The sequence below is a fragment of the Myotis myotis genome, unplaced genomic scaffold (assembly GCF_014108235.1).
Source record: "Myotis myotis isolate mMyoMyo1 unplaced genomic scaffold, mMyoMyo1.p scaffold_m19_p_19, whole genome shotgun sequence".
NCBI classification, from domain to species: Eukaryota; Metazoa; Chordata; class Mammalia; order Chiroptera; family Vespertilionidae; genus Myotis; species Myotis myotis.
Window position 1 is genome coordinate 188,116 of NW_023416323.1, and position 137,224 is coordinate 325,339.

General features: G+C 56.1%; 6 protein-coding genes across 16 annotated transcripts; 3 read left to right on the forward strand and 3 right to left on the reverse strand.

The window, feature by feature from the left end:
• Positions 1-5,881: 5,881 nt before the first annotated feature.
• Positions 5,882-21,451, forward strand: ERCC2 (ERCC excision repair 2, TFIIH core complex helicase subunit). 3 transcript variants are annotated; one of them, XM_036345960.1, is made up of 23 exons: positions 5,882-5,950; positions 6,276-6,375; positions 7,717-7,794; positions 7,866-7,928; positions 8,087-8,200; positions 10,818-10,934; positions 11,026-11,142; positions 11,435-11,558; positions 11,653-11,749; positions 11,902-12,035; positions 12,124-12,292; positions 13,916-14,034; positions 16,726-16,795; positions 16,885-16,954; positions 17,044-17,145; positions 18,092-18,155; positions 18,673-18,794; positions 20,043-20,135; positions 20,227-20,299; positions 20,525-20,595; positions 20,708-20,851; positions 20,941-21,084; positions 21,322-21,451. In XM_036345960.1, exons 1-23 carry the CDS (start codon positions 5,946-5,948, stop codon positions 21,412-21,414), a joined length of 2,283 nt encoding a protein of 760 aa, XP_036201853.1. In that variant the 5' UTR covers positions 5,882-5,945; the 3' UTR covers positions 21,415-21,451. The 3 variants fall into 3 exon arrangements, 2 of the variants coding, with proteins under 2 accessions (XP_036201853.1, XP_036201854.1); XM_036345961.1 differs by lacking the exon at positions 5,882-5,950 and adding an exon at positions 6,123-6,154; XR_004973618.1 differs by lacking the exons at positions 20,708-20,851; positions 20,941-21,084; positions 21,322-21,451 and having other exon boundaries at positions 19,784-20,135; positions 20,525-20,594.
• Positions 21,452-21,545: 94 nt separating this feature from the next.
• KLC3 (kinesin light chain 3) lies at positions 21,546-31,460 on the reverse strand. Of its 5 annotated transcripts, none has more exons than XM_036345963.1 (13): positions 31,348-31,460; positions 26,218-26,483; positions 25,555-25,785; positions 25,215-25,284; positions 24,662-24,881; positions 24,219-24,306; positions 24,043-24,144; positions 23,410-23,583; positions 22,615-22,705; positions 22,494-22,534; positions 22,289-22,395; positions 22,055-22,118; positions 21,546-21,754 (listed from the first exon to the last, which is right to left on the reverse strand). In XM_036345963.1, exons 2-13 carry the CDS (start codon positions 26,473-26,475, stop codon positions 21,683-21,685), a joined length of 1,518 nt encoding a protein of 505 aa, XP_036201856.1. In that variant the 5' UTR covers positions 26,476-26,483; positions 31,348-31,460; the 3' UTR covers positions 21,546-21,682. The 5 variants fall into 5 exon arrangements, 4 of the variants coding, with proteins under 4 accessions (XP_036201856.1, XP_036201857.1, XP_036201858.1 ...); XM_036345964.1 differs by lacking the exon at positions 31,348-31,460 and adding an exon at positions 26,795-27,087 and having other exon boundaries at positions 25,215-25,281; XM_036345965.1 differs by lacking the exon at positions 31,348-31,460 and adding an exon at positions 26,795-27,086 and having other exon boundaries at positions 22,055-22,119; positions 22,299-22,395.
• Positions 31,461-41,702: 10,242 nt separating this feature from the next.
• Positions 41,703-51,806, forward strand: CKM (creatine kinase, M-type). Its single transcript, XM_036346594.1, has 8 exons — positions 41,703-41,841; positions 43,740-43,950; positions 45,227-45,381; positions 45,921-46,053; positions 48,613-48,784; positions 50,117-50,240; positions 50,704-50,893; positions 51,331-51,806. Exons 2-8 carry the CDS (start codon positions 43,758-43,760, stop codon positions 51,507-51,509), a joined length of 1,146 nt encoding a protein of 381 aa, XP_036202487.1. The 5' UTR covers positions 41,703-41,841; positions 43,740-43,757; the 3' UTR covers positions 51,510-51,806.
• Positions 51,807-55,083: 3,277 nt separating this feature from the next.
• On the reverse strand, positions 55,084-86,450 carry MARK4 (microtubule affinity regulating kinase 4). 3 transcript variants are annotated; one of them, XM_036346008.1, is made up of 18 exons: positions 86,173-86,448; positions 81,301-81,501; positions 79,341-79,394; positions 79,203-79,251; positions 78,411-78,476; positions 78,260-78,330; positions 77,094-77,150; positions 74,399-74,635; positions 70,532-70,651; positions 70,007-70,106; positions 68,447-68,556; positions 68,189-68,348; positions 63,630-63,847; positions 61,465-61,568; positions 59,174-59,452; positions 58,923-59,002; positions 57,942-57,986; positions 56,113-56,329 (listed from the first exon to the last, which is right to left on the reverse strand). In XM_036346008.1, the coding sequence occupies exons 1-18, from the start codon at positions 86,221-86,223 to the stop codon at positions 56,265-56,267; spliced, it is 2,067 nt and encodes a 688-aa protein (XP_036201901.1). In that variant the 5' UTR covers positions 86,224-86,448; the 3' UTR covers positions 56,113-56,264. The 3 variants fall into 3 exon arrangements, with proteins under 3 accessions (XP_036201900.1, XP_036201902.1, XP_036201901.1); XM_036346007.1 differs by lacking the exon at positions 58,923-59,002 and having other exon boundaries at positions 55,084-56,329; positions 86,173-86,447; XM_036346009.1 differs by lacking the exons at positions 58,923-59,002; positions 68,189-68,348; positions 68,447-68,556 and having other exon boundaries at positions 55,084-56,329; positions 86,173-86,450.
• A 3,824-nt stretch (positions 86,451-90,274) lies between these two features.
• On the forward strand, positions 90,275-114,853 carry EXOC3L2 (exocyst complex component 3 like 2). Of its 3 annotated transcripts, XR_004973693.1 has the most exons (13): positions 92,879-93,007; positions 95,051-95,587; positions 99,058-99,691; positions 101,336-101,447; positions 102,468-102,569; positions 102,673-102,773; positions 103,013-103,123; positions 104,889-105,024; positions 108,388-108,510; positions 108,937-109,089; positions 109,933-110,054; positions 112,118-113,444; positions 114,327-114,853. XR_004973693.1 is itself a non-coding variant. In XM_036346712.1 (12 exons), exons 2-12 carry the CDS (start codon positions 95,068-95,070, stop codon positions 112,407-112,409), a joined length of 2,406 nt encoding a protein of 801 aa, XP_036202605.1. In that variant the 5' UTR covers positions 90,275-90,445; positions 95,051-95,067; the 3' UTR covers positions 112,410-114,234. The 3 variants fall into 3 exon arrangements, 2 of the variants coding, with proteins under 2 accessions (XP_036202605.1, XP_036202604.1); XM_036346712.1 differs by lacking the exons at positions 92,879-93,007; positions 114,327-114,853 and adding an exon at positions 90,275-90,445 and having other exon boundaries at positions 112,118-114,234; XM_036346711.1 differs by lacking the exon at positions 114,327-114,853 and having other exon boundaries at positions 112,118-114,234.
• A 5,438-nt stretch (positions 114,854-120,291) lies between these two features.
• LOC118674807 (very-long-chain 3-oxoacyl-CoA reductase-like) lies at positions 120,292-135,464 on the reverse strand. The gene is made up of 11 exons (XM_036346894.1): positions 135,217-135,464; positions 134,860-134,906; positions 128,790-128,865; positions 127,926-128,036; positions 127,712-127,779; positions 122,648-122,692; positions 122,415-122,449; positions 122,147-122,228; positions 121,717-121,782; positions 120,928-121,077; positions 120,292-120,745 (listed from the first exon to the last, which is right to left on the reverse strand). Exons 1-11 carry the CDS (start codon positions 135,374-135,376, stop codon positions 120,626-120,628), a joined length of 960 nt encoding a protein of 319 aa, XP_036202787.1. The 5' UTR covers positions 135,377-135,464; the 3' UTR covers positions 120,292-120,625.
• Between the last annotated feature and the right edge of the window lie 1,760 nt (positions 135,465-137,224).

Here is a 137,224-nt window from a genome sequence, read left to right on the forward strand (position 1 = left end):
GCTTCTGCCTCACTTTTTAAATTTGTTATTGATTTTAGAGAAAGAGGAAGGGGGGCGGCATCGGTTTCACTTATTTACGTATTCATTGGTTGATTCTTGTATGTGCCCTGACCAGGGATCGAACCTGAAACCTTCGCATTTCAGATGACGTTCTAACTAAGTTATCAGGCCAGGACCTGTCCTACTTCTTTATTTCATAAAGTGCTCCTGAAAGATTATTTTTTTTTCCTTAAAGATTTTTTGGCCCAACTGGCGTGGCTCAGTGGTTGAGCATTTCGACCTATGAACCAGGAGGTTACAGTTCGATTTCCAGTCAGGGCACATGCCCAGGTTGTAGGCTCCATCCCCATCGGGAGGCGTGCAGAAGGCAGCCAGTCAATGATTCTCACCATTGATCTTTCTCTCTCTCCCCCTCTTTCTTCCTCCATCTGAAATCAATAAAAATTAAAAATTGTTGTTTTGACAAAGCATGAGCTTCAGTCTCTTCTGAATAGTTTTTGACAAATCATAAAGCTACATCATTGTCATTGTATTTGCTGTGCAATATAATCACCACCAACCTCTTCTCCCTCTCCCTTCTCTCTGTCTTCAATAAAAACATTTAAAAATAATAATAATTAACTGGTGGTGTAACAGTGGGGATTGTAACCCACACCACCATTCTTCTGACATTGTTTCAAAATTCCACGAAAGCAGAGACTAATGAAAAAACATCTCCCATGTATCCATCATCTTACATTCAAAAAATTATCAAGCTAGCCCTGGCCGGTTTGGCTCAGTGAATAGAGCGTCAGCCTGCGGACTGAAGGGTCCTGGGTTCAATTCTGGTCAAGGGCATATGCCCGGGTTGCAGGCTCGATCCCCAGTAGGGGGCGTGCAGGAGGCAGCCAATCAATGATTCTCTCTCATCATTGGTGTTTCTATCTCTCTCTCCCTCTCCCTTCCTCTCTGAAATTAATAAAAATATATTTGTTAAATTATCAACCTATAGCCGAAACCGGCTTGGCTCAGTGGATGGAGCGTCGGCCTGCGGACTGAGGGGTCCCGGGTTCGATTCCGGTCAAGGGCATGTACCTGGGTTGCGGGCGCATTCCCAGTGGGAGATGTGCGGGAGGCGGCTGATCGATGTTTCTCTCCCATCTATGTTTCTAACTTTCTATCTCTCTCCCTTCCTCTCTGTAAAAAATCAATAAAATATATTTAAAAAAAAAAAAATTATCAACCTATAAATGATTTGGTTTCTATTCCAATTGAATGGACTTGCGGTGGGTTCCTGAGAGCTCATCGTTTTCTCTGTACCAGTTAACGACTGGGATACCTTCTGAGAAAGGCAACATTGGGCAATTTCATTGTGCAAACATCACAGCCCAAAGCTAGATGGTCTAGTCTACCGCATGCCTAGGCTATCGGACCTAGCCTACTGCAGCGAGGCTGCAAGCCTCTGCAGCTTGTTACTGTACAAAACATGAGATTAAATCAAGCACAAAAGAAAATGATGCTATCAGGAGACAAGGTAGCCCGGCCGGTGTGGCTCAGTGGTTGAATGTTGACCCTTGAATCAAGAGGTCACTGGTTCAACTCCCGGTCAGGGCACATGCCCAGGTTGCAGACCTGATTGATTAATTGATTAATAATGTTTCTCATCAATGTTTCTATCTATCCCTCTCCCTTCCTCTCTCTCTCAAAATCAATAAAAAACATATTTTTAAAGAAGAGAGACAAGGTGCCCTAACCGGTTTGGCTCAATGGATAGAGCATCGGCCTGCAGATTCAAGGGTCCCAGGTTCGATTCCGGTCAAGGGCATGTACCTTGATTGCGGGCACATCCCCAGTGGGGAGTGTGCAGGAGGCAGCTGGTCGATGTTTCTCTCTCATCGATGTTTCTAACTCTCTCCCTTCCTCTCTCCCTTCCTCTCTGAAAAAAAATCAATAAAATATATTTTATTTTATTTATTTATTTTTTTTTTAGGATTTTTTTTTTTTATATTTTATTGATTTTTTACAGAGAGGAAGGGAGAGAGATAGAGAGTTAGAAACATCGATGAGAGAGAAACATCGATCAGCTGCCTCCTGCACATCTCCCACTGGGGATGTGCCCGCAACCCAGGCACATGCCCTTGACCGGAATCGAACCCGGGACCCTTTAGTCCGCAGGCCGACGCTCTATCCACTGAGCCAAACCAGTTTCGGCAATAAAATATATTTTAAAAAATAAAATAAAGAGAGACAAGGTAAAGGAGATGTATGAGGCTGCTGTTGGTGTAACACGGCATACTGTATTACAGCCAACCTTTTTTTATAAGTAGAAAGAGTACACTCTAAAATTAAAAAATATATATGGCATAATAAATACACAAACCAGTACCCGAGTCATTTACTGTCATTATCAATGTACTGTGCTATACTTTTATATGACTGGCAGCACAGTGGTGTGCTTACACCAGCATCACCACAAACACGTGAGTAATGCATGGGCTACACCGTTAAGGTGGCTGTGATGTCACTAGGCCATAGAAATTTTTCAGCTTTGCAGTGAGAGGTAACTGGTTGGATTCCCGGTCAGGGCACATACCCAGGTTGCCAGCCTCGATCCCCAGTAGGGGGCGTGCAGGAGGTGGCTGATCTTTGGCTCTCAGTCCCTCGCTCTCCCTCTCCCTTCCTGTCTAAAAATCAACAATAATAAAAAAGCACTCATTTTTATTTTCACTTCTGAAGGTCAGGAATCTAAACTCAGTCTCACTGGGCTGACATCAAGGTGTTGGCAGGGCTGCGCGCCCTCTGGGTCTCTGGGAAGAATCGGTCAGTTCCCTGGCCTTTTCCAGCTTCTAGAGCTACATTCCTTGCATTCATTGCCTCTGATCCCCTCCTCCATCTTCAAAGCTGCAGTGTAGCCCCTTGCTTCGGGGTCACACTGTACAGTTAGGGAGCACCTGGATATCTCACGATCCTTAGCTTCATCACACCTGCAAAGTCCCTTTTGCCAGGTAAGGAGACATTCACGGGGTCCAGGGATCAGTGCCTGCAGATCTCTGGGGACCATTTTTCAGCCTGCCCAGGGAATATTACCATTCAAATAAGGTGGTCGGGAAAGGCCTCAGAGAGGAAAGGACTTTCGAGGGAGGAAGCCACGCAGAGATCTGGGAAAGAAGCTTCCAGACAGACGGAGGAGCAACTACAAAGGCCAGGAGGAGGCAGGAGGCAGCCATTCTAAGATGGCTCCCAACCCTCCGGGCTCCTGGTGTTCACGCCCTGAAGTAACCCCGCCCTGAGCATGGGCCGGATGTAGTGACGTATCCTAAGGAATGGAATACAGCAAAAGTGATGGACTGTCCCTTCTGACATTAGGTTATGAAAGACAGTGACTTCCCTCTGTGCCCCTCTCTCTGGCTCTGCTTGCTTTCTTGCTTTGATAAAGCCAGCTGGCCTCAGAGATGCCCTCGTGCCAGGGACCTCAGGGAGTTCCCTGCTGACATCCAGCAAGGAAATGAATCCTGCCAGCAGCCACCTCCTGAGCTTAGTGGTAGATTACTTCCAAGTTGAGCTGAAGGCCTGCAGCTGTGTTCAATTCCTGACCTACAGAAACCATCCCATATAATAAAAGCCTAATATGCACATAGACCGAACAGTGGAACGACCAGTCGCTATGATGTGCACTGACCACCAGGGGAGACGCTCAATGCAGGAGCTGCCCCCAGCCCGCAAGCCCCAGGCCAGCCAAGGCAGGTACCAGCGGGCGCCCCCCCCCCCCCCGATCACCCCACCAGTCACCCCACAGAGGGAGGCAACTGGTGGCGGTGGCAGGGCCGGTGAGTGGGCGGTGCCAGGCTAGCCAAAGTGGGTGCCAGTGGGGCCCCCCCAATCACCCCACCGGTCGCCGCACAGATCTGCCCTGATCACTGGCCAGGCTTAGGGCCCTACCCATGCATGATTTTCGTGCACTGGGCCTCTAGTGAGATAATAAATGCTATTGTTCTCCCACCATTACATTTGGGGGTAAGTTGTTTTGCAGATTAGCTGACGAATGCAGGCTGGTGCTGGGTGGAAGGGCCAGGAGGCCGAGTGTGTCTGGGAGGAGTGTGTAAGAAAGAGAACAGTGGGAAATGACGTCAGGCAGGTGACAGGGTGCTTAGCACAATGCCTGGCACATATAAACCCAATGCTCAGTTTCATTTTATTATTTTCTTGGTTTGAAGATGTGCTCCCTCTGTTCCCCCTCCCCCATTTTATTTTATTTTTAATACCAGAGGTATGGTGCACAAAATTTGTGCATGGGTAGGGACCCTAGGCCTGGCCAGCGATCAGGGCCAATCTGTGGGGCAACCAGCAGGGCGACTGGGGGCCCCCGCTGGAATCCACCTTGGCTGGCCTGGGGCCTGCAGGCTGGGGGCAGCTCCTGCATTGAGCATCTGCCCCCTGGTGGTCAGTGGACATCATTCCAGTTGGTGGACCAGTTGTTCTACCATTTGGTCAATTTGCATATTAGGCTTTTATTATATAGGATATTTTTATTGATTTCAGAGAAGAAGGGAGAGGGAGAGAGAGATAGAAACATCAATGATGAGAGAGAATCATTGATCAGTTGCCTCCTGCACACTCCCTACTGGGAATCAAGCCCACAACCCAGGCATGTGCCCTGACCAGGAATCGAACCATGATCTCCTCCTGGTTCATAGGTTGACACTCATTCGCTGAGCCATGCCGGCCAGGCTGTTTTTTTGTCTTGTTTTTTATTAATCCTCATCCAAGGATATTTTTTCATTGATTTTTAGAGAGAGTGGAAGGGAGAGGGAGAGACAGAGAGAAACATCGATGTGAGAAAGACATATCAATTGGTTGCCTCCAGCACACACCCTGACCAGGGCCGGAGAACATGGCCTTGACTGGAATCAGTCCACAGGCTCATGCTCTATCCACTGAGTCAAACCGGCTAGGGCGCCCCACAGCTATTTCTGAAGCAAACACATAAAAGCGAGCACTTATTGAAAGCTTAATATGTGCTAAACCCAGTTATAACAGCTTTATGTGGGTTAGTTTAAGTGTCACCTACACTGTAGATAACCTAATTTTACATGCTTCGAATATAAGAAAATGCAACACCAGAGACGTCAAGTAATTACATCAGGGTCACACAGGTAGTGGAGTGGAGTCAGGATTTGGACCCAAGCATTCTGGTCCCAAAGTCCACAACTTAACCACCAAACCACGGTGCCTGTACATTACTGCCTGATTTAGACAGTATGTGGCAATTAGTAGGAGCTCAGTAAATGAGGGGCGTTATTTATCCCAGAGGAGTTTAGGGCACAGCAGGTATTATAAGTGCATGTTTGCCTGGTATGGCGAAGCCATTCCTAACTCGTGGGCCCTGAAGGCGTTCCCCATTTCCCTGTCATTTCCCCTAGAGTGGTTCTCAACCTTATGGCCCTTTAAATACAGCTCCTCATGTTGTGACCCAACCATAAAATTATTTTCGTTGCTACTTCATAACTGTAATGTTGCTACAGTTATGAATCGTAATGTAAATATCTGATATGCAGGATGGTCTTAGGCGACCCTTGTGAGAGGATCGTTGGATCACCCAAGGGGTCGCGACCCACAGGTTGAGAACCGCTGCGCACGCTCTTCGCTCCTCAGATAATCCGGGCAGATGCGGGAAGACCAAATCCTAATGAATGGGATCGATTCTCTCGGTTCTCTTCCTTGCCTGTTTCGTTCTTGGTCCTCGGCGCTCCTCAGCGACGCGGGCCTCCCTCGGGAGCCCACCCTCGCATTGCCGTGCGCACGCGCACTATCCCTATTGGCTCCACCCCAATAGAGTGACGGGCAGGACCAACCAATGGCGTTGCGAGGAAGGTGGAGCGGCGCCTCGAGGACGCCCCACGGATCCTGCCTCATTGAATATTTATGAGGGAGGCGGGTTGACGCCGCTTCCTGCCGCGACCGGCGCCATGAAGTGAGATGGGGCCGGGGTTTGCGGCTCGCTAGCGGGAGCGGGGTCCTGGAAGATGGGGGGACTGGAGGGCACGCTCGGGGCCGCTGCGGGGGGAGGGGTGGCCGAGGGGGTGAGGTGGGGACAGACTCGGGGACCTACGGTGCGGTAACGGGGATGGGCAGCGGGGCGATGCCGAGGGGACCCAGAGGCTCTTGGGGAACTGGGGTACGTCCGAGGGGGCCCGACGGGCCGGGCAGGTAACCTCTCTCGGCCCGACGACTGGGGAGTAGAGGGGCCGGAGGGGGGCCGAGGGGCCGCGGAACTGACCGGACAGCCCCGCCGCCAGGCTCAACGTGGACGGGCTGCTGGTCTACTTCCCGTACGATTACATCTACCCGGAGCAGTTCTCCTACATGCTGGAGCTCAAGCGCACGCTCGACGCCAAGGTGCGTGGAGCCCGCGGGCGCCGGGGGGCTGGACGGAGATCGAGGTCCTCGGAGGGCAGCCCGCGCGCCCAGCCTCTCCCCTAAAGTGGGACTAGTTACAGTAGCAGCAGCTGACACTCGGAGGCGGCGCTGCGCCGCGGTTGGGAAGGGTAGACGCTGGGCTCGGCTGCCTGAGCTGGAATCCTGCTTGCCCCGCTGTGTGCCTTCGGGTAAACCACCTAACCTCTCTGTGCCGTCCGCGAGATGGGCGTAGCAGCACCGCCTGCCTCCGAGGTCCGTGGGAGGGTTACAGGAGTTCATTCGCTAAGTCAGGGAGCGGTTCTCACCTGGGGGTGGTTTTGACCCCCCGGGGGACATGCGGCCGTGTCTGGAGACATTTCATGGAGGGAGTGGGGGTGCTGCTGGCATCTGGTAGGTAGAGCCCACAGGTGCTGATAAACATCTTACAGGGCGCAGGGCAGACCTCCACGACCACGTGTTATCCCATCCCCAAATGTCAAGAGAGCCCAGGGTGGCAAACCCTGATGTGAGACACTTAAAAATACTGCTAGAGAAAAAAAAAGAGCCGTAACCGGTTTGGCTCAGTGGATAGAGCATCGGCCTGCAGACTGAAAGGTCCCAGGTTCGATTCCAGTCAAGGGCATGTACCTTGGTTGTGGGCACATCCCCAGTGGGAGGTGTGCAGGAGGCAGCTGATCGATGTTTCTAACTATCTCTCTCCCTTCCTCTCTGTAAAAAATCAATAAAATATATATTTAAAAAATGTATATATTTAAAAAAAAAATACTGCCAGGCGCAGAGTAAGTGCTGGAAGGGTTTGCTAAATTAAAAGAAAAAGGGCTCTCCTAGCCCTGTGGCTCAGCTGGTTGAGCCCCCTCCCATGCCCAGGGCACATCCTGGCTGCGGCTGGGTCCCCAGGAAGGGGCGTGCAGGAAGCAGCCCATCCATGTTTCTCTCACTGATGTTGCTCTCTCCCTGTCCTTTCCTCTCGCTCTCTCAAATCAATAAAAACGTATTTAAAAAGTGAAAGAAAAGGGGCTCACTATATTCAGATACTATGCTAAATGTTTAACCCACAGTTTCTCATTAGAGCTTAGTAGGCCCATTTTAGAGATGAGGCTACTGAGGCCAGAGAGGTGAAGGCATTTGCCCAAGACCCCTCAACGAAGAGGTGGCAGGAGTGGGGTTCAAATCCACTGCTCCTGGGGCCCACACTTGCAATTGCTGTGTTGTCCTGCCGTTCCAAGATAGTGATTTTAGTGGGGAGTGGGGTGTCCCCAGAGTTTGTGCCCCTGAAGTTCTGAGAGTCTGCGTCTTGTTCCTCTCACTCCCAACACGCAGGGTCATGGAGTTCTGGAGATGCCCTCAGGAACTGGGAAGACAGTGTCCCTGTTGGCCCTGATCATGGCATATCAGCGGGTAGGTGACCCTCTGGGCCTGTGGAGGGGAAAGGGGGATAGGGGCCAGGGCTGAGCCATTGTTGTTGGCAGGCGTATCCGCTGGAGGTGACTAAACTCATCTATTGCTCAAGGACAGTGCCTGAGATTGAGAAGGTGAGCTGGGGCCAATCTTCATGCTCCCCCACTTTTCCTGGGCCTCACTGGTCCCCCCGGGTGGTTGCCATCACTGTGGGGGGGGGGGCTGGGGCATGGCTGGGTGGGGGCTTGTGCTTTCAGGGAGGCCAAGTCCCCTGCCTCCTGGGCTGGCACAGGTGATTGAGGAGCTTCGGAAGTTGCTCAACTTCTATGAGAAGCAGGAGGGTGAGAAGCTGCCGTTCTTGGGGCTGGCGCTGAGCTCTCGGAAGAACCTGTGCATCCATCCTGAGGTGAGTGCCCATGCCCCTCCTTGCCCTGAGCCCAGGGCTGAGGAAACTCTTCATCCACCAGGAGTTTTCTCGGGGAGATCGGCAGGGGCCGCACACAGAGTTCTCTCCTCACTTTTCAAAGTCGACTCATTGCTCATGGCCAAGGCAAGCACACTGCTTCCGGGGAGCCTTCCCCCTTTCCCCCCAGCCTAGGACACGTTACAAAGGCACTTCCTGGAGTCCAGCAGGCCTGGGTTCCTGGCTCTGAAGCATTAGTTGTGAAATTTTTTTTTATATATACTTTATTGATTTTTTTTTACAGAGAGGAAGGGAGAGGGATAGAGAGTTAGAAATACCGATGAGAGAGCAACATCGATCAGCTGCCTCCTGCACACCCCCTACGGGGGATGTGCCCGCAACCAAGGTACATGCCCTTGACCGGAATCGAACCTGGGACCTTTCAGTTCGCAGGCCGATGCTCTATCCACTGAGCCAAACCAGTCAGGGCAGTTGTGAATTTTTTTTTTTTTAATATATTTTATTGATTTTTTACAGAGAGGAAGGGAGAGGGATAGAGAGTTAGAAACATCGATGAGAGAGAAACATCGATCAGCTGCCTCCTGCACATCTCCCACTGGGGATGTGCCCGCAACCCAGGTACATGCCCTTGACCGGAATCGAACCCGGGACCCCTCAGTCCGCAGGCCGACGCTCTATCCACTGAGCCAAACCGGTTTTGGCTGTTGTGAAATTTTTAAAAAATATATATTTTTATTGATTTCAGAGAGGAAGGGAGAGAGAGAGAGAGATGAGAATCATTGATCGGCTGCCTCCTGCATGCCCACAGTGGGGATTGAGCCCACAACCTGGGCAAATGCCCTGAAGGGGAATTGAACCGTGACCTCCTGGTTCATGGGTTGATGCGCAACCACTGAGCCACACCAGCTGGACAGTTGTATAATTTTGCTTAGGTGATTTCTGGAATCTGGGCCTCAGTTTTCCTTTCTGTTAAATAAGTGTAAAGTCCCTGCTTCATCCAGTTGATAAGATTAGGTGAGATAATGTATGTGTAGTCCTTAGCATGTACAAAGAGCTAGAAGAATATGAGAAATTTTCATGTTATGAATAGATATATGACACATAGAATATTAGTTTTTATTTAATTATGTTATAAAGGCACAGGTCTCACTGCACCAGAAATTGTTGTAAGCACTTAACGTGTAACTCATGGAGTATGTATTCTGTAAAATTATCTGTAAGAATATGTCAGAAATAATATAGATGATGGAGGGTAATGAAGTAGCAGCACAGCCTTGGCGGCTGATGAAATGGGAACGAACGGGGGAGGGAAGGGTCGGCAGCCGCAGAGCCTTCCTGTTGGTGAAGGAAAGGCTTTGTGTTGGGGACAGGCAGCCTGGGCTGTGACGCTGCCACCTGCAGAGCCTCAGAGGGCACGGAGCCGGGCAGGGGCAGGGCAGTTTGTCAGACTGTGTGGTCAGACCCTCTTCTGATTCTGAGACTTTGCCACGGTCCTGGTTGTTTGCATTTTGAAAGATTGAGCAGTTACCCTTGATCTACACACTAAGGAATCTTCAAGGCTTAGTGGTGTGTTTGTTTGTTTTTGAGGTTTAATTGACATATTTGTTGTGGGTGTACAACGTAATGATTTGATATTTGTATACACCTCAAAATGATTACCGCAACAAGTCCAGTCACCTTACATAGTTATAATTTTTTGTGTGTGATGTGAACTTTTAAGATCTATTCTCGCCCTGACCGGTTTGGCTCAGTGAATAGAGCGTTGGCCTGCGGACTCAAGGGTCCCAGGTTCGATTCCGGTCAAGGGCATGTACCTTGGTTGCGGGCACATCCCCGGTGGGAGTGTGCGGGAGGCAGCTGATCGATGTTTCTCTCTCATCAATGTTTCTAACTCTCTATCCCTGTCCCTTCCTCTCTGTAGAAAATCAATAAAATATATATATATATATATATATATATATATATATATATAAAAATTTGTCTTAAAAAAAAAAATCTATTCTCTTAGCAACTTTCAAATATGCAATATAGTATTCACTATAGTCACATGCTGTGCATCCTCAGGACTTGTTTTTTTTAACTGGAAGTTTGTACCTTTTGCCCACTTTCACCCATTTCACCCATCCCTACCCCACCTCTGGCAACCACCAATCTCCTCTCTATCTATGAGCGTGGTTGTTTCTTTTTTCTTTTTCTTTAGATTCTCTACATACGTGAGGTCATATGTAATTTGTCTTTCTCTGTGTGACTTATTTCACTTAGCGTAATGCCCTGCAGGTCCACCCACATTGTCACAATGTTTCCTTTTTCATGGCTGAATAATAGTCCATTGTACACAGGGCTTAATGTTTTAAAAGTAATAATTTTAGAGTAACACTTTTGCCATTCTTTCACCCCTGCAGTAAGTCCCCAAGTGTCTTAACTGTTTATCATTGAAACCGGTTGAGGTTTGAGTTTTCCAAAAATCCCCTCGCCCCACCCCAGAGAGAACAGCTTCCCATCCCCCCAGGAGTGAGGTGTAGAACCCCAGGTTCCAGGAGTGGTCGGGCTTTTCAGGACGTGTCAGTGCTGAGATGCACCCCCCCGCCCTGCTCCCCAGGTAACACCCCTGCGCTTTGGGAAGGATGTCGATGGAAAATGCCACAGCCTCACAGCCTCCTACGTGCGGGCGCAGTACCAGCGGGACCCCAGCCTGCCCCACTGCCGCTTTTACGAGGTGCCTGCCAGGACAGGGCGAAGGGAGGGCGGGCAGCAGCCCGTGACAGCCCACCTCTCTGACCCCCAGGCACCCTCTCGCCCTGCCCCAGGAATTTGACATTCATGGGCGCCAGGTGCCCCTCCCCGCTGGCATCTACAACCTGGATGACCTGAAGGCCGTGGGGCGGCGCCAGGGCTGGTGCCCATACTTCCTTGCCCGGTACTCGGTGAGGAGACTGGCAGGGGGTGGGCAGAGGGCATGTGTGAGGATTGCAGGCTGCCTGCCCATTTGACTGCCTGTGTCTGTCTGTCTGCCTGTATCGCCCTCTGGGTCTGTGCCTCTGTCTGTCTCTGTCAACTTGCTTATTTTTGTGCCTGGCCTGTGTTTGTCTGTCCTCGCCTCACCTCTGTGGGCCTGTGAGGAAGGGAGTGGTAGTGTGGGTGGGTGGGAGGTCGCATGGTTCAGGGATTAGGGTGGCAGGCAGGCTTGGTGTAACCCTCCTCCCCTCTCCCCTGCAGATCCTGCACGCCAACGTGGTGGTCTACAGCTACCACTACCTCCTGGACCCCAAGATTGCAGACCTGGTGTCCAAGGAGCTGGCCCGCAAGGCCGTTGTGGTCTTCGACGAGGCCCACAACATTGGTGAGGAGGGCGCCAGGGAGGTGATGCCAGCCCCTCAGGCTGCTACCCAGGCTCTGCCTGCCTGAGCCGGCCTTCCCCTCCCCCTCCTCTCCAGACAATGTCTGCATCGACTCCATGAGCGTCAACCTCACCCGCCGGACCCTGGACAGATGCCAGGGCAACCTGGAGACCCTGCAGAAGACAGTGCTCAGGTGGGGGTGGGGCAGCAGTAGGCCCTGTGCCCTCCTGGCCCCTGCCTCTCCCGAGCCCCCGTTCTCTGCCTGACCCGCCTCCAGGGACACCAGCCCTGTCCCGATGTCCCCTCCGGGGTCACCCGCTCTCCCTCCACCCCGTCTCCCTGCAGGATCAAGGAGACGGACGAGCAGCGCCTGCGTGAGGAGTACCGCCGCCTCGTGGAGGGGCTGCGGGAGGCCAGTGTCGCCCGGGAAACCGACGCCCACCTGGCCAACCCCGTGCTGCCCGACGAGGTGCTGCAGGGTGAGCTGCCGCCCGCCTCGGCCGCTCCCTGTCCCCGTCCCCCCCCCCCCCCCCCGGGTGGGTGGCGGCTGACCCCTTGTCCCCGCAGAGGCGGTGCCGGGCTCCATCCGCACGGCCGAGCACTTCCTGGGCTTCCTGCGGCGGCTGCTGGAGTACGTCAAGTGGCGGCTGCGCGTGCAGCACGTGGTGCAGGAGAGCCCCCCCGCCTTCCTGAGCGGCCTGGCCCAGCGCGTGTGTATCCAGCGCAAGCCCCTCAGGTGCGCCCCGCCGGCGGGGGGGAAGGGGATCGGGTCCCCGCCGGCGGCCTTGTCCTCTGCGCCTGTGGCCTGGGGTCTCCATGTAGCCAATGTCAGGCGTGTAAGTGAGGAGTGGGGGGCTCAGGAGCGTGCCTGGCACCTGTCGGCCAGAGCAGGCGGGTCCCAGGGCAAGTCCTGTGTTGGGCAGGGGCCTGGCAGGCAGCAGTGACCTGACCAGAGAATTTACCGGAAGCGTTGGATGGAGACGCTGTTTGCAGAGGGGTGGGCAGGGCGGAGCCAGCAGGGCACCTGTGAGAGCTCAGAGGTAGTTCCACCCCAGGCCCTAAGGAGGGGCTCCTGACAAGACCCGGCAGGTGGGAGCCCCTGGGCCCCTCCATTGCTTCCCCACCCCCAGCCTGAGGACAGGAGAAGGGATCTGGCAGGAGGGCCGGGCTCGCTGGACTCTCCTGCGCTTTCTGGTTAGGTCACCAGTCCTCTCTGGGCGTCAGGCTCCTCCTCTGTAAAATGGGGCGGGGGTCCCCTTTCACGCAGGTTTCTGGTGGCTCATGAGAAAGCCGTGATGGCAGTGCCCGCCCTGTCGTAGGACTGACGATGAGCTAAGCACTTAGTATCCCCTGCCTCATGGAGTCTGTGGTGTCCCGCCTGCAGATGAGGACACTGTGGCCCCCGGGGAAGCCATTGCCCCACCCCCACCCCTCACCCAGCACTGAGTGGGCTATTGTGCAAAGCCAGGCCTGAGAGCGCCGAGGCCCTGGGTTGCTCTGCCTCTGATGGGTGGAGCGGCCCACGATGTGGCCTTGCTTGCCTCCCCCCAGAGGGGAGGCTTGTGAGGGCAGAGATGGGGTCCCAGCACCCACCACATGTGCCCGAGGACCTGCTTTGTGCTGGGGACACAGTGGTGACCGAGACAGCGCTGGCCCTGCCCCTGCCCTCCAGGCTCACAGCCTCAGTGGGGAGACAGACCATCTCCAGACAGAGACCACCCCAAGCAGCTGGGGCCGGGAGGGGGAGCCCAGAGACACACCCCATCCAGCCGGGAGTCGGGGTGGGAGGGGGTGCGGAAGACAGACGAAGAAATGGCCTTCAGGAGCCGGTTTTAAACTCTGGAGCCAGACGGTCCTGCTCCAGAACCTGCCTGTCCCCAAGGGGTGAGAGCCTGAGGCCCAGTGGTCAGTGTTTGTGGCCGGGTGGCCTGTGTGCATGGGTGTGACCGCGTGTGTGAGCCTGCGAGGCTGTGTGAGCATGTGGGACTCCGATGCTGTGTGTCGGCAGGATGGCCGAGTGTGACAGACGGATGAGGTTCTGGGTGTACGTGTGTGACATGTGGCCGAGCAGGGTCACGTGGCTGGGATTCTGGGTGTGGCTGTGGAGCTCCTACTTTGACAAGAGCCTGCGTGTGAGATTTTGTGACCGTGTGTGACGTGGGACCACGTGACTGGGGTGTGTGGTTATTTCTCTGGGTGCCAATGGGCGCTGTAAATGTGCGGGCACAGAGGTGACCGCGCAGCCCCAGTCCCTGCCCTCACTGTGGAGATAGGTGCTCTGACAGCGGAGGAGGGGCTGCTGGTCCTGTCTGTCCTTCCCCCTCCCCCTCCCCCTCACCCCATGTGGCCTCCCCACCAGGTTCTGCGCTGAACGCCTCCGCTCCCTCCTGCACACCTTGGAGATCGCGGACCTCGCGGACTTCTCCCCGCTCACGCTCCTGGCTAACTTTGCCACCCTCGTCAGCACCTACGCCAAGGGTGAGTGCACCTCTTCCCGCCTCGGCCGCCCCCTGGCAGCTGGAATCAGGATCCCATTGGGTCCGGAGGGTTGTCTGTGGGACTTGGACACTCGGGACCTTGTAGAGCTGGGCTCAGGAGTTTGGGCTTTGAGGGCACTGGGCAGCCACCAACAGTTTTGAGTGAGCGAGCCTCATGCTCAGATTTGTGCTGTGAGAGGCTCCCTCTGTCTGCAGACTGGAGGAGGGGGTGGGGGTGGGGGTGGCGATGGTATGAGATGAGGCCAGAGAGGTTCTCTGGGGTCAGCTCACACTTAGGGTGTGGCAAGGACCTGATTGTTCTTTTTTAAACAAAATCTATTTTTATTGATTTCATGCCGGGGTCCAGCCCCAGGGGTCCAGGGGTTCCCAGAGGTGTGGACGGAGTGGGCGAAGAATGATTTACATGGAGACAGCGTTCAGAACTCTCTAGCTCTCTCTAGTCTCCGTGGATCTTCCTGTGCCTGGCTGAGGCCACAGAGAAAGATCCGGAGGCAAACTGAGCCTTTATTTTATAGTCAGAGGTAAACAAGGTAGTGGTTACCAAAGTTACACTGCTTTTGTGAGTTTCACTTGTTTACACTGTTCTTGTGAGTTTCACTTGTTTTTGTTCTTGTTCTTGCTGGACTTCCCTCAGCCCATTAGCTTCCCAGGTAAGATCTAGGGAGCGTCATAAGGTCAAGCCTAATTATGCTAAGAGGACGGTGCCCTCTAAGCTGGGACTTGTTTGTGACTTTGCCAACAGGTCAGTCCGAGGTTTAACCCTGTAGCGGCTCCCCACAATTTCAGAGAGGAAGGGAGAGGGAGAGAGAGAAACATCAATGATAAGAGAAAATCATTGATTGGCTGCCGCCTGCACGCCCCCTACTGGGGATCGAGCCCACAATCTGGGCATGTGCCCCTGACTGGACGTGAACCCGGGACCCTTCAGTCCTCCGGCCAACGCTCTATCCACTGAGCCCAACTGGCCAGGGCAGGACCTGGTTGTTCTGTTCCTGTTGGCACTGGGGAGCCATGGCAGGTTCTGAGCAAGGGAGGGGCAGGGGCAGATTTGCACTTTAGAAACATTCTCCCCGAGGGACTGGGGGCAGATAGATGGAGCCTGGCCAGGGCTGGATGAGAGAGAGGAAAGGGAAGGGAAGGGTTGGGAAGGTGGGAGGTAGAGGCAAGGGCTGCCTGGTGCCTGGGTGTGGGCAGCGTGGGGGGGGGAGCTGAGGGTGATGCCCAGGTTTCCAGCTTGCCGCGAGAGGGGAAGTGCCCCGGAGGCTCTCGCCTTCATCGGTCAGCATTCCCTTCCCTTCCTCAGCGTGAAACTGGCCCGGAGCTCAGTCTGATCCCCGGGGATTACTCCTCTATCCAGGAAACCAGGTCAGGCCTGGCCGGCTGGGCCCGGCCTCGGGGAGGACAAAAGCCCGTTCCCCCACCCCAGGGCCCATCAGAAGCAAGTCCCACCAGAAGCTTCCTCCTGCGTCCATTCCTCTGTCCCGTGCTGTCTTCCCTCCCGGCTGCCTTCCTCCTCTCCTCCCCACTTCCCCATCTACCAGCACCTCACTTTCTTAATGTGTGCTACTCTTGTTTATTTTTTATTGATTTCAGAGGAAGGAGGAGGGGGAAAGGGATGGAAACATCAATGATGAGAGAGAATCACTGATTAGCTGCTTTCTGCACGCCCCCTACGGGGGATCGAGCCCAAAACCCGGGCACATGCCCTGACTGGGAATTGAACCATGACCTGCTAGTTCATGGGTCAACGCTCAACCACCGAGCCACCCCGGCCAGGCACCACCTCACTTTCTTTTACCTGGAACACCCCCCCCCCCCCCGCCGCCATCCTCCTCCGCCCCAACCACCTCCTCCTCCTCCCGATCCCGGCTTAGTGGGATGTCCTTTCTCCGTGAAGTCCTCCCTGACTTCCAGGCTGGGCCTGGCCCACTCTTCTGGGCTCTCCCGTCCCAGCCCTGCCACTTGGGTGGTCATTGTCCGGGGACAGGTCTGTGTCCCCATCACTGAACTGTGAGCCCTGACAGGGCAGGGCCAGAGCTGTCTTGGTCTCTGCTGTGTCCCCAGCACAACGGGTGGGAGCTGTGAGCCCAGTGAGCGAGGCGACCACAGTGGTTCAGGCAGGAGGCGATGGCAATGACTGTGGGGGCGGGGCGGAGTCAGATTGCAGATCGACTTTGGAGCAGTGATGGCTTAGACCAGTGGTTCTCAACCTTGGCTGCACATTAGAATCACCTGGGAATCTTTTTAAAACCCGGATTTCTGGGCCTCATCCTCCGGAAATTCTGTTTCTTTGTTACTAATGTTGTGGCCTCACCCCATGACAAAGAAACAGAATTTCCGGAGGATGAGGCCCAGAAATCCAGGTTTTAAAAAGATTCCCAGGTGATTCTAATGTGCAGCCAAGGCTGAGAACCGCGGACGGAGAGGCGAGGGGCAGGCTGGAGGGGCAGGGCGGGCTCTCCTGGCCCTGGAGGAGCCCGAGGAGGAGCTCCCTGAACGCTTGTGCAGGCGTTGGTTCTGAGCACGCGCGGGCAGGCTGGGTGTATTTTGGACTCGGGTGCCTGGGTTTTGGGCTTGGGCTGTAGGTGGCTGGCCCCGTTCACTGAGGGGGTGGGGACTGGCGAGGGGCATGGCCATCACTGGCACCAGCATTCTCACCGGCCTCTGGTAGGTTTCACCATCATCATCGAGCCCTTTGACGACAGGACCCCAACCATTGCCAACCCCATCCTGCACTTCAGGTGAGCCCTCAGCCCCAGCAGGGGTGTGACTGGACTGTGGGGCCTCAGCCCCTGGCCTGGCCTTCACCACCCTCGCCTGCTTCCCACAGCTGCATGGACGCCTCGCTGGCCATCAAACCCGTCTTCGAGCGCTTCCAGTCTGTCATCATCACATCTGGGGTGAGGACCTTCTCTGTCCCCGCCCTCCCCTCGGGGGCTCCTGGTTCTGCCCAGTCCTGCTAAGATCCCTCCTGTCGTCCCCACCACAGACGCTGTCCCCACTGGACATCTACCCCAAGATCCTGGACTTCCACCCTGTCACCATGGCAACCTTCACCATGACACTGGCCCGGGTCTGCCTGTGCCCCATGGTACGTGGGAGAGGGGTGGGTGACGGGTGGGAAGATGGGAGCGAGTGGCTGACTCTCCTCCCTCTGCTCCCTCTGCTGATCAGGCAGGAGAGCTGTACAGCTCAGGGCACAGATCCTGGGTTCAGACAGACCTGGGCACTCCCCGTGGGCGTGCTCTCCCAGTCTCCGCCTTCTCATCTGTAAACGGGAATGCCGCCTCCGTGATCTCCAAGGCGGTGGAGGGGAGAGTGAGCTATGGTTTTTGTTTTTGTTTTTCAGAGAGGGAGAGGAACAGAGAGAGAAACATTGATGAGAAACATCGATCAGCTGCCTCCCAGACGCCCCCTACTGGGGACAGAGCCCACAACCGGTGCATGTGCCCTGAAAGGGAGTTGAACGGTGACCTCTTGGTACATGGGACAGTGCTCAATCTACTGGGCAGCAGTGAAACATTTTTTAAAGAGTCAAAAAGGAGATCAGCCAGGACTTTGGACTCAGGGCTGGGCAGGTTTCGCGCCTCCATTAGTTTGTGACAGACGTCCCAGAGTGCTGCGGCTGGGGAATGGCTTTTCCAGTGCTGACCATGCACTGCACATGGTTTTGTGAGGGGCCGGTGGGGGTGCCCCAGTGGCTGTCAAGGTCACGGTGAGAAGCGTTCTCCTGGAACCACCTGGCTGGAGGCTGGGGCGGCTGGAGCGTGCTTGCTGGTGGGGAACATGGGCAGAACTGGGTTCAGTTCCGTCTCTGCTGTTTATTTGCCATGTGACCTGGGGCAGGCGACTCACCTCTTCTGCGCCTTCGGTGATTTTTCCATGCAGTACTGATAACAGGGTCGTTCCTTCCATGACACTGTGTCTATAAAAAGCTTAGAACAGCCCTAGCTGACAACCAGAACCTGCACATCACGGTGGTCGCTGCTTCGCTTATTCGCTGCTTCGCTTATTGTGATGTCTCCTGCTCTCCTCAGATCATCGGCCGTGGCAACGATCAAGTGGCCATCAGCTCCAAATTCGAGACCCGGGAAGATATTGGTATGCTGCCCGTGGGAGCTCATGGCGGGGGCTGGTTTGGGTTCCGAGAGGGGAGGTTTAGCCGTCAGTATGGCCTGTCTTGCTGCGGTAACAAATACTCCCACGTCAAAGTGGCTTCACATAGAGGTTGCTTCTTGCCCCTGGTCCGTGCATTGTGGATTGCGGGGGCCTGCCCAGTGTCACCTCTGGGAACCTCCACCGTTGGGCACGTCACAGCTGTGGTGAGACGTGACAGGAGGGATCGTGGTGAATGGCACACTGTCTACAGAGGTGCCCACCTGGGAGTGGCACGCAGCCACTTCCCTCATTTCATTGGCCGTGGCAAGTCACATGGCCAGGCCTCCCACCGGCCTGCGAGGAGAAGTGGAATGTGTATGTGTGAACAGCCCTCCAGGTGGCTCACTGGGGCCTCTATGAGCCCCAAGTTCAAGACCAGGCATTAGACAGGAATGAATGCTGACCGGGGTGGGGAAGAGGGCCCAGGCCAGCGGAAGGTGCAACCTCTGACCCCTCCCAGCGGTGATCCGGAACTACGGGAACCTCCTGCTGGAGATGTCTGCCGTGGTCCCCGATGGCATTGTGGCCTTCTTCACCAGCTACCAGTACATGGAGAGCACCGTGGCCTCCTGGTACGAGCAGGTACGCTCGCCACGCCCAGGAAGGCCCTGGCTTCTCCGATCTTGGCTCTGCCCGTCTGTGCCATAGGGGGCAGGAGAGCGTATAGGACACGTATGAGCAGTTTAAAGCACAAACAGTGTACACCCGGGGCCCTTCCCCACCTCCGGGCTAAGAACTAGCATTACAGCCTCTGGGCCCTCCAAGGCCTACCCCTCAGGAGACGGAACCACACCCTGCCTCCCCCGTCCTGGTTCCCTTGCTGGTCTTTTGGGGTGACCACCATGCCTGTGCCCCTCAGCGCATGTGGCTTGACCTGGGTAGCAGGCAAGACTCTCCCTGGGTGCTGTGCTGTAAGAGGAAGGATTTGGAGGACTAGACTGGAACAGAAACTCGGGCAGAGAGTGCCCTGGGGGGAGGGGGGGACGGTGAGGTCGTGGGCTTTCTGGACAGGGAGCCAGGACGGGGAGGCAGGATGCAGGGACGGCAGGGGCTGCTCTGTCCTCTCTGCTTCTGAGCGCCCATGGCCCAGCTCTCAGCGGAGGTGAGATAATGGACTTGGCGAATCCGAACACCAGGGAGTGGTGGGTGGGGAGCTCACCCACTCATGGCCAAGACCTTGGTTCTGTCCTCGGGCTCTTTCCACACAGGGGAGGGGCTGCTGGCCCCCGAGCCCCACACCCTGAATGCCAGCTGTGTCCTATTTAAGAAACCTTGCCTGCCCAGGAGATGGCAGTCTCCTGAGTTTCCTAAGAAAGCCCTGTAGCTTTAGCTTTCACACCTAGTCTGTGAGCACCTAGGTTCCTCCTGGTGTATGGTGTGAGGCCGGGGTCAGGGTTCCGTTTTTCCCACATGGAAATCCGGCTGCCCCAGCTCCTCCCCACTGAGGGTTCCAGGTGACCATTGTGGGGGGATGTTTCTCAGCCCTCTGTCCTGTCCTGTTGTCTCTGTGTCAGTCCTGGCCACAGGTCTCTATTACAACATCTGTCACATGTGAAATCTTGTCTCCACAGTCAGTGGCTGGGCAGGGAGGGTCCCGACTGGCTGTCTTGGGCCACATGCCTCCCCAACTTGTCCAAAAGTTGGGAGTGGGGACCGGTTCCCAGGATCACAGGTTTCCTGAAAGGAGGCCGCGGGGCCACCGCCCTCCCTGCTGGGCCTCCACGGGGAGAGAAGTGGCCTGTAGCCCGGGAAGCCCGGGCAGAGCCGAGCTCAGCAGGGACACGGAGAGCGTGACCCTCCTGCCGGCACACTGGCCCGCGTGTCCTTCAGGGCATCCTCGAGAACATCCAGAGGAACAAGCTGCTCTTCATTGAGACCCAAGACGGGGCTGAGACCAGTGTGGCCCTGGAGAAGTACCAGGAGGTGAGGCTGGGCCGGGGGAGGGGGGAGCTGAAAGGAGGGGGGAGGGACAGCTTCGAGGGGCCGTGCATCTGTCTTGGCCTCCCCTCTACAGGCCTGCGAGAACGGCCGTGGGGCCATCCTGCTCTCAGTGGCTCGAGGCAAAGTGTCCGAGGGAATCGACTTTGGTGAGTAAACTAGGCTCTCCCCTCCCCCGCAGCCTTCCTGGAGCCCTGGCCATTTCTGCTGCCCCAGGGGACGCCCACAGCCTGGGCACGCCCAGGGCCTCCCTTCCCTGTCCCTGGGTGCCCGTGGGGCCCTCGGAGCACCCCCACGCCTCCCACTCCCGGGCTGCCTGAGGGTGGCTCCCTCCAGCTGGTCTCGGGGTGACCCCTCTCGCTGTTCCCACACAGTGCACCACTTCGGGCGGGCCGTCATCATGTTTGGCGTCCCCTACGTCTACACGCAGAGCCGCATCCTCAAGGTGAGCAGGCGCAGGATGTTAGGGCCCCTTTTGGGTGCTCCCCCAGGATTTGCACGGGGGAGGGGCTGCTGCAGAGGGACAGGCGTTCGGGACCGGCCCCATCTCGCCGCAGGCGCGGCTGGAATACCTGCGGGACCAGTTCCAGATCCGAGAGAACGACTTCCTCACCTTCGACGCCATGCGCCACGCGGCCCAGTGTGTGGGCCGGGCCATCAGGGGCAAGACCGACTACGGCCTCATGGTCTTCGCCGACAAGGTGGGGGTCGGTCCGCCCGGCCTGGCTGTTCCCCTCATCATCGCCCCAGGGTCCTGACACCTTCCCTCTCTCCCGCCTCCTGCTCAAAGCGGTTTGCCCGGGCGGACAAGCGGGGGAAGCTGCCTCGCTGGATCCAGGAGCACCTCACGGACGCCAACCTCAACCTGACCGTGGACGAGGGGGTCCAGGTGGCCAAGTACTTCCTGAGGCAGATGGCACAGCCGTTCCACAGGGTGAGCTGGAGGGGCCCGCCCTGCTTCCCTTAGCCTCCCACGCGAAGCTGCTTCGGGAAGGTCTCGCTTCCTCCCCACGCCCTCACCCAGCCTGCCCGTGACCAAGGGAGGTTTGTGCGCGCCCACACGCCCGGCCTGGGAACTGCTGGGAGTCCAGGGCTCAGGCGCCAGCGTGTGTCCACGGTAGACGGGCAGGTGCGTGAGCCCCGGCCTCACCCTCCCGTCCTTGCCCGCCAGGAGGATCAGCTGGGCCTGTCCCTGCTGAGCCTGGAGCAGCTGGAGTCCGAGGAGACGCTGCGGAGGATTGAGCAGATTGCACAGCAGCTGTAGGCGAGGTGGGGCAGGGCCATAAAAGGAGTTCCTGTGACTGCGAGTGTTACCTGGCCCTGGGTCCCAGGGGCTTGGAGGGGCCTCCGGGAGGCGCGGGAAGGCCTGTGCAGGAAGGAGACCTCAAGCAGACATTCTTGGCGGCCAGATCGACAAACTTTAATAGCAGAGGAGATGGCAGCCCAATACACGGGGTGTCCCCAGGGCGCCAGGCAAGGAGATGAACGGACTCCCCTCTGGTGGAAGCTGCAGGCATGTGGTCCTGTGGACTTTAGCGGGGGCCCAGGTCCTGGGTGCTGGCACTGAGGGTCCGAGAGGCCTCACTCAGGTGCTGGTTGGGGAACTGGGGACAGGCACAAGGGGTGGCTGACGGGAAGGCGAGGGCAGGACACACCTGCTCCAGCTGCACTAGTGCTACCCACCCTGACTGCCAGCCTGCCCACTGCAGCGGTTGTATTGCTCATTCTCCTGTACCTCATGTCCATCCCCTGACCCCCAAGTAAAGCCCATCCATCCATTCTGTCCTGTGGTCCATTCCCATCTACCACCCCTGGCTCCCAACGCCAGCCTGTCCCTTCCCTCCCCTTGCCTGCCAGCATGGCCCCCATTCCACCCTTGACCAGCTGCCCCTGTCTCTCCTCACCTGGGCCCCAGTAGCCCTGGCACCACCCACATGCAGCGTGCTGAGGGACACGGCTCTCTTCATCCTGCAGAGGGAGCGAGTGAGTCTGGGAGGGCCTGGCTCCCGCCCTGGGAAGACCTCTCTAGAACCGGGTGTGACTATGTCAAGGGGAGATGGGAGCCATGGAAGGTTCTTGAGCAGGAGAGGGGGAGCTGCAGATATAGGGGCTCTTCACTGACCTGATCCAACACTCACCCGGCTGCTCCCGCCGCCCCCTCGCCTCTGAGACGGGAGACCAGCTTCTCGCTTCCGCGCCGGATGGACTCACGGAGCTTGGAGAAGGAGCTGCTCCGGCGAAGGGTCTGGGAGGCGCCGGGCACAGTCAGTCCCCACGCCCCATCCAGCCCCCCCCCCCCCCCCCCCCCCCCCCCCCCGGGAGCCGAGCAAAGCCCGTCCTCACCTGTTGTTCCGCGTCACCAGCCCTGCCTGTGCTGGGGGCTCCTGGGGAACAGACGGGGGCATTGTGGGGGGGACGCTGAGAGGGCCGGGGGGGGGGGGGGGGGGAGGGGGGCGGGGCTCACCGAGAGGGGCGGGCAGGTCCTCGGTGCTGAGGATCTCCTTGTACAGCTCTTCCGCTTGCTGGTACTTGTTCTGCTTCAGGTAGGCTGAGGCCTGCGGGGGTGTGGCCGGGTGACCTCGGCTCCGCCCCGGGAGCTCCCGCACTGGACCAGGCACAGCCCGGCCGCTCCCGCCCAGGCCCACCACTTCCTGCCTCAGTGGCCAGGGCAGGGGGCCTCCTGGCTCAGCCTGTTCCCTGCTCTCCTTTGTGCCTCTGTTTCCTCATCTGCAAGATGGGGCCACAAGAACACCTACCTCCCAGAGTCCTTTGAGAAATGGGTGGTGCGGCCCTGACTGGTGTGCTCAGTGGCTAGAACACCAGCCCATGCACCGTAAGGTCCGGGTTCAATTCCCGGTGAAGGGCACGTGCTTGTGTTGCAGATTTGATGCCTATGTGTCTCTCACATTGATCTTTCTCTCTCTTCCCCCTCCCTCCCTCCCTCCCCTCCACTCTCTCTTAAAAAACACACACAAAAAAAAACAATGGAAAATATATCCTCAGGTGAGGATTAACAGCAGCAAATGGACGGTGCAGGGGAAGCACTAAGGGATCCAAGCTCAATAAACGCCTGATGCTGTTCCCGCTCCGGCCCGTCTCCGGCTTCTTTCCTGGGGGCTGTCCCTGGCACCAGACCTGGTTCCTGCCGCTTCCGGTCTCACCAGCTGGGGTCTCGGAGCCCCTTCTCCACGGGCCTGGCGAGGGGCTCCTGGCCTCTGCCTCCCACCCTGCACGTGCCCGTCCCCACCCAGGGCCTCACCAGGTTGTTCTTGGTCTTGGCCACGTTGGGGTCGTGGGGCCCGCCCAGGGCCTGGTAGATGCTCAGGGCCCGGGCGTAGTGCCGCTCCACCTCCTCGAACTTGCCCTGGTTCTGGCACAGCAGCGCCAGGTTGTTGAGCTGCTTGGCCACGTCCGGGTGGTCGGCGCCCAGGACCTAGGGGTCATCGGGATGGGCAGGCCGTGTGACGCCATCACCGGGGTCACGCGTCGGGGGTCACAGCAGCCAAGTGGAGGATTGCACGGGGGTGGGCAGAAGTTACACCCAACTGGAGCGTCCTTGGGTCAGAGGTCACGGTGGTCCAGAAACCACCTGGACCTTGGGATGCAGGTTCAAATGACTCTATCAAGGAGGGGTTGTACCAGGTTGGGGCACAGAGGTGAGTTAGGAGAGGTCAGAGTCAGGAGTGAAGGTCAAACGGAGGGCAGGCAGGTCAAGCACGGTGGCTCCTGGGAATGGGTGCTCTAGGCTTAAATTGTTAGCTCACAACACCCCGTGAGGCGGCATAAAAGGTCAGGGCTCACAGGTTTGGGGCCACAGAGCCACAGAATTGAACATTTCAGGGTCAAATGGGAGGGGCCTCGGGACAGGGCGCTGGGCAGGGCAGGGCAGGACCTTCTCGCGGATCTCCAGGGCGCGCTGGCACAGGGGCTCGGCCTCCCGGAACCGCCCGCGCTTTCCGTAGAGGACGGCCAGGTTGTTGAGGGTGGCAGCCACCTGCGGGGCCGGGGAGGCAGGTCAGGGGTAGGAAGGCACAGCCCCGGCCTCCCTCCCTCCCGGGCCCCACTCACGGCGGGGTGCTCGGGGCCCAGTGTCTGCTCCCGGATCTGCAGGGCGTCGTGGAGCAGGTCTGTGGCTTCCTTGTACTTGTTCTGGTCCCTGTGGGGCAGTGCAAGGATGGAGGGGTCAGCCGGGGTGGGGGAGCAGGGGCCGGGCTGACCCAGGCACAGTGGCACCCTTTGGGGGTCCCTTCTGGGTCTCCCCACACCTACTAGGTCTAGCACCTCCAGAGCACTGCCCAGCCTCTGGCCACCCCAGGAATCGTCCCCACTCTGTTGGGGTCTCTGTCACCCACAGTCACTGACTCCTCTTTGCCTGGGTCCACGCGGCCTCCCCAGATCTGTCCCCCTCCCCACCACCACTCCAGCGCCCCAGCTGACACCAGGATCCCCGCTTCCACCCAACAGTGGCTCCCGCCCCTGCGGCCCCTCGGGCACAGCGGGCGCGGGCTCACCGGTACACCAGCGCCAGGATGTTGAGCATGGTGGCCACGTCGGGGTGGCAGTGGCCGGAGCTCCGCTCCAGGTCCTCCAAGGCCTGGCGGCACAGCGGCACGGCCACCTCATAGCGGCCCTGGCCCGCGTACTGGATCACCAGGTTGTGCAGGGTCCGAAGGCGGGCCGGGATCTCGTAGCCCCCCTGCTGCGCCGCTGCGGCCCCCGCCGCCTCAGGACCTGGGGGTGGCAGGTACCCAGTCACTGGAGGCCTCCCGTCCCCTCACAGCCTCACACGAGGGACATGCCCCGACCCCCAGGGCTACAGCTGCCCTGGGGCCATGGGCCTGCACTGCCTTCTGAGGTTGGGATCCCAAGCTCCTGGGATGTGAACACAGGCACCTACCGCCAGCCTCACCGCGCAGTCGCCCCCACGGCCACCTGCTCCGTCCTCCTGACACCCCGCCTGACCCCCCAACCCCTGCTCAGAGGCCTCGGGGTCCAGCAGTCCCTCCCCAGCTCAGCCTTTCGTCCTCCATGGCTGAGCTCCCCGTCACACGGACCCACACCCACCTCTCCTCTCCTCCTCCTCACTGGGGAACAGGGAGGCCAGGCTGTCTCGGCGGCGGGGGGACTCGGGCTGCTGCGGAGAGGACAGGACGTGGGGAGTCACGGTTGGGAATTAGTTTCAGGGATGGGGGTCCTGAACCCCAGGGTGGTGGTCAGGGGCCTCGGGGTGTCCCGAGGGCTTGGTGAGGGTCTGCAGGAACAGCTGAGGGCTTCTGCGGAAGTCCAGTGGGTTGGGGGGTCTCTGAGGGCCTCGGACACTGGGCCCCGTGGCGAACGGGGAGCCATGGGTATCTAAGGAGGGCCGGGGCCCTGGCGCGTGCTGGCCCCCGGCCCGGCCGCGCACCTGGCTGTCCGCAGGGGGGTCATACTGGCGCAGCTGCCCCAGGAACTCCAGGTGGCTCTTCTCCTCCTCCAGCTGGGCCACCGCCTCCTCGCTGGCCCGCAGCCGCCGCTGCGTCTCCTCCAGCTCCTCCCGCAGCCACACGTTCTCCTGGGCCAGCCGCCGGGCCTGCGCTCGCAGCCGCTGCTTCTCGGCCTCCAGGGCGCCCACATGCGCCGACAGGGCCAACAGCACCTGCCGGGGGTAGGGGGTCGAGAGTCAGGGGCCCGGTCCCTACCCTGCCAGACACCCCCGCCCCAGCCCAGGACCCCCCAGATTCCGCAGAGAGCCCTCTAGGCGACTCCGAGGGGGCACAGAGGCCGCCAGGGACAGACCCAAATCCTGCCCAGGGACCCCTCTGATGTCACCCAGGCACACAAATGATGCCCAGGGACTGCACGTCCCCCCATGTTCCCCCAAGTGTCCCCGGGACCCACAGTTCTATGGAAGGTTCAGGGGTACTTGTCACACTCAAGGGCCCTGCAACGCTGCCCAGGTACCCCATCTCTGGCCTAGAGTCCCCCTCTCCCAACCTGGCTCCCCTAGGTCTCACCTACCCCAGGCTTCACCGCCCCCATACATGGCCCCTCCTCCCCGGACCTCCCCCCAGAGCTGGACCCCTCATACCTGGGCTTCACCCAGCCCCAGCTCGATGGCTTCCAGCGAGTGGCTCACCACCTGCTGCTTTTCTTCCAGCAGCTCCAGGCCAGCGCCCGGGCCCGGGCCTGCCAGGGCCTCCGCCAGGTGGCCGGCCAGGCCCCGGTGCTCTGCACGGAGGGCCTCCAGCCCCTGCACCACTTGTCGCGTCTGCCGCACCAGCTCCTCGGGGCTCAGGCGCTCTGGGCCCAGCCCCACGCCTCCGGGGGCTGCCACCTGCACGGACATTGCTGCTCCTGGGGGGCAGCCAGGATTGGGGAGTCACAGCCAAGGCCAGGCCAGCCGGACCCTCAGGCTCCTCGCCATTTGGGCCAGCAGGGCCCCTCCCAGCTACCTCCCTTTCGAGCCATCCCGCCAGCCCTCTGCCTCCCTACCCTCCTGCTTCCCGCCAGCACCCTGGTCCACACCCAGCCCGGCCAGCCCGCAACTGGGAACATTCTAGTCTACCTTTGCCTGTTCTCAGCCCTGAGAACAACTCCAAAACCCACGTATGACTAACCCAAAGAGGGCAACGCCGGTGTGTGGCCGCCCACCCGCCCCGGCTCACCTGGCCCGTCCTCAGCACCCCAAGGGCCCCGGGTCCCCTGGCCCCGACCTCCGGGCTGTGTGACCGGGAACGGGAGGCGCCCTCCTCCGCTGGGCGTGTGGGGCGGGGTGTGTGGAGGCGGCAGCCTCACTGTGAGCTCATTCTTAGGGTGTTTTTGTTGCGAACCAGTCAGACCGCTGGGGCTGGGAGGTAGGGCAGGAGGCGAAGGCCGAGGGGCTGGGGTGCCGGAAGCAGAGGTGCCTCTAGATGGGGGGTCGGCGAGGGGGACCCCATGTGTGGGCTCCCGGGCCCTGAGGAGCTGACAGACCCTGAAGGAACAGGGGTCCGCCCTCCACTGCCGACAGGCCCAGCCAGCCCAAGGCGTGTTGGGACACACATGTGACAGGCGTGGCCCATGGATGTCACTGGCCATGTGACAGCTGAGGGTCTGAGGCCCAGATCGTAACAGGTGGGGGTCTTACACGTGGTACCTCGTGTGGCTGTATGTGGGTGACAAAGCCAGTGCACAGTGGGTGGTGCCTCTGGAGCCCTCACATACACACTCACACACATACACACTCACACACACACACTCATACACATACACACACTCCTCTCAGAAACACAACTCACACCCTCCGCAGGGGTTCTTAGATATACAGCCCGGCCAGCATGGCTCAGTGGTTGAGCATCGACCTATGAACCAGGAGGTCACGGTTCAATTCTGGTCAAGGGCACATGCCCGGGTTGCGGGCTCGATCCCTGGTGGAGGGTGTGCAGGAGGCAGCTGATGAATGATTCTCTCTCATCAGCGATGTTTCTATCTCCCTTCCTCTCTGAAATCAATACAAATAAAAACAAAAAGAAATACAAAGTACGACACATTCTCCTCTCAGAAATATAACACATTCTGGACACTCTCTTCCTCCTCGAAAACACACCACACGCATCCACTCTTTCCTTTCAGAACACAGCACCCTGACGCGGGCAAACACCCATGCGCTCCCCTCTCGGAGACAGCCCAATGCGCTGGTATGCTTTCCCCTCAGATATAAAAGCCAACACACAACACGGAGACGAACTCTCTCGCCCGCACTCGGACAGTCCCGCCAGCAGCCGGCCCCCACTGCCTGCCCAGCGCCCCCTCCCTGCGCACACGCTCCCAGATGACGGACTCGTCACCATCTTCCCCCCTTTCTCCAACACCCCAACCCCTTGCCGGGCTGGCCAGGGATGTGTGCCCCTGCACGTGGCACACACAGCTACACACCCCGAGCGCCAGACATGGGTGTGCAAATGGCCCCTGAACTCACCCAGGCTGTCACAAGTGGGTGCGCAGGCCACAGACGGCGGTGGAGACGCCCAGAGGCAGTGCCACAGTTTCCGACACAGCCTCTGAGGACACTTCACTCAACCACTGTCCAGCCCCCACGAGCAGCCCCGCCGTGCCTGCACCTGCTCGCAAGTTCACACTCATATACACGGAGACCCGCGGTCAGGGCAGCATGTGGTCCTGTGGGACTTATGGACCACAGGCTCTCATCACCCTCAACGGATACGTCTGCGCATGTGTCAGTCCCTTTCCACATGTATGTGTGTGTGTGTCACACCATCCTTAGCCTCACACCTCACACACAAGCCCCAGACACAGCCAAACACAATCACACAAGTTTGAGAGCCATTTGACAACCACAACCAGGACTCGCACCATTTCGCTGATTTATACAACCTCACGCACAATCTCAGGCAGCTAAGCCGAATGCTCCACACACGGCCTCGCCGGCATCACCCACCGCCCGAATGACGCCCACAGTAACAGCCACAGCGAACGCACAGCCGCCCAGCACGGGGGCTGTTCCCACAACGCACACCAGCTCCCACACTCACACGGTCCCCCAAGCAGCAACCCCCCTTCACGTGCTCAGCCGTGTGCATAGCCCCATAGTCACACCCCACACGGCCATCCTGTCGCACACCCCCCTGCCACCCTCCCATTGTACAGCCCTGCAACCTCTTGTTCACACTCACACTTAATTCTATAAGCAGTTCAACTTCCTCCCATACACACAGCGCACACATGCAGGGCGTCACAAACACCGTCAGAGGTAGCCCACATTTCCACGTCATTCACACAGTCCCTGTACGCCCTCCCATGGCCACGCGAACAGTTCATCTCCCCTCTACACCCACACCTACAGCCTGACACCATCTCTGCACACACCTGAGCCTCCTACACCATCACACACACCTGAGCTTCCTACACCATCTCACACACCTGAGCCTCCTACACCATCTCACACACCTGAGCTTCCTACACCATCACACACACCTGAGCCTCCTACACCATCTCACACACCTGAGCTTCCTGCACCATCACACACACCTGAGCTTCCTACACCATCACACACACCTGAGCCTCCTACACCATCACACACACCTGAGCTTCCTACACCATCACACACACCTGAGCCTCCTACACCATCACACACACCTGAGCCTCCTACACCATCACACCACACCTGAGCTTCCTGCACCATCACACACACCTGAGCCTCCTACACCATCTCACACACCTGAGCTTCCTGCACCATCACACACACCTGAGCTTCCTGCACCATCTCACACACCTGAGCCTCCTACACCATCTCACACACCTGAGCTTCCTACACCATCTCTGCACACACCTGAGCCTCCTACACCATCTCTGCACACACCTGAGCCTCCTACACCATCTCATATACATGAGCTTCCTACACCATCACACACCCCTGAGCTTCCTACACCATCACACACACCTGAGCTTCCTACACCATCACACACACCTGAGCTTCCTACACCATCACACACACCTGAGCTTCCTACACCATCACACACACCTGAGCTTCCTACACCATCAACACACCTGAGCTTCCTACACCATCACACACACCTGAGCTTCCTACACCATCACACACCTGAGCTTCCTACACCATCACACACACCTGAGCTTCCTACACCATCACACCACACCTGAGCTTCCTACACCATCACACACACCTGAGCTTCCTACACCATCACACACACCTGAGCTTCCTACACCATCTCACACACCTGAGCTTCCTACACCATCTCACACACCTGAGCTTCCTACACCATCACACACACCTGAGCTTCCTACACCATCTCACACACCTGAGCCTCCTACACCATCTCTGCACACACCTGAGCCTCCTACACCATCACACACACCTGAGCCTCCTACACCATCTCACACACCTGAGCTTCCTGCACCATCACACACACCTGAGCTTCCTACACCATCACACACACCTGAGCCTCCTACACCATCTCACACACCTGAGCTTCCTACACCATCACACACACCTGAGCCTCCTACACCATCTCACACACCTGAGCCTCCTACACCATCACACACACCTGAGCCTCCTACACCATCTCACACACCTGAGCTTCCTGCACCATCACACACACCTGAGCTTCCTACACCATCACACACACCTGAGCCTCCTACACCATCTCACACACCTGAGCTTCCTACACCATCACACACACCTGAGCTTCCTACACCATCACACACACCTGAGCTTCCTACACCATCACACACACCTGAGCTTCCTACACCATCTCACACACCTGAGCCTCCTACACCATCTCTGCACACACCTGAGCTTCCTACACCATCACACACACCTGAGCTTCCTACACCATCTCACACACCTGAGCTTCCTACACCATCACACACACCTGAGCTTCCTACACCATCACACACACCTGAGCTTCCTACACCATCTCACACACCTGAGCTTCCTACACCATCACACACACCTGAGCTTCCTACACCATCACACACACCTGAGCTTCCTACACCATCACACACACCTGAGCTTCCTACACCATCACACACACCTGAGCCTCCTACACCATCACACACACCTGAGCCTCCTACACCATCACACACACCTGAGCTTCCTACACCATCACACACACCTGAGCTTCCTACACCATCACACACACCTGAGCTTCCTACACCATCTCACACACCTGAGCTTCCTACACCATCACACACACCTGAGCTTCCTACACCATCACACACACCTGAGCTTCCTACACCATCACACACACCTGAGCTTCCTACACCATCTCACACACCTGAGCTTCCTACACCATCTCTCACACACCTGAGCCTCCTACACCATCTCACACACACGCACACGCTATCTCCATATGCGCGCTCGCAGGCAAGAGGTCCCCGTCAACTTACCCCTGTCCAGCCAGCCCAGCCCCGTGCACCCCAGCTTCCCAGCAGGGCCACCCCCCTCCTCCTAAGCCCCGCCCTCGCTCCTGTTTACCTGCGCACGGGGTGGGGGGGTGGGGGGGTGGGGGGGGACGCGGCCCCAGCTGGGCCTCCAGAGCCCGGCGAGCCCCAGGGCGGGGCAGGGGGCGTCCAGGGGCCCGCAGGCCGGTCCCCGTCGCCAGGCCAGCGGGCCCAGCGGTGCGCCGGGCCCAGCCTCACCCCCCGCCCCGCCTCCATCCTGCGGCCCCCGGGGCCCTCGCCCTGCACTCCCGGCGCCCACCTGAGCGCGCCGGCTCCGGGTCCCACGCTGCGCGCTGCACCGGCCGTGTCCCGAAAGCCGCGCGCACCCCGCGGCTCCCAGCTGCGCCCCGCGTCCCGGGCCGCGGGCGGGTCCTCGAGGGGCGGGGCAGCCGGAGCTCCGCCCCCGCAGGTGAGGCCGGCCCCGCCCACCGCCCGGGGAAAGGTTAGCCGGTGGCGAGGGCCCCGCGGAAACCGCAGCACCTCCGGGCGCCCAGCCCGCAGCCTCCAGGGCCTGGCGAACCTGAGGATGAGTGCAGCGTGCGCCAGGCCTGGAAACGGGGCTCGGTGATCCAGAACCTCAAGAACTCGGAATCTTGGAAACTTTGGGTCCCAGGCCCGGGGCCTTCTTGCAGTTTCAGCCGCTGGGCCTTTGCCTTGGTTGCGACTCCAGCCTGGACCTCTCTTCTCATACATGTCACCATTTGTCTGGTCTCTTCGCAAAGGCCGCTTCCTCCGAGAGGCCTCCCCTGATTGCCCCTCCTAAATGACAGCCTCCCACAAAAACGCTGCCTCCTTTCCCTTCTTGATTTGGTTCACAAACTTTTTAGGGCCTAAATGATATATTATTTCATGTCATATATCACATTATGACGTTACAGCACGTTATTGTGAGGGGAGGTGATGTAATGGCTAAAATTTGGGCTCTGGGTTCAAATCTCATTGCAGCACTTAGCTGTGCAGGTCTTGGGCAAGTAACTTAACCCCCCTGTGCCTCGTATTTCCTCATCTGTAAAATGGGGATAGTCAAAGGCCGTGAGGATAGGATGAGTTAATAAATGGTTAGGAAGCATTTAGCAAATATTAGCTACTGATTGCATGTATGATATTATTGTCCCCACCTCTCCCCCCAGAATGTCAGCTCCTGAAGATAGGGCTCTGTATGGTCAGCATTGTCTCTTTTTTAAAAAAAAAAATTTTTTTATTGATATCAGAAAGGGAGAGAGAGAGATAGAAACATCAATGATGAGAGAGAATCATTGATCGGCTACCTCTTGCACGCCCCCTCAATCCTACTGGGGATCGAGCCCGCAACAGAGGCATGTGCCCTGACTGGGAATTGAACCGTGACCTCCTGGTTCATAGGTTGATGCTCAACCACTGAGCCATGCGTCTGGGCAGCCCTGTAACTTTTTTTTTTTTTTTTTAATATATTTTATTGATTTTTTACAGAGAGGAAGGGAGAGAGATAGGGAGTTAGAAACATCGATGAGAGAGAAACATCGATCAGCTGCCTCCTACACATCTCCTACTAGGGATGTGCCCGCAACCAAGGTACATGCCCTTGACCGGAATCGAACCTGGGACCTTTCAGTCCGCAGGCCGACGCTCTATCCACTGAGCCAAACCGGTTTCAGCAGCCCTGTAACTTTTGATTGATTGATTGATTGATTGATTTCAGAGAGAGAAAGAGAAGCATTGATTTGTTGTTCCACTTTTTCTTTTTCTTTTTTAAGAAGGCAGAAATGGATCAGTAGCTGGAGAGGGTTGTAAGATCAAGAAACTCCGTACTTTTTAAAAAAATTTATTTATTTATTTTATTTTTATTATTTTATTTTATTGATTTTTTTACAGAGAAGAAAGGAGAGGGATAGAGAGAAACATCGATGAGAGAGAAACATCAATCAGCTGCCTCCTGCACTCCCCCTACTGGGGATGTGCCCACAACCAAGGTACATGACCAGAATTGAATCTGGGACCCTTCAGTCCTCCGGCCGGCACTCTATCCACTGAGCCAAACCGGTTAGGGCTTATTTATTTTAAATATTTTTACTGGTTTCAAGAGGAAGGGAGAAGGAGTGAAAGAGAGAAACATCGATGAGAGAGGCACATTGATCAGCTGCTTGGTGTACACCCCCTACTGGGGATCGAGCTTGCAATCTGGGCATGTGCCCTGACTGGGAATCAAACCCGGACGGGACTTCTTGGTCCATGGGACGATGCTCAATCGACTGAGCTATAACAGCCTGGCTGTTGTTCCACTTGTTTATGTATTCAATGGTTGATTCTTGGGGTTTTTTAAAAATACTCTTTATTGATTTTTTTTTTTTTTTTTTTTTTTTTTTTTTTTTTTTTTTTAGAGAAAGAGGAAGGGAGAGGGACAGAGAGAGGCATGTACCCTGACCAGGGATGGAACCCTCAACCTGGCCAATCATGCCTACGTTCTAACCACCTGAGTTATCCAGCGAGGGCCAGCACTGTATCTTTAGCACTAGAAGAGATGACGCAACGTAGGTGCTCAATAAATGTTTGTTGAGTGATTGGTTAACCGAATCAAGTCCTAGAAACGTAAATTGGTCCAGACAGGGCTCACATGTTCTAGCGTCACAGAAAATGGCTCAAGGCGAGCCTTCCTGAACCCCTGCAGAAGACGGGTCCCTGCACTACAGAACGTATCCAGCAGGGGGCGCTGCTGGCCCGTGGACCAGGCCCCAAGCCGCTTCATACCAGTTCTCCACGCCCCAGTGCACAGGCTCCCTCCTTTGGGAGCTGTCTCTGACCGCCACAGGCTTCCTGAGGCGTCCCTTCTGGGCTCCTGCAGCCACCTGGGACCCACATCCCAGCCCTGCCCACTGCGGGTCATCGTCCCCCACGCTGGACTCACTATTGTGTCCCCAACACCAGCCAAACACAGGGAAGGCACTCAGCGGGCGGGTGCTGGTTCAACGATGGAAACCAAAACTCAGATTCGCAGTCTAACTTCTCCAGATGAGGATGGTGATGATGATTTTGTTCACCTTCACCAGAGGATACTTTTTTCATTGCTTTTCAAAGGGATTGGAAGGGAAGGATGGAGAGAGAGAGAGAAACATCGATGTGAGAGAGGCATATCGACTAGTTGCCTCCCGGACTCACCCGACGAGGGGGACAGGGCGTGAACCCACAATTCAGGTACATGCCCTTGACTGGGAATCGAACCCGAAAACCTTTGGTGCACAGGCTGATGCTCTAACCACTGAGCACACCTGCCAGGGCTCCAGACTTTTAGGGAAGATGGTGTAAGGGGGCAGCTGAGCCCCTCACTCCCAACTCTTTTGGCCTCAGGACACTGGGCGGTGGTTCTGGACCCGCCACACCCTCGTTAGGAGGAAGTGCAAGGCCTGCAGCCAGGCGGCCCAGGTGCAAAGCCCTGCTGCGTCATTCGCTGGCGGTGTGACCCCTGAGCCAGGAACTAACCTCTCTGGTCCTTACGTTCCTGGTCTGTAGCACAGGACTCACAAGGGCAGCCTCCTCTGTGACGCTGTCGTGGGATTAATGGGTAATCCCTGTGAAAGGCTTAGCTCAGAGCATCGCATGGAAAACACTGTGTGTGTGGGTGCGGGTCGGGGCCTGTGGGAGGGAGTTGGAGCCAGGTAGATCTGAGTTCAAATTCTCCTGTTGTAGCCCAGGCAGCGTGGCTCAGTGGTTGAGCGTCAACCTATGAACCAGGAGGTTACGGTTTGATTCCTGGTCAGGGCACACGCCTGGGTTGCAGGGTGGATCCCCAGTGGGGGACGTGCAGGAGGCAGCCAATCAATGATTCTCTCTCATCATTGATGTTTCTATCTCTTTCGCCCTCTCCCTCTCTGAAGTCAATAAAAATATACTTTAAAAAGAAATCTCCTGTTGCCATTTACTTTCCATGTAACTTGGGGCAAGCAATGATTTTCTGAGCATCTATTTCCTCATCCTACATAATAAAAGGCTAATATGCAAATTGTCCCCTAGGGAATTTGACTGACTGGGAGTTCGGCCACCCGCTATGACATGCGCTGACCACCAGGGGGCGGCGTGGAACGAAGGAAGGCCCTGATTGGGCCTGATCGCCAGCCAGGCCTAGGGACCCTACCTGTGCACAAATTTCGTGCACCGGGCCTCTAGTCTATCTAAAAGCTGGGATGATCACACTCATTACATAGCATAGTGGTGAATATTAAATGAGACAAAGGCTGAAAGAAGAAAATGTTGACTAAGGTGACCATTTCTTTAGGCTGCCCCTGCCTGTGCCAAGCAATTTTACACACCAACAAGGGCTGGAGTATGTTAAGTTCTTACCCAGGACAGGCCCTATGCCAAGTCTTATAAATTAACTCTGTTAATCCCCAGTCAACCTGATAGGGCGCTATAATTACCCCATTCCACAGGAGGAGAAGATGAGGCACAGAGAAGTCAAGTAATTTGTCTGACATCACAGAGCCAAGGAGCAGCAGAGCCCCTGAATCCGTGCAGCTGCCCCCGGAGGGAGGCACTGTTACTGGCCCCCTATAAACAGGGAGGAACTGAGGCTCAGAGAGGAGAAATCTCTTGCCCAAGACCGTAGCCAAAAAGGCATTCAATAAAACTCCCATCCTATCGCCGAAACCGGTTTGGCTCAGTGGATAGAGCGTCGGCCTGCGGACTGAAGGGTCCCGGGTTCGATTCCGGTCAAGGGCATGTACCTGGGTTGCGGGCACATCCCCAGTAGGAGATGTGCAGGAGGCAGCTGATCGATGCTTCTTTCTCATTGATGTTTCTAACTCTCTATCTCTCTCCCTTCCTCTCTGTAAAAAATCAATAAAATATATTAAAAAAAAAAAACAAAAACTCCCATCCTATCACTTCAGGCCTCAGTTTGCCATGTCAGAAAAATGGGTGGATGGGTTGGGATCTTTTCTATTTTCACCTCTTTGCCACATTTTTTTTTAAAAAGCACCCCCCCCCCACACACACACACTTTTTAAAAAATTTACAAAGTAAGGCACTCAGCCTGTGTGATAGCAGCCCGAAAGAACTAAGACACTTGCCAATTGTTCCAAAGTAGTACATACAGATTAGTTTTATTCTTTTTAACAGATGAATATTATTCTCTTGGGTGATGTATTATTTTTTATCCATTAATAAAAATATTTTTAATGCCGAAACCGGTTTGGCTCAGTGGATAGAGCGTCGGCCTGCGGACTGAAAGGTCCCAGGTTCAATTCCGGTCAAGGGCATGTACTTGGGTTGCGGGCACATCCCCAGTGGGAGATGTGCAGGAGGCAGCTGATTGATGTTTCTCTCTCATCGATGTTTCTGGCTCTCTATCTCTCTCCCTTCCTCTCTGTAAAAAATCAATAAAATATATTTTAAAAAAAATATTTTTAAAAGCCATTCATAAGACAAAGTAGAAACCAGAACAAAAATTAGAAAGTATTTAGAAGTAACCAATAATCAACCGACTACATAACAAAACGCGATAAAGAACAGCCTATTGCTGCATGTGACGATATAGATGAATCTCAACAGACAGAATGTTGCTCAAAAGAAATCAGATACAAATTTTAAAAAAAGGCCTTGGTCGGTTGGCTCAGTGGATGGAGTGTCGGCCTGCGAACTGAAGGGTCCTGGGTTTGATTCCAGTCAGGGGCACTTGCCCGGGTTGTGAGCTCGATCCCCGGTGGGGGACTTGCAGGAGGCAGCCAATCCACCATGATTCTCTCCCATCACGGATGCTTCTATCGCTCTCTCCCTCTTCCTTCCTCTCTGAAATCAACAACAACAACAAAAAGGAAATCAGCCCTGACTGGTTTGGCTCAGTGGATAGAGCGTCGGCCTGGGGACTGAAGGTCTCAAGTTCGATTCCCGTCAACGACATGTACCTTGGTTGCGGGCACATCCCCAGTAGGAGGCATGCACACGGAGGCAGCTGATCAATGTTTCTCTCTCGTTGATGTTTCTAATTCTTTATTCCTCTCCCTTCCTCTCTGTAAAAAATCAATAAAATATATTTTTTTAAAAAAGAAAAGAAATCAGACCAAAGAGAGGGCATCCTGTATGATTCTGTTTATGTAAAGTCCAATAACAGGCAAAGCTAATGCCTGGTGTTAAAAGGCAGGATAGTGGTTCCTTTGGAAAAAGAGAGGGGACATTGACTGGAAGGGGCAAGAGAGAGCTTTTCAGGGCGCGGGGAATATTCTCTTTGGTGGTGGTTACTCAGGTGTGCAGGTATATAAACGTTTATTGCCTTAGCCGGTTTGGCTCCGTGGATAGAGCGCTGGCCTGTGGACTGAAGGGCTGAGGGTTTATTTCTGGTCAAGGGCACGCACCTGATTGCAGGCTCGATCGCCAGCCTGGGCCGGGGCACACGCAGGGCAACCAATTGATGGTCTCTTTCACGTCAATATTTCTCTCTCTCTGTCTCTCCCCCTCCCTTCCATTCTCTCTTTAAAAAATGGAAAAATATCCTCTGGTGAGGATTAACAAAAAATAAAATAAATGTTCATTGATTTTAAGATTTAGGGCACTTCAGTGAATGGTTATATCTCAATAAAAAGGTAACTTTTTTAAAAAATATATTTTATTGATTTTTTACAGAGAGGAAGGGAGAAGGATAGAGAGTTAAAAACATCGATGAGAGAGAAACATCGATCAGCTGCTTCCTGTACACCCCCTACTGGAGATGTGCCCGCAACCAAGGTACATGCCCTTGATCGGAATCAAACCTGGGACCTTTCAGTCCGCAGGCCGATGCTCTATCCACTGAGCCAAACCAGTTAGGGCAATAAAAAGGTAACTTTAAGAAATGAAAATATGGGAGGCAGCCAATCAATGATTCTCTCTCATCATTGATGTTTCTATCTCTCTATTCCACTTCCTTCCTCTCTGAAATCAATCAATAAATATATATATATGTAAAAAGAAACTAAAATATGAATAGATGTGACCACCCATTCACTGCAAATATAACATTTTCAATGTAAATAATAAATTTGGAATAACAGAATGGAAAACAACCAAACCAAACCAAACCAAAAACCCTGAGGTGCAACTAAAGCAACACCTAGAGGACAATGTGTAGCTAAATTGAAAAATATTGATTTGGATGGCAGGAGGGGAGTCATGAAAGACTATCTGATTTGCCTGTCTTCCCCCACCCCACCCCCACAGGGGCCTGGCAGCCAGTTAATTGCAGGGCTGCTGCAGGCCCGGCCTTGCTCTCCAAGAACAAGAAGTAACGGGCAGGTTCCTAACTCTCTGGCTCTGGGGCTGGCTTGGATTTACCTTTGTCTTCCCTGAATCAGATGGCATCAGGGACCACCAGGATTGGGCCATGGGGGACTGTGGCAGCCACCTCCTCAGGGGAGAGTTGGGGAGAGTTGGGACAGAGAAGATGGTAGGAAACAGAGAGGGTTCGGAAGCAGGTTGCTCTGCAATGCCAGGGCCTTGGGGGTGCAGGGAAGTGTGCAGGCTCTGGCATTCCGGAATGCCAGCTGTGCCTTTGAGCCACTTCCTTGCCCTTTTCAGCCTCAGAATCCCTTCTCTGTAAAATGGGGCCTCGGCATAAAGAGGTAGGACCTGGAGGGATTATGAATACAAACTCAGGGACGGACTATCTGGTCTAGCCTAACTCTGCTACTCCTCAGCTGTGTGACTTTGGGCAAATGTCTTGACCTCTCTGGGCTTCGCTTTCCTGATTTGTAAAATTGCAGTACCCACTTCATAGGACTGTTGGGAAATCACACTGATTAATACACATAAAGTGCTTGGAGCCTGAAGCCAGACTGCTGGAGTGATAAAGGGGAAGTGAGTACAAATGATCAGGGCCTGAAAACCTGCAAAGGGACTCTGGGTTGACGACGGAGTCTGACGTTGTCGAGAGGCCTAGAAACGATTTTCACCAAAGCCTGAACCCAGTCTCCACAGCCCTGAGCCAGTTTGTCTTTCAGTTCTGCTCCGTTCCAGCTGTGTGACGTTGGGCAAATCACTTAACCTCTCTGAGCCTTAATGTCCAGAGTGGACTAACTGCAGAGGTTTCTGGGAAACCAAGTTTCTAGAATTGTTGGCTTCTCCAAAGGAGGCCTCCATAGGGTGGTGAACTTCCCAAACATAGAAAGGGCTTTCAGAGCTGTGTGGCCAGAAAGAGCACCAAATGTCTCTCTAAAGCAGTGGTTTTCAACCTTCCTAATGCCGCGACCCCTTAATACAGTTCCTCATGTTGTGGTGACCCCCAACCATAAAATTATTTTCGTTGCTACTTCATAAACTGTAATTTTGCTACTGTTATGAATTGTAATGTAAATATCAATGCAGGATGTATTTTCATTGTTACAAATTGAACATAATTAAAGCATAGTGATTAATCACAAAAACAATATGTAATTATATGTGTGTTTTCCGATGGTCTTAGGCGACCCCTGTGAAAGGGTTGTTCGACCCCCAAAAGGGTCGCGACCCACAGGTTGAGAACCGCTGCTCTAAGGGCTTATCAGGGGCCCAGGGGCCTGAGCTGTGCCACCCACCAGTTGTATGATGTGTCTGGGTCCCGTTTCTCCCCTGCTCACAGCCCTGAGGCTCAGCTCCCTCTCACAGGGGCTGGAAACTCCCCCACGGCCCCTAGGGCCGCACAGGTCTGCTCCTGTCCCCTCTCCAGCCTCCTGTTCTCCCTCCCACTCTTCCCTCTGGCCCAGCTGGGCCAGCCCTGGACATCCTCCCTGCCTCTCAAATACGCCAAGCCACGCCCACCCCCGGGCCTTTGCACCTGCTGCTTCCCTTCCAGATTCCCCTCATGGTTGGCTCCCTCAGGTCTCTGCACCAGTGTCACCTCCCAGAGGCCTGGCCTCCCCTCCCCTCCCCGGCTGTGCCACCGCTCACCCCTTACCCTCTCTCATGTTCCTTCAAAGTCCTGTTGCCCCCACAGGACAACATGCTGTTCACTGTCACTCCCCCCAGGGGGTGGGGCCCTGCTGTGTCCGCAGTGAGGGCATGCATGTTACCATGATAAATGTGTGACGAGCCCGGCCAGGCGGCTTAGTGGCTGAGCCAGGAGGTCATGGTCCATCCTCCCTCAGGGCACATGCCCCGCTGGGTGCCCGGTGGGGGGCGTGCAGGAGGCAGCCGATCAATGCTTCTCTCTCATCCCTGACGTTTCTCTCTCTCTCTCTCTCTCTCTCTCTCTCTCTCTCTCTCTCTCTCTCTCTCTCCCTCCCTTTCTCTCTGAAGTCAATAATATATATACTAGAGGCTCGATGCATGAAATTCGTGCAAGAGTAGGCCTCCCCACCCCCACCCCCAGGCACCAGCTTCCCTCTGGCACCTGGGACCTGTTTCCCTTGCAGCCCGGCTTCCTCCAGAAGGTTGTCCGAAGTCCGGTCTAATTAGCATATTATACTATATATATATTTTAAATGCATAATGATTCCAGCCCAGTTCCTTTTAGTCCCCGGGCCTCGGGCCTCGGCTTCCCTAACCACGCAGGAGGCCCTTGCACGCTGACTTTGCTGGGAAGGGACAGGTGGAGGAGAGACCAGGGTCTGGGCCTCAAGGAAGCGTTTTCTAGGCCCCCCGCTCCCCACCAGGAGTCCGGGGAGAGCGGAGAGCACCCTTCTCCCTGGTTCAGCCCCCACCTGCCTGGGAGCCTCAGGGATGAACCCCAGAGGGACGGGGCCCCAGGGAAGGGCGCGTCTCTTCTTTGCCATCCCGGGCGCTCCCTGCGCCCGCCCCGCTGGCCCCGCAATCTTGGCGCCTCCCAGGCGGAGGAGCAGGTCCCCCCGCGCCTCCCCGCTGCACAGCCGCCCCTCCTCCGCCCCAGGTCCCAGCCGAGGCGCCCAGAGCGCCTGCTCCGCCCGCATCTTCCCCGCGGGGCTCCGAGGTCTCCGCGGAGTCGCCGCCCGTCCCCTGGGGGTGGGGCGGCCTCCCGGGGCCTCGGCTGCCCTTGTAAGGAGGCGAGGCCCCCGGACACCCGAGCCGCCAGGTTATAATTAACCGGACACGTGGCGACCCCACCCCCCACCACCTGCCCGCGCCCCCCCAGCGCCCCGAGGCTGGGCCTTCGCGGAGGAGGCAGGCAGCGCGCTCCAAAAATAACTCCCGTCGGGGCGAGTCCTTCCCCGTCCCCTCCGGGCGGGGCGACCGCGGCCTCCTCCCCGGCTGGAGTTTGAATCTCAGCCCAGCCCGGCCTCAGTTTCCCTCGCCCACACCCCGCGGGGAGGAGTCCGCCAGGCTCCCAGGGCTGCGCAGCCCCAGCTCCCACTGGGCCGCCCGCTCCCTGCGGCCGGTGACGGCCGCACCGCCCTGCTGGCCCGCGGCTCCTCCTGTGCGGACACTGGGTACCTGGCGCCCGGAGGCCACGGCGAGGTGCCCCCAGGGCAGGGCTCAGGTCAAGGCCACTGGGGACTGAGGAGAGGCCTGCGCAGGGCGGGGGCCAGCGAGGGCGGCCCCTACGTGCCTGGGACGGTCCCCCGTGTCCCTGGCGGGGGGCCAGCCGCGCGCGCCAGCCCGACTCAGCACTTGTCAGCGGATCAGCCGGAGGCGCTGCCCCGGGGAGGCCCATAGAAGGCCTGGGGCTGGGCGCAAGGCCTGCCTGGGTCCAGGGTGGGCACCGTGCCCGGGCAGCGAGGTGAGAGGCTCAGCTGCCCTCCAGCCCCTCCCAGCCAATGGCACGGCCCAGGCCCCACCTATATAAGGCCAGGGCTGCAGGCGCCTCCTCCGGGTCAGCGTTGCGCCCAGGACACAGACAGCCCTTTCAGCACAGCCCAGACAGGTACCGCCCGCGGTGGGAGCCAGGGTGGGGTCCGGGGCGGCCCGGGTGCGGGAGGCCAGCCCGGCTGTGGAGGGGCCTTGCACAGGGGTGCGCCCCACACCCTCCTGCACGCGGCCGTGCAGCGTGGGGAAGGTTGGCCTTGTGTCTGTGAGCCCCCAACCCCGCCTGTGACTTGTGGCCTCCGTGGCAGAGGGTCCTGGGGGGGACCCCAGAGAGGAAAGGAGACTTGGCAGCTGCCAGCGGCCCCCCCTGTGAGGGGCTGTGGGCCTGGACTGTGCTCCGAGGGTTGGTCACCAGAACGGGGCGCCACACGCAGTGGGAGGGTCTGGGCGACACCTGTCAGGGTCTTTGCATGTGTGACCATGTGGGTCCCTGTTGGACTCACAACAGTGCAACGTGTCTGCCTTTCTGTGGCTCCTGCCCCGGGGCCTGTACCCTGGGTGTGTCGCTGAGCTTGGGGTGTGCTCGAGGGACTGTTTATGGTGTGTGTGTGTGTGTGTGTGTGTGTGGCTCTGGGGCTATTTTTGCTCTGTCTCTCGGGCTCACCCGCCTTGCTCAGTGCCTTCCCCTGGCAGGTCCCTAGCAGGGAAGGGGGGTTTCTGGGCTGGAAGCCCTGGAGCCCTTGAGCCCTGAGGCCTGGATGCGTGTCCTCCCGGCCACCCTGGCCCACCTGTCTCCAGCCTGCTGACTTGGTGCAAGCCGAGCCCCTGGAATGTGAGGGAGGAGGTGGCAGCTGGGGGGGGAGGGGGGGAAGGAGTCTGCCAGACTCTAAAAATAATTTCCAACCCTGGACAGCAGCTCCTAAGGTCTTTCATGGGTCCCCCCACCTCCGCCCCAGCCTGATGCCTCAGTCTTCGGCTTTCCCTGGTCCCAGTCTTCCCACCGTCCTGTCTGCTTCCCATCTCTGGAGCTGGGAGTGAGCACCCCATGCCTGCCACCACTGCCAAAGGGTCCTTCCTCTCTGGGTCTTGTGAACGAAAGTAATAACAATAATAGCAGCCATTCCTGTAGGTACAATTCGACATCAGGGCCTGTGCTTAGCTGGCCACATGCCTGAGCTCAAAGAATCCTCCTGGAAAGCCCCTGGGAAGGCTCAGCGCACAGGTGACAGAGGCTCAGAGAGGCTGAGCAACTGGCCTGGGGTCACACAGCAGGGAAATGGCAGAGGTGGGATTTGAACCCAGCTCTGCCGGCCCTAGAGGCTGCGCTTTTCTTCCCAACTGGGCCCTGGAGGAGACTGGTCAGCAGTAGAGGTGGGGGCAGCCACCCAGCCCTCCTGTCCTCCCTGCCCCTCACCCCTGACTGAGCCCCTGGAATCACACCCAAGAAGCTTCAGAGAGTGTCCCTTCTCTGCTCACACTCATTCCCAGCAGCACCTCCACCTTTTCGCCAGCTCCTCACACAGACCTTTACAACAACAGCAGCAGCTGCGCAAAATAAAGGCTGACTGTGGCAGGCACCATTCCAAGTGCTTTACACACATTAATTCCTTTAATCCTCCCAACTTCCCCACGAGGTGAGCGCTATTCTGACCCCTATTTTACAGATGAGTAATCTGAGGCACAGAGAGGTTAAGCAACTTGCGCAAGGTCACACAGCGTGTAAGCGGCAGAGCTGGGATTGAAACCCAGGCTGCCTGATTCTAGGACCTGCAGGCTTATCCATGCCACGGTGACCACTCCAGCCTGAGGGCCCCCCCTCCTGGAGAAACTGAGTCTCTCGCAAGGTTATTAGTCAAAATACATCCTGTCAAAATGCAGCGGCTCAGAGAGGGGCCCCGCTTGCCGCGAGTCACTCAGCGCGGGAGTCAGGCCTGGCCGCAGCGCCCGCCCGCTGTGTGTTCCCTCCTGGCCCATCTCTGCGGGAGGCGGTGACCTCCGCTCCTCTCTTCCCACCAGGCCCCCCACGCCGCCGCCATGCCGTTCGGGAACACCCACAACAAGTACAAGCTGAACTACAAGCCGGAGGAGGAGTACCCGGACCTCAGCAAGCACAACAACCACATGGCCAAGGTGCTGACCCCTGACCTCTACAAGAAGCTGCGAGACAAGGAGACTCCTTCTGGCTTCACTCTGGACGATGTCATCCAGACGGGTGTGGACAACCCAGGTAAGAGCGCGGGGACCCGCCGAAACCGGTTTGGCTCAGTGGATAGAGCATCGGCCTGCGGACTGAAGGGTCCCAGGTTCGATTCCGGTCAAGGGCATGCACCTGGGTTGCGGGCACATCCCCAGTAGGGGGTGTGCAGGAGGCAGCTGATCGATGTTTCTCTCTCATCGATGTTTCTAGCTCTCTGTCTCTCTCCCTTCCTCTCTGTGAAAAATCAATAAAATATATTTAAAAAAAAAAAAGAGCGAAGGGACCCCAGGGGCGGGGCGGGGGGGGGGCGGGCTGCCTGCCAGGCTCCATCCTGCCTTCCGGCCTCAGTGTTCCCATCTGTAAAGTGGGGACCACAGACTGACGGGCTGCTGTGAGAAGCAAACAAGTCCGTGCGTGGGGGCTTGGGACAGGACCCGGCCCATAGCCAGCCACTCGCTAAACGCACAGGAGTTTCCTGCGAGCTTCCCGGAGAGGCCTTCACGCCCCTGGGCCCCTACAGGCTACAGCGGCGCCGGCACAGTGGGCGCCAGCATCTGGCATCTGGCGGGCGCCAGCATCTGGCATCTGGCATCTGGCGGGCGCACTGGTGCTGTGGTCCCTCCTCCAAGGACACCCGCCAGGCGAGGGGACCAGGTGGCAGGAGCGCAGGTCCCAGCCTTCGCCCCCAGCTCGTCCTGGGGAGCAGGAGGGAGGCCTCTGTTTCCCCATCCGGGAAGTCAGAGGGCCTTGCCAGTCTCTTATGTGTGGAAGCTGATGGCCTAAGGTTCTGGAACATTCTAGGGCAGCGGTTCTCAACCTGTGGGTCGCGACCCCTTTGGGGGTCGAAGGACCCTTTCACAGGGGTCGCCTAAGACCATCGGAAAACACAGATATAATCACATATTGTTTTTGTGATGAATCACTATGCTTTCATTATGTTCAATTTGTAACAATGAAATTGGGGGTCACCACAACCTGAGGAACTGCATTAAAAGGTCGCGGCATTAGGAAGGTTGAGAACCGCTGCTCTAGGGGGAGGCTCCCTGGCTGGGGCCTCGGGAGTGGTGATATTTTTAGTCCCTTGTGCCTGGTCCCCTGGGGCTCGTCCCTCTCTGCCCTGTCCCAGCATCCTCACCCCCACGCCCCCTCACCTCTCCCAGCCTCCCCTCCAGATGGGACCTCTTCTCACACACACACTCACACTCACACACACACTCGCCCGCACGTGCACGCACATGCAGTCTACACCACACCCAGAAGCCCAGGCTGCTGGGGACGAGCCCCCCTCACCTCACCCGACCCCCAGGTCACCCCTTCATCATGACCGTGGGCTGTGTGGCCGGCGATGAGGAGTCCTACGTGGTGTTCAAGGACCTCTTCGACCCCATCATCCAGGACCGGCACGGAGGCTACAAGCCCACCGACAAGCACAAGACCGACCTCAACCATGAGAACCTCAAGGTGGGCTGCCCTGGGGGAGGCGGGGGAGGAGAGGGGAGGAGGGAGGGGAGGACAGAGTGCAGGGCGGGGAGGAGGGCCAGAGCCAGGGAAGACGCAGGCGGGAGGGAACTCAGAGACGCAGAGACACAGAGATCAACAGATGGAGAGAAACACCGGGAGAGGGACAGAGGAAGACAGACAGGAGACAGAGGGACAGGAGGGAGGGGGGCAGAGAGAGAGAGAGGAGCCAGGCACAAAACAGACCTGTAGAAAGGGAGAAACGGAGAGAGATGATGGACAGAGTCAGAGACGGGGGAGAGACAGGGAGAGAGATGAAGAGAAACAGAAGCAAGAGAAGAGTGGTATGGAGAACAGTCAGGGACAGACAGACGGGAGAGACAGATGGAGAGACAGAGACAGAGACAGAGAGTCAGAGCCGGGGCGAGGGGTGGGGAGAGAGGCCATGGGGAAGGAGGCGTCTAAGGAAGCAGCAGAGAAGCCGGAGGGAACAGGGAGGTTGGGGGGCGCTGGGAGACCCTGACACCCCACGTGCCCTCCAGGGTGGAGACGACCTGGACCCCAACTACGTGCTCAGCAGCCGTGTGCGCACCGGCCGCAGCATCAAGGGCTACACGCTGCCCCCCCACTGCTCCCGCGGGGAGCGCCGGGCCGTGGAGAAGCTCTCCGTGGAAGGTGAGCCCGCCCCGCCCCCCCGGGGTCACCGGCTCCTCCAGGGGCAGATCTCTGGGCCCCGGGACCCCCATGTTCTAACGTGCAAGCTGCTTGGTAAACCCTGGTGCCGGCAAGGGACAGGGCAGCGTCCTCCCGGTGGGAGGGTTGAGGGGCCCTGAGCAGATCCAGGCGGACACCCGGCTGCACCAGGTGCTGAAAGGCACCCAGTCAGCCAGCAAGTGTCTATGGCCGGGCGGGTCCTGTGTGTGGAGCTGGGGCTCCCAAGATGAATAAGACAAAGTCACTGTTGTCAGAGCTGCCGGGCTGGTGGGGGGATGAGAGGGTGTAAACACAGAAACCCAGAAAAGAACAAGGTAATTCCAAAATGCAAGCCAAGACAAGGGGCGTGGCCGGGAACGGCTGGGTGTTGGGGGAGGCTATCCTGTGATGAAGGAGCTGAGATCTGACTGATGAGGAGGAGCCGACCTTGGGAAGGGTGCCAGCAGGCAGCGCAGCAAGTGCAAAGGCCCTGAGGTGGGAGGAAGAGCAAGGAAACCATTGTGGCTGGAGTGAGAGGGTGAGGAGATGAGGTCAGAGGGGGATGGTGGTCAGAGCCTTATGGGCTGATAAGAGGACTTTGGCTTTGACTCTGGGGGAGGCGGTAGCCATGGGAGGGCGGTGATCAGGGGAAGGACAGGTTCAGATTTCCGTGGAGCCCTCTGGCTGCCAAGTGGGGGACAGACTGGGCAAAAGTAGGAGCAGAGAGACCGTGAGGGGGCAACCATAGTGGTCCAGGTGAAGGGTGCAGGGTGACAATGGAATGGGAAGAGAGAGTGTGTTTTGGAGGTTGAACCATCAGAACTCATGTTGTTCTGATAAACGTTTAACTGGCTCTCAAAAAAAGAAAAAAAAAGAAAGCCCTGATTTGCAGCAACTGCCAATTTCTGTGGTGTAAATTCTCCTACGATGGCCAATATTAGGTTATGACGTCATACAGAGACGGGAAGAGATGAACAGCACATCATCCTATAGTATTTCCACCACACCACACAGCTATGGCAGATGACTTCAAGAACATAGATAATAGTAAATATAGTAAAATAGTTAGGAAGTTATAGTGCTGAATATGAATTACCTTAGTTTTATTTTATTTTTTTAAAATATATTTTTATTGATTTCAGAGAGGAAGGGAGAGGGAAAGATAGAAACATCAATGATGAGAGAGAATCATTGATCAGCTGCCTCCTGCACACCCCCACCAGGGATCGAGCCCACAACCTGGGCATGTGCCCTGACTGGGAATCAAACTGTGACCTCCTAGTTCATAGGTCAACGCTCAACCACCGAGCTACGCCGGCCAGGCTACGTTTGTTTTAAATATAATTTATTTAGTTTGTAGATTACTTTATTTTTAATTATATAATTTACTAGAGGCCTGTTGCATGAAATTCGTGCACAGGAGGGGGGGGCGTCCCTCAGCCCAGCCTGCACCCTCTCCAATCCGGGACCCCTTGGGGGATGTCTGACTGCCGGTTTAGGCCCGATCCTGGAGATTGGGCCTAAGCTGGCAGTCGGACATCCCTCTCACAATCCTGGACTGCTGGCTCCTAATTGCTCACCTGCCTGCCTGCCTGGTCACCCCTAACTGCCCGCCCCTGCCAGCCTGATTGCCCCTCACTGCCTCTGTGTGCTGGCCTGGTCACCCCTAACTGCACCCCCTGCTGGCCTGGTCGCCTCCAGCTGCCCCCTCCCTGCTGACCTTGTCACCCCCAACTGCCCCCCTTGCTGGCCTGGTTGCCCCCAACTGCACACCCCCTGCTGGCCTGGTCGCCCTTAACTACCCACCCCCGCCAGCACCTCTTACTGCCCCCCCCCACCGGCCTGGTTACCCCCAACTGCCCCCCTCTGCTGGCCTGGTTGCCCCTAACTGCCCCCCTCCTGCCTAGTCACCCCACACAGCCTGCTGTTCAGTCATTTGGTCGTCCCTCACTAACCCCCCTGCTGGCCTGGTCGTAGGCAGCCATCTTGTGAGGGCGTGAGGTTTAATTTGCATATTACCTCTTTATTATATAGGATGGTATATGATATATAACATATAGTATATGATACAAATAATGTATATTATGTATATAACTAATTGTGAGTTACATAAATATGCATATGTCCAAATATACTTATCATATACATAATACATATTATCATCCATATTATAATAATTTTTACTGATTATTTACATATTATAATAACTTTTACTGATGGCTCCCCAAATCCTGAGACTGTCTGGCCAGCCAGTAGGAGTGGCACCCCCACACTAATGCCTGCAGGTGGATTGGACGTGAGGGTCCGGGGAAAAGGAGAATCATGGTTTCTGGCTTGAGCACATGAGGTGGCCTGGCAGACAGGGAGGAGCACGTTTGGGGGGTCATGAATTTGGGATTAGATGTGGTATTTAGGGACCTTTAGGACATACATGGGGCCAAGGCCCAAGCCCGTTCGGGGCAGCAGTGTGGGGTCCCCGGGGCCTTCACACCCCGCTTCAGGAGGGACAGGCTGCTGACCACTCCTCCGTGTGCCTCTCAGCCCTCAACAGCCTGACGGGCGAGTTCAAGGGGAAATACTACCCTCTGAAGAGCATGACAGAGCAGGAGCAGCAGCAGCTCATCGACGACCACTTCCTGTTCGACAAGCCCGTGTCCCCACTGCTGCTGGCTTCGGGCATGGCCCGCGACTGGCCCGACGCCCGTGGCATCTGGTGAGACCCCTGTGCCAAGCCCTGCCCTCCCTCCAGCCTCCTCCAGTCCCCCCAGGGCCCTCCTCATTCCTCCACCAAAATCAAGACCATAAGTGATTGTGTTTTCAAGAACCGGAAATGACCTCGCCCCCCCCCCTTGCCTGCCCTGTGGTCTGTGTCACATTTTGGGAAACTTGGACCAGAGAAGTGGCAGGTGGGACCTTAGACTTGAATGAGACTGTGGGTTCAAATCCCAGCGCTGCCACTGACCAGCTGGGTGACCTGGGGCACATCCCTGAACGTTTCTCTCCCCAGGTTCCCATCTATAGACTAGAGGTCACAGTACTTCATAGCTGTGGGGGTTCTTGTGAGGGTTAGAGTTCATGTATGTAAAGTATAGAAAACAGTGCCTGCCCCACAGTTGGCTATTAGTATGATCCTGTTTTTGTGTGTGTTTTTTGGTGTTTTTTTTTTTTTTTTTGTGAATCCTCACCGGAGGATAGTTTTCCATTGATTTTTAGGGAGAGTGGAAGAGAGAGGGCAAGACAGAGAGAAACACCGATGTGAGAGGAACACATCGATTGGTTGCCTCCTGCACGAGCCCCAACCTGGGCCTGGCCGGGGAGGAGCCTGCAACCGAGGTACGTGCCCTTGACGGGAATCGAACCCGGGACCCTTTGGCCCCTAGGCCGATGCTCCACCCACGGAGCCAAACCGGCGAGGGCTAATATGATCTAATTTATTACTAACAGCTGTTGCGAGTAAGGCTTTCTGTAAATCTCTGAATCCCCGATTCTGAGAGTCAAAGGTTTAAAAAGGTTTTGAGAACCTAGGTTTCAAGTGAAAGGAGAGTAGAGAGCCTAGGGCCAAGATTTACAGATAGGATGATTCTAAGATTTCAAGATTTTCAAGATTTTTAGGTTCTAAGATTCCGCTCATTTCAGATTCTGTGATTCCCTGGTCTCAGACATTTCCAGACCCGGCAGCGTCATGGTTCTCACTGAGGCTGGGGCGGAGACGTCACCATGTGATAGGGAGGTTCTCTGGCCCCGAGACCAGATGTACGGTTTCCAGTATTTATCCATCTTGACTCCGGGCTTGTGAGGCTGAGATTTGAGAGTCGGTACTTGAATGCTGTTCACAGACCTGAGCCCCTAGAGTCCTGGTCCCCAGGATCTGAGCTCTCCGGGGCGTGCGCGCTAGTCCGCAGGTGTAGGCTGCGGTTCTGCGGGGAGAGGCCCCTCCTCCTGCCCCTCGGCCCGCTGCCCTCTAGCGGTGGGTATGTGTTTGGAGAGGGCGCGGAAGGGGGTCCCGCGGAGCTGATTCCGTGGCCTCCGCTGCACCCCACCTTAGGCACAACGACAACAAGAGCTTCCTGGTGTGGGTGAACGAGGAGGATCACCTCCGAGTCATCTCCATGGAGAAGGGGGGCAACATGAAGGAGGTTTTCCGCCGCTTCTGCGTGGGGCTGCAGAAGGTGGGTGCCTGCCCTGGCGACTGACTTCGGACTGCGCCCGGGACGCCCCGCCCTCTTTGCGAGGCCCCGCCCCCACCCCACCCCCAAAACACCAGCCACCAGCCCACACACTCCCAGCCCGTTCCAGGGTCACGCCCACTGGCAGCCGGCTCCTCCCTATGCTCCCCAAACTCCGCCCCTTTGGACGCGTCCAACCCCATTTCGAAGGCCTCGCCTCCTGGGGAACCCCCACAGGCCCCACCCCCACACTCAAGCCCCGCCCCCGAGAACCCAAAGCCTCGCCCCTCAGAATCCTGCTGTGATCCGTGCGGTCGGTCCTTTCCTCTCAGTTCCCCAGCTGCGCCCCCTCAGGACCCGGCCCCCACGCACATCCTCACGTCCCGTCCCTTCCCACTCCGTTCGGGTTTGGGGGCTTTTGGGAGCGCCCGCTGGCGCTGACCCCTGGTCCTCTCACCTGCCTCAGATTGAGGAGATCTTCAAGAAAGCCGGCCACCCCTTCATGTGGAACGAACACCTGGGCTACGTGCTCACCTGCCCCTCCAACCTGGGCACCGGGCTGCGCGGAGGCGTGCACGTGAAGCTGGCACACCTGAGCAAGCACCCCAAGTTCGAGGAGATCCTCAGCCGCCTGCGCCTGCAGAAGCGGGGCACAGGTGCGGCCCCGCCTCCCCGCGCCGCGCCGTCGGAGGGGGGGGCTTTTTCGGTGGCGGATGGGGAGGTGGGGTGACCCCGCGAACTCCGAGCCTCAGTTCCTTCCCCTGCAAATGCGCATCAAACAGCTTACCTCATAGGCGTCGGCACATCACCATGGTGACAGAATACACACGGTGTACGTCCCGCCCCCTGGGGGCTTCAGTTTCCCAACTAAAGGGGCAGGCGGTCGGGTTGGACCCCAGTGGCCCAGCTGCAGAGCGCGCTGCCCACCAGGCTCCATTTCCTTGCTGGACAGTAGGGGGCGAGGTGACTGAAGCCGGAGGTGTGGGCCCCGACTGACAGCCATTTAGGAGGCTCTGCGGGCATGTAACCCTCAGTGCAGGCGGCCGTCGGCACCTCCGCTCCCTCCTCAGGCCCCCGCTTTCTGCTCCCGCAGGTGGCGTGGACACAGCTGCCGTGGGCTCCGTGTTCGACGTGTCCAACGCCGATCGGCTGGGCTCGTCCGAGGTAGAGCAGGTGCAGCTGGTGGTGGACGGTGTGAAGCTCATGGTGGAGATGGAGAAGAAGCTGGAAAAGGGCCAGTCCATCGACGACATGATCCCCGCCCAGAAGTAGGCGCCCAGCCCGCCCGCCGCCGCCCGCTGGAGCCCCCGCCGAAGGGAAGGAAGGCCCGGCCCGCTGGAGACGCGCCCCTGCCCCGGAGGCCGGCCTGCAATGGCTTGGTCACCGAGGGGCCCCACCCAGCCCCTCTCGGAGTTCCTCTTGCAACCAGAGCTCCAACCCATGGGCCCCTCCTCTGGGTTCCGGCCAATGAAAAACCTCTACTTTTCCCGGAGCTCTGCGAGGGGGAGCGTCCTCCACACGTGCTTTTTCTCCGCTCAAAGCAACAAATAAAAGCAATGGTGGCCTTAACCTTGTGGCACGTTATTGAGGGAGGAGGAGGGGCTTTTGTAACTGGCTGCTCTGTGACCTCGAAGTGGTTCGCCCTCTCTAGGCACCTTCTATCCCCCATGAGGCCAGGTTAGGGTACAGAGCAGTGATGGCGAACCTTTTGAGCTCCGCCTGTCAGCATTTTGAAAAACCCTAACGTAACTCTGGTGCCGTGTCACATACTGACATTTTTTGATATTTGCAGCCACAGTAAAACAAAGACTTAAGCTGGGGCCCTTCCAACCTCGGCTCCTGCTCTTACGCGGCTCAGGTCTCAAACACAGGGCGCGGGAGGGAGGAACCCAGGCCGGTGTCCGCGACCTGAAATTGGCCCGCGGGCTTCGGGTGGAGGCCCCACATGCAGGTCCTCACTGCGCCTCCGTATGCCTTCCACTGGCTCCTGTGAGGTCTGACTTCCTTCCTCGGCTGCTACGTCTTTTCCCCTTCACTTGCCCAAGAACCTGCCATAGCTCTCATGTCCCTTAAAAGGCCTTCCTATTACCTGTCAAGCCAGAATGCATTCCGTTTGCTGAGGCTCATTTTTCCTGTTCTTCCCCGCGGTTCCTCTATACAGTGGGGCCTTGACTTACGAGTTTAATTTGTTCCGTGACGAAGCTCGTAACTCAAATGACTCGTATGTCAAATCAAAAAGTGAACGAGTGAGACACGTGATGCTGGGCTGATGTGGCGTTCACTGTGGCGTTCGCTGTGCCAACTAGCGGTGGGGTATCTGAAGCTGGCTCGTAACGCGAATTTTAGCTCGCAACTCAAAGCAAAAAATCGGCCAAGAGACGGCTTGTATCTCGAAAAACTCGTTAGTCGGGACACTCGTAAGTCAAGGCCTCACTGTATACTCTTTGCCCCTTACACTTGCAAGTTCCACCTTAATGTCTTTTCGAAAGCTGTTTCCTCCTCCAGCAGGGACTTGGGGCAGAGTATCCCCATGAAGTCTCCAGAGATTGGCCTTCTGGAGAGCTTGGTCCCGAGGAGCAGGAAGGAGGAAACTGAGGCCCAGGGATCCCCAAGAATCCCCAGAGAGATGACAGAAATAGGAAGGGTAGGAGCGGCTCCCAGGATGTCCTTTACAAGACTGTCCCCACCTGAGGACCCATCACTAAGCCCAGCTCCACCCCAGAGGCCACACAGGCCATGACACTGCAGGGGGGACAGGCTGAGTCAGTCAAATAGCAGCCCAGGCGTCCGGCAGCTGCCATGCCCACCTGCCCATTTGCCTCGGATGTCTTAAACCACCCTTTTCCTCCCCACCTCCGGTCGGTCCTGCCCCCACCTCTTCCCTACTTTTATTTTTTTTAAATCATTTCTTGATGAGAGAGATCTATTTGTTGTTCCACTTATCTATGCATTCATTGGTTGCCTCTAGTATGTACCCTGACCAGGAATCAAGCCCACAACCTTGGCCTATGGGGACAACGCTCTTACCAACGGAGCTACCTGGCCAGGGCCCTGTTCTCTCTCTTCACAGCACAAACCTGCCCCTGCCTCCCCCTTGCTCACAACCAAGGGTTCCCCAGGGCCCTCAGAATAGGGCCCAGGCCCCTCTCCACCATCTTCAAGGCCCTGTCAACATCTCCAGCCTCCTCTCACCCTGAATCACATGCCATTTGCTGAGGAACCTGCACTTCCTTGCTTCCCAGCCAATCAATCATACAGGCTGTCCCTCTACCTAGAACTCCCGCACCATGCACCTCACCGCCCCACCCAGCTGCTCCTTTCAGAGACTCCCCCCCCCCCCCCAGCACTGCTCAGTCTGGATCAGCACCAAGGACACAGCTGCCTCCTTCACTGAGCTGAGCCCTGAGGGCAGGGCTGGGGCTGTCTTTGTCACCTCTGTGTCCCCAGCACAGGGCTGGCTCCCTCACCCCCCTTTCCTGGCCTCTCAACTATAAACAACTTTCAGCAGTTCGCTCTCCTGGCCTCCATGACAGGGGTGCCTTTCTGCCGCAGGCCCTGAATTTTTCAACACCGATCACTCAATCTCTGCCACCCTTTATTCCTTGCCTATCAGCCTCATGAGGAGCTAGGGTTGACCCTACCACGCCCCAAGTGGGCAACTGAGGCACAGTTAGGGCTCTTGCCTGCACACAACCCTCCATGGCTGGGTTATAAACCCAGCTTGCTCACTTTGGCCCACAAGGTGCTGGGTGAACAAGACCTGCCTTCCCAAACTGGACTTTTAATAGACAAGCAGTCCTCAACTGCTTGAGAACTGCTTGTCTATTAATATATATATATATATATATATATATATATATATATATATATATATATATATATATATATATAGTTATTCCTCATCTGAGGATTTTTCAATTGCTTTTCAGAGTGCAAGAGGGAGGGAGAGAAACATCGATGTGGGAGAGACACATCAATTGGTTGCCTCCCGCATGAGCCCTGACCCAGGGGCAGGGAGCAAATACGAAACCCAGGTATGTGCCCTTGACCAGGAATCGAACCTGCAGCCCTTCAGTGCACAGGCAGACACTCCAATCACTGAGCAACTGGCCAGGGCAACTGCTTGTCTATTGAACTTCCATTTCCCTGCTGTTCAGGACTCATCGACTTTCCTCTGGGGAACCTTGACATACAGCCCTTGCCACCTGAGTCTCAACAATTGGTCCAGGGATGGTCACATGCCCTATCTGAGCCAATTAGAATCTGTCTTGGGACTTTTGCTGGAAGTTGGCAATAAGGAACTTCCTGCTGTAGGAAGTAAACTGGAGTGATGAACGTTGGAACTGCTGGGGTCACTTTGCCAACAGGGAGTGTCTACTGGATAAAACTACTAGAACGAAACTCATGTTGAAAAAATAAAAAGCAGAGATGAGATGATCTGCTGCCTGGACCCAGCCACACCCAGTCAGGCACCCCAACTATTAAATAACAAGCAAACAAATAGCTTTTAGCTTAAATGTAGATGGATTATTAGTCCTAATTCAGCATTGATCTTGCTAATTCTCCCGGCCACACACACACATAGCAGCCCCAATAAATTACCCACAGTTCTCTGAAGATATACCATGCATCCCGGCTTTTGTCCAGGGCATACCCAATACCTGGTAAACTCCTACTCATCCTTCAAAACCCAGCTCTGGCATCGGTTCTTCTGGAATGCCTTCCTCAACCTCCTTTCTCTTCTGGGATCCCCCAAACAATGGTTTCTTTAGTGTTTGTCATAACCCATGTCCCCTGTAGACAGGGCTCCTTCGTCTCCATGTCCAGCACTGGGCCTGCCACGGAGTAGGCACCGATCAATGACTGTTTATTGAATAAATGTACTACTGGAGTAGGAAGTGGCTGAGAGTCCAGTATAACATGTGGGTGGGCGCGTGAGTGGATGAATGGGGGTCCCACCTAGGAACTGGGGGCCTGTGGATGAGGCTGAGTTTTGTTCTACAATCATCCTTGACCCTCATACCCCCACTACTCCCATTCTGCAGATGAGAAAACCGAGGCTCAGAAAGGAGAAACCACTGGCCCAGTCACACCCCTCCTCTTCACCTCACGTGTAGATGAGGGCAGGGAAGGAAAACCCCAGGGACAGCGTGGAGGAGGGGGACTTCCCTAAGTTTATTGGACAACAGGCTGCAGGTGAGGGGCCGAGAGGAGGAGGGTGGGGGGTGTAATAACTTAAAAACCGGAGGCGACAGCGGCAGCTCCTCGAGAGATCTCTGCAGAGGGAGGGCGTGGGGGTATTTACAAGGATTTGTACAAAGTGCCCCGCACCGGCCTGGGACGGGAGGGGAGTTCGAGCACGACGGGCAGGGAAAGGGAAGGAGTCTGCCTCTGACCCCCACTCCCAGCCCCCAGATTCGCAACTCTTCCTGCCCCGGCCCAAGGCCCAATTCTTGAACTGGTGGGAGGAATGAAAAAGTGTCCTGTTTTCCTCCGGCCCCTGCCCTGCCCCGAAGTCTCCTCAGGTGCCCGATGCAGGGTGAGGAGGGTCAGGACTGGCTGAAGGCGTCCCTGCTGAGCCCGCTCACCCTCCTCTCATGCCCAGCATCCCCAGAGAACAGCAGAGGAGACAGTTTCTTCCCCCAAATCCAAGTCAGGGCAGCTGGGGGGATGACCAGGGAGACCCCCTCCCCGACCCCTTTCCTCCTGCAGACGTGAAGGAGAGGAGGAGGAGGACAGGACCCAGGGCCGTGGCTCAGAGCTCGAGGTCGTTGGAGATGCGGGTGACGAGGGTGCGGAAGGCCAGGGCAGTGCCCGCCACGCGCCGGAAGAGAACGCCCCGCAGGCCCGGCCGGGGCAGCTGGCAGACCTCCACTTCGAAGTGGGACAGGGGCTCGGGCCCGCCCGCACCCCCGTGCAGGCAGGCCAGCAGGAACGGCTGTGGCTGGCGGCAGCGGCAGCGGGCAGCTGCGGTGGCCTGGCGCAGAGCTGCCATCAGGGCCTCGGGTGGGCGCGAGCTGGTCAGCTTCACACTCCAGGGGAATCGGAGCAGCCGGGGGGCGGTTTCCGTTTGATCCCAAGGTAGATGGCAACTGAGGAGGGAGGATGTTAGAGGTCACAGATGGGAGAGGAGAGAAAGGCAACCCACTGTCCCCTCTTCAGGACAGACGCCTAGATGTCCCCTCTGAGCTGTCTCCTTGTCATCCCCGGGCAAAGTTTCAGCTGGACATACATTCCCACGTCTCCCTGCAGCTGGGCACGGCCTTGCCTCCAAACTCCAGGATGCAAGTGGAAGTGACATGCGTGCATCTGCACATACAGCACCTCCTCCAGCGCACACTGCAGGCCCTGGCCCCTCGTGCCCCACGTCCTGTGAGCTGTATCAGCGGCAGCATGAGGCAGCCTCTGCTGTGAAGGTGGCGACCGGCTCTAAGGGTCGGTGATGCCAGAACCTGGCTGCCCGAATGAGCCCGGGGAATGGAGCTGCCCTGCCAGCCTGGCCTGGCCACATGGTTTGTGTAAAAGAGAAATTTATTCCTATTTTGGGGTCTCTTTGCTCCAGCAGCTGGGCTTGTTTCTTAATACATCCCTCTGGTAAGAACAGTCACTTTTCCCTGGAGGACCAACCTTCTCCACTCTAGACCACGGGTTCTCACCTAGAAGGGGTACTTGGGAATTTCTGGGGGCTTTCTGATGGTCACAGTGTCTTGGGATGGGAGCACTGTGGACATTGATTAGCTTGTGTATGGGGAGGGTCAGGGACGACACATGTTCTGCAGTGGGAAGAGGACCCTGCACAACGAAGAGATATCCTGCCTCGAGTACCAAGGGTGTTCCTTCTGAGAAGTGCTGCAGATCTAGTCTTTCTGGTTTAGGTGGGGCTGACTGCCTCTCAGTGCCAAGGGTGAGCACAGGACGCAGTTCTGGCCAATGAGAGCATCCCATCTCCCTGGTTACTGTGATTGGCTCAAGGATGAGCACATGATTATATCTGACCAATCCGAATACTCCATCCCTCCGGCCATAGGTACTGGTTGGACATGTGACCAGGCCTTAGCCAATGAGAGTCAGTCCTGGGACTCTGTTGGAACTACTGGGGCAGCTCTTTACTTCCACTGGGGAGGGGTCTCTAAACTGGTATCGTGTCAAACTAAAGTAGGGCTCGGCAAAGTATAGCGCTGCTTGCTTTTTGTAAATAAAGTTTTATTGGACCGTTAGCCAGACCCATTTGTTTGTACTGAATAGAACTACTTTTGTGCTACAATCGCAGAGCTGAATAAGCATGACAGACTGACTAGCCCTCAAAGTCTAAACTACTTTCTACCTGGGGCTGTTAGACTCTGTCTGCCACCAGCTGGCCCAGAGCTGCTGGCCACCATTCTGCCTCATTGGATGAGAGGAAAGGAGGTGTGGTGTCTACAGGGGGAGGAGCTGGTTATAGATGGGAGAGGCTGAAGTCAGAGAATGTCAAGAGGAGGTGCTCAAGGATGGGGAGGAAATGAGGGGCAATCGGCAGAGCAGAGAGGAAGAGCTGCTGGCAGAGAAGGGAGGTCACAGGGGGATTTAGGGAGTTGGCCTTAAAGGATGAGACTCAGTCCCATCTAAGGACCAGGGGGCAGCGGGGGAAGGGCTGAGGGAGGTGGGGTCTGAGGCACGTGAGGGAGAGGGACAGTGTGGCAGTCAGGGGTAGGCACAGGCACTTACCTTGTGACCTCAGGTCCCCCGATTCTCTCAGGTTCGTCTGAGACCCTAGGGGAGGAGAGGGGGCCAGAGTGTTTAATCTGCACACAAGGAGCCTCCTCTCCCCCAACCCACTGCCTCCAAGACTCCGGCAGCCCTGCCTTGGCCCCAGTGCCTCCCTGCTGGCTGGAGCTGGGCAGGGGAGGGCCTGGAGTCGGATTTGCTCTCCTTTCCCATGCCCAGAATGGGAGCCCATTCTGAAATGGTTAGTGCAGGTCGTAGGAAAGATACTGAAGAACTTGGAAGACAAAAGAACAGGCAGTGGGCAGAGACAGCCACATGTAGAAGGGGCGACACACACACGCACCCCTTCCTCAGGCTTTGCTCCAACGACCCTCCTCCGCGAGGCCGGCCCCTTTAAAGCTGCTCCTTCCCTTCCCACACCCTGACCCCCTTCCCCGCCCTCGTTTCTCTTTCGTACCTGTCGCTACCTGACAGTCTATGTACTTTACTTATTTACTGCTCGCTGTCTGGGTCCCCGGTGGAGCGCTGGCTCTGCCCGGGCAGGGCTTGGCAAAGTACATCTTGCTCACTCCACTCCTGGGCCCAGGATGGTGCCAACACACAGCGGGTGCTCAGTGAACAATAATGGCAAATGTTTATAAAGCGTTTTCCAAGGCAACAGTCTAAGCTCGGACCACATAGCACCTCACTGAGTCCGCACAGCAACCCCATGAGGGACTACTGTTACTACTATCCCATTTTAGAGAAAGTGAGGCCCAGAGAGGCTGAGTGACTTGCTCAGGTCACACAGCAGAGCTGGGGTCTAAACCTCATGAGTCTGGCTCCAGAGGCCAGACTGTTGTTTATTAAATGAGTAAATGACCCCACATACAGACCGCCTCTCCCATTCGCAGCACCCCCGCCCCCCACGCCTGCACACACAGCTCGGACATGCAGACCAGGAGGCAGAGCCAGTGAGAGCAGAGGGGGGACAGCACTTACTGATCTTGGATCCCTGGGGCAAAGAGGCGCCCGAAACGCAGCGGTTAGAGTTCTGCCGTTTAGAGGGATCGAGGGTAACCCTGCAGTGTGAGGAGGGAGCGAAGGGTGACGGAGGAGGAGGAAGAGGAGGAGGAGGAGGACGTGGAGGAGGAGATGATATCGAGGTAAAGGAGGCAGAGTTGAGTAGAAGACAGGTTAGGCCCATCAGCCCCCAACCGCGACCCCTGTCCCCCATGTCCCGTGGGGCTCACCTTCGGGTCAGTTTGGAGGTCAGCTTGGTAAAGAGGTTGGTGGTGGGGCGGGGCCGCCCGGTGGGCAGGGGTGTGGCCTCATGGGCCAGTGTGGGAGAGGCAGGGGGCCCGTTCTGCACGCCCCCACCTCCCCCGCCCCCTGCCCGCCGGTCCCGGACCTGGCCACCGTGGAAGGTGCTACGGATGGTGGAGCCCCGTGCCAGGCGGCTCCGCTCCCCTGATGGGGGAGCCAGGCTGTGACTGGAAGGGGAGGCGGGGGGCACCCGTGGGGTACCCGAGCTGTGGGCAGAGAGGAACAAGTCAGAGAGGGACCCCAAGGCAGGCCAAGTCCCCAGTCCTGAGATCAGAAACTTCTCCCAAACAAGAGCTCAGAGACAGGGCGAGTTGTGCAAGGAAGCTGTGTACTGCACCGCCCCCTCCAGAGTCATCCCTCCTTACCTGTCCCTTCTTCAGATTCTACCCGCTCCAGACTGCCCCTATCCCAGCCCTCCTTTCTCCACACTCAGCTATTGAATAGCTTCAGATACATTTTTGGGTGAATCCTTTGCTATGTGCCATCCAAACCTCAGGAGACAAATCAACTTTGCAAATACTTTGCTATCTCAACTTCCATTATCCAAACTTGGGAAATGAATAGATGTGTACGTCAAGGGTACCTAGATTCATTATAACCATTTCTCAACAGGTGACAATAAAGAGGAAGGACCTGCTTCTTGACTCTCTCAAGAGGGTGTGTGAGCAGTGGTGGCCCCACTGTCCCAGAACCCTCCTCTAGCCCCTCCCCCCTCCCAGTTCTCACAGCAGGCCCCAACTCCAAGCTCCATCCTTCCAGGGGCCCCAGCACCAGCCTGGATCTCAAAGAGGGAACCCTGACTGTGGCAGACACCACTACCTCTCCCTCAGAATCCTTCTTGTTTTCTATAGTAATCAAACCTTTAACGAAGAATGTGAGTACAGCACAGGGCCACCAGGCCAGAGACTACATTTCCCAGCCTCCCTTGCAGCTAGGGGTGGTCATATGACTATGCTCTGGCCAATAGAATAAAAGCAAAAGTGCTTGGTACTATTTCTGGGTCAAAAGAATGCTGTTTGCCCTCTATTTTCTTTCCACCCCCTTTGGCTCTTTGGGAAATGGTGGCAGCTGCTGCAGCGGCCTGAGACCCAGATCGGAGCCTCATGTTGAGACTGGCAGACTCAGTCTGGGTTCTCAGAGGACTACACCTCCACCTCATTTAAGCCATGACACCTTGGGGTCTCTTTGTTTCGGCAGCTGAGTCCATAACCTAACTACGCACTGTCTCCTGACTAGAACTGGACGGCCATGCATTACAGTGATTGCAAACAGACTCTAGAGTCAGTCTAGAGCAGGGGTGGGCAAACTTTTTCACTCGAGGGCCACAATGGGTTCTTAAACTGGACCGGAGGGCCGGAACAAAAGCATGGATGGAGTGTTTGTGTGAACTAATATAAATTCAAAGTAAACATCATTACATAAAAGGGTACGGTCTTTTTTTTTTTTTTTTTTTTTTTTTTTTTTTTTAGTTTTATTCATTTCAAACGGGCCGGATCTGGCCCGCGGGCCGTAGTTTGCCCACGGCTGGTCTAGAATCTGCTTCTTGACTTGCCAGCTTTGGTGCCCTGGACAGTTTACCTAACTTTTCTGTATCTCATTTTCTCAGCTATAAAATGGATACTGGGATCTACCTCACGGAGTTAAGGGCATTCAACCAGCTAAGCTGCAGAGGTCTGGCACAGGGTTCCTGCCTGATGAATTATTATTTTATGTCCCCACAGTCCTGGTGGGCAGGAGTGTCACTATCCTGAACCCCCCCCCCCCCCCCACCCCGACTCCTGGACTTGAGCTCTGACGGGAACAAATTCACCCCTGTCAGGCCGCAGCCAGTCTGCACTGGTTCCCTCACTCGCCAGCTGGAAGGGACTGAACAGACACGAGCAAATAAGTTTGAAAACAAGCCAACCAGAGGATGTGGAAGCTGTGACATTCTGGGGCTTCTAAGTTCTAAAAATGGATCATTCAAAAAAAAATAAACTCAGATTTCTAAGGCTCGTGGGCAGAGAACAGGGCAGACTGCTTCCCCGTGCTGACTAATTAATTAAGGGAGGAGGACTTTCAGGGGAGCCTGGGAGGGGGAGGACTCGGGCAGATACATACACTCCCCAGTACCCATGGTACCCCCATCCCCCAACATCTACCCACCTCAGATCAAGGGGGCCCTGCTCACCTCATCCCACTCCCCGCTCCCCCTTCTCCACTGCCGCCCCCTCCGTACCTGTTTTCTTTGCCATTTGGCAACAGGGATGGGCGCTCAGCCCCTGGGCGTTCCGTGCAAACGTAGGTGTTTCTGCGGGTCATCATGCTGGGAGGGAGGTTGTTCTGTGAGAGACAGGGCCGGGAAGGGAGTGAGGGCATGAAGGGACACTCCTTACCCCTCACTTTTACCCGCTCCGGCCTCCCTCATTATGAACAAGGAGAGGCCTGTGTGTAAACTGATGGTTGACTCTGGGCTAAAGGAACCGAAGACACGAAGCTCCTGGGCCATCCCAGCAGTCCAGGCTGAGTCACAGGAGGCCCCTGGGGCTGGGAGGTTCCAGGGGCAGCCTCGTCCACCTCTCTCCCGCCCCACCTCCCCTTGGTACCCACCAACAAACTTTGAGAACATATTCATGCTACACGGTGTCTCTGCTTTGCCTTGGCACAGACGGTCTCATCTGCTTGGATATTCCTCCTACCTTCCCCCTGACTCACTCCTCTGTACATCTGAGGTGTCGCTTCATGATCTACCCCCACCCCAGCTCCAGCCTGAGTCAGGTGCCGCCTCTGGCCTCCCCCAAGCAGCCTTCAGCACTCTGTACTGCAACATCTGTTCACATGTACGTCTCTCCCTCACAGAACCGTGAGCTTTCGGAGGACAGAAATATCGTATCGGGATTATGTCGCCTCATAAACTGCACTGGGAAGTGAGCCCTCTTCTCTAATTCAGGCTGTTTGTCGAAGACTGGTGTTTTTTATGCTTGGAAGAATTCCGCCAGTTTAGAGCCATCTGGGTCTGGAATTTTCTTTATGGGAAAGTTTTCAATTCTGGAGTCAATCTCTTTAATAAGAATATACGACTGTTCAGGTTTCCTATTTCTTTTTGCTCAGTTTGGCTCACTGTGTCTTTAAAGGCATTTGTCCAGTTCAGCTAAGTGGTCAAATCTACTGGCTTAAAGTAGTTCCTACTACCTTCTTGCTATCTCTTTATGTTACAGCACAGTCCCCTTTTCATACGGACATTGGTAATTCGTGTTTGCTATCTTTTTTCTCAATCAGCCCTGCTCGGGGTCCAACCTTTCTAAGAACCAGCCTTCGGCTCTGTTGATTTTTTCTCTAGTTTACATTTGTTTGCCCTTTTATTGACTTCTCTTCTATTATTTCCTTCCTTCTCCTTTCTGGAGGGCTAATCTGCTGTTCCTTTCCTCCTTTCTTAAGCTGTGGGTTCATCTGAACACTAACAGTAGCTCTCAGTGAGCGCTTACTGAGCCAGACACTGTGCGAAGGACTTTATGTACAAGATTCTCACTCACAATGACCCCAGCTTTTTAATGAGCTCATTTCACAGGATGGAGTCCGAAAGCTCAGAGAGGTAAAGTCACTTGCTCAAGGACACACAGCTCATCAGTGTAATTCAAACTTTGGTCTATGTGGCTTCAGAGTCCGGACCACTTTCCTAGAACCTGCCTGCACCCTGGTCTCCCACTGTGGAGGGCATGTGGTTCCCCCAGCTGCCCCTGCCACTCCAGGAAGCTACGGAAGAAGCCAAGTGCTACACTCCTCAGGCTCGTCAGCAGCTCAGGTTCTGGACAGGAACGGGTCCTGCCAACCTTCGCACGCATGAAGCCCCGACTTCTGCTCTCATAGGCCAGGTCCTGCGGCCTCTGCTTGGGCAGGGCCCCCACACCATCTTCCAGGTGCTGGGTGTCACGGGGCCGCTCGCTGAGGGTGAAGTCCCGGAGTCTCCCACTGCAGCCATGACCGTGTGCTCTGGAATTCAACAAGCTGCCGGCAGCCTCAGGGGGGCAGCTCCTGGTGGGTCTGGCCCGCTGACAAGGTGTCATTCCCACAGGTCTAGTCTTCTGCCTGCTTCTCCAGGCCTTCCTACTATTTTATAAGCACCACACCTAGTTCCTGTATTAAATCCTCCTGCATGCTGTATGCCTCTTTCGGACACTGAATGCTACTTTACACATTAGCACCAAGCACAAGATCAAAGAGAGAACGCTCAGCAAATGTTTGTTGAATGAATGAGTGAGTGAACGATGTAACAAGGGGTCCTGTGTGGTGGTCTGGGGAGCGGGATGGGAAACGCCAAGGTCTGAAAAGATGTGAGTCCAGCAGCACCTGCAGGCCGGGCCTCAGGTGGTCGTACCCGACCCTGCCCCAGCCCCGGCCACTCACAGGGGTGCTCGCGCTGTCCTTCCGCCGCTCCGGGATTTCTGCTTTGTTGGGGTTGTGGGCACTGCTGACCATTGGGCTGGAGGGGGGCAGCCCTCGGCTCCCGCTGCCCGCAGTGCTGCAGCTCGCCTTCCGGCTTGGCAGGCGCTCCTCCTTCAGCTCCGCCTCCCCCGTGCTGGTTGGGCTGCGCTTGGGGTGCAGGGGTGTGGGGGATGGGCCGCCTGGTGGAGGGAGGGGACAGTGAGGGCTGGCAAAACCTGGAAAAGCCAGACCCTACACTGGGTGACCCTGGGGACCTCAGCAATCCTCCCTGGGCCATATCTCTGTGTAGGCGACTCTGACAGGGGCTGTCAGATTGACCCGGAAGCTCCAGAGTGATGCGAAGCACGCAGAGGCAGGCGATGCACGGCATCATTCCTTTCTTTTAAGGCCCAGAGACTGGGAACAGCCTAAACACCGCTTAACAGGCAAATCCTATCTAATAAAAGAGCAATATGCAAATTAACCATCACTCCATCACAAAGATGGCGGCACCCAGTCGCCTCAGCCCCGCCGCTGAAGTGCCAGGCCTGTTGGCCAGGCAGGTGGCGGGGGTGGGGGGGGAGGGCCGAGTGCTGAGGCATCGCTGCTGGAGTGTCCGGGCCTGTCACCTGGCCGGGGGCCGCGGGGGCGAGCGACAAGGCACAACCCGCTCACTCCGGCGGCCGATCCAGCCTCGCCGCTCTGCCGCCAACAGAGTGTCCCGAGGCAGTGGACACGGGGGGGAGCGAGGCAGCGGACACGGGGGGGGGGGGGAGCGAGGCAGCGGACACGGGGGGGGGGAGCGAGGCAGCGGACACGGGAGGGAGCGAGGCAGCGGAGACAGGAGGGAGCGAGGCAGCGGAGACGGGGGGGGAGCGAGGCAGCGGAGATGGGGGGGAGCGAGGCAGCGGACACGGGAGGGAGCGAGGCAGCGGAGACGGGGGGGGGAGCGAGGCAGCGGACACGGGAGGGAGCGAGGCAGCAGACACGGGAGGGAGCGAGGCAGCGGAGACGGGGGGGGGAGCGAGGCAGTGGAGACGGGGGGGGAGCGAGGCAGCGGAGGGGGGGGTGGGCGGGGGGGGCGCGAGGCAGCGGACACGGGAGGGAGCGAGGCAGTGGAGACGGGGGGGGGAGCGAGGCAGCGGAGGGGGGGGTGGGCGGGGGGGGGGCGCGAGGCAGCGGAGACGGGAGGGAGCGAGGCAGTGGAGAAGGGCGGGCTTTGCTCTGGCCACAGGAAGCCCTATTCTTGCAGGAATCTTCCTGCAATGGGCCTCTAGTAGTTAAATAAATCAAGTCATTCCACACAATGGAATACTATGCAGCCTTTAAGAAGGAGGAAGCTCCGCCCAGCTGATGTGGCTCATTGGTTGAGCATTGGTTGAGCATCGACCTATGAACCAGGAGGTCACCATTTGATTCAGGTCAGGGCACATGCCTAGGTTGCAGGGTCAGTCCCCAGTAGGGGGCATACAGGAGGCAGCCGATCAATGATTCTCCCTCATCATTGATGTTTCTACTTCTCTCTCCCTCTTTTTTCCTCTCTGAAATCAATAAAAATAAAAAAAATAAAAAGAATGATTATGTAACAATAGAGTGATCTTCAAGACAGACTGCGAAGCAGGCCTACACTGTGCTATCATTTGCATAAAAAAGGAGAAAAGTGCCTATCTATACATATCTACTATATCACCTTTTTATATATGAATATATCCAAAGAGCTATCATCTGCCTCAAAAGAGGAGAATGTTACCTGTACAGTAAATTAATATGTTAACATAATAGTTATATCTTTGTATGTCCCTTTTCTTTCTCCTTTTCATATCTCTCTCTCTCTCTCTCTCTCTCTCTCTCTCTCTATATATATATATATATATATATATATATAGATAGATAGATGCACACACACATTTATTCACCCAAGGATATTTTTCACATTGATTTTTAGAGAGAGTGGAAGGGAGGGGGGAGAGGGAGAGGGAGAGGGAGAGAAAGAGAGAGAGGGAAACACCACTTCAAGAGAGACACGTTGATTGGTTGTTTCCCGCACGTGCCCCAACTGGGGCCAGGAATGGAACCTGCAACCCAAGTATGTGTCCTTGACCAGGAATCGAACCCAGACCCTTCAGTGCTTGGGACGAGGCTCTAACCACTGAGAACACTGGCCAGGGCTACCTCATTATCTATAGATATAAAAACCTAATATGCAAATAGACCAAATGGTGGAACAACTGGTTGCTATGATGTGCGCTGACCACCAGGGGGCGTGTGCGGAACATGGCGGGTGTCAGCAGCAGGTGGCAGAGCACAGAACATGGCACGTGCCAGCCACAGCGGGATGGTGAAGCAGGTGAATAGAGGAGCCAGACCAAGGTAGGGTGCTGGTCGCTGTCATCGGGGTTACAGAAAATCCTTTGCTCCCATGTGCCACGGTCCCGCCAGGTGCTTGCACCTAGTGCCAGTGCCAGTCCCACTCGCACCCGCTGCCGGGGCCAGAGCCGCCGCTCGCAACTGCAGCTGGCACCTGGCGCCGGCCCCTATCACTCGGCACTGTCAGTGGGTGCAAGTGGCGGCTGCAGGCCCTGATCACCCCTCAGGGCTTCTCCACCTCCCCCTGCTCCTGAGGGGTGATCGGGGCCAGAAGCTAACCCTCGCGCCTGTTGCCAGCAACGGCCCCGCTCGCACCCACTGCCAGTGCCGGAGCTGCCGCTTGCGCCCACTGCCGGTGCCCGGCACCGGCCCTGATCTCTTGGTGCCATTAATGGGTGCAAGTGGCGGCTTCTGGTCCAGAATGCCCGAGTGCTTTTCCAGCTCCCCTTGCTCCTGAGGGGCGATCAGGGCAGCAGCTGCTGCTTGCATCCACTCACAGTGCTGGCCCCACTCACACCCGCTGCTGGCGCTGGCCCCAGTCGCTCCATGCTGTCAGTGGGTGTGAGCGGGGCTGGCACCATCAGAGCATGGGAGCGGCAGCGGCAGCAGCTCCCGCCGGCAGACAGGGGACTGGGGACCAGGGCCATGGAGGGAGGGGTCGGGCGGGGGTGTGGAGGATGGCCTGAGACCTGCCCCTGGGTCTACCACAGCCTTGCAGCCCACAGTTCCTTTCAGGGTGCACGAATTTGTGCACTAGGTCCCTAGTACATTTATAAATAAAACCTCTTCAAAAGAACGTATATAATCAATGTATACGCAAATAAACTCTTGAAAGTTTTTTTTTAAAAAACAATGTATATAAAACCAGTAACAGTGGCTGCCTCCAAGGAGAACAAATGGGGTGGGGGTGGGGCTCGCAGAAATGTGTTGAACGAAAACTATTTTACTGTTTACCCTTTGCGTACTACCAAAACGTAAAGCCTGTGACTGTTTTAATTTCAAAAACAAACCTGGCCCCTTAGAACGTCTTAGGAATTTATGGTTTCAGGGCCAGGGGATTAAACATGTTCTAGAAGTTCAGTCAGAACTGCTAAATCCTCAGGAACCTTAATGGTCACCGTCCAAGGACAGTAATCTCCATGACGACAGACGGGCACCGACAGACACGGGCACCGTCAACGATCCTTTCCGAGAACCCAGGAGCCCAGGTCTCCATGCAGGGCTTTAGGGGGTACAGTGTTGTACCATAGGATGTTGGAGTCACAGCCTCTCTAGCACTTTCTGGGCCAGTCTTGCTATTTAAAGGGGTCGGGGAGCCCTAGCTGGCTTGGCTCAGTGGATAGAGTGTCGACCTGCCGACTGAAGGGTCCCCAGCTCGATTCCAGTCAAGGGCACATGCCTGGGTTGTGGGCTCGACCCCCAGTGGGGCGGGGGGTGGATGCAGGAGGCAACCGATCAATGATTCTCTTTCATCACTGATGTTTCTATTTCCCTCTCCCTGTCCTTCTCCCTTCCTCTCTAAAATCAATAAAAAATATATTTTAAAAACAATAAAAAAGAAAGGGGTGGGGGAGCCGTGGCCGTTGTGGCACCGGCTGGGCACCAACCCATGCCCCAAAGGTTACCAATTTGATTCCCGGTGAGGGCACGTGCCTATGTTGTGGGCGCGATCCCTGGTAGGGTGTGTGCAGGAGGCAGCCGATCAGTGTTTCTCCCTCTCTCCCCCTCCCCCTTTCTCTCTCTCTAAAGATCAATAAAAAACCTTTAAAATAAAATAAAAAAGGGGGCGGCGGGGGAAGGAGACCCAGAGGAGGGGAATGGCTGGACCGCCCAGACCCACACTGAGCTCTGACACGCCTCTCCAGGTACAACCTGAGCTGGTCTCCAAAACCGAGAGGTAAGGAACCGAGGGCCTGGGAAAAGATAAGGTGAGATAAGGAAGAGAGGAAGGAGAAACCAAAGGAGCAGAGGAAGCGAGACACCGACAGTGTCTGCTCTGGGTCTGGCTGCTTTTCCGGGTTCCGATCCTGCCCTGAGCCTGGCTGTGCACTCCTCCCCCAAGGCCGTGCGATGTCCCGGCATCTCTAGAAGCAAGTCCTCTCTTCCGGGCGATGGACTCGAGCGGGTCTGTTGCTTGCTACCCGAGAGCCTGACTGTGGGGCGGCCATACTCACAGAAGTCGCTGTGCCTGCGCTGGCGGTGGTAGGTGGAGGAGGAGCTCCGCTGCCCTTTGCTGTGGCTGGTGCCTTTGCCGGAGCTTGTCCCGTTGGTGGTGTCGCTGGGCGCCCGCACCCTTGCCAGGGCCAGTGCTGGAGCGCCCCGGTCCCCGCCCTCCTGCAGGAGGACAGTGAGCCTCAGCCCCATGTCCTCTCTGCCCCAGAAGTCCCTCCACCCCAGGCGTCCCGGACCCCAATGCCCCTGGTGCCTCTGACCTCAGTCTTCCTGCCCAGCAGGAGGTAGGTGGCGGTCACTTCGTTGTACTTCTGGCTGGTCAAGGCCTCTTTGATTTCTTCCCGAGTGTAGCCCATCCCCACCATCACCTCTGAGAGAGGGGGATGGAGAGGCTCAGGCCCTCAGCCCTCCTTCCCACATCAGCAATGCCTACTCTCTGGCTGGTCCAGTGCCCACTCCCCCTTCTGCCGGGAGGACTCATTTTCCTCGGCAGAACATCCTTGCCCACGCAGATCACTCAGCGGATGCCTGCCCGCTCCAAGCCCCAAGGGCAGGAAGATGGCCCAGGTCTGGCCAATCAGAGCAGTCCACCCCCAGGGCCAAACTGACTGGTTCGGGGCGGCCAATGGGCACCAGCCTAGTGCTTTCAGTGGAACGGTAGGAAGTGCCTCTGTTCCTGACGAGGTGCCCAGACCACTAGGCTATGCTGCTGGCAGCTTGCTCCTGGCAGGAGGGCTCCTGGAAATAAAGCTGCCTCTTGGCAGATTCCCAACTGCCCCTGAGCACCTGTCCAGCTGTGTCTGAAGGCTGACATCCCCGGCCTGTTTAGTCATGTGAGTAACGTCACTCTTAGGTTAAACCATATTACATTGCTGGTATTGACGATTTTTAAGCAAACGGCGATTTCGTATGCTTTGACCTCTTATCATCATCATCATCATCATCTGGTTTAAGCCAGAATGGCTTGGGCTTTCTGTTACTTACAACCAGGGAAGTCCTGATTAAGGGCCTTCTGACGGTGGCCTGTTTCCTCAGCTGTACAATGGAGGGTTACTGGATGGCCCCTAAGGGGCTCTTCCAGGGCTAACGCTTTAGGGGTCAAGTGTTCGAAGGTGCTGGGCTGGAGGGATGGGGACCAAAGGAGTGGAGGGTGAGTCACGGGCCACGGTAGGGACTTGCCCCAAACTCACAGATTGCCAACGGCTGTGCCCAGCACTCCGGAAGTGCTCCCACATCCCTATGTGTGTGTGTGTGTGTGTGTGTGTGTGTTTAATATACTTTTATTGATGTCAGAGAGGAAGGGAGAGAGGGAGATAGAAACGCCAATGATGAGAGAGAATCATGGATCGGCTGCCTCCTGCACGCCCCCCACCGGGGATGGAGCCTGCAACTCGGGCATGTGGCCTTGACCGGATTCGAACCCGGGACCCTTCAGTCTGCAGGCCAATGCCCTATCCACTGAGCCAAACCAGCTAGGGCCATTCTTTTATGTTTTAATAGTCAGAGCTAACATACACCAGCACTCAGTACATGCCTGATATAAAGTACAGTCTGTAGATTATACTTCTAGTCAATTAATATTCATGACGCCCTGTAAGACAGTTCTATGAATACGCCGTTTTACAGACGAGGAAACAGACGCACTGAGAAGGGAAGCCACTTGCCCAGGGCCACACCGCCAGGAAGCACAGCACAGGGACTGGTGCCAGACTCTCGCTCCCCCCACGGCCTGGCCAAGTTGCTGAGGCACCAACTGGAGGGGTGGGGCTGGGGGGCTCCTCCCCTGGCCCTGGGGCCCGCCCGCGCTCGCTGACCCTCACCGATTCGCTTGGTGTCCCCGAAGTCCTCCTCCGGCTCTGTGTATGGCTTCAGCTCCTCACCCTCATAGCCGATATTGATCCATTTGTCTTTCATGATTTGCTGCAGGAATCGGAGCAGGGCAGGGAAGGGGAAGATGTGTCAGGAGAAGCCAGGAAAAAATATAGGTTCCCACCCCCACGGCCTAGCATCCCAGAAGTGAGGGCTTCCTGAGAGCGAGCACCTCCTCACCCCATTTCCCAGCGGGGCCCCCCCGCCCCCCGCTGGAGCCTCCAGATGCCACTTCCCGCCCCCACATCATCTGGGTCCCCAGCACGCAGTAATCATCCTAGAAGCTCATTAGCTAATTACTGGCGTGGCAGGGAGTGGGCGAGGCTGCTGGGTCGGGGGTGCATCAGGATGGGTCTGGGAGCCTTTTCCTGGGCTGCCCGGCTCCCCCCGCCTTCCGGCCAAGGACCTTAGCAGGCGGGTGGGGAGAGGACAGGTGCAGGACAAGAAGGCAGCCGGGGGGTGTGGGGCCGGCTTACCTCCAGAGTACAGCGTTTAGCGGGGTTCAGCACCAAAAATCTCCGCAGGATGCTCTCACAGTCGGTAGACATGTAGAAAGGGACCCGGTACTTCCCCCTGAGGACTCGCTCCCGCAGCTCCTGAGGGGACAGGGTTACTGGGGGAGGGGTCCGCCCGCCCCCACCCCTCACACACACACTCATTTCGCACTTCTGTCCCAGCCCTGAACGAGGCGGGTGAAACCCCACCACTCCCCCCTGACCTCAGTTCCCATCTGTAAAATGCGAGTATTGTGCCCAATGCAGCAATTTTCAAAAAATATTACCAGTTTAAAGCCACATAACTTCTCATTCAGAGGAAACCTTACAGAGAAAGTGAATTCTCTAAGCCAGGTGAGAGGGGTGGCAGGTGAGTTAGCCTCTGGGCTCAGTCTCTCTGTCTGTAAACAGGGACCCCAGCACCCACTTCGGGGGCCAGGGAGAGAGTGAGTTTATAGCAGTGAGTGCCCAGCACGCGCTAGGCCCCGAGCAGCACTATTTAAATATTAGGCTTATACAAGGGGAGGGGGAGGGGACCCCTGCCCACGCCCTCCTCCCCGTACCTTCCCTCGGACGTGCCTGCCTGCCCTTCTGAAGAGCTCTGAGGCTCTGCAGGTCTCAAAGGATGAGCTCTCATCTGCTGACCTTTAAAAATAATTTTGTTTTGTTTTGTTAATTCTCACCTGAGGATATTTTTTTCCACTGCTTTTCAGAGTGGAAGGGAGGGAAGGGGGGGAGAAAGAGAGAGAAACAGATGTGAGAGAGACACATTGACTGGCTGCCTCCTGCACACTCCCCGACTGGGGGTGGTGGGTAGGGAGTGAACCCACAACCCAGGTATGTGCCCCAAACTGGGAATTTAGGCAGAGACCCTTTGGTGCATGGGCAGGTACTCTAACCAGTGAGCAACACTAGCCGGGGCTAAAATTTGTTTCAATTTATTGATTGATTTTAAAGAGAGAGGAAGGGAAAGAGAAACAATTTGTTGTTCCACTTAGTTATGCATTCATTGGCTGATTCTTATATGTACCTTGACTGGGGATCAAACCCACAACTCTGTATATAGGGATGATGCTCTAATCCAGCAGTTCTCAACCTGTGGGTCGCGACCCCTTTGGCGGTCAAACGACCCTTTCACAGGGGTCGTCTAAGACCATCCTGCATATCAGATATTTACATTACGATTCATAACTGTAGCAACATTACAGTGATGAAGTAGCAATGGAAATAATTTTATGGTTGGGTCACAACATGAGGAACTGTATGTAAAGGGCCAGAAGGTTGAGAACCACTGCTCTAACCAATGAGCTACCCGGCCAGGGCTATGCTGACCTTTTTTTTTAAGGGCTTTGTCTGAGGAGCCCTAAGGCTGTGCAGGAGAAAATGAATCCCACGCTCCATGGCATGGCGGACCAGGGAGAGCCCTTTCCGTCCTGCATAAAGACCCGAGGGAGAGAGAGATGGGGAGGGGGAAGCCATCTGCCGGGGCTGGGGCCGGAAGAGGCGTGTGCCTGGGCAGCCTCCTGGGTCTGCAGATCGTTACAGCCCGAAGGGTCGTGAATATTTCATCATCATGAGGATCGCTTTCAGGGCTCTCACCCCGACACAGGGCTCTAAGTGCTTTCCAAATATTATATCTGTGTTCACGATAACGCTGTGAGACAGGGTCACGATGCCCATTTCCAGGCCAGGAGCCTGAGGCCCAGTGAGGCTGAGTCACTTGCCCTGGGATTGTACAACCAGAACACGGCAGGGCCCAGGGCCCCGGAGCCTGCCCTGTGTGACCACTGCACCGCCCTGCCTGTCACATGGCAAGAGCAGCCATTGGGCCACTGCCACCACCACCAGAGCTGCCCCAAGCGTGGTGCCCTGGCCAGATGCCAGGTCCCGGTGAAGGGCTATATACCCAGTGTGGCTGTGTCTAAGGTCACTCAGCAAGGAAATGACAGAGCCAGGACTTGTCCCCAGCTGTGTCTCCTTTGCCCAGCAAGGAGGTGTCAAGGGCCTGGGGCAGGTGAGCCGCTGGCCTGGTCCCTTGACAAGGTCTCCTGGCCCTGGCCGGTGGCACAGTGGTGGGCGCGTTGTGGTTTAGATTCCCGGTCAAGGGCATGTGCCTGGGTTGCAGGTTACTCCCTGCCCATGGGATGCGGTTCACTCCCTGCGTGCAGGAGGCCGCCAGTCAATGTGAGAGACACATCGATGCTTCTCTCTCCCCGCCTCCTCCCTCCCTCCCTTCCACGCTCTCTGAAAAAGCAATGAAAACATCCTCTGGTGAGGAGGACCAAACAGAGAGAAGAGGGAAGGTCTCCTGGCTCATGCTCGGGGCGCAGAACGCTTATTCTGAGACAGTGAGCCCTTTCCCGCCTCAGCTCAGCGCATGCTCGGTCGCTGCTACAAGCTGGTCCCGCAGTCCCCCCTGGACAGAGCGGGAGACTGACCCTCAGAGGGGCCGCCGCTCAGCGAGACCAGGGTGAGGGCTCCCTCCCCCTCACCACGCGGCCTCTGCTGATGGCCTGTCCTCAGCAAGGACTTCCTGGCCTCCTGACCGTCCTCCGGGGCCACTCTGAGCAGGGCCGGGCGTTTCTGCTGTGAATCCCCACCCGGGTCCAATGGTGAGAACACACGGGCACCCACTGAGGCAGGTTCTGCAGGGTAACCGGCCGGAACTGGACCGCAACGCCACGTGAGGAAGGACATAAGAAGGCGGAGGAACGGATCCCAACGGAAGGAGGCTAAAGAGATAGGACCAGAGAACGCCACGCGGGAGCCGGGGGGCTGCTGGAGCAGAATGGGGCCACCAAGGATGTTCCTGGGACGACCGGTGGAATGTGAGCACAGACCCTGGGTGAGAGGCCGGGACGCACCGTCGCTGGATTTGCTGAGTGAAGGGGACGGGAAAGGCCTGGTCTCAGGAGACACCTGCTGTACGTCACCTTCCTGCCTGCAACTAACTCCCAAAGGTCCCATTAATAAGGAGGGTGGCAATGACATGCCGTGAGCACATGGATACAACTGCGGCCAATGCTAGCGACTGGCGCCTCTCCTGAAATTTGTTCTCGCCCTGCGACCTTTCTGTAGACGGGCAATGTTTCAGAATAAAAAGTTCAAAGAGAAAAGAAAACCACCACACTAGAGCTGCCCCCCACCCATTCCCACCCTTCCCGGCTCCCCCCCCCCCCCCCCCGCCCAGCACTGGCCAGCATCTGAAATAATACGTCGCACTTACTTATTCGGTTTTTGGCCTGGCTGTGCTGCTGGAATGTCGGTCCATGAGGGCAGGGGTTTTTTGTTTTAAGGGCACAATTCAGTGGTTTTTAGTACATTCTGAGTTGTGCAATCATCACCACAATCTATTTTAGACCATTTGATCACCCCGAGAGAAACCCTGTTCTCCAACTTCCCCATCCTCCCCTAGCCTTAAGCAAACGCCAATCTGCTTTCTGTCTTATGGACATTTCATAAGAGCGGAATCATACAACGCGTGGACTTTTGTGACGGGCTCGTCCCACTCGGCGTGTGTGCAAGGACGGCCCCTGGTGTGGCACGTGTGAAGGCAGCAGCTCCTGCCTCTCTTGTCCACAGTATCTGCAGCACCCAAAGCAGCCTGACCCAGGGACGGTGGGCAGTAACAATGGACTGAGCGAGCCAGGATTTGAACCCCAGCCCGCCAACCACAAAGGCCCCGCCCCGAACCCAGACACAGCACAGTCCATCTCAGAGGCCCTGCCTGACCCCGCACTGTCACATGACCTCAGGCCAGCCCGCCCCTGTGCACGGGAGCAGTGTTGGGACGAGGCCCAGAGAGCTCCTCCCAGGAGAGTAAGACCCCGCGCCAGCCCCGCCCAGCACCTTGAGGTTGTGCCCGTCGAAGGGCAGGGAGCCGCTGACGAGGGTGTACAGGATGACGCCCAGGCTCCAGATGTCCACCTCCGGCCCGTCGTACTTCTTGCCCTGGAACAGCTCCGGGGCGGCGTACGGGGGGCTCCCGCAGAACGTGTCCAGCTTCGAGCCCAGCGTGAACTCATTGCTGAAGCCAAAGTCGGCGATCTTGATGTTGGCCTCGGCGTCCAGCAAGAGGTTCTCGGCCTGAGAGGGAAGAAGAGGGCCGAGGGTGGACGCGTGCGGGGGACAGGAGCACGGGTGCCGGAGCTGGCCCGCCCGGACTGACTGCGGCCTGGCCCTGACTCCCCGTGACCCTGGGCAGCGACTGGCCTCTCTGGGCCTTGGTTGCCTCCTCCATAGAATGGGGATAATCACGGTCCCTACTTCAGAGAATCGAGTGAATCTGCATAAAAGGCCTAGAACAGTGGTCGACAAACTGCGGCTCGCGAGCCTCATGCGGCTCTTTGGCCCCTTGAGTGTGGCTCTTCCACAAAATACCGACTTCTGTGCATGGGCCACGAAGTTTCAGTCGCACTGTACGTGCACGCCCGCACGTGGTATTTTGTGGAAGAGCCACACTCAAGGGGCCAAAGAGCCGCATGTGGCTCGCGAGCCGCAGTTTGCCGACCACTGGCCTAGAACGATATTCTGCACCCGTTAAGCGCCATGTAAATTTAGCTGTCATTGCCCACGTGGTCTGCAGAGCTGGGGTCCTCAGGCCCACGCCTGCCCTTCTCTGAGCCTGTTTACCCAGCAGAAACTAAGATGAGACTGACTATTCAAGACCCATAAAAATGAAAACAACCATTTTATCTAACACTCATTACACACCCACTACACACCAGGGGCTGTGGACTATCATCTATTTTATGAGTGGCTGCATGACACGGGGTTAAAGAGGACAGATTCTGGGAGGACCTTGGCGTCGGATGCCATCTCCGCCCTCACGCTCGGTGTCTGGGAGGGGAGGGGAAGGGAGGGCCGAGGTGGACGTGTGCGGTGGACAGGAGCATGGGTGCCAGACTTGGGTGGGTTGCCAGACTTCTCTGTGCCTCCGTTTCCCCGTGTAAGCAGAGGACAGCCACAGCCCCTGTCTCAGAGGCGGTTGCAGGGTTAGGCATACAGCACCCACCACGGTGTACGGGACACAGTCGGCACGCACACATCTCCATACAGTTAAGGGTTTGGTCTGGCTTTGGCAGCACATGTTCTTGTAATCGCCATTTCACAGTCGAGGAAACGGAGGCTCAGGGAGACGCCTCACGTCCACAGCAAGACAGCGGCAGAGCTGGCATCCAAGGGGCCTGGCCTCCCGCAGCCGAGCGGGGAAGGAGCCGCAGCACCTGCCTCTCCCGGCTTTGTGACTAAACTCAGCGCACAATACCCACCGTCAGTGTGGCCCGTCCCAACCTCGGCCCTGCCCGGGCCCAGGCCTCCCTCCCTCCTGCTGTAGTTTGGAGGCCCCTTCCCCACCTCTGACCCAACAGGAGGATAAACCCACAAACACATCTCAGAGCGCCTTCCCCAACCTCCACCCAGCTCTGAGGTGGCACTGCCCTTTGTGGCGTTTGGAGCTCCGCAGTCCAGCCCCTGGTCTGGGCTGGGCTGGGCTGGGTGGTCCCTCTGGGGCACTAATCAGATCCTGAAATCCAATTGTTAGCCACTTCCAGGACCCTCCACCAGGGGGCGCGCCTCCTCCAGGCTGATCTTCACCATCATTGTTACCCTCACAGGGCACCTTAGAGGTGGCGGCTCTGAGAGGAGGGGGTAATTCAGGGCAGCCCAGGGAGAAGAAGGGGCTTTTAGGAACTTCTCCAGCCATTTGACACTGGAATTTTACATTTTTTGAATCTAATAATAATTTTAAAAGTTGGGCTTGTATTTTGTACATCTTTTTTCATTTCATTTATTGTACTTTACCAAAGCACCTGTCCGCACCGGATAGGGAAACAAAGCTGGCCCCTTCTGAAGAACCTTGAGAAGCCCTCCTTCAAAGCACAGGGCCTGGCACATATTAGGTGCTCAAGGAATCAGGCAAGCCGCCTCTATTCGAGGCACACAAACGTTTCTCTCTCGGGTCTAAGACGAGAAGTCCTGAGATGTGGGGTTCTCTCGGGTGGGAGGTGTGGAACGGGGACCCCGGGACCCGAGCTACGAGGGGCTGCCCCTACTCGGCCGCTGAGTCCCCTCCCTGGCGGGCACTAGCCGTGAGGGTTCTTGTGCAACGTCCTTCTCGAGCCCGAAGATGCCCGGGAGATGAGACCTGGAGGCAGGGTGACTGTAGGGCTTTGAAATCTCAGTTCTCAAAGATTCCCGAACGTTCTAAAGTCTGACACACAGGCTCTGAGTGACGGACTCCCTCTCGCCCAGTGTCCTTGTCACCCAGTGTCCTTGTCTGGGACACACGTAACCGCGGCGTCTAGGACACTCTGTTTCTTCCTCTTTGTTCCTCCTGACCCCACCCCGGACTCGCCCCCCCCTCTCCTGGCCTTGCTTTTGCCACGAAAGGCTTGGGACGAAGGCCAGGGGCCCTGGGTGCTGAGGGAGGAGCCTGTGGAGAAAAGGTGGGCTGTGGAAGAGGGTACAGGTGAAGCCGGGGGACCGGAGGTGGGCTGAGCTGGGAGCTGGGAGCTGGGAGCTGGTGGTGGGGAGGAGGGCTCACCTTCAGGTCCCTGTGGACAATGTTTTTCTGGTGACAGTAGTGCACAGCCGATACAATCTGGGGGAGAGGAGGGAAGGTCAGTTACCTGAGGCCCCAAGCCCCCCAGCTTCCCACAGGGACCCTGTGAGCCCACTCACACCGAGGCTCTGGACCCCAGACCTCCCCAAGGCCCAGGCCGATGCAGCACTTGCATATCCCATCGCCCCGACTCAGTCACAGCGGGAAACGCTGTGGGACCTGCAGACACACACCTCCCCTCGGGCACCCAGCCCTCACCCGCAGATATCAGGACACCCTCCCGGCAGCGACATCGGAGCAGCACACGGGGACTAGCCCCGCCTGACTTTCACGTCTGGACAGATGCATGAGGAAGGGGCACACCTGCAGGTGGACCCGTGGCCCCACACACCAGGGCTGAAGCCCCCCACGTCCCAGGCAGCTGTGTCAGGACTGCTGGACAGTCAGGGGCTGACACCCGCCCTCAGATCCCTGTACCCATCAAACCTACACTTGGCTGCCGGGCACCCTCACATCTGTATTTTCTCTTACCCACACACTTGGGCACCCTCACACCTGCGTGTCTTTTCCCAGCACCCTGACATCCTCACACCTGCATGCCCTCTTACTTACACCCCATTGCCACATACCTGGAGAGCAACACCTTCTTATCCACCTGGACATCCTTACACCATACACTCTTGTTCACCAACCTATATACCCGCACCTGGCCCCCCTCACCCATACGCTCAGGCTGCATGCACACTTTTCCCCGCACATCGACACACCTACAAACCTGGGCGCCCACATACCTAGTTCTCGCACGTCTTCAAATCCACACTCCTCCACTCACACCTCGGCACCCTGGCACCTCCAGGTCCCTTTAGCCACACTTCCACACCCTGGGCCCACCCTCGCACCCACATTCCTGACACCTGCACACCTGGCACCGTCCTGCCTGAATCTCTCACCCACTGAACTGGGCACCTGCACAGCTACGTCTGGATATCTTCACACCTGGGCATCTGCACACCCATGGACACCCAACTCTCTACCTTCACCCCCACCCCCCTCCCCCGCCATCATTGGACAATCCAGATCCACGCCCAGCAATCAGACTCTCGTCCCCAGGGACCCCACCCAGCCCCACCCACAGCCGTAACCCCAACCTGTCGGAACTTGGCTCGAGCTTCCTTCTCCTTCATGCGGCCGTGTGACACGAGGTAGTCGAATACTTCTCCTGCAGGGCAGAGGCCAAGGGGGTGAGGGTGGGGTGTGGAGGGGGAGCAGGGAGCAGGGTAGGGCGGGGAGGGGCCTCACCAGCACTTGCATATTCCATCACCAGGTACAGCGTCTTCTCGGTCTCGATCACTTCGAAGAGTTTCACTGCAATGGTGGGGGAGAAGGGGGGAGGGGGCAGGTTATGCAGGAAGAGACCCCGCCACCCACCACACTCGTAACTGTGTGGATGGCTGAGCCATGACACCCTCACTCAAGAACACTCAGTGGCTCCCTACTGACGGCAAGACTTTCCTCTCCTCGGCCCCATGTTACACCTCTTATATATTCTCTCTCACAAGAATGTCAGCTCAGCTCCACGCAGCCAGGGATTTGTGCCTGTTTTCTCCACCGCTGGATCCCCAGCATCGGGCACACAGTGGCCACCCGGTCAATATTTACCGAGTGAAAAAACAAAGGATCAGTAAGTGGCGCGGCACATCCAGGCCAGGCCAAATCCCGCTTCTCTCGGTAACGAGCCCTCTCTCTCTCCCTTGCCTAATGACAATGACAATGACCATGGTTGCTACTGATGGCAACAATCAGACCGGCTCCCACAGCTTAACGCTGAGCGGAGTGTTTCGCATGCACAGTCTTATCCAATCCTCACAGCGACCTTGAGAAGGCCCCACTCACGCCCCCTGCCGAGGAGGAAACTGATGCTCCGAGAGGGTAAGTGACGTGGCCAAGGCCACGGAGCCCGTGAGCAGGGACAGCGCTGTGAGGAAACAGGCCTTTCTAACGACCGTAACTGCCAGTCCCGCAGCGCCTCAGCTCTCCCCGTGCCCTGGTGCCCTGCTGGCAGCCTCTGAGCCCCCGCCCTGCCCTCCTCACCGATGTTGGGGTGGTTTAGGCCCTTCATGATACGAACTTCTCGGAACAGCTGGAAGAAAGGGGAAAGAGGAGGGTGGGTGGTCTTGAGGACCCTCTTCCCAATCCTACCCCCACGCTGCTCCCTCTCCCTGGCCTCACCTTCTGCAGGCTGCTGGGGTTCAGCTGGGTTTTGTCGATGATTTTGATGGCAACCTGGAGGTGAAAGAAGCGGGGGAAGGTCAAGGTACCCCAATTCAAGATTACCTGGGATGGCCTTCCTTTACCCCCTCTCACAGAAAAACCTCAGCCTGAGCCATTCCTAGTGGATAGGGAGCTGGGTCTCAGGACCTTTGCACGTGCTATTCCCACCGTGTCCAGTGCTACCCTTACTTTTATAGGGAAATAGTCCCTATTCTGCATTGAGGCCTGGATGGGGCTGCTCCAGGGGCCTGTGTGAGTGTGTGACCGAGACCTTAAGGGGGACCTTTGTGAGGGCATCTCAGAACATTCATCCCCCCATCTTTGTTTTAAATGCACAAACTGGGGGACAATAAACAATAACTGAAGCTAACCTTACCGACCAGTCACACGTGCGTTACAAATGATAACTCTTCTAATCCTCACAGAACCCCCGTGAGAGGAGTGCTAGAATGACCCCCACTTTACAAACGGGGAAACTGAGGCACAGAGCCGCTCAGTTACCTGGCCAAGGCTATGCGGCGAGGAAGTTTGCAGGCTGGGATCTGAACTTCTGTAGCCTGACAGAGTCTACCTCTTAAACACTTAAAACTACATGTGCACATTTATGGTTTTAAAAGAACTCTGAGGTGGTCATCACGTGGGGGGGATCAGACTGCTATTGAATTCTCCTTATATTTATCTTGTAGCTGAGATTTTATTTTGATTTTCACCTGGGATAGAGCGCCGTAAGCTTTGCCATAGTGAGGGCCCTGTAAGTCTTAATCCAGCTTTAAGTCTATAGCTTTTACAAACGGTTTTGGGGCCACCCCAGGCCCCCTGGATTACGAGTCTTCCCGTGGGAGGCCCTGTTCCCTTGGGTGCCGGTCCTCTCTGAAACCCCTGGAATCACGATCAAGATCCACACGAGGGAACGGCCTGTTCTTTGTGGGGGAGAGGGTCCCTGGCTGTCCTCATGTTCTCACGAGTGGGCTTCTAATTTGTCAAACGTTTTGTATGCCGATACTGAGGCGATCATATGGTTTCTCTCCTTGAGTCTGTGGATGTGGCGCAATACATGAATAAATTGTGAATCTGCAAAGAACTGTGCATTCCCGGCTCAACCCAGCTTTGCCCTCACACGGCTTTCTGCCTGCTGGACCTCTGTTCACATGTGAGGCTGACATCGACTTCTCAGCTGCTTTTGCGATGGCTGCTGAACTCGCACTGAACACCCGTTGGCCGTGGAACCTCCTTCTTTCGTCTCCGGAAGGACCGGCATACAATGGGCACGTTTGGTACAATTTGCCCATCAAAGCACTGGGGCCTGGTGTCTTTCATGTGTGCAGCATAGACAGCGAAAGGGCAGGAGAGGGTTCGTCCGAGGCGGGAGAAATCACGCCCGTCGTTTGCTTAAAATGGAAGGCGGTGCGGAGGAGTCATGAACCCACCCACCACCTTCTCTCCTGTTGAGTGTGAGTTGGAGGCCTCATATCTAGGCTCCCCGTCTGCCTGGGCCCTTTCTGCAATAGTGTTGCCACACGCAGGGCGTAGGGGGAGGAAGGGAGAGTGTGTACTTGAGAACTCCAATGAACCTTGTGTTCTCAAGATCACTGGAAGATCTGCTGGAGTCCAAGTCCACTGTTAAAACAGGGAGGTGCCCAGGCTCAGACACAAAGGCCACACAAATTATTAGAAACACCACACACAGCTCTGCCTGTGATCTGCGATTGCTGACCATCTCAGGGATGCCTGAAAGGGTTCTCTTCTCCTACTTGGGCTGCTCTGGGAAAATCTGAGATGTTCTGATCTGTCCTGAGGAGAGGCAGAGACTCACCTGAGGTCACAGAGGAAGACGCGGGCCAAGCCCACCGCGCCCCACCGCCCACCAAGCGCAGGCGCTGCAGGCCTCGGGCCCAGCCGCGCCCGTCCCCTCACTCACCTCCCGGCCGGTGAGGATGTGCCGGGCCAGCTTGACTTTGGCAAAGTTGCCCTTCCCGATGGTCCTCAGCAGGCGATAGTTGCCCACGTGGGGCTGCTCCTCGGGGCAGGAGGCGATGGAGTTCCGGCAGCGGGCACCCAGGGATCGGCTGGACCAGGACGGCCCCTTGTCCGAGGAGCGGCTACTGCCCAAGGTGCCATGCTGGGTGGGGGAGACGGAGCGTGAGCCGCGGGCAGTGCCCGTCCAATCCGCCTTCAGCGGAACCAGCGCTGGGGTGGTTAACTCCAGCCACGGCCGCTTCCCGAGCCCAGGCCGGGAGAAGCAAGATGCCTTTGGGTCTCCCATCTCTCTCTACAAAAGGACACCTCCAAGAACAAAGGCGCTGGGCACCCGCCAACTCTGCAGCATCCAGGTTCCCAGACACCAGGCCTCTTCTTCAGCCCTCCCTGTCGTCAGCCTACCCACAACTTCCCTTGCTACCGGGACCTCCACCAGCTCTACACTATTTTATTCCAAATGCTGCAGCCCTCAACCCCAATCAACGCTGACCTCAACCTGGTCTCAACACTCCACCCCGACCCTCACTGCCTCCAACATTCTGTTTTCTCAATCCCTGTCGCCATGCCAGCCCCCAAATTCGATTCCAAACCCAAGTGTCAATACTGTATTTTGTTCCCAGTTTAGTTCCCCTAACAATTTCTTCTGATCTCAAATTCAAGGCCAAACACGGTCACCAAGTGTCTTTCATTCTGCCTGGACATCGTTCGAGCCCTAGTGTTACATTCCTTAAAAATATTCCTGTTCCCTCCCTCCCCGCCCCCCCTCCCCCAACACTGTGGCTCCCTTCGAGCCCTGACCGCTGCCTCCCCCGCCATCGCTCCTATCTGTCCCCGACACTCTGTTCCTGCCGTCCTGTCTCTCTCCCCTGCAGGTCACCTGTGTGCCCAGGCTGCCCTGTCCTGATTGTGAGCCCCAGGGACAGTGCCTCCCTTTCAGGGCTGGGGCCCAGGGTGCAGGCGACAGAGGCAGCCACAGGCCCCAGCCAGGCCGGCTCGGCTCGGACCCTGTGCCCTGCTCAGAAAGCTGAGGAAGAGAGGACAGCTGAAAAGCGAAGAGACGAGGGCCCAGGGCTGCTCTTTGAAGGACATCTGCCAGGCCACTTAGCAGTGACGATGACCCAGTATTTAATGAATGCTGGCCATTAGTGCATCATCACCCCCATTTTACAGGGGGGGAAACTGAGGCCCAGAGCCTGGATCCGAGCCCAGACAGCTCCCCCAGAGGTGATGTTCTTCCCCATCACCAAAACCATGTCTCACACGGCCACACTATTATTATTAAGCAGCTTTTCCTAGGGGCCAAGTCCTGGGCCAACACACACCTCATCTACATTTAATTCCCAGAGCCCGGAGGGCGGCACCTGCACCCTCTTATTCCAGAGGAGAAACTGAGGCTTGGGGAGAGACGGGGCCTTGTCAAGGTCACACAGAAGCAGAAATCGAATGTTCCCCACATGGGGCAGAAAGAACCACCCCGCCAAAGCCCTGGCCTCCAATGTGGGTCCAATTAGGACCAGCATTCTGCAGAAAGGGACCCCAAGGCTGAGACAGGGTCAGTGCCCTGCCCAAGGTCACAGGGCAGGTGGAGCAGAGCACCTGGGATTGAAACCTGGGCCTGCAGACTCCTGGGTGCTGAGCTCTTTCCCACATCCCACTGGGCTGCTCACCACCCCGGCCTCCTCTGGGGGGAGGCAGGGCAGGAAGGAAAGTGGAGATCCCGGCTGATAAGGCCCCTGATCCCCACCGAGATAACAGCTTGGAGAAGAATCCCCATCAGGTGGCACCAGGGGAGCCAACTGGGTGTGGGCTGGCACCCCACTGAAGGCAGTGTAGCTGAGGGACCCCTGCAAGGGGCAGCTGGGGCAGTGGGTGACAAAGCCCCCAGGGGCCGGGGGCGGGAGCTAAAACTGGCTGGCACCACCAGCTGGCCCAGCTCCCTCCCGCCGGCTGGCGCCCCAACACCGGGGCCTGTTGCTAGGGAACCTCTAGAGAGGCTGGGGGGGTGGAGGGCCTGAGACTTGGGGTGGAGTAGCATGACCCCACATAGCTATCAACATGGTAAACATGTGGCAGGAGAGGGCACTGCAACCCCAGATTCCAGAGGGAGAGACGTGACCCTGGCCGGGACTGACACGAAGGCCTTACACACTAGAGAACGGAAGAGGAGAAGGGGACTAGATCTCCCCAAATCCCCACTAGGCACAGATCTCAACAATGAAACGAGGAAGTACTCAGATGAGCCCCATTTTACAGATGACTAAACTGAGGTTCGGAGAGGTGAGGTCACTTGCCTGCGGTCACACAGTTAGGGAGGGATAGAAACTAGATTTGAACCCATGCTTATCTGAATAATCAAAGTAATACTAATAATTAATAACAGCAGCTATGTGCTTGGCCCGGTCTGTTTTACTCACATAATCTCCTTGGCTCCTTAAAACATCTCTAGCAGGGAGGTGCTATCATCAACCCCATATAGAGATAAAGAAACTAAGGCTTGCCCTAGCCGGTTTGGCTCAGTGGATAGAGCGTCAGCCTGAGGACGGAAGGGTCCTGGGTTCAATACCGATCAAGGGTACATGCCCGGGTTGTGGGCTAGATTCCCAGTAGGGGGCGTGCAGGAGGCAGCCGACCATTGATTCTCTCTCATCGTTGATGTTTCTATCTCTTTCCCTCTCCCTTCCTCTCTAAAATCAATAAAAATATATTTATAAAAAATAAAAGTAACTAAGGCTTAGCCCTTGCCAGGTAGTAAGTTCAGTTGGTTAGAGTGTTGTCCGGATATGCCAGGGTTGTAGGTTCGATCCCCGGTCGGGGTGCATTCATGAATGCAAAAATAAGTGGAACAACAAATAGATGTTTCTCTTTAAAATCAATGAATAAAAATTTAAAAATATGTAAATAACAGAAACTGAGGCTCTGAGCAGGGAGTGGATCTGTAGGCTCAGGAACCACGATGACAGCGCTGGGTTGAGAATCCACGGCCATCTGACTCATCCCCACAGTCACAATAGTGTGAGCACGTGCGGAGCGCGTCCTGTGTGCTGGGCTCTACCCGGATCAGCCCAAGTAATCCTCTGACTCAAGGGATCACCCCCACTTCCCAGGGCAGGCAACTGAGTCTCCGAAAGGGAGAGCCAGGAGCCTGAGGACACAGGCACACCAGCAGGCAGGGCCAGCACTTGAACCCAGCCAGGCCTGTGGGCCCCCTGGCACTTTTTGTAGTGACTGGGGGTGGGGTGCGGGGGGGCTAGGGGTACCTCATTGGAGACTCCAAATCAGAGTCTGGCCTATGGTATAATGGGTGGCAGGGGTGACGGTGATCTCTGTGAGGGAGGGTCCTGCAAGGTGAAGGAGCAGAGAAAACCTCTCTGGTGTGGATCAGGAATGAGAGGGGCTGGGGGGAGGGGGGGGAAGGACCTGTCAGAAGGCTGGGAGGAAAGGGACAAAAACCCCAGCTGGGAGAGTCTGGCATTGGTTGGTGGGGGGTCTTCAGAAGCACGGAGAGCGATCAGAAGCCAGGGGAGTGGGGAGTGGGGGGTCTCTCTGGGATGGCTCTGGGCTGTGGTCTAGGGACAGGGGGCCTGGGGATGATGGGAAGGGTGCAGGCCATGGGGCGGTGGCAGGGAGGGGCCGAGGGGCCCTGGGCCAGGGGCCTGCGTTGAGGAAGCTCCTGGAAGTCAAAGAAGGGGTTCTGTAGGAGCAGCCTTTGGAAAGGTCTGGGGTCTCCAAGTCCTGGGCAAGGGGAGCCCAGAGGGAAAAAGGCTGGGCCTGTGGGGGTCAGGGGCCTAGAAACGAGGAGAACGCTTCCAGAAGACAAGACAAGGGAGCTGGGAGCCAGGCAAGGCCAGAGGCTTGGAGCCCAGGAGTCTTCTGGAAGGAGGACCCGGGGTCAGGCCGTGCGAGCTGGGGGAGACCGCCAAAGCTGGGGAGAGGGTTTTCCTGCCAGGAAGAGGCCCTGAGGCAGGAGAGGGTTGGAGGCCTGGAGATCTGGGGAAGAGATGGTGCCCTGCAGGAAGGGCCTGGAAGAAGGGGGGACCCAGGGGTTGGGGGACCCAGGGGCTGGGAGCAGTTGGCATAGGGAGGGTGAGGCCTGGAAACCCCGGGCTGGGCTGGGGGCCTGGAAGTTGGAGGCCAAGGCTTCCAGCGAGAGGAAGAGGCCAGAGGGTCCGGAGCTCGGGGGCCCGGGGTGCTGGGAACCCAGGGCAGGGCTGCCTGGAAGATGGGCCCCGGCCTGGGCGTGGGGAGACCTTGAACGAGCGGGGAAGGGCCCTGGGCCCAGGAAAGGTGGGAACCGGCTTCCTGCGAGGGGTGCCCACAGGAGCAGGAAAGGCGGAGGGCAGGGACGGAGAGGAGGGGGGCTCCTGGGGAGCCCGGGACGCAGATCCGGCCGGAAAGGCCGGAGCCAGAGGCAGGACCGGGCCGGCCTTCCTGCGACAGGACCGGGCAGGGCTGGGCCCGGGGTCAGGAGCCTGCAGATCCGGGAGGGGCGTCGGGGGTCGGAGGAGGGCGGCCCGGAGGGGAAGGGGCTCCGGACGCGCCGGGAAGGGAGGGGCTCCCGCCGCAGGGGAGGGGGCGCCCGGAGGGGGGAGACCCGGCGGAAGCGGTCCGGTCCGCAGAGGGACGGGGTCCCGGGAGCGGGGCGCCCCGGGGGTCGGCAGGGCCGGGGAGCGGGGGAGGGTCCAAAGTCCCGCAAGTGCGGCGGGCGCGCCGGGCTCGGAAGGAGGGGGGTGGGGGGCTCTGGGGCTCGGGGCGCAGCGGGCGCGGGGCCGGCGGCCAGACCCGCCGGGCGCCCCCCGGGGCCGGCCCTACTCACCGTGTCCGAGTTCCGATCGCTGCCCGGGGCCAGCGCCGTCCGCGAAGACATGTTTCCTCCGGGTCCCGGGGGACCGGGCGGCCGGGTTGGGGGGGGCAGGGGCGCCGGGGTCCCCTCTTCCCCTCCCCCCCCGCCGGCCGGAGGGCGCGAGCTCAGAAGCTGGGCGCCGCGAACACCGGGGTGCACGCCGCGGAGAGGGGGCCGGGCGGGGGGCGGCGGACGCCGAGGGTCCTAGAGGCCCCGCGCGGAGGGGGCCCCGGGCGCCATCGGGGCGGCGGGCGGGCGGCGGGCGGGCGGGGGCCGGGGAGGGGGCGCGGAGCCGGGCCGGGCGGCGGCGGCGGAGGGAGGCGGCGGAGGGGCCGGGAGGAAGGGACGTCAGGGGGAGGGGGCGGGGCGTGGCCGCCGAGGCCCCGCCCCCGCCGCCGGCCCTTAAAGGCGCAGGTCGGGGCGGGCCCGGGCTCCGGGGGCGGAGGCAGGTCTGAGCGCGTCGGCGGGGAGCGTGTTCTCACAGGCGAGGAGCGACTCACCGGAAGAGAAGGGGAGAGAAGCGCCAGGGCTGGGCGCCAGGGACGCGGAGGAAGACTCGGGGAGACGCAGAAAGAGACAAAAAGAGGAAGAAAGAGGGAGCCTCGTAGGGAAAGAGAGGCACAAAGCGAGACGCGGAGAGGCACAAAGACTGACCCACCCCCGGGGGCAGGGAGAGACAGGAGACAAAGAGATGCGCAGAGACGCGAATGGAGAGACAGAGGAGAGGCAGGAGCCCCCAGAGGCAGGAGCCGGGCAGATGGCACCGTCCGCCTCCCCCTCCCGCCATGGGTCCCGGGCCCCGCGAAGCTCTCGGGGACCTGGGGCCGCCGGGGCGGGGGGAGGTGAAGTCCTGGGCGGAGCCACTGCGGGGAGTGCGCTCCCACCTCCCGGAGAACTCCGGGCCCCAGGCTGCGGGGCAGTGTCCTCCCCTCTGCGCTCCAGCCGGGGCCCGGGGACTCTCTCTGCCCTTCAAGGGCAGGCATTTGCCTTTTCAGCCTCGGTTTCCCGTCTATAGAGCGGGCGGGAGGGAGGGTCCGCGTGCTGCCCTCCTGGCGGGGCTGAGGCAGGAGCAGGGGAACCGCAAGCTCAGACGCTCTGCTGAAGGACGAGCTGAAACCACGGAGGCCAGGGCTGCACTGAGGGCACCGGGTGCTGTGAGGACCAGCCATGACCTCTAGACCAGAATGGGAGGAAAGAAAGAGGGGCAGCCACAGTCCTGGCCCCACAATCGCACGGCCCTTGGTTGGAGTCCCTGCCCTGTCCTTATCTAACCTTCTTCTTGAACCTCAGTTTTCCTTTTCAAAGAATGGGTGTGAAGATAACCGCGATATGATGGAGCTGGCTCAAGCCAGCCGATTGTTAAGGTCTCAGGAATTTTGGAACTGGTTGTTAAGTAGTCATCATTAAAAATCAAATTGTGCAAACCTACAATTAAATACGTTATATTTAAAACAAAGGTAATAAATATTCGTCACACCCTAATCATTTTGCTATCATCTGTGATCCTGAGGTCATTACATCTGCATAGTGAAAGCGCTATATAATGAACTACTGAGCATCTCGTCCCCACCAACAAATAAACACTTTCAGTTATGGCACCTGGAAATCAGCCATGGTGGGAACATTTACACCATGGAAATTGGCAAATGCTACAAGTTGAGACTCCCTACCACCACCCCTAAGAGCTGCTTGTTAAACATTTGCCAGCCTATCCCTGGTGGATACTATCAGCTGCATAGACTCACAGAGGCTTCCTCTGTGGCAGACTCTGAGGGCTTTATCCTTTCTGCACCCCATGAGGTCGAACCGTCATTATGAACCCCATTTACAGATGAGGAAACGAAGGCCCCAAGGAGAGAAATCAGATGCTCATCACACAGCTGGTCAGCTGCAGGGCTGGGACTTGAACCCAAGCGCCTCCAAACTCCAGAACTTGGGCTCTTAACCACTATGGTTACTGTCCTCGAATAACAATATTGCAGCCTCCGTCTGCAGTAAATTAATGAGCCTATAAAAGTAAAGTGCTTCCCGTGGGAACCGAATAGACCTTCGTAAGTGGGCGACATTACTATTATTATTCAGCAAATGGGGCCCAAGGAGTCTCGGGGATGGTGGGAGGCGGAGAGGGAAGAGTTCAGGGTTGTTTAGAAGATTTGAGATCACAAGGGCTCTGCTCAGTGAGGAGTGGGGACTTGGGAATGGGTTGGGGGAGCTGAGTCACCCCTAATCCCTTCCCAAACCTGGCACAGAGCTGCAGTTCTTCCACGCACCACACGGGGGCAGAAGATCACCTTCCTTCCTACACATGTAAGTCCCACCCTGGCTCCTCACCCGAGGATATTTTCCCATTGATTGTTAGAGAGATTGGAAGAGAGAAGGGGGAAAAAATGTATCTGGAATTAGATTGTGGTGATAGTTGTCATAACTTTGAGGATATACTAAAAACCACTGAATTGTACACTTCAGAAGTTGAATTTTATGGCATGTGAATTATATCAATAAAAATTAAATCCGAAAAAGTGAGAGGGAGGCCTCACAGGGATCACAGCCCCTAACAGGACATTTAGTCCCAGCCTGGGCCTCCCTCCGCAGGCATGGCTCAGTAATTGAGCATCGCCCTATGAACCAGGAGGTCAAGGTTTGATTCCCGATCAGGGCACGTGTCGGGGTTATGGGCTCAACCCCCAGTAGGGGGCATGCCAGAGGCAGCCGATCAATGATTCTCTCTCATCACTGATGTTTCTATCTCTCTCCCCCTCTCCTTTCCTCTAATATATATATATATATATATATATATATATATATATATATATACACACACACACACACACACACACACATCCCATACTCAATATGGAAAAGATACAGATAATACAGGACAAAGAATTAAAAAAAAAAAAGCTCCTACCCCAACGCCCACTGTCTGGCAAACCCAGTTGGACAGAAGCCTGCAGACTTTGGAATCTGAATGCCTGGCCTGCTTCTCCCAGCCGCTGTCCACGGAGCCTGGGGCTGGGGCTGGAGAGGAGCGGAGACCCTGAGCCCAGCTCCGGACCATAATGCTGACCCCAACCCCAATTTTGCCTGGGCCAGTGCTCACCCAGCCCAGCCCAACAAAAGGCCACCTAAGCCTAAAACCCAGCCTTAAAAGTACCCCTAATCCTGCATCTACCCTCACGCAACACCCAACTCATCCCCAGCCCCCACTGCACCTGCCACCTCCATCCTCAGCTTCCACTCTGACTTATTCCCATCTGTACGTTCGGTTAACAAATATGTACTGAGCACCTATTCTGTGCCGGGCACACGGTGAGGGGCATAGAGACGAACACCAGACCATCTATCTGCTTTGGATTTACATTCGAGTAGGAGAGTCAGAGAATCTACAGGGGAGACAGAGGAGTCTGATTGGTTCCCACCTCGACCTCGGAAGGCGCAATGAAGAAATCAACCACCCTCGCTGGTTTGGCTCAGTGGATAGAGCGTCGGCCTGTGGACTGAAGGGTTCCGGGTTCGATTCCGGTCAAGGGCACATGCCCGGGTTGCAGGCTTGATTCCCGCTGGGGAGCATGCAGAAGGCAGCCAATCAATGATTCTCTCCCATTGTTGATGTTTCGGTCTCTCACTCCCTCTCCCTTCCTCTCTCTCTAAAAAAAAAAAAAAAAAAATCAATAAAACATATTTTAAAAAAAGAAAGAAATCGACCAATCAGAGCCATGCCCCTGGTTTGGGGGGGAGGGTAGTGCAGGACAACAGAAGTGCTTTGCAGAACCTGGGGACAAGGGCTTTCAGGAGAACAGTCCCGTTTCCAAAGCTATGCCAGTGCCAACATTTAGGCCTCCAATCTTGGCATCTGGGCCGGGCAGAACCTTCCTCCTTGTCTTCTCCCCACAGCAGGAAACCCAGAGCGAGCTTTGGGCCCACATCCAGCAGGGGGTGTCTCCCCAGGCGCCCAGGATAGTGTTGTCACCTTGGGAGGCGTGAAGAGCAGGCAGGGGGCGGGGGTCCGATTCCGGCCGGGCCGGGGGGAGGGTGGGGGCCAAACCGCAGCCTGGCCTAAAAGGGCAGACAGATAACGAGTCCTTCCCACCCCTGGCCCCAGAGAGGGAGGGGTTTCCTGACAGGAAATTGACCTCCTCTAACCCCCCCCTCCTCAGATCCAAGCTCTTAGCAGTCCTGGCTGAAGTAGCCTCAGGACAGGACAGGACAACAGCAGGGACAGAAGGACAAGGCTCCGAGGACAGAGGTGAGCGTGCTGGGGTGCTGGGGTGCTGGGGCGGGGGTGGGACTCGCGGACCTCCAGGAGTGTGGCTCGGCCCAGAGATGGGCTAGACCAGAGTTCGAGAAAACATGTGTCCTGAAGCCAGAAGCTGGGCAGAGGGAGAGTCTGGGGGCTGGTTTCCACAGGGTGCCAGCGAAAGGGCAGGGGGAGATGGGAGCAGGAGGAGGGCGCAGGAGGTCCTGGGGTGCAAAGTCTGCAAGGCAGTGGAGAGCTTGGAACCGAGAGAGAAGAGGTGAGACGTGGTGGGGTCGGCCGTCCCCCGGTTCAGGTGGGAAGGCCAAGGCCGAGGCCAGGGAGGGATGGGTGTCTCGCTCTATCCCTAAGGGACGGAGTCTTGGAGATGGGAGAGGGGACAAGGGTTGGGATGGAGATGGAGCAGGAGAGGTGATGGGAGGGTTGGGCGTGAAGATGGGGATGAGCTTGATACAGGCTGGGCTGGTAGGGGTTGTTTGGGGGCAAGGCTGCCCTGGGGCGGTGTTGGTTGGGGTCCGGCTTGGACGCACCATCTGTAAGGGCATTTCTCCGGAGCGGGCCCTGGGGGCAGGAGGCGAGGACTTCTGCAAACAGGCCAGGCGGCCGGTGGAGGGTTTGGGTCCTTGGGGAAAGGCTGGCAGCGAGGAAGAGGAGGAGGAGCCCAGAGAGGGAAGCTCTGGTGGCCAAGACATCCTGCAGGAGCCGGGGGCTGGGGGCTTGGGGATGCCTCGGAAGTGAGTCAGGGGCCTGGCACCGGGAGGCAGACAGGGGCTGGAGGGCAGGATGTGGGAGCCAGCTGGCAGAGGGGGTGTTGGAGCCAGGAAGGGGAAAGACGTCGGGCGAGTTTTGGGAAAATGTTGCAGCCAGGTCTGAGGATGTGGGTTTGGGGGTACTGGATCCGGTTCGGGGTGGACCTGGAAGCCAGTGGGAGAATGTCCAATCTAGCTTGGGCGGCGCTGACTTCAACTGGAGGGACATGGGAGCCCCCCATTTTGAAGGGGTGGTGGAGTTGGGGGGATGTTGGAGCCAGTTCTGGGGCACGATGGGGCCATTTTGGGGTGAGGGTGAAGTGCACAGAAGAAGCCTGTTTGGAGGACGAAAGACAGAGAAATCAGTGTGTGAAAAGTGTGTGTGGGGGCGGGGGGGTGGTATCGATTGCCCTCAACCATGGGGGCTCCGGCAAAGGGTTGCCATGGCGACTGCCTCCCTGGGGGATGCGGGACAATGAAGACTGGAGAGGGGCTGGGAGGGTGTTTCTAGGGAAGGAGGCTTGAGGAAGGACAGCTGAGGTCTGGAGACTAAAGTCGGGAGGAAAGAAGGGAGCGCCCCACCAGGGAAGGGCCCCAGCCCTGCCCGCTCAGGGCTCCGTCAGCCTCGCCTGCTCAGACCCAGTTCAAGACAATGCATCCCGCAGTAGGAGACCATGTGAACATCTGGCAACTTGACACAATTTTCCATAGGCACGCAGCAGAATAGCATGCAGCTCTTAAAATAAACCCGCCACAGCCCAAGCCGGTGTGGCTCAGTGGCCGAGTGTCGACCTATGAACCAGGAGGTCACCGTTTGATTCAGGTCAGGGCACAAGCCCGGGTTGCAGGCTCGATCCCCAGTGGGGGGTGTGCAGGAGGCAGCCGATCAAGGATTCTCTCTCATCATTGATGCTTCTATCTCTCTCTCCCTTCCTCTCTGAAATCAATAAAAATATATATATATTTTAATAAACCCGCTAGAGCCACAGAGACAGGCATGGGTAAGTGAGCACACACACACACACACACACACACACACACACACACACACAGCAAGTCGCAGGATCCACGTAGAATGACAGCGTTTATAGAGTTTGCGACCATGTAGAAGGATCAGTTATTACTTCTGGACACAGGTCTGTGTGGGCCCAGGGACAAGGTCTCGTGGACATTCAGAAGCTGCTTCCCTCGGGAGAGGGCTGGGCTGGGCGCGTAGGACCGGGCGGGCTGCGGGGTCATGCGTTTGCAATGCCTGATTCTTAAAAAGCCTGAAAAATCGAGCCAGTGTTTGCTTTAGATGCAGCTAGGCCTGCAGGCACAGAGCTGCTGGTGAAGTGTGTCCCCTGTACTTCTCTGGGTGTTTGGAAAGCACCCTCGCATGGCTCCCCAGGGCCCGGGGTCCTGTGTGGCTGCTCCTCCCTGACCTCTCCCCTTGACTCATCATTCCTCTTCCCCACAAGGAATGAAGTCTTTGCCTCCTTCCTTCATTTCCTGTTTATTACCCATTCACTCCCCAAATGCCTGTCCTGGGAGCTGGGGACACAGTGGTGACAGAGAGAGTCCTGCCCCTGCCCTCGCGGGGCTCACAGTCCATGGGGGACACAGGACCATCCCCAGACAGTGCCGACCCAGTGGGCTGGGCCGAGGGGGACACGTGACCCAGCCTGGGCACCGGTAGGGATTCCTGGAGGAGGGAGAGTTGGGGCTGCGTCCGAAAATATGAGTAAAGCGTGGAGAACAGGCTCCCATGTAAAAAGACCAACCGATGCTGAAACCCAGAGGAGTTTGGAGCAAGGAGGAGAAGGTAGGACAGCACTGGTGAGGCGACAGCTGGCAAGGGAGGGGCCTGAATTTTCTCCCAGTCGCACTGGGAGCCATGGAAGGTTAAGAGAAGGGGAGGGGCAGGTTTGTGCTTTAACAAGATCCTCAAGGGTGGGCTGGAGGGGCCAAGACTGGATGTTTGGAAACCAGGGAGGAGGCAGGGAAGCAGAAAGGGGCTTGGGCCATGGACAGGGACGGAGACGAGGGACTAAGGAGATGAAATGGGCAGGAAGCTTCGAGCTCGGTGCCGGCAGAGACTGGGTCTTCCTTGGCCACCGCTGCATCCTCAAAGCCCGCACAGCGCTGGGCCCAGGGAAAACACCTAGGAAGGTGTTTCCTTACTGTGGTAAAACGAATAACAAAATTCAACATATTACCCTTTTTTGTTGTTGTGTTGTTTTGTTAACTCTCACCTGAGGATATGTTTCCATTGATCTTTTAGGGAGAGTGGAAGAGAGAGGGGAAGACAGAGAGAAACAGTGATGTGAGCGAAACACATTGATTGGTTGCCTCCTGCACACGCTCTGACCGGGGCTGGGCCCAGGCTGGAGAGGAGCCTGCAACCGAGGTACATGCTCGTGACCGGAATCGAACCCAGGACCCTTTGGTCCACAGGCCGACGCTCTATCCACTGAGCCAAACTGGCTAGGGCCATTTTATCTTTTAAGCCTAATTTTATTATTATTATTATTAATTTGAAAAAGAGAGGAAGGGAGACAGAGAGAGAAGCATCAACTTAATTTATTCACTGGTGGTTCTTGTATGTGCCCGACCAGGGATTGAACCCACGGCCTTGCCATATGGAGCGGCCTGGCCAAGACCGTGTTAACCGTGTTAAAGGGTCCTATTCATTGGCATCTAGTAATTCACAGTGTTGTCAACCGCCCCTCAATCTAGTTCCAGATGGAAATTTTTCATCCCCCTAAACAGAAACTCTGTATCCATTAAGCAGTGACTCCCAGCCCCTGACAACCACTCATCTCTGCCTCTGTGGACTCGCCTCCTGTGGACACTTCCCAGGAAGTGTTGCTGAGGGAATGAAAGGGGTAGAGGTGACAGGGTACTGACTGGACAGGGGAGATGAGGCAGGTGCACAGGTGTGTGACCCGGATAACGGGGCGGCGGGGGGGGGCGTGGGGGGGGCCTGGGTCTCAAGCCGTCTGCCCTTTGCTGCTGTGACACCTTGAGGGGCGCCCTTCCCCTCTCTGAGCCTGTTCCTTCACGGTGGGTGCGTGCGGGTGAACTGGGATGACAACCACGCGGGGCGAGTACGGTGGGGGGAGGGCCTGCGAGCCGATGCCCTGGGGGAGCCCAGGCCCCGGGGTCACACAGGTCTGGGCGCGAGTCCTGCCTTTGCCCCTGAATCACTGAGGGGCGTTAGGCGAGGGCCTTTGCCCTTCTGAGCCTGTGTCCTCGTCTGCAAAACGGGCCCAGTAACAGTGCTCACCTCATGGGATGGTGAGGGCTCAAAGCATCCGTGTGTGCTCAGCCCCGAAGTGCTGGGGACGCGGAAGGACTGTCATCAAGATACTTTTATTTATTTATTTATTTATTTTTTTAATATATTGATTTTTTACAGAGAGGAAGGGAGAGAGAGAGAGAGAGAGAGAGTTAGAAACATCGATGAGAGAGAAACATCGATCAGCCGCCTCCTGCACATCTCCTGCTGGGGATGTGCCCGCAACCCAGGTACATGCCCCCGACCGGAATCGAACCTGGGACCTTTCAGTCCGCAGGCCGACGCTCTATCCACTGAGCCAAACCGGTTTCGGCGATACTTTTATTTTTTATTGATTTCAGAGAGGAAGGAGGAGAGAGATAGAAACATCAATGATGAGAGAGAATCATGGATCGGCTGCCTCCTGCACACCGCCCACAGGGGATCGAGCTGGCATCCTGGGCATGTGCCCTTGTCCGGAATCGAACCCGGGACCCTTCAGTCTGGAGGCGGACGCTCTAGCCACTGAGCCAAACCAGCCAGGGTTGTCATCAGCATATTAACGGCCCATTATTTCCCCCCCCCCAGGTCCCCCGCCTGGCAAAATGCCCATCCTGAAGAGCCTCCGGGTGGCAGATGCCAAGGTGCCCCGGGCAGGGACCCTGCCCCAGAGGTCCTCGCGGAACCCCTTTGAGGATGTTCCCGGGCTGGAAGAGGAGGAGCCTGGGCGGCTGGGGACCCTGCCCAACGGGACGTCGTGTGGCCGCCGCCCCACGCTGGAGAAGCTGGCGGGCCTGGCTCCCTTCCGCCTGGCCTGGACCCCTGGCCGGCGGGCGGGCAGCCCTGGCGACGGGCAGCCCCGCTCCTTCCTGGGCCGAGTGCTGATGCCAGGCACACGCAGGAGCTCGGCGGACTTCGGCCTCCTGGCCAGGCTGCAGGGGACCCGCGCCCAGGGGGATGAGGAGACCGGGGAGGCGGCCCGGAGGCTGGCCTTCCTGAGGCTGGGGCGCGGGCCCAAGCCCCGGCGCGCCTCCCTGGCCGAGAGGGTGGTGCCTGCAGGCGAGGCGGCTCCTGAGCCCCCGCCCAAGGCCCGGGAGCCCCCAAAGATGAAGGAGCCGTTGTCAGGTGAGTCCTGACCCAGGCCTGGGGGGTCACCATGCCCATTTCCACCCGGCCCTGCCTGCCTCCATGGGCGAGGCCAGCGGGTCCCTGCAGTCCTGATCCCATCACCAAGCTCCACATTCCACCCATCGCCACGCCCATCCGTCTGTCCCTCCCTCCGCCTGCCACCTTCAGCCTGACCCCGTGTCCAGCAGCAAGGGAATCACCCGCTTTCATCCCACCTCCTCCAACCCCCTACCCCCAAGTTCAACCCTCTCTCAGTGCCCTCAACTTCGACCTCAGTCCCATCTCCTTTCAAAGTATCCACACTCCACCTTGACCTCATGCCCCTCCCTCAACTCCAAACTCCACCCTGTGCCCAGCCCCTGCCCCAGACTCCACCCCCACCTCAACCCCCTCCTTCATCCTCAACCCCTTCTCCTCTTCCCGCCCACTCCGAACCTCAGTGGCCCCAGCCTTGACCCTCAACTTCATCCCCACCTCAACTCATGTCCAAGCTTCGTTTTTAAACTCAGGTCCATGCCAATGTCTACCTTTATCTCCTGACTACATCACCCCAAATCTCCCACCCTCTGGGTTAGCTGCCCGAACTATGGGTCTTAAAGCTGTAGAGCCGTATCCTCTCGCAGCCTGCAGGTTAGAAGTCCAAAGTCGCGGTGCTGGCAGGGCCACGCCCTCCGAGACCTGTAGCCGAGTCCTCCCTGGAGGCTGCTCCCTGGCCTCTTCCAGCTTCTGGCGCTTTGCCGACAATCTTCGGTGTCTCTTGGGCTTGTGGCTGCATCACCCCAGCCCCCTAACGTCACGTGGCTCCTCTCCGTGACTCCTCAGATCACCTTCCTTCGGCGCACGTCTATCTTGGTGCCCGTCTCCCCTTGTTTTGTTTTGTTTTTTTTAGAATTTCGTGTTTTGGTTTTTTAAAAAATCTATTTTTATTGATTTTTTACAGAGAGGAAGGGAGAGGGATAGAGAGTTAGAAACATCGATCAGCTGCCTCCTGCACATCCCCCACTGGGGATGTTCCCGCAACCAAGGCACATGCCCTTGACCGGAATCGAACCTGGGACCCTTCAGTCCACAGGCCGACGCTCTATCCACTGAGCCAAACTGGTTAGGCCAAGTCTCCCCTTGTTATAGGAACACTCATCGGATTGGATCAGGATCCCCCTGTGACCTCATTTTAACTTGATTGCCTCTGTAAAGAGCCTATTTCCAAATAAGGTTCCATTCTGAGGTCCTGGGGGTTAGGCCCTCACATGGTTGTTGTTGTTGGTTTTTTTTTGGGGGGGGGACAATTCAACTCATAACACCGCCGTCTGTGTCCTCAACCCCACTCCTGCCCCAAGCTCGTGTCTTCCTTAACGCCTTTTTGGTTTCTATCCCATGTTTAGTCCAACCTCAGCAGCAACCTCCACCTTGAGGCATATCTCACGCGTATCCCCAACCTACCCCTTTCTCCAAATGCCATTACCAACCTCATCGCTCTGCCCGACACCATGGCCACCACCAACTGGTCCGGTCCCATCCCTCGACCCATTTCTCTATGCTAATCCCACCCCCAAGTACAACTCCAACCCTCTCCCCTCTTCATCTACTCCTAACCCGCAACCCCAGGTCCATCTCCGCACCCACCGTCCACCCCATTCCCCTCCCCAACTTCCTCATTCGGTCCTCGTCCCCCTCAGCCCCCATTTCAACCTCAACCCCCAACTCGGCCTCCTCCTTTGTTTTAAACCCCATCTCCACCCCTACACTGGGTCCTAGTCCTACCCCCCCAACCTCCACCTTCCACTTCACCCGTTCTCCACCTCTTCAAACTCATACCCACCTCTACCTTCTTCCCAGCCTCAGCTCTCACCGAAATCACTCCACCCACATCTCCAGCCCCATCCCTCCCCCAAACCCCAGATGTCATTCTCCATCCCTTTCCCATCCCCCTCCACCGATTTCAGCCCAACCCCACACTAACCCTAAACACCCTCATCCCAGCTCCCATCTTCATCCCCATCCTCACCTCCATCTTCATCCCCAGCCCTGCCCCAATCCCCACCTTCATTAGCCCCACCCAACCCTGTCTCTACATCCTCTACCTCCCCCCCCCCGCCCCCTCCTAACTCCCAGCCCCCGCCCCCCATGGGTAGCCCTTGCCGAGTCCTCTGATGCCCTCCACATCCTGGCCAGCGGCTATTTCAGCCCCTGCTCCCTGGGGACTGGGAGGGCACTGCAGGGAGGTGAGAAGGGGGTGACTGGAGCCCCCGCCTTCTGGAAACGGATGGGCAGAAATAGCGCTGGACAGGAAATAGTTTCTCTGCCAGGGAGGAAGTGGAGGGGGGTGGAGGTGTCGGGGGTAACCCTGGGCCACTGGGACCCTCCCTCTGCCTTCATTCAAAGGCCTCCCTGTCCCATGACCCCCTCCCTGGGGGGGGGGGGGGACTGAACTCCTCAGGGTGCCAGATCACCCCACAGCTGTTCCCACCCCCAAAAGACCCACCTCTGGCCTGGCTACCCTCCCCCCTGCCCAAGCCTCCACCTGCCGCTGGTCCCGGGCGGTCTCCATCCCTGTCCCTCTCCCTTGGCCCTGCCACGTCCTCTGGCCCCTTTCTCTGACCCTGATGCCCCTTTCCTACCCTCGCCCCTCAACTCGCCAGATCTACTCATTCCCTAATACCCGCTCCCTTGCTTCAACCCCTCACCTCATGCCCTAACCCTCTCCCTCTTCCTCAGCCCCTTCTCACCCACTTCCTCTGACTCCCCCTCCAACCCTCTTACTAAGTTGACATCCTCTATCTAGTCCTTTAACCTACTTCCCATATTCAGACACTTCCATCGCCAAACCCTCTTCCCTTCCCTAACCTCTCCTGTCTCCTCCCCTGGTCCTGGTCCTCTTCCACGCCCCTTCCTCCATCCCCTCTCCTCCATGCCCCCCGCCCGGAGCCCCTCCTCCCTTTTCACTTCTCCCCACACTCTTTTTTTTTTTTTTTAAAGTTTTTATTGATTTCAGAGAGGAAGGGAAAGGGAGAGATAGAAACATCCATGATGAGAATCACTGATCGGATGCCTCCTACGAGGCCCCCACTGGGGATCGAGCCCGCAACCTGAGCATGTGCCCTTGACCAGAATCTAGCCTGGGATCCTTCAGTCCGCAGGCCGATGCTCTATCCACTGAGCCAAACCGGCTAGGGCCTCCCCTCTCTTGGCCTCCTCCTCTCCAGTCTCCTCTGCCTCCTCCCTGGACCCCCTCCTCCACTTCTGTCCTGCCTCTTCCATCCTCCCCCACCAGCCCTCAATGTCCTCTTCCACCCCCTCCTTCCTCCTGCCCCCAACCCCGCTTCGGACCCCCTGTCTCTTCCCCCTTCTCCTGAACCGCCCCAGACTCCACACCTTACCTCCCCCCGCCCCTCCCCCGACCCCCCCCCCCCGCCCCGCCCCGCCCCGCTCTCCCAGTTTCCGACCCCGACTCCGCTTTGCGCCCACAGTGCTGGAAATCCTGAGCCTGATCCAGCAGCGCGAGCTCGCGCGGGCCGACGAGCACATCTTGGAGCTGGAAGCCGAGGAGCTGGCGTCGTCGGGGGGCGCGCCCGGGCCGCCCAAGCTCGAGGGCGCAGGCGGCGGCGGCCGCCGGGCGCGGGACGTGGCGCTGCTGTACGAGGCCCTGCAGCGCGAGCTGTGGGCGCTGGTGCGCGAGACGCTGGCGGGCCCCGGGCCGGGCGTGGGCGCCGGGGCGGGCGCCGTGGCGCAGCTGGGCCAGGTGCTGGTGCAGGAGGAGGCGGCCGACGGGCGCCGGGGGCCCGGGGCCGCCCGCAGGCTGCGCGCCCGCTGGGCCGAAGCGGTGGCGCGCGCGGCGCGGGAGCGCCTGGAGGCGGCGGCCCCGGGGGCGCCCGGGGGCCTGGCCGCGCAGCTGGAGGCGCTGCGGGCGCGGCTGCTGGAGGACATGGGCGTGGTGCGGGGCCGCCTGGCGCCCGCCTACCCCGCCGGCCTGGGCGCCTTCGGGGTCTACCTGCGCGGCTACCACAGCGCGCTGGCCGAGTGGCTGGGCGCCGCCGCCCGCCGGAGGCTGCCGCTCGCCGACCGCTACGCGCTGCTGCACTGGCACCACCAGGTGTACCCCAGGTGAGCGGGGACCAGACACAGTCCTCCCGGAGGTTGTAGGGCCGCCCACCTCCAGCCCCCGCCCCGCCCCTTGGGTTCCCGAGAACCTAGTACAGCCGACCCTTCCATTCTGCAACCTAACCCCCTGGGCGCCTCCAGTCTCCGTCCCTGGTGACATTGACAACCTAGAATCTCAGCGTGTCTGCTCCTCCGAGGCGGGAGCGTTAGAACTGCGATCCTCCCGATTCTAGAACCTCGGCACGTGGGCCCTTCCCGCCCGGAACCAAAGCTCCGCTGGCCCTTCTTCAAGTCTTGGCTCTGTTGGCCCTTTGAATTCTAGAACCCGGTTGGCTCCCAGCGCTTTAGCACCGCTGGCTCTTCCAACCTTAGAACGTTGGGACTGATGAGGCTTCGAACCTGGAGTCTTAGTGTCAGTGAGCCTTGGAACCCTTCACCTTAGCCTCCTCCCCTCTTTGATCCAAGAATCACCAGCCTGTTGAGCCCTCAGCCTGAGGACTGCGGCGCTGTTGGCCCCCTGAGTTCTGTAACTTTAGCATCTAGAACAGCGGTTCTCAACCTTCCCAATGCCGCGACCCTTTCATACAGTTCCTCATGTTGTGGTGACCCCCAACCATAAAATTATTTTCGTTGCTACTTCATAACTGTAATTTTGCTGCTGTTATGAATCGTAATGTAAATATCTGATGTACAGGATGTATTTTCACTGTTACAAAGTGAACATAATGAAAGCATAGTGATTAATCACAAAAACAGTATGTAATTATATATGTGTTTTCCAATGGTCTTAGGCGACCCCTGTGAAAAGGTCATTCGACCCCCCAAAGGGGTCGCGACCCACAGGTTGAGAACCGCTGATCTAGAAAGTAGCACCATTGGCCCTCCTGGTCCTAGACTCGTATACCTATCAAGCCTGTGCATCTGAAGCACAGCCGTTCTGGCGGCTGGGGGGTGGAATATGGCCGTTAGCCGTGCCTGGGTCACCTCCCCACTCCGGGAAAAAGGGAGTGGGCCACAGCCAAACCACAGGCGAGCGTGAAGGGCTGGGTGCGTCCTCCAGCAAAATCAGGGTGCCGCCCCTAGAAGAATGGGAGGCAAGAGCTACTCACGTGGCCCCCTAGCCCCCTTGGGACTGTGTGCTAATGACACTCTCACACCGTCCATGAGAGATGGAGGCAGGGGAGGGTCTGGAAAGCTTCCTGGAATGGTGAGACCCGAGTTAAGTCCCATCTGTAGGGAGATGGTGCTTCTGGCTGGGAAGATGCCTTGAGCAAAAGCCTGGTGAATGCGGGGGTCGGGGGGTGGGTGGGGAGTGAGCAGTGGGCAAAGGAGTGGGATTGCACAGGCCTGGAGCGAGGGCTGGACTGGAGAGGCCGTGCGGGACAAGGGAGCTTCCATCTGGCGAAGTGACCATCATGAGACCCTGCGTGCCAGGTGGTCAAGCTTGGACTTGACTCCTATGTCTTGCCCAGACACCATCCATCTGGGAGCTGACTCAGAGAGCTGGGCCCAGGGGAGCCATGTTGCAGAGACTTCCTCTGAGGGAAGAGCAAAGCTGGCCCCAAGCGAGGAAGGGAGGGGGGGGATAGGGTTAGCTGCTCTGCCCCCCCCTCAACCCCCTCCCCCGTCTCTTACTCCCCCTCTCAGAGAAGTCTTGGGGCTGGTGGACATGGTCGCCCTGGAGAACGGGGAGCTGGGGCCCCTCCTGTCGCCTGGCACCGTTCGGGGCTTGGAGGATGAATGTGTCACAGATGTTAAGGTATGGGGGGATTGGGGGGGGGGCACTCTGCCGGGAGGGAGGGCTCGCACTGGGCCTGGGGCCTCTCCTCTCCCCCTTTTGGTATTTCCATCTCCCTTTTCCCTTTGCGGGCTCTGAGCTCTGTCCAAAGGACATGGACGTGCACATCCACACGGATCACAGCTGTCTTAGGTTCAGTGCTGTAGTCTAGGCACCCAGCTGGGCCTAGAGACCCAGTGACGGTTCAATGCGTTCAGACATGCAAATCTCAGAGCGAGAGGAAGTCAGACACGGAGCCTCCCCTCACGGAGCCAAAGGCTCACAGAAGGAGGCGCGGGGGCGCCTTTTGCGTCCGTCCGTCTGTCCGTCCGTCTGTCCATCCGTCCCAGCAGGACGGATAGTGAACCTGGTTTATAAGTGGCTGGGCCAGACCCCACAGAGCAGGTGGCCTCGGGGGGTTTCCTACCTGAATGGAGGCCCTGCCTCGGCCACAAAAATCAGAGTCTTTGCAACTGGAGCGAGGAGACCCTTAGGCTTGAACATGTCTAGATTGTCAGAGCCCCTGAGTTGAAGGTCAACGTTGGACCAGAGAATCAGAGATGGGTCAACCTTAGAATCACAGAGCCTGGGAATTTTTGAATTCCAGAATCTGACAATCTTGAATGATTTTTTTTTTTGTCAAACCTGAGAGCAGAGCCTTAGGGCCATGAAATAGTGAGAGTTGACCCTTAAACCCTCTGGCTCAGCGGTCGCCAAGCTTTCGGACCTCACGGACCACCAGTGGCCCGCGGACCCCGGCTGGCGACCGCTGCTCTGGGTAGTGAGTAGATAGAGGAAGCTTAAAACCAGCTCTTAGCAGCAAGCTCCACGCGTGGGCTGAGCAGTGGGAAGGGCGGGAGGTTTTGTGGTCCAGCTTCCTCCCGCGTAACTTTGAGGAGCTCCCTGGTGGAATCCAGACCTGCTCGGGGCCAAGGTGCGGGGATCATGGAGGGAGGGGCTCCCAGGCACCCCTGACTCTGCCTCCCCCACCTCCCCGCGAAGGCCCAGACGCGGGCAGCCCTGCTCCGGGCGCTGCAGGAGGACGAGGAGCACTGGGCGAGCCCGGAGGACCTGCCGAGCACCCTGGCCCAGGACGTGTGTGAGGTAGGGGCGGGGAAGGGAAAGAGAACCAGCTGGGCAGTGCCGGGTGGGAAAGCGGGGCCTCGCCCCCTCCTCACCCCTCCTCATCCCCCCCCCCACCTTGCAGCTGCTGGAGGAGCACACAGAGCGGGCGCCCCGCATCAGCCAGGAGTTCGGGGAGCGGATGGCCCACTGCTGCCTGGGGGGGCTGGCAGAGTTCCTGCAGAGGTATGGGGGGCTGGGGGCAGGGCACAGGTTGGGGGGTGCATCAGAGTCCGGGATGCAACAGAGGGAGGGGAGAGATGAAAGGGAAGAACCAGGCAGGATGGGCAGGGGTGCCTCAGTGGGGATCACAGGCTTTGCTGGGCTCAGTGCCCGCAAGGGACCCTAATCCAGCAGTGTTCCATCTGTCATCTGTCATCTGGCCCCCGCCCCTCTCTTCCCGCCCCCCCCTCCCCGCCCCCCAGCTTCCAGCAGCGCGTGGAGCGGTTCCATGAGAGCCCAGGAGTCCGGGAGCTGCCACCCGAGACCTATATCAGCAGGACCATCTCCCTGGTCAACTGCGGGCCCCCCCTGAGGTGAGAGCGCCCACAGTGTGCGGGGAAGAGGCCATTCCCGGGGGACGAGCTGCACTGCATGCCCAGATCCTGGAGAGGCAGGGGCATGGGCCCTAGAAACATAAAACCTGGGACTCCTGGAAGTGACCAGGGTTAGGCGTCATCAACCCTGGAGTGCTGAGATTCCAGAACCCGCTCTAAGAATTCCAGGCTTTTGTTTACCTTCTTCTCATACTTCCCTTCTTCATTAACCTAAAACAGGGAAAATCCTTATGCCCACCGCATTCTCCCCCCGCCCCCACTTAGAGGCAACCAGTTATTGCTAGTGTCTCCATATCTTTGCAGACATAGTTCATATATTTACCAGTAAACAGATATAAATTAATGTGTATGTGCATATATACTGTATACACGTCATACATATGCGTATATGCATATGCACATCTCCTACCGTATACATGCAAATATATTTAAATATATGCATACCTATTCCTTTTCCTTTACAGTGGTTCTCAACCTTCTGGCCCTTTACATACAGTTCCTCATGTTGTGACCCAACCATAAAATTATTTTTGTTGCTACTTCATCACTGTCATGTTGCTACTGTTTTGAATCGTCATGTCAATATCTGATATGCAGGATGGTCTTAGGCGACCCCTGGGAAAGGGTCGTTCGACCGCCAAAGGGGTCGCGACCCACAGGCTGAGAACCGCTGCTTTAAGACCATGTAAATGGTCGTATAGAAAACACACCCTGCCCCTTTAACAGCTTGGAGATCTTTCTGTTCGCTCACAAAGAGTTCCCACATGCCTTGTTCAGACCTGAACTGTACCCCACTTCTTGGGGGTGCCCGCCTTTATTTGATCTGTCCCCACTGGGGGGATAGTTGCCTCCACTCTTTTTTTTTCATTTCAGAGAGAGGAAGGGAGAGAGGGAGAAACATCAGTTGCCTCCTGCATGCACCCTGATTGGGGGGGGCGGAGAGGAGGATCAAACCCGAAACCTGGGTATGTGCCCTGACCAGGAATTGAACCCGCCACCTTTTGGTATGGACGACGCCTCAACCAACAGAGCCACCGGCCAGGGCTGGCCCCACTCTTTTGCAGAGAAACGCCTGGCACATCTGACAACTCCTATGAGCACAGGGACTCAAGGGTTCACTGGGATTTGGGCAGAGTGCCAAACTGCCCTCAGGCCGCCTCTCGGCTTTGGAGGGTCATAGACTGCTACGATGTCAGAAAGTGAGCCCTAGCCAGTTTGGCTCAGTGGATAGAGCGTTGGCCTGCGGACTGAAGGGTCCCTGGTTCGATTCCCGTCAAGGGCACATGCCCCGGTGGTGGGCTCGATCCCCAGTAGGGGGTGTGCAGGACGCAGCAGATCTATGATTCATCGATGTTTCTCTCTCTCTCTCTCCCCCTCTCTGAAATCAATAAAAAAATAAATTTTAAAAAAAGTGAGAAGGGTGGAATTTGAGAACCATAGATGCTTAGCATCACAAGCTTTGAGAATGGAGACCTCCCCACTCTCACCGAGAGGAACAGACCCAGAGAGACTCCTTTCCTCCCACAACACCCCCTGGGCCCCCATTCTTTCCACAGAGCCCCCCAGTTCCCCAGCCTCCCAGATAGCCCCTACTATCTCCCAGCCCCCAGGCCTTCGCCAGAGCCCCTGACTCTCCGCAGCACCTGTGTCCCACAAAATAAGGTCCATTTAAGGAGGGAGACAGGTCCAGGCAGTTGGGCTGAATGTTGGGGCTCCTGACCGTTGGCTTCACTGATCCCCACAGGGCTCTGGCGGAGCGCCTGGCCCGGGTGGGGCCCCCTGAAAGTGAGCCTGCCCGGGAAGCCGCAGCCAGCGCTCTGGACCGCGTGACCCGGCTCTGCCACCGGGTGCTGGCCGACCTCCTGTTCCAGGAGCTGCAGGTGAGCCAGGCGGAGGGCTGGGTGGGGCCCTGGCCGGACAGGGGAGCACATTCCCTCATCCCCGGTTCCTTTCAGCCCATGACTCAGTGTTTGGGAAGCAGGCGGGGGAGGGGTGGGGGTGATGGCCATGTCTGGGCCATTTGGGGGACAGAGGGGATACAGGAAGGAAGAGGTGGGAGGATATGTTTAAGATGAGAACAGAGAGCCCTCGCCGGTTTGGCTCAGTGGGTAGAGCGTTGACCTGCGGAATGAAGGGGCCCAGGTTCCATTCTGGTCAAGGTCACTGCCTTGGTTGCAGGCTCAATCCCTGCCCTGGCCGGGCATGTGTGGGAGGCAACCAACCGATGTCTCTCTCTCTCTCTCTCTCTCTCTCTCTCTCTCTCTCTCTCTCTCTCTCTCTCCCCCTCCCCCTCCCTTCCACTATCTCTAAAAATCAATGGAAAAATATCCTCCGGTGAGGATTAACAAACAAAAGACCAGCAGGAGGGGCCTTGGGGGTTGGGTGGAGCCCCCCCCCCCCCAGGTCCCCTACATGCCTGCCCAGCCTGCCCTAGACCCTAGAGCCCCTTGTCTGGGCTCCTGTGCAGAGGGGGCTGGGTTCAGAGGTGGTGAGAGTATGTGGGGAGGCTGGTGGGATGAGACTGAGGGTGTGGTGGAGGCGGATGATGGCAATGCCTGTTCCATCTGATGAGCATGTCCCTCCTCTGTTCAGAAGCCCCCAGAGCTCCCAGCTCACGCAGGACCAAAGCCGGAGTCCTTGCCCTGGCTGCCAAGCCCTGCACGGTCTCTCCCTTCCCTCCCTGATCTCACCTGCCCCACGCTCCCCCTGACTCCACTCTAGCCACACCACTCCCTGCTGCTCCCGCACAGACAGGCCTGTGCACTGCCCGCTTCCTTTGCTGGGCCCCTCTTCCCTCCGGTGGCCACATAGCTCCCTCTTTCACCTCTTTTGATGTCTTGACTCAGATGCCACCTTCTCAGGGAGACCTCCCTTGACTGTCCTGTTTAAAACAGACTCCCACCCTGGCTGGGTAGTTCAGTGGGTAGCCCAGCTGGTTGACGCGTCATCCCAATACGCCAAGGTTCAATGCCTGGTCAGGGCACATACAAGAATCAACCAATCAGTGTATAAATCAGTGGAACAACATCTCTCTCTCTCTCAACTCAATAAATAAAAATAAAATAAAATCCCTTCCTCACTTCTTTTTATAAAAATTTCTTTTATTTATTTATTTATTTATTTTTATTATTTTTAAATCCTCACCTAAGGATATTTTTCCATTGATCTTAGAGAGAGTGGAAGAGAGAGGGAAAGACAGAGAGAAATATCGATGTGAGAGGAACACATCTGTTGGTTGTCTCCTGCACGCACCCTGACCAGGGCCTGGGATGGAGAGAAGCCTGCAACCGAGATCCATGCCCTTGACCAGAATCGAACCCGGGACCCTTCAGTCTGCAGGCCGACGCTCTATCCACTGAGCCAAACCGGCTAGGGCTCCCTTCCTCACTCTTGCTCTATTGGTCACCAAAGCACCTACGGCCACCTACCATGCTGTATTTTTTTTTTTTTAATCTGTCTCTTCCCACTGGAATGCTAGTTTCTCAAGAGCGAGGATTTGTTGGAATGTTTCTCAAATAACTGCTTATTACGGAAAATTTCAAACATACACAAAACTAGGCAGAATGACAGAATGACCTTCTGCGGACCCATCTCCCAGCTCCAGCAAGTCAGCCCGGGGCCAGGCTTGTTTATCTCCCCGCCTCCTCCTGCCGTGGCTCCTTCCCCCGCAGACCCTTGACATCTGTCATCATCCGTCAGCCCCGCAGCTGCATCTCCAGGAGATAAGGCGTCCTCGCTAAACAAACAGAACCACAAAACCAAGCTTACTCCCGACACAAAGAACAATAACTCCTCATGTCATCCGCTGCCACCCCGCTTTGACCTGCTTATGATGATCGAGTGTTTGTCTGTCTCCTTCTGCTCTGTGTCCCCAGTGATCCACCCAGGGCTGGGCCCACAGGAAGGCTGAGAGGGTTTGCTGAGTGACTAAATGAATAAGTATGTGGATGGAAGTGCGTGTGGGGATGCTGGGAAGAGGATATAGTCTTTGCTCCAGGCCCCGCTACTCGCTTGCAGGCAGGGGGGCCTTGGCTAAATTGCTGGTCCTCTCAGGGCCGCTGTTTAGACAGAGGGACAGGAGTTCCAGGCTTCCCAGGAGCTGCGAGGAAGCAATGGGACTGTGGCCACCAGCGCTTGGCTTGGGTCCGGCCCATGGCATTGGCCATCGTTATTTTCATAAATGTACAGACTTCGTAGCAACAGTGACATGTACCTTTCACACCAGCTTTTCAACAAAAGCCCACAGGCCCCATTTCTGGAGGTTCAGAAAACTGGGCTGCTGTCAGGATGAGAGAGCAGAAAGGGGGTGCAGGGCCGAGTGGGATAGGGACCTGCTTCAGACCCCTGTGGACACTCACCCCCATCTCCTGAGTCTCACCCAGAAGCCTCCCTCTCCCCATGGCCATTCACTGCATCGTGTGCTCATACCACCTTACGTTCCTCCTGTCACCCCCCCCTTTCCTCCTTCCAGACTCCCCCCAGATTTCTGCCTCAATCTTGCTCCCTCCTATCAATCCCAGTAAAACACAAACCTGGCCCTCTCCCCCTTCTGCTCAGAACCTGCTATGGCTCCCCGGTGCCCCCAGGAGAAAGCTGGGGTTTCTCACACAGCGGAGGAGGCCCTGTGTGCTCTGCCCCGCCCCCTGGCCCCCTGTCCTACCACCAGTGGTGGCCCTGTGAGCTGAGCGGTCACACAGGACCCCACTGCTTACAAGGGCCTGAGCGTGGTGTCATTCTCTGCTGTCTCTGTCTTGAAGTTCTTAGTAAGTCTTGAATAAGGGTCTCCCATTTCATTTGCACTGGGCCCTGAGAATTACATAGCTGGTCTTGCCAGTCGCACCCAATCTGCTTTCTAGTCCTCTGACCCGCAAGCCCGTCTGAAATCTGAACCTTCTTCATTCACCCTTGCCTCTGGTTGGGCCACTCCCTCTGCCATCTGGCTAACAGTGACCATCATCAGGGCCTCGGCTCTGATGTCTCCTCCTCCAAGAAGCCCTCCTTGATTCTCTGCTGACTCCTGAGCTTCCTAAACCCCTGCCTGGGCTCCTGGTCTCAGCCCTGCACACTCTGGGTCATCACGGTCTGGGGACAGTGTCTGTCCCCCTCACTGGACTCTGACCCCAGGAAGGCAGGGCTGTGGCCCCGGCACTGGGCAGCCTTTAGGAATCTGTATCGGAATACTCGCTGAAGAAAGGGGGTGGCAGGAGGGGCGTATGACCCTCCCTCCACTCTTGCCCCCCCAGCCACACTTCAGCAAGCTGATGCGCAGGAAGTGGCTGAGCAGCACGGAGGCCCTGGACGGCATCGTGGGCACGCTGGGCGCGCAGGCCCTGGCCCTGCGCAGGATGCAGGATGAGCCTTACCAGGTGCGCCTGCTGGGGCAGGGGTTGGGGGAGCCAGAGCGCTCTACTGGGGGAGACACCCTCAAGGCAGGAAGCAGTTCTTTCGGGGTGAGCTAGGTGGCGCTCTGGGGGGAGGCGTGCCCGGGGGGTGGCGGGCGTGCGGTGTAGGGCGGGCGTAGACTGGGTTGGGGCCTCTGGGAGCTCCGGAGAATGGGGCGAAGGCGGGGTGGGCACCCTTTGGGGGGCCGGTAGGGGGTGTCTACGAGCTGGTAGGGGCGGAGGAGGGTGTCCTCAGACAGGACAGGGGTCACCCTCGGGGGCTGGGGGCGGGGAGGGGCCCCGGCGCCAGGTGGGCAGGGCAGGGCAGGGGTTCCCGCGGGTGCTCGGGGTGGGGAGCGGGGAGAGCGGGGTCCCTGGCGGCTCACACCCCTCGCGTCTCCGGGTCCCCAGGAGCTGGTGGCCGAGCTGCACCGGCGGGCGCTGGTCGAGTACGTGAGGCCGCTGTTCCGCGGGCGCCTGCGCTGCGGCTCGCGCACCCGCAGCCGCGTGGCCGGGAGGCTCCGCGAGGACGCGGCGCAGCTGCAGCGGCTGTTCCGGCGGCTGGTCAGTGCGGCCGGGGCGCGGGCTCCGGGATCACCCACCCCCCGGCGGGGCGGGGGCTTCGGATAAGGCCTTCACCCAGCTTTCAGCCCCGCCACCGGGGACACTCCGACCCTCCCCAAACCGCAGAGCCGACCCTCCGCACACACTGGCTGTTACTCCGGGCCGAGCACCGAGGCAGAAGCCACGTGCGACAGACTCAGGATCTTAGCGTTGCCGAGTCCAGGGGTTTTATTTTATTTTTAAAAAAATATATTTTATTGATTTTTTACAGAGAGGAAGGGAGAGGGTTAGAGAGTTAGAAACATGGATGAGAGAGAAACATTGATCAGCTGCAGCTGCCTCCTGCACACCCCCTACTGGGGATGTGCCCACAACCCAGGTACATGCCCTTGGCCGGAATCGAACCTGGAACCCTTGAGTCCGCAGGCCGAGGCTCTATCCACTGAGCCAAACCGGTTAGGGCAAGTCCAGGGGTTTTAAGTCACCGACCCATATCTGTTTGCCCAGACCCGAGGGGCCCCATCAGCCGCATTAACAGGAGTTTGTAGTCTGGAGCCCTTGGGACAAAAAAATTTGTTGTTGCAAATTTGAGAACACAGAGCGATCCCGTGGGCACGTCATCCAGTTCCCTCTAGGTTTGAGGGTTGCCCCAAATTTCATGCAAAGCTGGGACTCGCCTCCGGTGTGGATATTTCTTCAAATTCCCTAAGGCTCCAGATAAACAGCCTGTCCTCTGCGGGTTTTACAGATGAGGACGCTGGCGGGGGGTGGGGGGTCCTTTAGGGAGGGTGCGGTTTGGGGAGGGGCGGGGGGGGGGGCCTGAGCCTGCACCTTGCCCCGCAGGAGTCGCAGGCCTCGTGGCTGGACGCCGTGGTGCCCCATTTGGCCGAAGTCCTGCAGCTGGAAGACACGCCCAGCATCCAGGTGGAGGTGGGGGTGCTGGTGCGGGACTACCCGGACATCAGGTGAGCGCTCCCAGCCCCGCGCCGCGGCCCGGCGAGGTCTCCCGAGGGCCTTGGCGCCCGTCCCCGCGTTTCCTGCCTCCGGGCTGAGGGAGGGAGGCGGCGAGCGTGTCTGACGGCCGTTTCCTGCTGGAACCAGGGCATTATTAATACGATTTCCCTCCTTCGACCGCCGCCGCCGCCGTCGCAGCCGCCGCCACCAGGGCTCGAAAACAAACAGGCATGCACAGGAAGCGCGGGGCAGGGGGGCGCGGGCCGCCGGCGGCAGGAAGGGCCGGCCCAGCAGGGGAGCCCGGGGGACGCGGGGACATGCACGGGCACAGGGCACACACGCACTGCCACCGGCAGGCGCTGTTCCGATCCTGGTGGACGGTGTCCGGTCTCTGTGGTCCTCTCTGACCCTTGGTTTCCTCCTCTGTTCCACGGGGAAAATAGTGAAACTATATCATCATCATCATCATCATCATCATCATCATCATCATCACCATCACCAATGGGGACAGCAGTAACAATACCAGTTGTTTATTGAGTCCCTGTGCCCCACCGAGGACAGCGTCTTACATAACCGCCCTGTAGGTAAAGGGCAGCTCTGTCCTAAGCGCCTGGCACACTCTGAGGTGGGCAGAGACTAAGTAGCAAGTGGCAAAGCTGAGACTTGAACCCAGGCAGCAGGCTGTCTCCAGAGCCCGAGCACTGGCCGCCACACCTCACGGCCACCTGTGAATTCAGACGGGGTGGGGGGTGGCAGGGCACCACAGTGCTATCCGGGCTGGCAGACATTCTGTGCCCATAGTCCGGAGCCCACACCACCAGGGAGTGAGGCACTGCGGGTGGTTCCGGGGTGAGGGCTGGTGGAGGGGGGGACGAGGACTCTGAACTGATACAGGATGGACTGTTCTGGTTGTGGGTGTGGAGCCCGTGTCCTGGGAAGGCTCAGGGCCCTGGAGTCCGAGGGGCTGGGGCAGCCAGCAGCCTGCTGGGTTGGAGTGTCTGAGCTTGAATCTAACGCTAAGCTTCTGACGTCTCAGGCTGGGCTGGGAGGAGGGGTGCCGGAGCTGAGTTTGGGGGCTGTGTTTTGGGGTCCGCCGGAGCTGGGAGGTTCCTCAGCCATGTTTTGGATGAGTGTTTTGGGGCTGCGGCGATTCCGAACCAGGGGTGTGGGGCGGTGTGGGCTGAGCTGGATTGAAGGCCCCAGAGCTGTCTGGAATGAAAGTTCTGGAAGCGAATGTGGGGTTCAGTGTCTTGAGTTGAAACGCGGTGGTGGGTGGGGTGAAGGGGAAGGGTCCATTGTGTGGATTCAGGGGCGAGGATGGGAGAGAGTAGAGTTGGTTTGGAGTATAATGTTTCCAGATGAAATAAAGGTCCCCCAAGTGAGTTTTCGTCCCAGAGTGGAATTTTGGTTGAGCTGGAATTTGGGGATGGATTGGGGGTGAAGGGGATGAGGTTCCGAGGCAGAATTTGGGAATGACGTTTCTAGAGTGGGATCCAGGTTGAGCGATGTTGAGGTGAGTTTTGGATGAGGGCTGCAGTGGTGAGAAACTCCCAGACCTGGCCTTGGGGCAGGGGAGGGGCGGGATGGGAAGGCGGGTGGGCACTTCTGGGCCACATCTGAGCGACCATGTGGGGCTGTTTGAGATGGAAGAGAGGTTCACTGTTGCTCTGGGTGCCAGAGCCGAACAAACGGGAGGCACCAGAATGGAAATCTGGGAGCTGCCTGAGCTAAATTGGGGCGGAAGACTGAAGGGTATTTTAATCACAGCTGAGGCTGGGTTTGGCGGCGAGGGCTGTGGAATCCGTTGGAAATGGGAGGATTTGGAAATGGCTGACGTGAAGTTCTGGAGGGGGGATGGCACAGGGGGGAGAGGCTGGGGGTCGGTGCCAGAGGGGATCTGTGAAGGGCGGGGTTGGGTGGCTGGTGAAAGGAAGGGATCCGGAAGGGGGAAAGGAACTCCAGAGCTAAGGCAGGTTCTGGGACGGGTGAGTTGCAGGGTGGGGGTATCCATAGTCGGGCTGGGTGTGCATCCAGAGCCCAGAACCCCATGCACCTCCCTTTCCTCTATGCCCAGGCGGAAGCACGTGGCCGCCCTCCTGGACATCCGTGGCCTGCGCAACGCAGCCGCCCGCCAGGAGATCCTGGCCGTGGCCCGGGACCTGGAACTGTCTGAGGGGGAAGCCCTGTCACCACCCCACGACCGTGCCTTCTTCGCAGACATCCCCGTGCCCCGCCCGCCTTTCTGCCTCGGCCTCCCTCTCCTGGGCCGCTTCCCCGGCCTGGGGCTGGCCAGGCCCCGGCTGGCCTGTCTGCCCAGGCTTCGGCCCCCACCTCCATCACGGACCTGGGCCTGGGCCCAGCGCTGAGACTTCTCCCAGCGCCCGCCCCCTCCGTGCCCCATCTTTGCTGCTGACACACCGTCCCCCTGCCTGGGACCCCAGGCCCCTGGATGTACAGAAGAGAAACCGGGGTCAGAGGGAGCAAGGACGTCCCTGAGGCCAGGAGGCCGCTGCAGCACCAGCTCCCAGCCCGGTGGGTGGCGGGTGGAGTTGGAAGGCGCTACAGAAATATCCCAGGCCCCCCCTTTCCCCTCACCTCAAGGTCTGGCCCCCATCCAATGTATTAAGGAATGTACGATACTTAGAATAAAGAGGTTTCTATTTAACACAAGGAAGGGCCGAGTCCCCAGTGTGTGGGGGAGGAAGGACTGGAGGGCAGGGCCCAGGGCCAAGGGCTTCTCACACGCCCAAGACCGGGCTAGGGTCCAACTCGCGGGCAGCACATGGGGACTGAGGCCCAGCGGACCGGGAGCCTACGAGCTGCCCCGTTTGTACCGAGTCCCCGGGCTGCGTGACTCCAGGGCCAGCCCTCGGCCACTCAGAGCCCCGGTGCTTCATCTTGTCAATCTCAAGTGCCTCTGCCTTCCTGGGCCTGGCCGTTCACCTTGGGCCGCCCTCCCCATCCATCCTTAGCCGGGAACTGTGTCCAGAGAGGAAGGAGGTTGGGGGCAGGGCCGGCGGCATCCAGGGCGCCCTCCTGGGTTGACGCAGGAAAATCTCAGGGTGGGAAACGTTCCAGCCTCTCACCCCCAGCCCTGCCGGATCCTGGTCCCCACGGAGACCTTGAGGTCACCTCCCCGCTGACCCTGCCCCTCCGGCCCAGTTGGACAGCCTGTGATGGATGCTTCCTGGCAGTTTTTTGTTTTTTTTTTCCTGAGAAGTCAGAAGGAGGAGGCAGCCAGGGGTCAGCACTGGGGCCGGGTGGAACCTCACGCACATTTGAACTCTGACGGTGGGAACTCGGGATCTTTGGAGCCGGGGGTTGTGTGACCTGCGGCTGGAAGCTGACCCTCTCTGGGCTGTGGTTCCTGTCTCTGCAGAACTCCTTAAGCCCAGGACAAGGTGAGACATCCAGAGGAGGTACCCTCCTCACCTCAACTTCTAAAATGACACTTTCAGCCCTGGCCGGTTTGGCTCAGTGGATAGAGCGTTGGCCTGCGGGCTGAAGGGTCCCAGGTTTGATTCCGGTCAAGGGCACATGCCTGGGTGACAGCTCGATCCCCGGTAGCCGATCAATGATTCTCATCATTGATGCTTCTCTCTCTCCCTCTCTGAAATCAATAAAAGTATATTTTTTAAAAGTAAAAATAAAATGACACGTTCAGCGTCATTGCTACATGAGAGGAACTGGGGGATTAACGACATGTAGCTTGCAGGCATTTAATTCAAGATGTATTCCTCCGGGTTTGGCAGTGTTCTTTTCAGGTTTTGCAAACATTTTCTTGGTCTGACCTGAGAAGCTCTGACCTTACCCCAAGGGCCTCAGTTTCCACTTTTGTAATAAGGGGGAAAGGGTCCTAACAGCTGCAATAATTTAGCTCTTACTGCATTCCGGGTCCCATGTTGTAGGGAGCGGCTATTGGGTCAAGCCTCGGACTGACCTGTGGCAGAGCCACACACAAGTCCCAGCCTGGAGGGCAGAGCCCTCCTAGCACAATTAAGCTTGACCTTACAGTCCTCCCTTGTTCCTAGGTAGCTAATGGGCTGTGGGAGGTGCAGCAAGTGCTGCCAAGCCAGGCTTGAGTAATGGGAATAGATTTGTAACTCACAAGAACATTGTAAACATGTTGACCATTCCCCTTGCTTTGCTTTGTGTGATCTGATGATAAAATAAAGCTTTGGCTTCCGGGCTGGGTCACTGTTTCCTCATCCAGGCAGTGATCCACCTGGTCCCAGCTGTATTCTCTTGTCTGTCTTTTTGAATCCTTCCCCGCCCCTCCTCAGGTTCACCCCTGGCCGTGCTGGATGCGGTTCACCATGTTCCCAAGGTTTTCACTCAGGGCCCCTTCTCATCAAACTTGCAGACTTGGAAACAGAGGCCCAGACAGAGAAAGGAATGCAGCCAAAGTCACCCACCCAGCAGGTGCCAGGACCCACCTGTACACCCCAGGCTCTTACAACAGCCGTCGGGGAGCAGGCTGGGCGGGCTCAGCGAAGAGGTGGCACGGGTCCTGGCTCAGGGAAAGTAGGGGGGAAGCATTAGGTGCGTGGACTGAGATGGAGGTGGGTTCCGTCCTGACACCACCCTTCCCTGGCGGTGGCGCTGGGACAGGTTGCAGCTGGCCAAGGTGGTGAGAGACTTACATGCTGAAACTAGCAAACATTGCTGAGAAAAATTAAACAAGACGCAAATATATGGAAAGACATCCTGTGTTCGTAGTTTCAAAGACAATATGGTTAACATGACAATACTACCCCAAATGTCTACAGATTCAATGTAGTCCCTATCAAAATCCCAATAGTATGTTTTTGCAAAAATAAAAAAGTCCAACCTAAAACTCATGTGGAATTTCAAGAAACCCTGAATAGCCCTAGCCAGTTTGGCTCAGTGGATAGAACATTGTGCTTGGACTGAAGGGTCCCGGGTTCGATTCCGGTCAAGGGCATATGCCCGGGTTGTGGGCTCAGTCCCCAGTAGGGGGTGTGCAAAAGGCAGCTGATCAATGATTCTTTCTCTTCATTTATGTTTCTATCTCTCTCTCCCTCTCCCTTTCTCTCTGAAATCAATAAAAATATATTTTAAAAAAATTAAGATCAAAGGCCTAAATTAGGAGCTAAAACTATAAAACTCTTGGAAGAGAACATCAGGTCAAAATCTTCATGACGTGAATTTAACAAATCCACAGGCAATTACAACAACATCAAAATAGATCAATTAGACTTTATCAGAATTGAAAATGTGCATCAAAGGGTACTATCAATAGAGTGAAAAGACAACCCACAGAACAGGGGAAAATATCCACAAACCATACATCTGATAGGGGATTTCAGCCAGAATATAAACTCCTCAACAAGGAAATAACAAACAACCCAATTCAAAAATGGGCAAAAGACCTGAGTAGACATTTCTCCAAAGCAAATGCTGTGCAAATGGCCAGGAAGCCCATGAAAAGATGCTCTTTAGGGAAATGCAAGTCAGAAAGGACCACTTCGCTCTCTTTAGGATAGCATTTATTTATTTGTTTGTTTGTTTATTTATTCATTCCTCACTCGAGAACATGCTTAGGGAGAGGAAGGAAGGAGGGGAAGGAGGGGGGAGGGATGGAGAGAGAGAGAAGAGAGAGAGATCAATGTGAGAGAGAGATGCTGATTGTTGCCTTCTCCCCCTTACACTCCTGAAACCCAGGTATGTGCCCTGACTGGAATCAAACCTGCAACCTTTCAGTGCATGGGACGACGCTCAAGCAACTGAGCCACACCAGCCAGGGCTATTTTTTTTTTTTTTTTTAATGCAAAGAAAAATAACAAGTGTTGGCAAGGATGTGAAGAAATTGGAACCCTGTGCATTGCCAGTGGGTATGTAAAATGGTAAAGCCAAAGCCACTTGGAAAACAGTACAGAAACATAGAGTGACTACATGACCCAGCAATTTCACTTCTAGGTATCGACCCAAAATAGTTAAAAGCAGGGACTCGCGCCCTGGCCAGGTAGCTCAGTTGGTTAGAGTGTTGCCCGGATACGCCAAGGTTGTGGGTTTGATCCCTGGTCAGGGCACATACAAGAGTCAACCAATGAGGGCATAACTAAGTGGAACAACAAGTCAATATTTCTCTCTCCCTTCCTCTCTTCCTAAAATCAATAAAAATTTTAAAAAATCAACTTGAACGAATACATAAAACATTACAGTCAACAATGGCAAAGTATACGTTCTTTTCACGTGTACATGACCCTTTTAGGTGGCTTCTGGTTTCTGGTTTCACACATAAGGAGCTTGGAGATCGCCATTCAATATTCACGATTAAAAAGCTGGACAGCCCTAGCCGGTTTGGCTCAGTGGATAGAGCGTCGGCCTGCAGACTGGAGGGTCTCCAGTTCGATTCTGGTCAAGGGCACATGCCTGGTTGTGGGCTCCATCCCCAGTGGGGGGGGGGGGGGCGTGTAGGAGGCAGCCGATCAATGATTCTCTCTCATCATTGATGTTTCTTTCTCTCTCTCCCTCTCCCTTTCTCTCTGAAATCAATAATAATAATAATAATAATAATAATAATAATAATAAAGCTGGACAGACTGAAAAATACGCAAGTCTGGATTGCTGAGAGAGGTGAGGGCACAGCGCAAAGACTGGAGAGACTGACAGGCGAATAGGTGCGGAGAATAAACTTACCGAGCAGAAACAGCTGCGGGAACCAGCGCCCGGGCAGGAAAACCAGGCCTGTCACTGACAAATTGCTGGAACCTGTGTGTGGACAACTCCAAGAGTTAAAAATGCCAGCAGGTCCCAGTCATAGGAGGACACCCTCCCCCCGCTCCCCCCCCCCCCAATTTTGTAAAATTTACCCTCAGGAGCTCAAGTAGGTTCCCACAGTAAATATTAGAGAAACCCCCCACCCCCACCCCCCGTGCTTCTGGTAGGGAGAGCAGGAAAGGGACCATTTTGGCATTTTTGAGAGCCTCACCCACTGCAGGACCATCAGCCTAACTGACCTGAGGAAGGGAAGTAGCCACCCCACCCACTCTAGCCAGCCTCTCCCACTTAAGAGGGAGAAAAAAAATTAAGACACTTGTGAAGTCTAGAGGCATAAGCATGAGCTTAATAAAACACTGAAGCCTCATCATAGACTCTTCCGGTCCCCCCCCCCACACACACACACATCTCACCACCACAGTCCTCAAAGCCTAATTAGTTCCTTCTATCCAGTACATCATGTCTGGCTAGCAAGAAAAAATTACAGCCCTGACCGGTTTGGCTCAGTGGATAGAGCATCGGCCTGCGGACTGAAGGGGTCCCAGGTTCGATTCCGGTCGGGGGCATGTGCCTTGGTTGTGGGCGCATCCCCAGTCAGGGGTGTGCAGGAGGCAGCTGATCGATGCTTCTCCCTCATCAATGTTTCTAACTCTCTGTCCCTCTCCCTTCCTCTCTGAAAAAAATCAATAAAATATATATTTTTAAAAAAAAAGAAAAAAAATTACAGCCCTGCTCTGTGTTGCTCAGTGGTTGGAGCATGGGACCGTGAGCCAAAGGGTCTCAGGTTCGACTTCTGGTCAAGGGCATGTACGTAAGTTGTGGGTTTGATTTCTGGTTGGGGCATGGGCAGGAGGCAACTGGTCAATGTGTCTCTTTCACTTCTATGTTTCTCTCTCTCTCTCTCCCCCTCACACTCCCTCCCTCCCTTCCACTCTCTAAAAAGCAATGGAACAGCCCTAGGTGGTTTGGCTCAGTGGATAGAGCATCAGCCTGCACACTGAAGGGTCCCAGGTTTGATTCCGGTCAAGGGCACGTACCAAGGTTGCAGGCTCCCGGCCCTGGTCAGGGGCATGCAATTGATGTGTCTCTCTCACATTGTTGTTTCTCTTTGTGTCTCCCTCTCCCCTCTATACTCTCTCTAAAAATCAATGGGAGAAATATCCTCAGCTGAGGATAGAAAAAAAAGCAATGGAACAAATATCCTCGGGTGAGGATTTTAAAAAATTACAAGACATACCAAAACACAATTTGAAGAGACAGAATGAGCATCAGAACCAGACATGGTGGGGATGTAGGAATGATCAGACCTGGAATTTAAAACAACTATGACTAATATATTAATTTACTCTAATGGATAAAGTAGACAGCATGCCCCTGGGGCACAACCAAATGTGCTGGGTGCCAGGACAGATACCACAAATTCCTTCATTATCATGTTAATTGTTCCTGAACCCGCCTAAGTAGGTGTCCATCATTTTACTTTTTATCCAATCCCAGGGGTTTCCCCACTTTGCTTTCTCCCGCCTCTCTAGTCTATCACCAATGGATTTCATGTAACCCACCTGCGTCCCTTCCTTTGCTTGCAATGTATAAATACAGATGTAACCCGCCATTCTCTGGAGCATTATCTCAATTCGTTGAGGTTCTGCTTCCCAGCATATGTTGACAGTTTGGCTCAAATAAACTCACAAAAATTCAAAAAATAAAATAAAATAAAAATAATAAAGTAGACAACATGCAAGAACAGGTGGGCAATGTAAGCAGAGAGATGGAAATCCTAAAAGAGAACCAAAAAGAAATGCTATCAAAAACACTGTCAGGCCTTAGCTGGTTTGGCTCAGTGGATAGAGCGTCGGCCTGCGGACTGAAGGGTCCTGGGTTTGATTCTGGTCAAGAGCACATGCTTGGGCCCTAGCCAGTTTGGCTCAGTGGATAGAGCGTCGGCCTGCGGACTGAAGGGTCCCGGGTTCGATTCCGGTCAAAGGCATGTGCCTTGGTTGCGGGCACATCCCCAGTGGGGGAGTGTGCAGGAGGCGGCTGATGGATGTTTCTCTCTCATCGATGTTTCTAACTCTCTGTCTCTCTCCTTTCCTCTCTGTAAAAAATCAATAAAATATATATATATATATATTTTTTTTTTAAATACATTTTATTGATTTTTTATAGAGAGGAAAGGAGAGAGACAGAGAGTTAGAAACATCGATGAGAGAGAAACATCGACCAGCCGCCTCCTGCACATCCCCCACTGGGGATGTGCCCGCAACCAAGGCACATGCCCTTGACCGGAATTGAACCCGGGACCCTTGAGTCCGCAGGCCGAGGCTCTATCCACTGAGCCAAACCGGTTTGGGCAATATATTTTAAAAATCTTTATTGATTTCAGAAAGAGAATCATTGATTAGCTCTCTCCTGCACTTCCTAAACCCCAAATGGAAAGGAATTCATTCATGTAATCTTCTAGTTGCATTTCCATTATTACACGGAGATTTCTGGGTCATTTATGCAGGTGCTTGGTGTGAGCAATGGGGTAGATTTATACACGCGCGCGCGCACACACACACACATGCTTGGGGGATCTCTATTTTTAAAATTATTTTTATTGAGATATAGTTCACATACCATAAAATTCAGCCTTACTAGTAAGTGTGTACAATTCAGGTTTTTAGAGTATTCACAAAGTTTTGCAACCACCACTGCTACAATTATTTATATATACACATATATACATATCAGTGATTTTCAACCTGTGTGTCGCAAGAATTTTTAAAATATTTAGTCAGGGGCACTGACCTCTTTTCCCTTTGATTGTCAAAGAAAAAAATGACAACAGGCAACACAGCAATAGCTTGTTTAGTATGAATGAATCAAAATTGTGCCTAGTTTTTTTTTTAATCAAATTGGCAAAAAATATATATTTTGATGTGCTGTAGAATTTTACTAATTAGGTTATGTGTGCCATGAGATAAAAAACACTGAAAATCAGTGGTATATGTACATTTACATGTACACTGAGTGGCCAGATTATTATGACCACCTGACGTTTGTAGGCAAATTAGCTATAATTTCGCGCTGAAGTTGCTCGAGGGCCAGATCATTATAAACGTCTGAATAGCACCACATACCTAAGCATCATTGCTGATCAGGTTCATCCTATCATGTTGATGGCGTATCCCAATGGAGATGGCTTCTTCCAACAAGACCATGCGCCATGCCACGGTGCTCATATTGTGCAGGACTGGTTTCAAGAACATGAGGGAGACTTTACCTTGCTCAGGTGGCCCCCACCATCACCAGATCTCAATCCACTTGAGCATTTGTGGGACGAAGTTAAAAGAGCCATCAGGCAGCTGGTTCCACAACCATCAAATCTCACAGAACTGGACAGTGCTTTTCATCAGTCAGATTCCTCGCATCACCTTTCAACATCTCGTGGAGTCAATGCCAAGAAGAATTGCCGCAGTATTGAAGGCAAAAGGTGGCCCAACGAAATACCGATGGGGTGGTCATAATATACTGGCCACTCAGTGTATATATGTATAAGTGTATATATATATATACAGACACACACACACACACACACACACACACACACACACACACACAATATATCCCCATGGCTGTCTAGTTGTCTCAGTGCACATACTAAAAATGCCATCTTTCTGTCAGAGATTTGAGATGCCACAGTTGTCCCCAAATATCCAGGTGTTCCGGTGTGCGGTTCTGTGCCGTGGGCCTGCTTGTCATCCATCCCCACGTGTGGGACACCTTTGCTAACATCAACAGCGCTGGCCCAGGATGGGGGGGGTGAGGGGGGTGGCAGGCAAGTGGCGGCGCCTCTTCAAGGCCGTTTATGGGCGGGCTTTGCCTTCGCCATAGCATTGCTCAACACAAGTAAACACTTGGGTCCCCAGCGACTGAGACGAAACCAACCGGGCAGGAGGAGGGCCAGCAGGGCGTTCTGGGAAGAAGAGATACCAGGAATCAGGATACACCCACGCGTGGGTCCCCCCATCTCTTCTCCTGTCTTCCCAGCCCAAGGTGGGGGCCCTCCCCTCCTCCGGACATGTCCTCCCTGCAGAGGAAGGACGAGGGGCCCTGGGCCAGGGAGTGTCCCTTCCAGCTCTGCGACCAGGAACGCACCAGCACAGCTTGGCTGAAGCAGCCGGCGGTCTGGGAGGTGAGGCCAAGGGTGTCCAGCGCCTGTCGAGCGAAGTCTTCGGAATTCAGCAACAGTGTCCGGTACTTTATGTCACTGGTCATATTTGACTCGATCATGAAGGGGCTCACCGTCTGCAGGAAGCAAGGAGCTAAGGAAGGGGAGCACTCCCCTCTCACCCTGGCTTAGCTCCCAGGCTCTCTTTGAAAATCCCAGGGTCCCGCCCTAGCTCAGTGGAGAGCCTCTGCCTGCAGCCTGAAGGGTCCCAGGTGGCGGGCTCGATCCCCAGTAGGGGGCGTGCAGGAGGCAGCCGGTCAATGATTCTTTCTCATCATTGATGTTTCTATCTCTCTCCCTCTTCCTTCCTCTCTGAAATCAATAAAAATATATAAAATAAAAATAAGATAAATGCAAGTCTCTACTTTAAAATTTTTTTTAAATAAACACAAATAAATAAAAACATATTTTTATAAAAAAGGAAAAAACAAAATCCCAGAGTCCCACCCACTTGCTGCTCTCCCACTGGGGACTCAGACAGCCCGCCCCTCCAGGCCCCGCCCCCAGCCCGCCCCTCCAGGCCCCGCCCCCAGCCCGCCCCTCCAGGCCCCGCCCCTCAGAGGCCACGCCCCCTGCAAACACTCTCCGCTGTGGAGGCTGCTCCACTACAGTCCTTCGGAGTCTCCTCCACCGTCTCTGAGCTCCTCCCCGCGCCCGAGCCCCTCGCCTCCGGAGCTGCCACTCGGTCACGGTCACGTCCCTTAGGAGTCAGGCACCTGCACGATGACTCCTTGGGAGCAGTACTCCGCGCCCACTGCCTGCGAGAAGTTCCGCACAAAGGCCTGTGGAGGAAGGAGAGGGAGGACCCCAGGCCCGTGAGCCTCGCTGTGCAGAGGCCTCCAGCCCAGCCTTGCCCCAGCACCGACCAGAAAAGCCCCCAATCTCCCGCCCCAAGTCCTCACCTTAACCCCCGAATGCTTCGGCGTTCCACGCCCTCCCGGTATTCCCCTACACCCACCCTCTACTCCACCCGCCAGTCCCCGATCTCACTCGCACCTCCTGTTCTCTCTTCCCCCAGCCTCCGTTTCTCTTAAAAACAAACAAACAATCCCTGCTGGGCTGTGCCCACGTGTCTCTCACACGCGCACACGCACGCATGCAGGGCTATGGCAGGGCAGCCCTCCGCGGTCTGTGGGGCCTGGGTACCTTGGAAGCGGCGTACGCTGATAAAAGTGGACAGGGCTTCTTGTCGGTAAATGAGGAGATGTTAATGATGATGCCTTTGCGCCTGGAGGAGGAAGCAGTCCTTGAAAGGTGATTCCCCCACCTCCACCCCTGAGCCGTGTCCTAATCCGAGAAATGTCAGAGGGACAGGGGCGAGCTGGAAACGCGGCTGGGTCGGCAGGGGAAGGGGGAAGCCCGGAGGTGCGATGGAGGAGGCGCCAGAGCGGAAGAGGAAAGGCCTGCCTCTTACCTGGAGACCATCTGGGGCAGGACGATGGCGGTCATCTGCAGAGAAGAGTGGGAAGGGCCCCGTTTTCCAGTCTTTTCACCTGCCCCCTCCCCCTCAAGTTCACTCCCATCCCCCCAGCTTCTCCTGGGGAGTACTCCCCTAGCACCTTCTCCATGGGCAGGCAGTAGGGGGACCACCCCGAGTGGGCAGAGCTATGCTGACCGTGGACTGAACTCCTCCTCGCCCAGGCTTACCTGGGCCACAGACATGATGTTGCAGTTTATGACATCAGAGAGTCTCTGGGGAAGAAACAGAACCATAGTCCGTCCCTCCACCAACCCTGCCTCGACCCCCACCTTTTCTTATTTCCTAGCTTACTTTTCTTTTAAGATGAACACTTTTTTCTTTTTCTTTTTTTTAGAATTTATAATGTGCATACCCTTTGACTCATCAACTCCACGTCTGGACATTCATTCCTTTCCAAGGTACTCACACACGTGGGTGATGAATTCAATAGAAAGATATTGTTTGCAACACTATCTGTAGTCACACATAATAGAAAACCTCCCGAATGCTCATCACTGGAGGAATGACTACATAAATTCAGTGTAGCCCTAGCTGGTTTGGCTCAGTGAGTAGAGAGCGTGGGCTTGCAGACTGAAGGGTCCTGGGTTCAATTCCAATCAAGGCATATGCCCAGGTTGTGGGCTCGATCCCCAGTAGGGGGCGTGCAGGAGGCAAACCATTGATTCTCTCTCATCATTGATATTTCTGTCTCTCTCTCCATCTCCCTTCCTCTCTGAAATCAGTAAAAAATATGTATATTAAAATATTTTTTTTTAAAAAAATAAGTAAATAAAAATAAATAAATACAGTGTAGCCCATGGATGCATCACTGTGCAGCAAGTAAAAAGAATGAGGCAGCTCTTTCTTCTGATTAGAATAATCCCCAAGATACATGGCTACTCGTAAAAGGTACAGCATGGGACAGTAGGCTGCCTGACACCCGGATGAAAAAGACACGTACATGCTTTCATATGTACAGAGAAAATACCTACCACATTTTAAATTTGGGAATCACTTTGAGGGAGGAGGGAAAAGGGAGATTTTCACCTTCATTTCATAAATTTCTCCCTCTGGATTTTTTTGACCCATAAACCTTTTTTTCTAAGTATGATATATATATGAGAGAGATATATATACACATACACACACACACACACACACACACACACACACACACACACACACCCTTTGACTCATCCTTTAAATTTTTAGAGAGAGTGAGAGGGAGCGAAACATCAATTGGCTGCCTCATGCACCCCTCCTACTGGGGATCAAGCCTACAACTCGAGCCCCAAACCCATTCATGTGCACTAGGTGATGCTCACCCAAGTGAGCCACACTGGCCAGGGTGACCCATAACATTTTATAGAAGTACTAGAGGTTCCAGTGCACTGATTCATGCACTGGTGGGGTCCCTTGGCCTGGCCTGCACCCTCTTGCAATTTGGGACCCCACTGGTGTACAATCGGGGCCAGGGAGGGACAGGGGGAGGGCTCCAGGGTGTGTCTGGCCTGGTCTCACCCAGTCCTGATCTGCCAGTCCCCAGCAGCAAGCTAACCTACTGGTCGGAGCGTCTGCCCCTGGTGGTCAGTGCACATCATAGCTACCAGTCGAATGGTGGAATAGTCGGACAGTTGCTTAGGCTTTTATATATATAGACTAGAGGCCCAGTGCACAAAATTTGTGCACGGGGGTGTGTGTCCCTCAGCCTGGCCTGCACCCTCTCCAATCCGGGCCCCCTTGGGAATGTCCAAACCGGCAGTTGGACATCCCTCTAGCAATCCAGGACCGCTGGCTCCTAACCGCTCACCTGCCTGTCTGCCTGATCACCCCTAACCGCCTCTGCCTGCCTACCTGATTGCCCCTAACCACTGGCCTGCCTACCTGATCACCCCTAACTGCTGGTCTGCCTACATGATCACCCCTAACCACTCTGCCTGCCTGCCTGATCATCCCTAACCGCTTGCTTGGGGGCGGGGCCAGCCCAACAAGGGGCTGTGGTGGTTCTGGTCCAATGGTGGTTATGGTCATGACACCGTTATGCTCTATGGCCTTTTATTACATAGGATACCATACACACACCAAGTGCACAAATCTATATAAAGAAATAAAGTATTGAGAGTTGCCCAGATTATTCCCCTCTGGCAGCCATGGCCTCGCCTCCTTCCCACTTAACCCCACGCTGACCTCTAAAATGCTCTAGAATGCTTTCCTGAGGCTCTGAACTTCACACAAGTGGAACCATATACTCTATATACTCTTTTATCCCTGTCTTCGTCTGCTAAACATTATGTCTATAAGATTCATCCATGTTGTGTGAAAGCAGAAGTTTATCCATGTTCATTGTTATAACTTTATAGTGTGTGAATATGGCACGCTCTATTGATCTAATCAAATGTCAACTGATTGACATTCAGGTTGTGTCGAGTTTGGGGCGGTCACAGATAATTTATCTAGAAACACTCCTGAATGTGTCTCTGGAGCACATGTGGGCTCCTGCAGCCAGGAGTGACGTGGAGGGAGGAGAGAGCATGCATATTTCCAACCTTAAGAGGTACTGCCAAACAGATTCCCCAAAATTGTCCAAACTGATATGCCCACTAGCAGAGTTTAAGAATTCTAGTTATGGCCGAAACCGGTTTGGCTCAGTGGATAGAGCGTCGGCCTGCAGACTGAAGGGTCCCAGGTTCGATTCCGGTCAAGGGCATGTACCTGGGTTGCGGGCACATCCCCAGTGGGAGATGTGCAGGAGGCAGCTGATCGATGTTTCTCTCTCATCGATGTTTCTAACTCTCTATCTCTCTCCCTTCCTCTCTGTAAAAAATCAATAAAATATATATAAAAAAAAAAAAAGAATTCTAGTTATGCCACATCCTGACAACACTTGGTATTGCCAACACTTTTAGGGTTAACCATTTCAGTGGCTGTGCAGTTGTACCTCATTCTGGTTTGAATTTGCGATTCTCTAATAAGAATGAGGTTGTGCCGAAACCGGTTTGGCTCAGTGGATAGAGCGTCGGCCTGCGGACTGAAAGGTCCCAGGTTCGATTCCGGTCAAGGGCATGTACCTGGGTTGCGGGCACATCCCCAGTGGGGAGTGTGCAGGAGGCAGCTGATCGATGTTTCTCTCTCATCGATGTTTCTAACTCTCTATCTCTCTCCCTTCCTCTCTGTAAAAAATCAATAAAATATATTTTAAAAAAAAAAAGAATGAGGTTGAATAAGTTCTCATATATTTATTGGCCATTTGGATTTTCTCTTTTATAGAATGCCTGCCAATATGGCTTCCATTTTCACTGGGTGTTCACATTTTTTTTTTTAAATATATATTTCATTGATTTTTCACAGAGAGGAAGGGAGAGAGATAGAGAGCCAGAAACATCGATGAGAGAGAAACATCGACCAGCCGCCTCCCGCACATCTCCCACCGGGGACGTGCCCACAACCCAGGCACATGCCGCTGACCGGAACCGAACCCGGTACCCTTCAGTCCGCAGGCCGACGCGGTGTTCACTTTTTTAATAGATAGATATAGAGCCCTGGACAGTTATGCTTGGTGGATTGAGTGTTGGCCCTCGGAGCAAAGGGATTCCGGATTGATTCCCAGTCAAGGGCACATACCTGGATTGCAGGTTCAATCTTGGTCACACGTGCATCTGTTTGCCTTATCATTTCTTTGGTTTATGGTCATGACTTTTCTTCTAATATTCCTCTTATATTTCACTGAATGCTGTATATTTAATATAAATAATTGTATTGTTGATTTGAGGTTTTGGACTCAAACCCATGTAGAACCTTGAACAACATGGGTTTGAATTGAATGGGTTAATTGGAATCACAAATCAATGTCTCTCAGCACCTTGTAGGGAAATATTGCTCCAAATGTCAGATCTATATCTTTGGATTCTCTTTTCCCCCAAATCTTGGTGCTATAATTCCTCATTGCTTTGGGAATAATGCCCTCAGTTATTTTTTATTATTTTTATATTTTTTGTTAATCCTCACCCAAGGATATTTTTCCCATTGATTTTTAGAGAGAGTGGAAGGGAGAGAGGGAGAGGGAGGGGGAGAGAGATAGAGAGAGACATCAATGTGAGAGAGACACATTGACTGGTTGCCTCCCTCAGGCACCTGGACCAGGGGCAGGGATCCTGCAATCCAGACACCTGCCTTTGACCCAGAATCGAACCCACAACCCCTTAGTCTGCAGGCCAATGCTCTAACCACAGAGAAAACCGGCTAGGGCCTTAAACAGTTTTTGGTTTTTTGTTTTTTTTATTTTATTGATTTTTTTTACAGAGAGGAAGGGAGAGAGATAGAGAGTTAGAAACATCGATGAGAGAGAAACATCGATCAGCTGCCTCCTGCACATCTCCCACTGGGGATGTGCCCGCAACCCAGGTACATGCCCTTGACTGGAATCGAACCTGGGACCCTTCAGTCCATAGGCCGACGCTCTATCCACTGAGCCAAACCGGTTTCGGCTATTTTTTAAAATATTTTTTTCATTCTCATTTGCAGAGTTAGTCTCAAACAATGACTGCCTCTAATACCAGAGGCAGAATACACAACTGGCCTCTTTAAATTTGATAAAATGAGCATGTGCATTTCTTTGAACTTATAATATTTAACATTTAAAAGCCATCCCTATTGCCTGGCTGGTGTGGCTCAGTGGTTGAGCGTCCACCTGTGGTCGAGCATCCCCCTATGAACCAGGAGATCACAGTTCAATTCCCAGCCAGGGCACATGCCTGTGGCTGGCTCCATCCCCAGTAAGCGGCCTGCAGGAGGCAGCCAATCAATGATTCTCTCTCATCTTCGATGTTTCTATTTCTCTCCCCCTCTCCCTTGCCCTCTGAAATCCATAAAAATGTATTTAAAATAAAAAAGGGAAGAAAGAAAAAAGAAGCCGTGGGATTCAAGAATGGTCCCAAGGGACAATGTAGAAAACCACAGGCTCTGAGTGGCGGGCACTGGTGTCCCAGGTGGGCCATTCCCCGCGAAGGTTAGCACCCGGGGATGGGAAGGGCAGAAGCAGAGAACCTGGGCACTGGTCCTGGTTGGGCGATGCAGAGGGCGCCCCCATCGCGTCCTGGACATCAGAGACGCGCAGCTTTGAAAACCATTTTCCAACGGAAGGCATGTAAATACACAGGGTGCCTCCTTCCGCCACCCACAGGCCGCGTGGGTTTCCAACAGGGGGCAGTAGCGGGCGCCGGAGCGCAGAGAGGGCGCGGACGCGGTTCACTCACTTTGGCGACGTCCTCACGGTCCAGCAGCCTCACCAGGGTGTTTTCATATAACATGCCCACGTTGTTCACTGAGGGGGGAGACGAGCTGCTTGTGTCGCTCCAGCAGCCCCAGAGGGACCGGCTGGGGGCAGAGGAGGGCGACCCCGGAGGGCTTCGGGTCGGGTGAGCATGGGGGCCCCTGAGGGCGCGGCTCCTCCGAGCAGGCTTGACATACCCAGGACTCCAATCTCCAGGTCCCTCAGTCCTGCCCTAATGGCCGCGTAGATCTCCAAGCCACCGGTGAAGTCCGCCTGGATGACTCGAGTGCCCCTGCCATGAAGCCGCTCTGGGGAGAGGCAGTGGGAGCCGGGCCCTGAGCTGGAACCCAGTCCCAGTTGTGCCCCCACCCAGCCCGCGGGGTTCAGCCCCAGCCCTTGCTCCATCCTTCCTTCCCTGGGCGCAGATGCAGCAGAAGCCCCGCCCCGGCCACGCCCCCTCCAGTCCCAGCCCCTGTTCCCAACCTTCCCAGCCCAGGACCTCCACCTCCTCCACCTCCTCCACCACCCCCGCCTCCACCTCCTCCACCTCCTCCACCACCCCCGCCTCCACCTCCTCCACCTCCTCCACCACCCCCGCCTCCACCACCCCCACCCCACCACCCCCCCAACACCCCCCACCACCCCCCCAACACCCCCACCACCCCCCCAACACCCCCACCACCACCCCCCACCCCCACCCCCACCCCACCCCCCCCACCCCCCACCACCCCACCACCCCCCACCACCACCCCCCACCCCCACCCCCCCCAACCCCCACCCCACCCACCACCCCCCACCCCCCCACCCACCCCCCCAACCCCACCCCACCACCCCCCACCACCACCCCGACACCCCCCCCCCCCCCCCCCCCCCCCCCAACCTCACCCCCACCCCCCCCCCCCCCACCCCACCCCCCCACCCCCCACCCGCCACCACCCCCACCCCACCCCCCGCCCGCCCCACCCCCCACCACTCCCCACCACCCACCACCCCCCACCCCCGCATCCACCACCCCCCACCACTCCCGCCACCACCACCACCCCCACCCCAGCGGCTGTCACCTATCTCCTTGGCCTCATGCTCCAACTTGCTCAGGTTGCGACTGATGAGGACGACGTTCAGACCTCTCCGGGCGAGCTGGGGAGAATTTAATCATTTATCCATTAACTAGAGGCCCGGTGCACGATATTGGTAGGGTCCCTAGGCCTGGCCAGCGATCAGGGCCTATCAGGTCTCCTTCCTCCCCACATCCCACCTCCTCCTTCCCTCACCGCCCCCGCCACACACACACACACACACACACACACACACACGTCGCCACCGTGGTCCTCGCCACCTCCTGGTGGTCAGCACACGTCCTAGCGAGCAATCCACCTCCCCTTCTCCAGGTGGAACTCCAGAGGGGACACTTTGCATGTTAACCTTTTCTATATGGTATAGAGATTCCGGGAATACGTACTGGGCACTGGCTGCGGGTTGCACAGTGCTGTCAGCACTGGCTGTGGAGGGGAACAGAACAGGAAACCAAAAACCTGCCCTCAAGGAACATGCCTCTGGGGAAAGGGCAATCCGGGCAGATGGAGCAGCAAGTGCGAAGGCCCTCGCACAAAGGCGGGCAGCCTGGAGGACAGCCAGGGGTCCACCAGCCCTGGGAGAAGGGGCCAGTTGTATGGTAGCTCAGTGTGGTGGGCAAGGGACCAGATCATAGAGCCTTGAATGCCCCAGTAAAGACTTGGGCTTTCATTCTTAATGATATAAGAAGCTCAGTGGTTGAGCTTCCACTGAGCTCCTTTTCTCATTCATACATTTATGTGAAATGTGTTTACTGGACCTGCTCGTAGCTGGGTGGTGCTGAGAACACAGTATCCATGGCAGACTCACCGCCTCCTCTCCACCCTCCCCGCCCCCCCCCCCCCCCCCGCCAGTTCAGCAGCCAGACGGCTCTTTCTAACAAACCTGCTCCTCCCTCTCCTGCTCAGAACCTGCCTTGAGCCCCGCCCAGGGTGGCTCAGGAGATTGGAGCATCTTCTTGTGCACCAGGTCACGGGTTTGATTTCCAGTCACGGCAAATACCTAGGTTTCAGGTTCGATCCCCAGTTGGAGGGGTGGACAGGAGGCAACCGATTGATGTTTCTCTCTCTCTGTCTCTCTCTGTCTCCCTTCCTTCCTCTCCATCTTCAGCCATAGTTTCTGCCAGTGGCCCTTTCTGGGAGTCCAGGCATAGCAAAAAGTTCATCTAGCCCCCAAAGCAGCCCCTGGATTTCCCTGCCTCTGAGCCTTTGCACATCTGCTTCTTCTTACCTGAAGGCCTATCCCCTTGACACAGAGTTAGCAAATATTTGTGGAATGGGTGCCAAGTAGGATTTTGGTGCATGTCTGTCCCTTTGTTGCATAATGTATGCGTGAGGGTGACATGTTACATGGGACAAAGTGTCCATCAGCTTTGGAGGGAGGCTGCACACAGAAATCTCAACAGCTCCAAGCATCTGAGAGGCTGACGCTGTGGAGGTCATTCATTCAGTCAACAAACATTTGCCCAGCCCAGTGTTGGGTGGCACTGACCAAGACAGCCACAGCCCCGCCCTCAGTACAGTGGTAGGACAGACCAGTCCCAGACAGGGATGACCCAGAGTGGCCTCACTACCGTAGGTAGGTTAGCTTGCTGCTAGGATCCCGCTGATTGGGACTGGGTGAGAGGGCCTGACCCGCCCTGGAGCTCTCCCGCAGTCCCTCCCTGGCTGGCCGGCCCCCATCAGCCCCAATTGCTGGCCAGGCTAAGGGATCCCACCTGTGCACGAATTCGTGCACCGGGCCTCTAGTATAGGTATAAATACTCTCCCCTCCCTCCAGGGTTCCCCTTCTCCCTGAGCTCTCGCTTCCCCTCCATTCTTGCCCACCCAAGCGCATCACTCCAGCTTTTCTCCCGTCTTCTGCCACATCAAAACTTCTCCCTCTTCCGGATTATTCCCACCAGCATGCGAACCTGCCAAATCGCTCCCCTCTTCCCGGTCCAGGTGTTGCCTGTCTCTTATCATCCCACTCTCCTTCCCTCAACCTTCTGAGAAAGGACTGTCTCCACTGGTTCTCCTTCTGGATCCTCTGCACCCACTCCAACTGGGCCCCTGTCCCCACCATGTCACCCCAACCACTTTGGTCACCAATGACTTCCATGTTGGTCAAGCCAGCGCTGTATTCTCAGCACCTCTCAGCAGCAACCAAATCACTAGTCACCCCGTCTCCTGGCAACGCTCCTCACCCGGCTTGTAAGGCCTCCCCTCTACCCCTGGTTTTCCTCCTACTCCGTCCCAGTTCTCGTCACTGCCCATCTGCTATGCCTCTTAGTTTTGGGTGCTCCAGGGAGCACTTTGGGGTGATTCAGAATGTGCACCTCTTCTCCAGTTATACCCATTCCCAAGGTCATTTCATCTAGTCTTGTGATGTTAAGTGGCATTGAGCCCTTGCCCGTGTGGCTCAGTTGGTTGGAGCATCGTCCCATACATCAAAAGGCTGTGGGCTCAATTCCCGTTCAGGGCACATACCCGGGTTGTGGGTTCAATCCTTGGTCAGGGTGCATATGGGAGGCAATTGATTGATGTTTCTCTCTCACACTGATGATTCTCTCTCTCTCTCTCTCTCTCTCTCTCTCTCTCTCTCTCTGAAATCAATAAAGAGTACATAAACAAATAAATGGCATTGAGATGTCGATGCTTAAACAGGCATCTCCACATTAACATTCCCTCTGCATGCTTCTCACCTTGGACACCTAACTGCATCTCAAACTCAAAGTGGCCAAAACTAATCCTGTCTGTTTCCCAACAACCTGTTCCTCCCTCAGTTCAACCCCATCTCAGTAGTTGCAGCTCCATTCTTTGAGGTGTTCTGGTAAAAAATCTTGTAGTACTATATGTTGTGAGTCCAGTATCGCTCTCATACCGAACCCCAAAGATATTACAAGAAAAGAAAACTACAAACCAATATCCCTCATAAACTTGGACACAAAGACCCTCAACAAAGTATTGGTAAATCAAATCCAGCAAAAAAAAAAAAAAATATATATATATATATATATATATATATATATATATATATATATTAGATTTATATAATTCAGGGTTGTTTCAATATTCGAAAAATCAATCAATGTAATTTACCATATAAACAGACTAAAGAAGAAAAAGCATGTGATCAATAAACAGAAAAATTATTTTACAAAAATCAACCCCAGCCCAGCCAGTGTGATGTTCACTCTGACCACTCAACATCATATTGAATTTCCTAGCCAGTGCAATAAGGCAAGAAAAAGAAATAAAAAGTATACAGATTGGAAAGGCAGAAATAAAATGATCTGTTCACAGATGGCATGATTGTCTGCATAGAAAATCCCAAGAGACCCAGCTAGTGTGGCTCAGTGGTTGAGGGTTGACCTATGAACCGGGAGGTCATGGTTTAATTCCCATATGCCGGGTTTCAGGCTCGATCCCCACTGTGGGGTGTGGAGAAGGCAGTCGATCAATGATTTTCTCTCACCATTGATCTCTCTCTCTCTCTCTCTCTCTCTCTCTCTCTCTCATCTTCTTCTCTGAAATTAATAAAAAATATTTTTAAAAAAGAAAGAAAATACCAAGAAATCTGGAAAAAAAAAAAATCTTTAAGAACTAAGAAGTGAGCCCTAGCTGGTTTGGCTCAGTGGATAGAGTGTTGGCCTGAGGACTAAAGGATCCCAGGTTGGATTAGAGTCAAGTGCACATGCCCAGGTTGTGGGCTCAGTCCCCAGTGGGGGGTGTGCATGAGGCGGCTGATCGATGATTCTCTCTCATCACTGATGTTTCTATTTCCCCTTTCCCTTCCTCCCTGAAATCAGTAAAGATAGATAGATAGATAGATAGATAGATAGATAGATAGATATAGATATAGATATTTATATATATATTTATTTATATTTATATATTTATTTATTTATTTATTTTTAAACACCTTGATGAAAAACCACCAGGGAGTTTGGATTTTGTGCCGGGAGCCAGTCCATCCTTGCTGTTTCAAGGGACCTGGCATATATGGCATACTGTTCTTAATGTGTTTGCTCACCTTCTTGGCACTATGTGTTTTAACCAAGGTCACCTCTCTGAGAAAGGTTGTTTCCCCAGGTAGGGATTTTCCCCTGAAGTTAGGGAGGGAATAAAACCCCTTAAGTAAGTGCCAGGCGGGTAATTAATCACTTTAACTACGAACAATCATGCTTAAACTACATAATCTTTACTCCCTGGAATGGAGATAAGAAACACCCTAACCTTTGGAATAGAGATTGATAGGATTGGAATCAACTGGTATAAATACAGATGTAACAAGACAACAGGACACAGAACCTAGAGACAGAAGAACTTCGCTGAAGAGAACATGGCAAAAGATCCTGGACAGAAACTGGCCACAGAACCTAGAGACAGAACCTGGCTACAGAACCTGGATAGAACACGGCAAGAGAACCTGACTAGAACCTGGTGACTGAACCTGGCAAAAGATCCTGGACAGGACCTGGCTACAGAACTTGGTGGGAGAACCTAGCCAGAACCTGGCTGAAGAACCTGGCTACAGAATCTGGTGACCGAACCTGGCTGGGGAACCTGGGGAACCTGGGGAACCTAGCAAGAGAACATGGACACAGAACCTGGCTGGAGATCCTGACCAGAACTTCGCTGGAGATCCTGACCAGAACTTCGCTGGAGATCCTGACCAGAACTTCGCTGGAGATCCTGACCAGAACTTCGCTGGAGATCCTGAACAGAACATGGCAAGAGACCCTGACTAGAACCTGGTGACTGAACCTGGCAAAAGATCCTGGACAGCACCTGGCTACAGAACTTGGTTGGAGAACCTGGCCAGAACCTGGCTGAAGAACCTGGCTACAGAATCTGGTGACCGAGCCTGGCTGGGGAACCTGGGGAACCTGGTTGGAGAACCTAGCAAGAGAACATGGACACAGAACCTGGCTGGAGATCCTGAACAGAACTTGGCTGGAGATCCTGGCTAGAGATCCTGGCTAGGCTGCTGATCAACTGAACGCTGTCTCCGTGTCATTCCTTCTTCGCTGACTCCGTCTACACCATTGGGGACCCCTGGACCTGCTAGGGTTGGACCCCAGCAATTTTGAGTGACAGCTCATCCTTCCCCTGCCTTGATGCCCTACCAATAAACTAGTTTAATGTCCCCACTGCACAGTTCAGTGTCTAACGTTTGGTCACCTGGACAGTTTCGGGGACTCTCTGGTTCAGTAACAATGCTCCCTACCCCAGGGCCTTTGCACTGGCTCTGTCTTCTCCCCAGAAACCCCTTCTCCCAGGTATCCCCATGACCCGCACCTCCATCAGGTCCTTTCTCGCTGTTGCCTTCTCAGCGACACCGTCTCCTGAGCACCCTACATAAAAATTGGAACCCGCACATCCTCAGGGCTGCTTGTTCTCCTTTCACGGTTTATTTTTCTCCTTAACCCTTACAGCCATTTTGACACACTACATTTTATGTATTTATCTTTTCTTCACACCTGCCTCCCCTCACCCTAGTGAACATCAGCTCCACGAGGGCAAGATTTTCATTTTGTAAATCTATTTTGGTCACTGCTTTCCTCCCAGCACCTGGAAGATGCCTGGCAACAGAGGTGATCCATGAATATCTTTTCTTTTAATTTTTTTTAAATATATCTATTTTTTATTGATTCCAGAGAGGAAGACAGAGAGAGATAGAAACGTCAATGATGAGAGAGAATCATTGACCGGCTGCCTCCTGCACGACCCCTACTGGGGATCGAGCCCACAACCTGAGCATGTGCCCTTGACTGGAATTGAACCCGGGACCTTCCAGTCCGCAGTCCAATGCTCTACCCACTGCGCCACACCAGCTAGGGCAATGAATATGGTTTGAATGAATGAACCAGGGCGCTGATGGGGGATGTCAAGAGGCTGTAGAGATCCAGGGTAAGCCCGTGAACCAGGCTGGGAGGAGAGGGAGGGCTTCCGGAAGGAGAGAGCGTCTGAGGGAACCAGGTCACGCACACAACTCCCAGTCTAGCAGGAGCCCCTGGCACAGGGAACCCGACAGCGGGAGCGCCCGCCGCCCACCCAGCTCCGAGCCCGGGCTCACCTCGTGTGCATAGGCCTTGCCGATGCCACTGGTGGCTCCCGTCACCACTGGAGCGGAGAGAAGGAGGATGAGCAGGGGGGTGGCCTGACACTGCCCAGCCCCTCCCGCGGAGGCCCACCCCCGCCCGCCCTGTCCTCATCCCTCACCTGCCTGGATCTGACACCTGCTCCCCTCACCTGTACAGTTTCGGGGCCTCCATGCCCGCCTCGCCCTGGCTGGCCCAGCCTTCACTTCTCTTGCTTCCAGAACTCCCCTCTGCCTCTGCCCGGATTGGGGACCCTCGCCTGTCATCTATCTTGGCTCCCGCGTCCCTGCGGGCCCCCAGCCCCCACCGGGCACAGGGCCCTTGCCTCTCACCTGCCCAGGCTCCGTGCGCCCTGAGCCAAGGGGCCCCCCGGCGCACCGGGGGCAGCAGGTACACGTAGACTGTGCAGCCCACCCCCCACGTCGCCCACAGCAGCAGGCACACCGCGGTCGCCGCCCCCAGCGCGCTCAGCGAGTCCCACTCCGACCCCATCGCAGCCCCAGACCCAGCGCCCAAGCCGCGAGGCGGGTCTGGGGTCAGCGCTTTCCACCTTCACCCGCCTCGCCCGCCGCTCGCTCTAGCCACGCCCCTCGCTCTAGCCACGCCCCTCGCTCTAGCCACGCCCCGTTCTTTCCCTGCACCGCTCCCCACCGGCTCTTAGGTCACGTGGGCCACATGCCCACCCACCCCTACCCTGCAGGCCCAGTGACAGCCTCGTCCCCCCCCCCCCCCCCCCCCCCGGGCCGGGTGAAGCAGCCCCGCCCACAGGTGACCTTTGCTTGGGTCACTGAACTCACCTTAGCGACCGGTGGGAGCCGCACTGGAGTTTTGTCAATACTCAGAGTTTGTCAGGAGACCGCGATCTACGGATCTGCTGCTCAGGCAGCTGAAGCCAAAGCCCGCAATGACTACAAGACCTTGCTCCTCAGTCTCCTTTTACAAATTCTATTTCTCTCCTCCTCCTCCTCCTCCTCCTCCTCCTCCTCCTCCTCCTCCTCCTCCTCCTCCTCCTCCTCCTCCTCCTCTTGTTCTTAATGTTTATTATTCTTAATGTTTATTATTATTATCGTGATACAATATACACAACATAAAATATGCCACTTTAATGCTTTTTAAGTGTATGATTCATCAACATTAAGTACATTCACAATGTTGTGCAACCATCCAGTTCCAGGAATATGTCATCATCCCAAATAGGAACTCTGTACCATTAGATAATCACTCCCCATCCTTCCTTCCCCCGGTCCTGACTTTTATTTTATTTTATTTTAATAGAGGGAGAGAGAGAGAGATCAATTCAAGAGAGAATCGTACCCCACTCCGGATCAAACCAGCAACCCTTTAGTGCACAGGACGCTGCTCACCCAACTGAGCCACACCAGCAGTGCGGTCCTGGTAATCTTTTTTTTTTTTTTTTAAATATATTTTATTGATTTTTTACAGAGAGGAAGGGAGAGAGATAGAGAGTTAGAAACATCGATGAGAGGGAAACATCGATCAGCTGCCTCCTGCACATCCCCCAGTGGGGAAGTGCCCACAACCCAGGTATATGCCCTTGATCGGAATCGAACCTGGGACCTTTCAGTCCGCAGGCCAACACTCTATCCAGTGAGCCAAACCGGTTATGGCAATGTCCTGGTAATCTTTATTCTACTTTCTGTCTTGATGAATTTGTGTATTCTTGCTGCCTCATATAGAGAAGTCATATATCTGTCCTTTAGTGTCTGGCTTATTTCACTGCTATAATGTGTTCAACGTTTGTCTATGTTGAAGCCTGCATCAGAACTTCTTTCTCTTTTATGGCTGAATATTGTATGAATATGGCGTTCCATTGTATGAATATACCACAGTTTGTTTATTCATTCATCTGTTGTTGGACATCTGGGGTGTGTCTGCCTTTCGCTATTGTGACTAATCTACCATGAACATTTGTGTGAAAGTAACTGTTTGAGTCCCTGCTTTTTTTTTCCTAATTGTTTTTTTTTTAAATTTCTCTATTGATTAAGGTATTACATATGTGTCCTTATCCCCCCATAGCCCTTCCAACCCCCCCCCCACACACACACACACACTCATACCCTCACCCCCTGTTGTCTGTGTCCACGAGTCCCTGCTTTTGAGTCTTTCGGGTGTATATCTCGGAATGGAATGGCTGGATCATATGGTAATTCTATATTCAACTCTTTGAGAAATCTCCATACTGTTTTCGATAGGAGCTGTATCATTTTACATTCTCATCAGCAGTTCACACAGGTCGCAATTTCTCCACATCCTTGCCAACACTGTGACCTTCTGTTGTTGTTGTTTTTTTTTTTAATATTTTTTATTGATTTTTTACAG

Excerpts from the sequence above, each read along its gene's own strand:
- ERCC2 (XM_036345960.1), top strand. Across the intron at positions 7,929-8,086 it reads CAGTGCCTGAGATTGAGAAG|GTGATTGAGGAGCTTCGGAA; the intron begins GTGAGCTGGGGC and ends GGGCTGGCACAG. Across the intron at positions 11,559-11,652 it reads CGACGAGGCCCACAACATTG|ACAATGTCTGCATCGACTCC; the intron begins GTGAGGAGGGCG and ends CCTCCTCTCCAG.
- KLC3 (XM_036345963.1), bottom strand. The coding sequence starts at position 26,475 with ATGTCCGTGCAGGTGGCAGCCCCCGGAGGCGTGGGGCTGGGCCCAGAG. Across the intron at positions 24,882-25,214 it reads TGAGGAGGAGGAGAGGAGAG|GTCCTGAGGCGGCGGGGGCC; the intron begins GTGGGTGTGGGT and ends TGCCACCCCCAG. Across the intron at positions 22,535-22,614 it reads GGACCTGCCCGCCCCTCTCG|GAGCCCCCAGCACAGGCAGG; the intron begins GTGAGCCCCGCC and ends TCTGTTCCCCAG.
- CKM (XM_036346594.1), top strand. The coding sequence starts at position 43,758 with ATGCCGTTCGGGAACACCCACAACAAGTACAAGCTGAACTACAAGCCG. Across the intron at positions 45,382-45,920 it reads TCAACCATGAGAACCTCAAG|GGTGGAGACGACCTGGACCC; the intron begins GTGGGCTGCCCT and ends CGTGCCCTCCAG. Across the intron at positions 46,054-48,612 it reads GGAGAAGCTCTCCGTGGAAG|CCCTCAACAGCCTGACGGGC; the intron begins GTGAGCCCGCCC and ends TGTGCCTCTCAG.
- MARK4 (XM_036346007.1), bottom strand. The coding sequence starts at position 86,223 with ATGTCTTCGCGGACGGCGCTGGCCCCGGGCAGCGATCGGAACTCGGAC. Across the intron at positions 68,349-68,446 it reads TGCTGGGCAGGAAGACTGAG|GAGGGCGGGGACCGGGGCGC; the intron begins GTCAGAGGCACC and ends GTCCTCCTGCAG. Across the intron at positions 56,330-57,941 it reads GGGGGACCTGAGGTCACAAG|TTGCCATCTACCTTGGGATC; the intron begins GTAAGTGCCTGT and ends CTCCCTCCTCAG.
- EXOC3L2 (XM_036346711.1), top strand. The coding sequence starts at position 92,923 with ATGAGTAAAGCGTGGAGAACAGGCTCCCATGTAAAAAGACCAACCGAT. Across the intron at positions 99,692-101,335 it reads CACCACCAGGTGTACCCCAG|AGAAGTCTTGGGGCTGGTGG; the intron begins GTGAGCGGGGAC and ends TCCCCCTCTCAG. Across the intron at positions 109,090-109,932 it reads AGCGGCTGTTCCGGCGGCTG|GAGTCGCAGGCCTCGTGGCT; the intron begins GTCAGTGCGGCC and ends CTTGCCCCGCAG.
- LOC118674807 (XM_036346894.1), bottom strand. The coding sequence starts at position 135,376 with ATGGGGTCGGAGTGGGACTCGCTGAGCGCGCTGGGGGCGGCGACCGCG. Across the intron at positions 122,693-127,711 it reads ACCGTGAGGACGTCGCCAAA|AGACTCTCTGATGTCATAAA; the intron begins GTGAGTGAACCG and ends TTTCTTCCCCAG. Across the intron at positions 121,783-122,146 it reads CAGCGTACGCCGCTTCCAAG|GCCTTTGTGCGGAACTTCTC; the intron begins GTACCCAGGCCC and ends CTTCCTCCACAG.